The 106,461-nt window shown below is 36.5% G+C and overlaps 18 protein-coding genes and 1 long non-coding RNA gene across 20 annotated transcripts; 8 read left to right on the forward strand and 11 right to left on the reverse strand.

Annotated features, from left to right (window-relative positions):
• Positions 1 to 262: 262 nt before the first annotated feature.
• Positions 263 to 986, reverse strand: LOC125209671 (uncharacterized). Its single transcript, XM_048109259.2, has one exon. The coding sequence runs from the start codon at positions 869 to 871 to the stop codon at positions 380 to 382; it is 492 nt and encodes a 163-aa protein (XP_047965216.1). The 5' UTR covers positions 872 to 986; the 3' UTR covers positions 263 to 379.
• A 472-nt stretch (positions 987 to 1,458) lies between these two features.
• On the reverse strand, positions 1,459 to 4,834 carry LOC125212963 (ammonium transporter 3 member 1-like). The gene is made up of 3 exons (XM_048113277.2): positions 4,151 to 4,834; positions 3,458 to 3,743; positions 1,459 to 2,183 (listed from the first exon to the last, which is right to left on the reverse strand). The coding sequence occupies exons 1-3, from the start codon at positions 4,808 to 4,810 to the stop codon at positions 1,660 to 1,662; spliced, it is 1,470 nt and encodes a 489-aa protein (XP_047969234.1). The 5' UTR covers positions 4,811 to 4,834; the 3' UTR covers positions 1,459 to 1,659.
• Positions 4,835 to 16,562: 11,728 nt separating this feature from the next.
• Positions 16,563 to 19,877, forward strand: LOC125213087 (LRR receptor-like serine/threonine-protein kinase HSL2). Its single transcript, XM_048113447.2, has 2 exons — positions 16,563 to 19,204; positions 19,389 to 19,877. Exons 1-2 carry the CDS (start codon positions 16,621 to 16,623, stop codon positions 19,784 to 19,786), a joined length of 2,982 nt encoding a protein of 993 aa, XP_047969404.1. The 5' UTR covers positions 16,563 to 16,620; the 3' UTR covers positions 19,787 to 19,877.
• An 88-nt stretch (positions 19,878 to 19,965) lies between these two features.
• Positions 19,966 to 21,588, reverse strand: LOC125213089 (uncharacterized). The gene is made up of 2 exons (XM_048113449.2): positions 21,451 to 21,588; positions 19,966 to 21,101 (listed from the first exon to the last, which is right to left on the reverse strand). The coding sequence occupies exon 2, from the start codon at positions 21,061 to 21,063 to the stop codon at positions 20,170 to 20,172; it is 894 nt and encodes a 297-aa protein (XP_047969406.1). The 5' UTR covers positions 21,064 to 21,101; positions 21,451 to 21,588; the 3' UTR covers positions 19,966 to 20,169.
• On the reverse strand, positions 21,581 to 24,356 carry LOC125213088 (uncharacterized). Its single transcript, XM_048113448.2, has 4 exons — positions 23,905 to 24,356; positions 23,109 to 23,540; positions 22,660 to 22,963; positions 21,581 to 21,954 (listed from the first exon to the last, which is right to left on the reverse strand). Exons 1-4 carry the CDS (start codon positions 24,274 to 24,276, stop codon positions 21,812 to 21,814), a joined length of 1,251 nt encoding a protein of 416 aa, XP_047969405.1. The 5' UTR covers positions 24,277 to 24,356; the 3' UTR covers positions 21,581 to 21,811.
• A 3,228-nt stretch (positions 24,357 to 27,584) lies between these two features.
• On the reverse strand, positions 27,585 to 29,632 carry LOC125212040 (mitochondrial pyruvate carrier 1). Its single transcript, XM_048112064.2, has 5 exons — positions 29,473 to 29,632; positions 28,387 to 28,503; positions 28,242 to 28,296; positions 28,016 to 28,151; positions 27,585 to 27,840 (listed from the first exon to the last, which is right to left on the reverse strand). Exons 2-5 carry the CDS (start codon positions 28,477 to 28,479, stop codon positions 27,801 to 27,803), a joined length of 324 nt encoding a protein of 107 aa, XP_047968021.1. The 5' UTR covers positions 28,480 to 28,503; positions 29,473 to 29,632; the 3' UTR covers positions 27,585 to 27,800.
• A 1,411-nt stretch (positions 29,633 to 31,043) lies between these two features.
• On the reverse strand, positions 31,044 to 34,123 carry LOC125210770 (adenylate kinase 4). Its single transcript, XM_048110355.2, has 6 exons — positions 33,924 to 34,123; positions 32,950 to 33,095; positions 32,739 to 32,858; positions 32,494 to 32,661; positions 32,192 to 32,281; positions 31,044 to 31,377 (listed from the first exon to the last, which is right to left on the reverse strand). The coding sequence occupies exons 1-6, from the start codon at positions 34,030 to 34,032 to the stop codon at positions 31,276 to 31,278; spliced, it is 735 nt and encodes a 244-aa protein (XP_047966312.1). The 5' UTR covers positions 34,033 to 34,123; the 3' UTR covers positions 31,044 to 31,275.
• A 7,428-nt stretch (positions 34,124 to 41,551) lies between these two features.
• LOC125214952 (putative inactive leucine-rich repeat receptor-like protein kinase At3g03770) lies at positions 41,552 to 45,076 on the forward strand. 2 transcript variants are annotated; one of them, XM_048116208.2, is made up of 8 exons: positions 41,552 to 41,741; positions 41,844 to 43,206; positions 43,280 to 43,413; positions 43,617 to 43,860; positions 43,998 to 44,209; positions 44,299 to 44,324; positions 44,413 to 44,524; positions 44,690 to 45,076. In XM_048116208.2, exons 2-8 carry the CDS (start codon positions 41,850 to 41,852, stop codon positions 44,921 to 44,923), a joined length of 2,319 nt encoding a protein of 772 aa, XP_047972165.1. In that variant the 5' UTR covers positions 41,552 to 41,741; positions 41,844 to 41,849; the 3' UTR covers positions 44,924 to 45,076. The 2 variants fall into 2 exon arrangements, with proteins under 2 accessions (XP_047972165.1, XP_047972164.1); XM_048116207.2 differs by having other exon boundaries at positions 41,553 to 43,206.
• Positions 45,077 to 45,138: 62 nt separating this feature from the next.
• LOC125211905 (uncharacterized) lies at positions 45,139 to 46,178 on the reverse strand. Its single transcript, XR_007174580.2, has 3 exons — positions 45,784 to 46,178; positions 45,547 to 45,651; positions 45,139 to 45,368 (listed from the first exon to the last, which is right to left on the reverse strand). It is a non-coding gene; the product is annotated as an uncharacterized LOC125211905 (long non-coding RNA).
• A 1,870-nt stretch (positions 46,179 to 48,048) lies between these two features.
• LOC125209670 (uncharacterized) lies at positions 48,049 to 50,803 on the forward strand. Its single transcript, XM_048109258.2, has 2 exons — positions 48,049 to 48,092; positions 48,526 to 50,803. Exons 1-2 carry the CDS (start codon positions 48,049 to 48,051, stop codon positions 50,801 to 50,803), a joined length of 2,322 nt encoding a protein of 773 aa, XP_047965215.1.
• A 6,306-nt stretch (positions 50,804 to 57,109) lies between these two features.
• On the forward strand, positions 57,110 to 57,661 carry LOC125216819 (uncharacterized). Its single transcript, XM_048118594.2, has one exon. It carries the CDS (start codon positions 57,183 to 57,185, stop codon positions 57,558 to 57,560), a length of 378 nt encoding a protein of 125 aa, XP_047974551.1. The 5' UTR covers positions 57,110 to 57,182; the 3' UTR covers positions 57,561 to 57,661.
• Positions 57,662 to 67,846: 10,185 nt separating this feature from the next.
• LOC125215988 (exocyst complex component EXO70B1-like) lies at positions 67,847 to 70,305 on the forward strand. Its single transcript, XM_048117580.2, has one exon. It carries the CDS (start codon positions 68,093 to 68,095, stop codon positions 70,016 to 70,018), a length of 1,926 nt encoding a protein of 641 aa, XP_047973537.1. The 5' UTR covers positions 67,847 to 68,092; the 3' UTR covers positions 70,019 to 70,305.
• Positions 70,306 to 70,832: 527 nt separating this feature from the next.
• Positions 70,833 to 73,168, reverse strand: LOC125215989 (SNF1-related protein kinase regulatory subunit gamma-1-like). The gene is made up of 5 exons (XM_048117581.2): positions 72,836 to 73,168; positions 72,254 to 72,426; positions 71,921 to 72,121; positions 71,554 to 71,829; positions 70,833 to 71,467 (listed from the first exon to the last, which is right to left on the reverse strand). The coding sequence occupies exons 1-5, from the start codon at positions 73,002 to 73,004 to the stop codon at positions 71,006 to 71,008; spliced, it is 1,281 nt and encodes a 426-aa protein (XP_047973538.1). The 5' UTR covers positions 73,005 to 73,168; the 3' UTR covers positions 70,833 to 71,005.
• A 967-nt stretch (positions 73,169 to 74,135) lies between these two features.
• LOC125216656 ((-)-5-epieremophilene synthase STPS3-like) lies at positions 74,136 to 76,311 on the reverse strand. Its single transcript, XM_048118409.2, has 6 exons — positions 76,201 to 76,311; positions 75,854 to 76,124; positions 75,397 to 75,769; positions 75,076 to 75,294; positions 74,851 to 74,989; positions 74,136 to 74,756 (listed from the first exon to the last, which is right to left on the reverse strand). Exons 1-6 carry the CDS (start codon positions 76,300 to 76,302, stop codon positions 74,214 to 74,216), a joined length of 1,647 nt encoding a protein of 548 aa, XP_047974366.1. The 5' UTR covers positions 76,303 to 76,311; the 3' UTR covers positions 74,136 to 74,213.
• Positions 76,312 to 78,739: 2,428 nt separating this feature from the next.
• Positions 78,740 to 80,133, forward strand: LOC125215590 (uncharacterized). Its single transcript, XM_048117048.2, has 4 exons — positions 78,740 to 79,084; positions 79,165 to 79,350; positions 79,458 to 79,483; positions 79,800 to 80,133. Exons 1-4 carry the CDS (start codon positions 78,776 to 78,778, stop codon positions 79,981 to 79,983), a joined length of 705 nt encoding a protein of 234 aa, XP_047973005.1. The 5' UTR covers positions 78,740 to 78,775; the 3' UTR covers positions 79,984 to 80,133.
• A 1,466-nt stretch (positions 80,134 to 81,599) lies between these two features.
• On the forward strand, positions 81,600 to 85,138 carry LOC148930453 (protein FAR1-RELATED SEQUENCE 5-like). Its single transcript, XM_089066478.1, has 3 exons — positions 81,600 to 81,648; positions 82,340 to 83,102; positions 83,752 to 85,138. Exons 1-3 carry the CDS (start codon positions 81,600 to 81,602, stop codon positions 85,136 to 85,138), a joined length of 2,199 nt encoding a protein of 732 aa, XP_088922604.1.
• A 12,913-nt stretch (positions 85,139 to 98,051) lies between these two features.
• LOC125209669 (SWI/SNF complex subunit SWI3A-like) lies at positions 98,052 to 99,588 on the reverse strand. The gene is made up of 6 exons (XM_048109257.1): positions 99,571 to 99,588; positions 99,026 to 99,250; positions 98,871 to 98,950; positions 98,708 to 98,763; positions 98,425 to 98,612; positions 98,052 to 98,210 (listed from the first exon to the last, which is right to left on the reverse strand). The coding sequence occupies exons 1-6, from the start codon at positions 99,586 to 99,588 to the stop codon at positions 98,052 to 98,054; spliced, it is 726 nt and encodes a 241-aa protein (XP_047965214.1).
• A 1,135-nt stretch (positions 99,589 to 100,723) lies between these two features.
• On the forward strand, positions 100,724 to 102,575 carry LOC125212261 (omega-hydroxypalmitate O-feruloyl transferase-like). Its single transcript, XM_048112370.2, has 3 exons — positions 100,724 to 100,872; positions 100,960 to 101,421; positions 101,508 to 102,575. Exons 2-3 carry the CDS (start codon positions 100,981 to 100,983, stop codon positions 102,363 to 102,365), a joined length of 1,299 nt encoding a protein of 432 aa, XP_047968327.1. The 5' UTR covers positions 100,724 to 100,872; positions 100,960 to 100,980; the 3' UTR covers positions 102,366 to 102,575.
• A 2,283-nt stretch (positions 102,576 to 104,858) lies between these two features.
• Positions 104,859 to 105,635, reverse strand: LOC125211268 (EG45-like domain containing protein). Its single transcript, XM_048110996.2, has 3 exons — positions 105,514 to 105,635; positions 105,136 to 105,412; positions 104,859 to 105,010 (listed from the first exon to the last, which is right to left on the reverse strand). Exons 1-3 carry the CDS (start codon positions 105,620 to 105,622, stop codon positions 105,004 to 105,006), a joined length of 393 nt encoding a protein of 130 aa, XP_047966953.1. The 5' UTR covers positions 105,623 to 105,635; the 3' UTR covers positions 104,859 to 105,003.
• Positions 105,636 to 106,461: the final 826 nt, after the last annotated feature.

Here is a 106,461-nt window from a genome sequence, read left to right on the forward strand (position 1 = left end):
CAAGAGTAATCGGCGATTTAAGTTCAATCGTAGAATGATCATGCATCTGAAACGATAAAGAGGATGCCGTAAACCACCGTTTGGATGGGTTAAATTAGATTTTTGTAGGTAAAAGTGTCGAGAAGACGTGAAATAATGTATTAAAAAAAAACATAATTCAATCTCCAAAATTATGTTCTGGATTCGTTAGTGATTAAATGTTCCTCAAGCAAATGTGTTTTAAGCAAATTGTGTTAATAATTGCATGAACAACAAAAGGATATATAGGTTGGTAGATTGAAGCTAACCTACCTGATAACACAATATTTGGTGGATTTTCAAAATTTCCAACATTCAATGTTTGTGTATGTATACGCAACATTGAATTGTGGTGAATTAATTACCTGTATTCTATGATGGAATCCATGGCCTCCGAGAAGGATCCAGCCTGTTTCTCGACGACGTGGACATCCCAGAGGAGCTTGTTCCCCGAATTGGGGAGGTGCGGCACGTCGTGCGTCACGATGTTCCTCCACGGCGGCAGCCCGCCCTTAGGGCGCAGGAAGTTGCCGCAGCACGAGCGGAGCTTCACCTGCATCCCGTCGCGCAGGGGCTCCCACTCGATCGCCGGATCCGACGGCGGCGACATCGTCTGCACCGCCTTCCTCGCCGTCGTCCCCGGGAGGAGCGGGATGTTTGAGGCCGTCAAATACGTTCCGAAACAGCTCCGCAGACGGATGGCGTCGCGATATTCGACCAATTCGACTGTCCACACCGATTGCGGGCGCTGGTATTCGCCTTGGATCACGCTCTCCACGTCCTCATCCGCGGTTAGGTATTTGTCGCGGTAGCTCACCATCCTGATCGATTTTGCCTTCCGGAATATATCCATTTCTTCAGATCTGGAACAAAACGGGGCCTCAAATTAATTAATCCAATCCAATCCAATAGAGAAGAAGTTGGGATAAAATGTGGTTCTTCTTCTTGGGCTCCGCCGCTTCAACGGAGGAAAGCCAAACCTTATGCTTCAAGAATTGGATATCTATTTATGGAGGTATTTATTAAATTAAACCGGTTTCCATTTTCGTTATAACTCCTTAACCATTTATTAAATTGAAACTAATGCCGAATACGTTTCCCCACAAATTTTTTTATTCGCATGTGTATGCCATCAATCGTTAACTTTTTAAATTTTAATTTTGTAACTCCATTTTAACTCTCCTATCCTTCATGGGGATTAGGAAAGTTTGTAGCGTTACTCCTATAATTTAATTTTAAGGTACCATGAGCTACCCCTACTTGTAACTTATGTTTTCTTATTTTATACTAATACAAACTGTATTTCCCGAAAAAGGTAAAATGAAATTTATGTTTTCCAATCGTATAAGCAAAGATAAACTTAATGTTACATCTCAAGTTAATTAAAAGTAGTTTAAAAAGGATATTTGTAGACAGATAAAGTTGGTCCATTTCTATTAAACAAACCAAACTCAAACCTCTTAAATTTTGCTCCACTATAATTTGATATTTGAGGCTGAAGTATAAAATGGATACAATTCAATTCAATTAAAGAACGGATTAACAATTCTGTAAAAAAAAATCCTATGGCATAAATATGACCGAAGAAACGAAAAGGTTCATATACACACATGAAGCAAAGCATAAGTATAGACCTCTTTGTCAAACCACCTGCGTAGCTCCGCTAGACGCCTTGTGCGGCGGCGTGAGATCATCCGACGTGCCACTGTGCTTGGTGTTGTCGTACTTCTCCCCGTCGCCCCACAAAGCGTAGGCCTCCTCCCCGTGCACGGCGTCGTCGCCAATGAGCAGCTCCTCCTCGGGCATGCGCAACGGGATGATGAGGCCGATCGCGACGCAGATAATGGAGGTGACGACGATGTTCCAGCCGATGATGAACGCGCCTCCAACGATCTGCTTGAGGATCTGGACGCCGCCGACCCCGCCGTAGACGCCGCCACGGGAGTTGGTGACGGGCAAGAAGAGGGAGCAGAGGACGGGCTCGGCGAAGAGGCCGGTGAGGATGCCGCCGAGGTAGCCGGCAACGGCGTGGGTGTGGAAGACGCCGAGGGTGTCGTCGATGGACTGGAGGAGCCACCACTTCTTGTGGACAACCATCATTGTGAACCACGGCACGCTGCCGGAGAGCACTCCCATCACTATGGCTGCCCACCCTTGAACAAGCCCTGTAAATGTAGCACAATTTATAAGACACTGCCTTTAGTAACATTCATGTTTTTCATTTTTACAAGTTTTTATCCCCATTCTCACCTAGAAATAATCACTCTTTCTTTTAGTTGCTTTCAAAATTTTACTAAATTTACTTTATACTCCCTCTGTCCCCTAATATGTGTCCCACTTTGACCTGACATAGGTTTTAAAAAGTTTAACAAAAAGTCAGGTGAAACAATTAATGGAATGTGAATCCTATTTTTATACATATTAGTTTTATAATAATATTTGAGTAGAAATGATTTAGCTGAATATGGTCTACTACCAAAAGTGATAAAAATAAAATGGGACAATTAATATTCGACAAACCAAAATGGAAAACTGGGACACATAATGAGAGACCGAGGGAGTAACTCATTATTGTCCCCAAAGTCTCTAGTTTAAGAGACGGGTGGAGTATTTAGATTATATTTGGTATTTTTCTCAAAATCATATTTCTCTTAATTTAATTGTTCCATTTGTTTTTAACACAAAATGTAACGTGGTCTAACTTTTTTCAAAGAAATTAAGAGAAATATGGTTTTTGTATTGTGTTTTTGTCATGAATTGGGTCAATGTTTAAATTTTTGTTTCTTCAAAATATATCTCGTAATTCGAACTAATCCCAGTTCGAAGATTTTCTAATTAACCAAATTGCATTAATTAACTAACTAATCCTAGTCAATGAAACTCAAAGTGCATTATTTAACCACTAATTTAAGTCAATGGAATTTGTCTTTTACACCACCTTCATTTGATAAATCGATCAGCAAACTTAGATTAATCAGTATATATCTTATCATGCCATGCACGTCGTTACTTAATTAGTCGAAATCAAATAAGAAAGGTAAAGCTCTTTTCGAACAGGCACGGTCAAGGCCCAAGTATCTAGATGCTTCCCTAAACAACTTGCTGAATAGTCCCCGCACGGATGGTGTTGTTGACTATCTTTTTTCATTCCGTTTGGCTTGGGTGAAAACTAACCCCTTCTCACTGATCTGATATAAGGATAAGGGCAGCACAACTAAGGAACAAGGAAGCTTGGCTGAGCAAAGAAGTCAAGGAATGAAGCAAAAATGATCTACCAGTGGGAAGAACCAGGGAATTATACATATTTACCTTAAATTCAACTTAAATTACTTCGAAAGAGAAATTCCTATTTTTTATTTATCATCGGACACTAGTACTATCAGAAATATTTTTTTTAAATAACAAAAGAAGATTATACTATTAAAAAGAAATGGTATACCTGCACCCGGAGTGATGCAAACAAGGCCAGTGATCATCCCCTGAACTGCGCCGATGACGGAGGGCTTCCCGAAGAAGATGACGTCTAGCCACGTCCAGACAAGGAGGCTGGTGGCGGCGCAGATGTTGGTGTTGATCACCGCCATCGACGAGTCTATGTTGGCGCTGTAGGGCCCACCGCCGTTGAACCCCGACCACCCCATCCACAGCATCCCTGCCCCCGCCAGCATTAATAGCACATTGTTTGGGGGAAATCTCTCTCTATCAATCTTCGTTCTAGGGCCTACCTGCACCACCAAATCCCATTTCATTAACAATTTCTTTCAACAAACAAGTCATTAACTAAACCTTAAACACTCACACATAAGTATTCATTGACTTGATAAACTTCGCAATTCATACAAGTCCACGTAAAATAAAGGGAAATTGAATGTAAAATTATAAAGTTTGATCAGATTTTGGTCTGTCCAAAACTTCTTAAAATATGAATGACAAATAACGAAATTTCAAAAATTCGCAATTACTCTTACCAAATTATTCAGGCAAATTGATGCTAAGTTGGCGCACAATAGTGTCACAAACGTCTATTAACATGCCGACATGGATAGTTAAACGACTTTACTATGAGACTGAGAAACTTAATTTTATAGGTAATTAATCCTAAAATAAAAATAAATAGATAGAGAGGAGTGACCCAAAAAGCAGCGGTGATGCCGGCGACACCGGAAGAGAGGTGGATGACATATCCACCGGAGTAATCCATGACACCCCAGTGGTAGAGAAAGCCTCCACCCCAGAGGCTGAAAGCTCCTACGGTGTAGGAGAAGGTGAGCCAGAGCGGGACGAACATCATCCACGCTCTGATGTTCATCCTCCCTAGCAACGACCCCGCCACCAGAATAAGAGTGATGGCAGCAAACACGCCCTGGTACCACACAAGCGACGCCATCGGGTAGAAGGGCGTCGCCATGGCGGTCTCCACTGTGCCATTGCGGTAGTAGTGCTGGGTGGCGGGCAGGCTGGCCTGGCCTATAAGGAACTTCTGTCCCAGGGCGGGGCCAGCCTTGCCCCAGAAGGGGAGGAGCTCCTCCCCGAAGGACATCTTGTAGGCCCACACCACCCAGCATATAACCACCGCCGCGAAGGCGTATAGGGCCATGAATGCGGAGTTGACGGCCCATTTCTTTTTAACGATGCTGCCGTACAGGATTACTAAGCCCGGCACGCTCTGCAGCCCGACAAGGGTGGCTGCGGTCATCTGCCATGCGTTGTCGCCTTTGTTCAGCCAATCGGGCACAGCGGCGCTGGTGTAAGCTTGGTAGGCTAGCGGCACGGCGGAGGCGTTCACGGCCATCACAATTGTTTTGTCACGGTACAATTTTTTTCGTTGACTGCTTATGGAATTTATAGGGACTTATTTATGGTAATCGGACATTTTATGTCGCCCCATTGAGTCTCGACTAATTTAATGAATCAAATACAACTTGTAAATCTATACAGGTATAGTCATTTCTTTTAATAAATGCAACACATAAAACACGGAAGATCATTGTAAGAATACACAAAATTCATTATTAGTAGTTTGTTTTTAGTTTATTGGTAACATTTTATGTGCAATATGTTTCATACTGATCATAATAGATACTAGATAGAGTGAATTTTATTGGGTCGTGAATTTATCTTTCCTTGAAATGAAAATGAGGAATAAGAAATAACAATTTTTTCATTTTAGAAAATGACTAGGTAACGTCTCTTACTATCATCTAACATTTACATGATCGTTAATGCTGTCTTTTGTGTTTGTTTCTTTTTATTACCACTATTTAATTATTACCTTAAACGTTTACTTCATACAATTGACAGATGTATCTGAGCTGGGGTATATTTTATTAGTAATATTTTATATGTTTGATGTCGCATGAATCTGTACATATGATTCCCCTGAGCTGGAAGTTAAGGTTTCTAAGGAATGGTATCTGGAAGTTGACAAAACGCAGAAGCTCAAAATATCAACTGGAATTAATTTAATATTATTGAGATATTCATATCCTACTTTAAAAGATACTCCCTCTGTCCCATTAGAAATGAAACGTTTGCTTTTTCACACATGTTTTAAAAAAATAATAATAAATAGTTAAAGTGGAGAAAAAATAAAGTAAAAAATAAAATAATATAAAGGGGACTCTCCTCTACATTATTCTCTCTCTTACTTTATTTTTTCACCACTTTAGTTATTTATTATAATTTTTCCAAAACAAGTGCGCAAAAGTAAACGTTGCATTTTTAATGGGACGGAGGGAGTATAAAACAAAAAAGATTATTTTAAATAACTTTTTAATAGTAAATTAATTTTGTGATATAATCTCACTAATATTTATCCAAGATGCTTGTATATGTGATTGAATTTATTTTTAATAACATAAAACAACGTGCTTATGTGATGATTTGCCATGTTAAATGTAATTTTGATATGTGAGAGAGAGGGGATAAATAATTGGGCTAAACTAGCGGCCCAATTAACAATAATGGATTGGGTTTAGAGGCCCAGCCTGAAACTAGCGGCCCATTCATCGCTTATGAAGTTTCATGCCTGGTTGATCCATTGTCAAATGAGTTATGTTCTTATTCGAGATGAAAAATTATCGAAAGTATTGTGAGATGGTTGAAGCTTCAAATTCAGATATTGATTTTAAGACTATGAAAAATATGATCACCATATAACATATTGATGATGTTTCCAAACTAACGAGGCCGTTTGGTTTATAAATAGATAGCATCATTAACTCATTGGCGGTGACATACGTCTGTATATGATTCCTCGGCTTCTATATTACTCAGCCCAAATTTTTTTTCTTGGATTAATCAAATTAAAACAAATTCATTTTTTGGTTTTTCCGATTGGTTCTAAAATTGCAAGATAAAACATAGCTCAACTAAATTTCATGATTTCGCCAGTATACTAGTATTAAAATACTGAGTATAAATTAGAACTTTGACATTTCTAACTGAGAAATAATTTTACGCAATTTTTAGTGAAAGTGTATTAGTGATGCAACTATTTTGTCCAATCAATTCCGATTTTACTTTTTGTCCAATCAATTCCATAATTTTCTTTTTGACATAGAAAGATGTAGTATGAACTAATATCTTACTCATTTCATTTACTTTTGCTGATACAGCCTTATCAAAGTTAATTTACATAAGTAGCCGTAGGCATCTCGATTGACTGTTAGAACTAAAGAAAAGCTTGACCTCATTTTTTAAAATAAGAAAAAGTTGGATGTAACCAACTATAAAGTAGAAAATACATTCATGTAGCATTAAATGATGAGCCCTTCAAAGTTGAGTAAGAATAGTTGACTACAAAAGTGACAGGGCAATTATTTGTGTCACAAACCAAGCACCAAACATTTTGAAATTAGCATTCATATTATTGAATGAAGTCAGTATCACATATGTTGGACCCCTAATTCAGCCCTTTTTGCATATCACAGTCAAAAATCAATCAATCGCTTTCTACGTCTCTTACCATTTTGAAGCTTTCGTTTTCCATCACTGCAATTTTCTTATTCTCCTAACTTTATTTGACTAAGGAATCAAATACGGAGTATCTTTTGTCTACATAGGTCATACTTTTAGACATTAATTTTATAATAAAATATCAGTGAGATAAAGTTGGTGGAATGCGGATTTATTATCAAAAGTTGAAAAAAGCAAATGAAAAATTTATTGATAGATTGACGAAAATGGCAAAATAAAAAGTTTATTGTTGGACGAAGGGAGTATTATTCTCCATTTTGTGTGTTTTTATAAATTCAATTTACTTGTGAGAGCCTAAGAACATTGGCGGATTAGAGGGGAGGGGTGTTCCGCCTTCTCCCGGCCGTTCGGAGAGCCTAAATATCCCTTAGGGTCGAGCCAAAAATAGCATATTCGCGCCCTCCATACATAAAAAAAAAATCCATTTTCTATAAATGCCATATTAAATCAAGTAGCTTAGTAGTTGAGTTCAATTTATATTACTTCTTATTACCAAAACAAACCCTTAAAATAATTTATAAATCAATATTTTTAGTAGTTTGCATATATTATTTTGTTACAGTGGAGTACTTAATTTATGCAATTTATATTGCATATTATTATATGAATATCAAAACAAGTATTTCAAATATTTATGAGATATAAATGTTTACTTATTGTATCAATATTATTTTTATATGTAGTATTACTTAATTTATTATTAAAAATTGTATTGAATTATATTTAGTTTCATCCCCTTTGTATTTGGGTTCTGGATCCACCATTGCCTAAAGATAATGAAACCTAGTAATTAGTAAGAAGTATTTGCTTACGTAATTTCGTGAATGATATGTAGCTCGTATGAGAGGATGATTGGTCTAAATTCCAACGACCAGTAACCATGGTGAATTTTTCGCAGTTAATAATTTGAAAATTCAAAACCCTTCTTATTGCATGATCGCGATCTTCTCAAAAATGGAAACTTTTGATTAATGAAGAAAGAAAGAATTAAGGCATCCGCAATGGTGCGGACGATGCGACGGACGATGCATCGTCCGCCACTGCAGCATCGCGGACGATGGTTAACCCATCGTCCGCGCCCGATATATCATCTGCGGACGATGCGCGGAGGATACCCCATCGTCCGTCGCATCGTCCGCCACTGTGGACGACGCGGACGATGCGACGCGTTTCCGTTTTTTTTTTATTATTCAATTTTCAAAAACTATATATACCTCTCATTTTCACTTCATTTTTCACTCTCAAGTTCACACTATATTTTCTACATTTCAAGCAAAATGGATTCTGGAGATTACCCAAATCCGAATAGTCCGATGTTCGGTGGAGCACGATGGCCGGGTACAGAACCCGACGAATACCGGCCATTCGACACCAACACCGAGTACGATCCCGACTTCAACACCGACTCGTACGGGCTGTCCGACATGGAGCCTTCTCCCCACCGCTCTGATGCAGGCGACCAAACCGGCTCAAAGAGAAGGCATCCAGCGGATGATCGATGGCCTTAGCCGGAGGTTGGGACTACTCTAGACGAGCCGATGGGGCGTTTTTTTAAATTTCTTAGTTTGTAACTTTTTTTTAAAATTTCTTATTTTGTAACTTTTTTTTAATTAAGTAAATGTAGGATTTGCCTTAATTGTGTTGTTTTTATTTTTTTATTTTGCTTGATAAATTTGTATAAATTATATAAATACAAAATAGAAGCAATATGCTTAGGGCGTCGCTTAGGACAGGCTATAGTCCGCCCCACTGTAGGTGGAATGAGAGGAGGATAAAATGCTGATGTGGCGGTGCATAGGGCGTCACTTAGGGTGTCCCACCGTGGATGCCCTATGTAACAAGAAAATCGATTAGCTATATCTCTTTTAAGGTATGAGTAAATCTTTAGGATTTGAAGGGAAATAAAACAAAGTTCCTCTATGAAAAAAAAAAAGATATGATTATTTAATTGCAGGAGGTACAATAATGATTTGTTAATTTCGTGATTTTGACTCTTATGTTTCTTTTTGTCCCGTTTTGATTGAAGCCTAATTTGAAAAAAAAAAATGAAGAGCTGACAAGTGAAATCAACATTTTTGGATTAAGCTTTCCACATGTCATTTCATCTAACTTCAAACAAATTAACTGTTTAAATTAATACTAAACGAAATAGAACTATATGTAGAAAGTCACGTATTCAAAGTTCTTTATTGCCTTGTGTAGCTCGATCTTATGTTTACAGTCACATGTAACGGTGTCGCAAACAAGAGAATAACAACAAAAGTATAATATCATAAAGTATTTAAGATTAACGAAAAATATAAGTATTAACTTTCAATAATTACATAAAATAACTGCAACAATATAATCCGAATTCCCAATATTTTCATGTGTTCACGGTTACGACGCTCAGCTTCACTCAACGTCGAAAAATCCTCGAAAGTGGTGGACTTGTACATCTTAAGCATGATCGTGTCACCTACGTACTTCATGTTGAGATCCGATTCGGCGGTAGGGTCCAAGTCATTGAATCGTTGGGATCCCATCCTATTGCATAGGGTGCAGGCCACGAAAGATGCCTGATCACTTGGTTTCATTCCGTCTTATAGAGGAATGAAATAGAAAGTACTCCCTCCGTCCCCTAGAAATAGTTCATTTGGGATCGGCACGGGTTTTAATGTGTAATTAATAAAGTAAGAGAAAATGAGAAAAAACAGTTGAAATTGTGTAGTAGATTGTGGGACCCCATAAATGATAAAGGAAGAAAAAGGAGAAAAAAGTTTTCATAAATGGATATGGACTATTTCTATGGGACGGACGAAAAAGGAAATATGACCTATTTCTATAGGACGGAGAGAGTATTAAAAAGAGCGACTGTATTTTGAAGTTGAAAGGAAATATATTTATAGATGAAATTAGAATATTAAAATCATAAAAAATACTCCCTCCATCCCACTTTAGGAGTCCGGTTAAGTTTGGCATGAGTTTTAAGAAATGTAAAGAAAAGTTGGTGAAAATAGATAGTGGAATGTGGGTCCTACTTTTTTATATTAGTTTTATAATAAAATGTGAGTGGAAAAATGTTAGTAAAATGTAGGGTCTAATACCATTTATGGAATATTTCAACCGGGACTCCTAAAGTGGGACACTCAAAAATGGTAAATTGGGACTCCTAAAATGGGGTGGAGGGAGTATTGAAAAGCAGCGGTCGCCATAAGACCCACAATAGTAACGTGGGAACCACCGCTAGCGGGGCTCGAAATGGGGTCGCTGTCTCGACTTCGGTGCTGCAATAGAACCATGCCAGTGGCAGCTCTCTATTGCTGATGCTTAATGCAAATATTTGCCTTTCCCTCATGTTAATAACAGTTAGGTATCTATTTTGATAATATGTCATGTAATACAAATACTAGTAGTATCACTTAAGACCAACATTTGTGATTCGAAATCGGAATAAAATAATCCACATTTGGAACAATATAAACATATGAATATAAAGTATAAACCTCGGCAATTTTCATTTTATCAAGGCCTAAGCGGAAGAACGTAACGCTCACGTCGACTGCCCACTTTGGCGGGTGTGCCTCTTATTTCTCACACACAATATGCTTAAACTTTTTGCAATTTGATAATAAATTAACTACTTATAGATTTTTTGTAGGAGTTGTGCTATTGATACTTGTGATTGATCTCTTATGTTATGTGTAGTTTCCATGTTATTTAAGAAAGTGGGGACACTTCCAACATTGTCTTAAAAAAAATATAAGGGCCATATTATTGAATTCAAAATATATATTGCAAAAAGTCTTAAACTAAAGTTGCATGGACCTCGCCAAATTGAAAAATACTACTATAAAATATCATAATTCATAACAATATCAAGTTGCATAAATAAGCCGGCTTGCTTGAATGAGTTTGAATTTGATTGTGTTCATGGGAGAAGCAATGACAAATTATATTTTTGTCTCACTGACTTAACATTAATGGAATAGTGCGTGTAAAATAATCAGAAAAATATAATATGATAAGTCATAGTATAGATACAAGACAAGTTAACACATTACTGAACTAATTTAATTCGTGACAAGTTGCAGAATTGTAATATTAATATAACAATTTTTCCACATCAAACGGCTTATCTATTTTATGATATAATTATTGAATTTGTTTGGAACGTAATACAGCAACGACTTGCTTTGTTTGTTTTATGTTGAGGGCCATAACCACGTAGGCAAGGAAGTAGGTTAGCAACCAACCTATATAGAATATAGAATATAGTAAATGCTTTTCTCAATTAAATCAAATTTTGAGATATTTCTGTTTTGTATACCAATATTTATGTGGAATTCGGATGAACGTTGAAGTTTGCATTTGTTAATTTACTATGATAATACATATAGTAGTGGAGGCAACAAATATGACCATATTAATTAGATTGTTACTTTTCTATGTAGTAGTAATAAATGAATTTGGGGCAAAGGAAACGAACTTATTTGGACTCTATAGTTTACTCTTTCTACAGTACTCCATTATAAATTTATAATAGCCGGTTGCGTGTAAGACTTTTTTTAATCGTATCTATCTCCTCTCAAAGTATAATGATCACGATTTGTGTTATTGTGACAATATTAATTTAATTAACCTTCCATGAAGTAACAAGTCATACATTTCTGACGCAGTTTTACCAAATCTCCCCAGTCCCAACTCCCAACCATGGTTGGTTAATTAATTGGTTCAGTTTGCTGACCAATAATAAGATTAAAAATGTTTTATTTGCACTAAAGTACAAATTTTCTCAAATACACATTAATAAATACAAATTAAATTACTGGAAATTACAAGTAGCTTCTTGAATGTAGATACTTGTGCGGAGACCAAGGTAATCTTCATAATATTTTATGACTTACTCCATCCATGTTAAAATATGCCAAATTACAGGAAAGATTACGAAGTTTGGTTAATTTATGGTCATTCCATAATTTCTAAATATAGTCAACTATACAAGTTATAATTCTATTTTTTTTTTAATTTTCCAATTGATTTAGATTCGTGGGGAAAATATGTAGTATTATACTTGAAAGCCAAAATATTTTAGCCTAAATACTTTAGGGCAGTGATAAAATGCAAATTCATACAAACTCCAAACTTTTCAATACATTGTCAACATAATGTCAACACAATGTCAACATAGTGTAAAATTTTAAGATTTTGATGTCAACACAATTTCAATACAATGTCAATACAAATATCAACACAGTGTCAACCGTTGACACTGTGTTGATATTTTCTATTGCTATTATTTTATAATCTGTTGACATGTTTTAACAGTACAGATCATAATTTGAAGTTTGTACTGTATTTAAAATTTGCATTTGATTACATTCCAAATACTTTATTAGTATATTATTTTTTATACTACTAAAACTAATGAATTTTACGAGTGATATATAAATTTGTAGATTTTGGTTTCCACCTCATACACAATTTCCTCTAGCTAACAAGAAATGAGACAATTAAAAAATTATTAAAATAATTAACTCGTTTTGAAAATTACAAAATTATTCAGATTTAAATTAATAAAAACACGTGGAAGAATTCCTTATAAGGCCTTGATTGAGAACCAAATCATTAGAACAGCAAATCTTGAAAGTCCACACACCTCCCATCCCATGTGCGGCTACACGATATTCAATTCCTACCTCAATTCTCCTTTGACTCATAAATCTAGTGCAATTATAGCATACTAATGTCATAATGTGTGGCCAACTTCAATCATTCATAACATATACGAAAATATCATAACTAAGAGCACTCCCAATGGAGTTCCCTTATTTCTCCCTTATTTCTCCCTAACTCCTGCCACATCAGCGCCACATCAGCATCACATTTTATCCCCAGTTTTTAGCCAACCCCTACAATGGTTTCTCCCTTATTTCTCCCTTATTTCTCCCTAACTCAACATTTCATTTTTACATCATCACTAATTTAATTGTTTTATTTTTATATATAATAAAGCTAGCTTATTTAATTTATAAAGATAAATCAAATAAATAGTAATAAAGTTCGTTGTATTAAACACGGGTACACATTACAACGAAGAAAATTAAAAAAAAAAAAAGTACACGAATGGAAATAAAAAATCAAAAAAAAAATTCAAAGAAAAAAAAATTCAAGGGCGGTGGGCGCGGTTTCTATTTGCCCACAATTCTTCGATGATATCGTGTTGTAGTGCTTGATGGGCCTCCTTCTGGTGTATGTCCATGAACGCCTGGAACCGTTCATGTTCGTTGTGCGGTACACCCTGGCGGGCGGACTCGGTTGAGACACCGTGACTCGATGATGCAACACTTGGGTCGTTGGTGACGTCGAGGACGCCTTCGTGTTCATCTTCGATGATCATGTTATGCATGATGATGCACGCATACATGATATCGGCAATATCCCCCTGGTAGAAAAAGCGCGTCGGACCCTTTACCAGTGCAAATCGCGATTGGAGCACCCCAAATGCCCTCTCCACATCCTTGCGCGCAGACTCTTGCGCTCGGGCAAAATACCTTCTTCTATCTCCGAGTGGGCATCTGATCGTCTTCAGAAACACGGGCCATTGCGGATAGATGCCGTCAGCCAGGTAGTACCCCATGTTATGCACATTGCCATTGGCCGTGAATTCGATGGAGGGGCCTAATCCGTTGATCCGCTCGTTGAAAAGGGGCGAGGAATTGAGAACATTTAGGTCGTTGTTCGACCCGGCTATACCAAAATAAGCATGCCAAATCCAAAGCCGTTGGTCGGCAACGGCTTCAAGAATGATGGTGGGATGCGTACCTTTGTAGCCGGTAGTAAACTGGCCTCGCCACGCGGTTGGGCAGTTCTTCCACTGCCAGTGCATACAGTCGATGCTGCCGAGCATCCCCGGAAAGCCGTGGGTCCTCCAGTGCCAATCCAGTAGGAACTGGCAGTCAGCTGCGTCCGGCGAGCGAAGGTAGTGCTCCCCAAATATCTCTCGCACGCCCTGACAGAAATTCTTCAGGCACTCGTTGCCAGTCGTCTCGCCGCATTGCAGATACTCATCGAACATGCCGGCGATCGCTCGGCGATAATCCGGCGATAAATCGCCACTCGGCGAAGCAACGGTAACATTATCGCCGAATTATCGCCGACTTCGCCACAATGGCCGGCGATAATTCGGCGATAATCGGCGATTTATCGCCGAGAATTCGCCACCTCCATTGGGAGTGCTCTAAGAAGGATCACTTACTTATCAATATTACGATATTAATCCATTCGTACATTTATAAAGCCAAAATCATGCACCCAATTTGGTATAGGACAAATAATACCCTAGTTACCATATTTGAGTTACTTATTCATATATTTTTGTTAGTATTTCAGTTGATTCATTATTTGTAAATTTTTGGTCTACTATATATCATTAATCATTATCAATACCCAAAAGGATGGTAAAATAATCTCAGTAATCCCATTAAATCGAAAACTTTGCATTTCTAATTTATGTATTTCCATTAAAATGGCTTGTATGAATACCTTTTTAAGTGACATCCAACATCCAAATTTCTTAAAAACTGTCTACTAAATTATTTTGTTAACAGCCTTCTGAAAATTAAAATGAATAAACAATCAATTGATATTGATTGGAATTCACTTCCGCTCACATGCTTAAGCTAAACACAATTTAGATTGAAATTCACACCCACTCACATGCTTAAGCTAAGTATAATTCACAATCACTCACATGTTTAATCACAAAACCTACAACTTCAAACTTTAATAAATTGGAATCTTATCTTATCATTTAGACAATACTGACTTCATTATCATATCAAATTTAAAATATCATCACTCTAGGAGGAACTATGTAGGAGGAAAAATATTAGCAATTGATTAGATCTTTCCATTTGGTCAGACAAATTAAAAACTCATTAATTTGCCCTATGCGATTGGCAATTTTATCGGTCCTATTGCAAGCCAACCGCCGATGAAACTGCTGACGAACCCGCCTTATGCATCAGGCGCGCCGATCATCGTTGGATTTCACGGGCGTTATTGCAGCGCCTTCGGAAGATAAAACCGCCGATCTCTTAATGATTTTAATATTATTATTATTATTATTATTATTATTATTATTATTATTATTATTATTATTATTATTTATTTTTCTACTATTTTCATTCTATAAATACCATATTTTTCACCCCATTTATCGCCCCTTCACTCGAATCTCTTATCCATAAATATTAATTTTTTTCTACTAGTTTTTTTTATTTCCTATGTATTCTATTTTGCTTTGTAAATTTTTTTACATTAAATATTTTTTGTATTACCTTTAATTTATTTTATTCTACTATTTTATTTTATTTGATAACACAAAAAAAAATTTAATGAAAAATACTTGTGAAAATGGGGATAAGCGGATTTTATGTGCATAATTTAGGGAGCTATTGTAGATTCCTTGGGCTTGAAGATAAAATGTTGACGTGACATGCGAGAAATGGGGATGAAGGGATTTATAGGGCACTACTGTGATTGCCCTAACTAACCGACGAGACTAATACACGTCCTTATATATCTACTATTTGTGTGCTTAATCGGTTGTTTCGGTTCTAGTCGAATAAAAAATACTACTCCATCTGTCGCAGTTAAGATTACCCATTTCTTTTTCGCACTTAGTTTTGGAAAAATGAAAAATTGACAATAAGATTACCTACATATTATTCTCTCTATTACTCACTTTTATTATTTATTACAATCATTTTTCTAAAATATGTGACAAAAAAGAAAGGGGTCATCTTAACTAAAATGGAGGGAGTATTGAATATGAAACTACGGATACAACAAAGATTTAGGACCAGACCGTTATGGCGATTGGTTAGCTACTAACTGATCGATTAAACTGATATATTAGTCGATTAACCGATTAGAACTGAATTGAAGATCAAAATTTGCAAAATATATTCACTGAATTGAGGTTCAAAATTTGAAAAATATATTCTTTCTCCTAATTAATTTAACTAATGTCATTGTAGTAATATTTATTTTCAATGATATTACAATATGTATAATGTCGTATGTTGCAATTAATTATATTTTCCATGAATATATTGGACAATATTTTAACTATTCTTATTCTTATCTATTTAACTGCTTACTAATTATGTAGTCCCTCCGTCTTACTCAAGATGTACATTTTTCATTTTCAATTTATTTCATTCAAGATGTTAACTTTTTATATTTGAAAATAAATTCATCTCTTCTCTCCTTATTAAAATATTCAACTACTTTTTTCTAATTACTTATTCAACCTAACAACTCCTCCTAAAATCTCATAGTATCATTTAAGAATGTGGACATATGTCACTTAAGAACGTGGACATGTTGAGTGAGACGGAAGTAGGAGCACTAATCGTGTTGTCCCAAATGTCCATATTTTTATAGGACCGGGGAAAGTGATATTAAATTAAAATTTACTTGCATAATTTGGTGACATTGATTAATCGATTAAACGTCGATTGTGATTTAACTGATAGTACTAGTAATAGTATAACCAATTACCCCTAATTATTGTCTAATCATAAACACACATAATTATGGAATGAAATCTGCAATCATTCTTCAACTTGAACAGCCATGGCCGCAGCTAACAAATCGAATAATCATCAAGTCCTCATAAACGCACTTCTCTTCGTCACTCTGTGCGCTGTGGCAAATTCCTCCAATAACAGAGACGCCGCCGTCCTACTCCGGGTCAAGGAGGCTCAGCTCCACGACCCGCTCCGAACACTCCACGACTGGATCGAGTCGGCCCCCAACGCACCATGCAGCTGGACCGGCATTGCCTGCGATGCCGCAAACCGCAGCGTCGTTGCCGTCGATCTCTCCGATTTCAACATCTCCGGCAACTTCCCCGCCGATTTCTGCCGGATTTCGTCGCTGCGCTATATAAACCTAACCGGAAACAGTCTCGGCGGCAGCATTACTTCCGATACGATTTCCCTGTGCTCTCATATTGCAGCACTCAACCTCTCCTACAATAACTTCGTCGGCAGTCTGCCGGAGTTCCCTGTGCAGTTCGCGAACCTCACGGCGCTGGATTTCTCCTACAACAATTTCTCCGGCGAGATTCCGGCGAGCTTCGTCAATCTGCCGAAACTGCAGGTCCTGATGCTCGGCTCGAACCTGCTCAACGGATCGATACCGGAGTTCGTCTCCAATCTGACCGAGTTAACTCAACTCGTGCTGTCTGTGAATCCATTCGTTCCGAGCTCACTGCCTTTCAACATCGGACGGCTGGTGAAGCTCGAGTGGTTCGAATCGATGTACACAAACCTAATCGGAGAAATTCCTGAATCAATCGGCAATCTCGCCTCGATTAGAAACTTCGATGTGTCGAATAACAATCTCGCCGGAAAAATTCCTGGCACGATTGGCCGGCTGAAGTATGTAGTGCAAATCGAATTGTTCGGAAACCAGTTTTCCGGCGAACTTCCGGATACGTTCTCCGATCTCACTTCTTTGCGCCGGTTCGATGCGTCAGAAAATAATCTCTCCGGGAGGATTCCAGAAACCCTAGCAGGCTTGCAGCTTGAGTCGTTGCATCTGAATGACAATTTTTTTGACGGAGAGATACCAGAAATTCTAGCTACGAATCCAAACCTCATTGAGCTACGACTATTCAACAACAAGTTGTCAGGCGCAATACCGGAATATTTGGGTATGAATTCGGATTTGGAAGAAATCGACGTTTCCAACAACAATCTGGAAGGCTCCTTGCCTCACAATTTGTGCAACAGAAAGAAGCTGCAGAGTTTGATAGTTTTCGGCAACAGAATTTCCGGTGAAATACCAGAATCATACGGTGAATGCAGCAGCTTAACGTACGTAAGAATTCAAAAAAACCAGTTATCTGGAGCCGTACCTTATGGATTTTGGGGATTCATCGATCTTCAATACATCGAGCTCAGTGACAACATGTTGGAAGGTTCAATTCCGAGCTCTATTTCTAGTGCAAAATCACTGGAACAGTTGTTGATATCCGGCAACAAGTTTTCCGGCCGCTTTCCGGCTGAAACCTGTGGGCTGCAGGAGCTGAGGAAAATAGATTCTAGCCAGAACCAGCTTTCCGGCGAGCTGCCTTCTTGCATTACTGATCTGGTCAAATTGCAGGAGCTCCACATTCAAGGTAATAGGCTCATTGGTGAAATCCCCAAAGGCGTATCGTCTTGGGGCGAGTTAACGCAGTTGGATTTGTCGGAAAATCAATTTTCCGGTGAAATCCCGGCTGGGTTAGGCGATCTTCCGGTGCTGACGTTCTTGAATCTTTCTAATAATTTTCTTTCCGGTGTGATTCCGGAGGAGCTTACGAAACTGAAGCTGAACGAGTTCAATGTGTCTAACAATAGGCTCCGTGGAAGAGTGCCGCTTGGTTTTAATAAAAAGTTTTTTCTCTCAAGTCTAATGGGGAATCCGGATTTATGCTGTCCGGATCTTCGGCCTCTGCCTCCTTGCTCAAGGCCGAAGCCCGTGAGCTTGGTCATGATTGTGCTTCTCTCGGTTCTGGCATTCGTACTCGTTGTATCACTAGTTTGGCTCATCTACAAGACTAGGAAATTCATCTTTGGCAGCAGAAATCGGAAGCCCTGGAAGATCACTTCGTTCCAGAAGATTGGCTTTGAGGAGGAGCAAGTTCTGGCCTCATTGACTGATGAAAACCTTATCGGGTCTGGAGGGTCGGGTCAGGTGTACCGTGTCAGGCTGAAGAGCGGGCAGATGGTGGCTGCCAAGAGGTTCTGGCAGCCCAAGGGAGTAGCAGAGGCCGATGGAATGTTGAGGGCGGAGATGGAGATACTGGGGAGGATTAGGCATGGTAACATTGTGAAATTGTTGTTTAGCTGCGTTGGTGAGGATTTTATGGTGCTGGTCTACAGTTATGTTGAGAATGGGAGCTTGGGGGATGTGCTGTACGGAGACCAGGGTGGGCTCTTGCTCGACTGGCCTAAGAGGTTCGCCATTGCAGTCGGGGCTGCTCAGGGCCTCGCCTATCTGCACCATGACTGCGTGCCTGCGATTGTGCATAGGGATGTCAAGCCCAACAACATATTGCTGGATGAGGAGTTCAGACCTAAAGTAGCTGATTTTGGGCTGGCCAAGGCGTTGAAGCAGGGCGATGAAGCCATGTCGCGTGTAGCCGGCTCTTACGGCTATATTGCACCAGGTGAGTAGAATTAGGACGTTTGCTACTGAGATTTAGCATATAAAAGCCTTGTTTAGTTCTATAATTTGAGATAACTGCATAAAAATCCTTAAAATGAGGAGGAAATAATTCAATACTGTATACTCCTATTAAACACTACCTTATAGTATCAGGAATCATGATCTGTGTTATTAACATGGTGCAGAATACGGCTACACATCGAGAGTGACTGAGAAGAGCGACGTGTACAGCTTCGGAGTGGTGCTGCTGGAGCTGGTGACGGGTAAGAAGGCCAATGATGAATCACTGGGAGAGAACAACAACATTGTTAAGTGGGTAACAAGAGAAGCACTGTCGTGTGATCGGGGGAGCGCAACTGGGAGCATCGGTATCACTAGTTTGGATCGGGTGTTGGATCCACGGATGGACACATCTTCAGTCGACTACAGAGAGGCTGAGAAGCTTCTTAATGTGGCCTTATCATGCACTGCTGAACTGCCCACAAGCAGGCCGTCCATGAGACGGGTCGTTGAATTGCTCAAGGAACATTCCGCAACTCGTTCCAACTCAAAGCATTCAGCACAAAACAGATATGCAATTTAGAGGTAGGAGTAGTTTCAATAGCTTAAACTAAGTAGATACTGATTGTTTGATATTGATATATGTTTTCCATGAAATAGCATAATGTTTGTTATCTCTAAGCTTCATTTCTATGATACTGATGATCTAGCTGGCTTCACCATTTGAAATCTCGACAAGTTACAAGATCTGGATTTTTACACTAACTAAAAACTCAGATTTTATTATGATGTGAAATCAGCAACCAATATTTACAATACGCTATTGGTCGGCGATTTCTTCTAGGATTTTATATACCCACTTTCCAGACTAAAAAAAATGAACTCTCAAAAAGAAAATATTAACATCTACACAAGATGGGAAATAGAATTCTAGTTGATAGACATGTCATCTCATGGTAAGAGAATTCAAAGTGATGGGGATGGAGAGTCAGCTCCTTCAGTTGTTCTTGGTGAGGAATTGAAATCCTCAGTGATTGTTCCTCTTATCCTTTGCTGACCCAATCCCTTCTTTCTTCTCCTCTCATCTTCATCTTCTTCTTCCTTGCTTTTCTTCTTTTTGCTCTTCTCATCTTTGCCCTTGCTTTCTTTAGCGTCCTCATCTTTTTTCTTGTCATCACCATCTTTCTTCTGCTGCTTCTTCCTTTTCTTCTCTTTTTCCTTGTCATCACCGTCTTTTTTCTCTGTTTCCTTGTTATTGCCGTCTTGCTTCTTCTTCTCTTTTTTCTTGTCACCATCACCATCTCTCTTCTTTGTTATCTTGTCACCGCCATATTTCTTCTCTTTTTCCTTGTTATCACCATCTTTCTTCTTTATTTTCTTGTCATCACCATCTTTTTTCTCTGTTTTCCTCTCACCGCCATCTTGCTTCTGCTTCTCTTTTTTCTTTGTTTTCCTGTCATCACCGTCTTTTTTCTCTGTTTTCTTGTCACCGTCACCTTGCTTCTTCTCCCCATCTTTTTTCTCAGTTTCCTTGTCATCACCATCTTTCTTCCCCTCCACATCTTTTTTCTCTGTTTCCTTGCCATCAGCATCTATCTTGGTGACATCCGGGCCCTCGGTTTCCACTAGTGTTGTTGTCTTCAGCTTTAGATCCTTTCTCCCCAACTTGATCTCACTGGCAGTACGCAGCTTCTGTGAGAGTTTGATCCCGGGTTTAGAAAAGGATCTGCCATCGTTGGGGTGAGGCATCTGGTAAAACACCAACCAGATGCAAACCCCAAGGAGCACAGACACTTGCAACACATGCTTCACCTTCATCCCACTAATCCTCTGACTTCTACGAGGTGATTGCCTCAACATTCTGGCACCTTATATAGGAACCTAAGCTAATCATATATCTGCAATAATAGACCAACCAACACCCTCATGCAAGAGAACATCATGCATAAAACACAGGCACAAATATTGTTCATATACTGCATTGCATTTAATAGCAGGAAAATGCCTCTTGTATCTCATAGATGCTCATAACCTGTGTTTATATCTTCTAATCCGAACAACAAATATACAGATATATATATGCAGATTAATGAAATGTCTTCAATAGGATTTGCTCATCTTGCCGATTCTCTGAATTTCAATTCTCAATACATAATCATTGATTTCTCATTACATTACACGAGAGAAATTGCCTAATATTGAATCAGTTAGGTATGGTGGATGGTATAAAGAGGAAAAGCAATGTACCTGAAGCTGTGCAGATTCTTGTTTGTGGAAAGATTATGCAATATATTCGTCGCAGAAATGTGAAAGGCACAGGTTTCAAAATAATTAGATAAAAATGAAGCTTTGGAAACTCGCAAAACAAGTTGAGCGATTGAAAATAAAAATCTTTGGTTGATACCAGAAATAGCATAAATTTGCATCACCAATGCCACATATACAGCCTAATGATATAATTCAAAGATATAAGGATAAGCCTCATCGACCGCATACAAGGAACTACATGAGATGAGACGTACGATTAACTATCGACTAAAAGTTTCATCTATACTAAACATTAAGTTGCCCCATGTAATAAAATAGGGATTTCAGATATTGATCCTGATTATCTGATGGTGACAGTGATTGTCTTGCCGAGGACGAAGAAAACGAGGGATAGCTCAATGAAGAAGATTGTATTGATCAGCATACGGTCCACGATCCATCCAAAGATTGTGAATCCACCGGTGTTGGATTGCACATATGTAACTACAATTTAAATGGCACACACTATCAGAATTGGCATATCATGAACTTAGAAGAGATCAAGAAAAAAATAACAATAATATTAGAAATAAGAAAGAAAAAGAAATTCTTTTTCTCAACAGAAACATATGCCGACAGCAGAATAAGCTATCATTCTCATATTTCTTGAACTAAAAATTGATCTGTTTCACTCAACAGATACATAAGATATGATTGCAAAAGTATGACAAGAATCTGGTAATATAAACTAAACTTAAACATGAGCGCCCACAAGTATTGGTCATATGGTTAAGATTCCCTAATACTAGTACTAGATGTAAGAAAATCATCATACCACACTTAATTTTCACTGAAATGTTATACTAGAGTGTAACACTGCATAACTAACCAAATATCTTTGTATCATAACTCCAATGTACTTCATGTCCACTTTCACTACTTTGCACATCAGAGATTTAAATGCCGCAGTCTTACTGAAACAGTCATGGTGGGAGGTGCCAGCTACATTTTTAGAGCATTTTATGCCAACTTAGCATCACTGAATAGCTATTTAACTATTGGTTCTGATATTAAAAAAACTACAGTATGTAATTTAAAACTGTTATAGCAAGCTGTAAGTAAGGATGTTTCGTGAGGCTTAGATTTGTCCGTTACAAGAATCAAGATAATGCTAATCCTGCTCAGATAATTATGAGAAATAGTACATACCAAATGCTTGTCTCCTTTCATATGAAGACTTAGAAGGCGTGGGGTGTATATTTGACGGCAGAGGCATGTAATCAGCAGATTCCAAGTCACTCTCTGAACAATTAAAAGATAATGAACCAGAAGGATGGGGTTCAGCATTTCCACCATTTTCAGCATTTCCAGAACCCGAGCCATCATTTGCATTGCAAGTAACTAATGCATGCCATCTACTAGCAACTGAGCCAAGACTTTGGGCTCTGTGAGAAATCTTAGCTGCTGCACTCAGACAGAGAATGATTCCCACTAATTGAACAATTGATAGCACCTGCATATGATAGAATTGGCAAACCAATGAATCCTCACTGTATTTAGCTTATATATCACAAAATATCATACACACATAGCAAAGTTAAAGTGTCAATATATGCTTGAAATATTAGAAGGCACTCTCAAAAGAAACAAGTACTTACTGCAAAATCACCTCCATTGATGATATTGATGATACCCTGATTTTCTGTTGCCTCCAACAATGTGACAAACTGGCTTGCCGTGACGATCAAGAACTCCAGCAGAAGAAAGATTCGGAACCTGTGACTAATCTTTGATAAGTCGAAGGTTAGAGTCATGTGCTCCTCGATGTAGAGAGAAACATCCAAATCCTTCTCAAGAACTTTCCCATAGTTTTCGAAGTGTATTATTTGCAAATTCCCCACCAAATTAAATAAAGCACATCCGGATAGAAACACCAATGTCGAATATGACCAAGACAACAAGCAAATGATCAACAGGATAATAGACAGCCCCCAAGAACCATTGTGCAGATACACTAGACGAGCAACCTCGCGCCCGGTCTTCAGTACAAGGCACACCCCAAACCACGAACCCAATAGCCAGTAAAATACCTGCTCAAAATTGAGGATAAAGTAAGTTAACATTCCAAGATATCACTTCACAAAAAAAATTAAAATAACAATAAACACAAAATCAGCAGCTAAGCAAGCACTTTGTGATCATCTCTGAAACATAGGGCACAAATATCGGAATTTAGTCAACTAAATCACATTATCAGCGTGCAACTAAATCACATCACTGTATATCATTCACCATGATGCACTGTATCAAACATGAATTCCTTGCTGTACTAACCAAATTACCACAATTAAAACTACATTAGGTTTGAATAAACAAAGGGGGAAAAACTGACGTGGCTTAATCGATTAAAAAACAAAAAAAAGTGGAAGTTGATAGTCTCATAAAAAAACTTACACGAATTCTGTGAATATACTGTTTCCGGAACTCCGTCATGCGGCCATGGCAGCGATCGACGAAGAGCGCCTTCCGGATTCCGTACTTGCGGAGGTTCCTCGAGACGCAGAGGAGAGAAACGGCGGCGACCACCGCCCGCGAGACGAGAATTTGGAGCTCGAAGGTCTCGATCTCGAGTTTCTCGCAGGCGGAGCATCGGGAGAGCTCGATCGCGGCGAGAGGAAGAGCGACGGCGAGGAGGAGGAAGGCGAGCCAGGAGAGCGTGGCGCGGAGGAGAGTGTGGTGGCAGAAGCCGAGGAGGCCGAGGAACTTTTCTAAAGTGGTTAGGGATTGATCGAGCTCGGTTTCGGGATCGGGCTGGGGCGACGCCATGGTTTGGTAGTGGCGATGCTGTGAATGGTGCAGAAAAGACTAAAGAGTAAAGGCGCGAGTCACTGACAAATCGATTTCAGGATATATTTATGTTTGTAGATGAATGTCACCTTCAATTATAACATTTTTAATCTTATAATAGGCGCCTTTCCAATATTAGAATCATTATTAATAGTTAGTTCATGAGTTACGATGGCGTAAATAAATTAATGTATATTAGTAATGAGTTTTAGAGAATTTTTGATAAATGGAAATGAAATATTTTTATAAGACAGATTGGAAAATGAAAGTGTTCTTATTTATTTTTATGGGACGGACGAAGTAGTGAAAAAAATAATATCCTCCTAAATAAATAAACATCATTTTGTATTTTGATGTTTGAATTTACTCATAGCTATACTCTAACATAAATATAGATTCCAAATTAGTAATACTACTGTCACTCTTAGTTATTAGTCCATATTTTTAAAATGTTGTACAGTTTTCTTCACCGGAATTCCGTCAACCGACAGCTTTTTTTAGGATATACGCTATTGTTATTTGTTACATTTATTTTGTATAGGTAGCCATTTTAATTTTAAGGTGAACTAAATAAATGGTACTCACTATCTAATTTTGTATAGGTAGTGATTATATAATTGAACAAAATAGTTTTTGATATATTTTTAGTATCTCATGAAAATAATCATAGGTACTACTAACTAAACATGTGATTTTTGAATCATAGTAGTATAACTACTAGTATCAAACTTGTGATATCTTGTTTTCTTCCTTTCCTCTTTCCTTTTTTTCGTAGTTCTGTTTCATCTTTCTTCTTTTTCCTTTTTTTTCTTCTTTTTATTAGTGCTTTATACATGTACCTAATTAGCATTTATAATACTATTTCCGTCAAAAAAATTATTTTGGGATGTCTACCAAGATTATACTAATTCTAAAAAAAATTTAAACAAATATTACTAATCATACCGTCATTCTAAATGTAGACCCTACAATCACTAATAGTACTTCCACCACCTCTCTCTCTCTCTTACTTCACCAATTATGCATGAAAATTCATGTAATTTATAACTTTGTTACTCCCTCCGTCCCAGAAATATTGTCTCATTTCCTTTTTCACACTCGTTTTATAAAAATAATAATAAATAGTTAAAGTAGAGAAAAAGTAAAGTAAAAGAGAGAATAATGTAGAGAATAGTCTTACCTACATTATTTATTCTTTTGTTTTACTCTCTTTCAACTTTACCTATTTATTATTATTTTTGTAAAATGAGTACAGAAAATGAACTGAGACAATCTTTGTGGGACGGATGGAGTATTTTTTATGGACAGAGCTAGTATAAATTAAGGACAAAACACCTTCTAATTAAATCAATTGTTTAAACTAATTAAATATTCAATTCAATTGTTTTATACTACTATCATTTTAGAACGGAAACATCTAATGATATATTTAATCGTTTTCTATTCCATTAAGAATATTATTCATAATATTAATGTTTATTAATAATATATTGATTAGTTACTAACTAAAGATAAAATAATAAAAATTATTATTATTTGATTCATATTTTAATTAATTATATTATAATTATTTATTAATTACTCCTACTAGTTATAGTATAATAATAATAATATAAATACAACTATAATTATAATTAAATATGAGTCGTAGTTTGAATTATATTAAAAATGGATTAATTATTAATTTATAATAAATATATTTAATAATATTAAAAAGAAATTATATGTTCGGTGCAGTAGAGACCAACAATATTGTTGTTTGTATAAAAAGAGGTCAATATTGTTGTTTCTATCATACACTTATGGTAGTGGTAGTCAGGTAGAAGTAATAATTTTGGTGTTCTATGCACTTTTTGTGAAAGTGTTCTAAATTCGGTAAATGAGAGTGTTTTAAAAGAAAAAAATATTTCTAGTGGCAATCGAATCAAAATTTATATGTAAGGTATATATAACAAAGGTTCAATTTTAATTTTTAAAAAAATTAACTCCTACATGAAAAAGGAAATTACAACTGACGTTAAGAGGGCTCGAACTTGACACTTCATACATTAATGTCTGAGTTCCTTGTCGCTAGGACAAAGGTTCTGGACTAACAAAGGTTCAATTTAGTGAGGAATTATAAGCTAAATACTGACATATCTTATGTGAGCACCGCTCCCATTTGATGTACGTTTAACGTTGTTTGTTTTGATTTAGTTTAATTCTCATATATTAATAAATGTTATTGTAAATTTTAATTTCATAAAATTTATAAAAATCAAAGTTTGATTTTTTTTTATTAATTAATTTGTAACTATAGAAAAAACGAGTAATCGAACTTTGAGTTTTATAATTTTTTTCAAAAAATGTATTAGAATCAAACTAAATACATAAATCTAAACTAACCACACTAAACGTGTGCCAGACGAGAGAAAAAGATGTAGCATATCATTCCTCACAATTTTGGTACTACTTAATAAATGTATGTAGAAATGTAGATATGTATTTCCGACAAGTTATTTATAGCCAACTTGTTAGATGATAATTCTACTCCACTTTATTCCTATGTTGAGGTACTGAAAATACGCATTCAACTAATTATTAAATGCATTTTTATATGAGATACATTAAACATTATGCGTATTTAATATGCTTACTCTGGTAATTCCAAATATTAGACTGATAATTTCAAGATTGGTACCCATTGGCGCGGCCGGCTATGGGCGGACCGCGGACGTAGGTTGATTCTCACACGAAGTTATTTCTTACTACTAATTACTGCTGATTAATTTGTGATTATGTGTAAATTCTATTTAAATTACTATACTTAATAGGAGTATGATACTATTTGCATTTTTGTACTTCTAGTTATGTAACTGTGTACATGTGCTATTAGATTTAGTATAGTACTAGTTATTAAAAAATAAGTAAATTCTAAATCATAGAGATTAAATATCAATCATTAGATTAAAATTAAAATGATCACATGGATGACATTTTTAGATACTGATTATATCATTTTAAAATTGTTTTAATTCATATAAGTGGTTTGAACACGTATGAACCAAAACAATCTAAAAATAACCTTCGTGTTATAAACTAAAAATAACTTATTTGGTATCTAAAAATGACCTCCGTATTTAGTTATTTGGTTATTATGCATTAGCATTTGATTTTTTTAACCCTACCAAAGCTTATATGCCAATAAAAAAGCTACTCCAGTATACTAGCAAATAGTAGGATAATCCAAATGAGTTTCCAAGGCTACATATTTCAACATGCATTGAATAGAAAGGAACATCTTCACAACAGTAGAAATCTTAGCTTGATTTTGAAACATAACAAATTAGAGAATCTTTGATACACAATACTCTCCATGAGTCTTGAGGAGAAATAGTTTCTCAAGGTAGTAACAATTTTGAATCATATACAAGCCTTTTATTTTCCATTTCCATTGTAGCAGATGGATGGTAAGCTGCAATTCAGCTCTAAAGAGAGAACACAGAGCATCCCTAGCATTCTATTCATTGAGGAGAGGCTTCGGCTTTCTTCTCTCCCAAGTACCTAGTGACGGAAACATACATTAGTTACACTTATATATGATCAGACTCAACACGCAATTGCATGGAGACTTTGTTCCACTGATTGTATCTATGAATAACAATGGAATGGCGTATATACGTTTCTCAAAATAAACCAATGGAGAACATAGAGGAAGAAGCATCGAGTCAGAGCTTACCCTTGACCCTTGGCCCAGCGGGAGAGTTGATAAAGTTGCACCGTCTCATTTGAAGCATGGCAGGCAAGTAACAGATAGTTGCGCGGCTGAACCATCCAAGCAAACCTCATGAACAATGCAGAATATACACACATTGCTGCACCATTAAACATAGAACAAAACAAGGGAAAACACACACATTAGGACATGTCAAAAGATAATTAATCTGAGAAATCCAACTCCAAACCTCCAGTCATGTTGCCAGAAATCATTTCTGGAGGTTTTTTCATGTCTACTAGTCCCTGCGTAATGAAACATCAATTAAACAATTGAGCAAAAATGCAGCTGTGAAAACTAAATTCTATTTTTTTCTTCGAGGTGGATTATCTTACAGCAATAACAAAGCCCCAGTTAGCAACAGGGCCCCAAAAGTGAGTTGTTTTTGGACCAACGGGACTGTTCAAGAATGCTTTGAAAGACGCCATAGAATAATCAGCAACACAGGACCCCTGAATTGTTCATAAGAATGAAAAACTGAGCACTGAAAGAGCAGATTACGAGCAAACATAAAACAAAACTAAGATGGAATGGCAAAACGATAAAAATTCATTCAAGAAGGAAGCATTGTGGCTTGTGGTTTTGATCACACAGAAATATATGTACTCACACGTAAAACTCAAATTGCAACAAGACATAACAACCTCTTGTTGTGAGATAAACTTTCATAGCTCAAACAAATATGTAAAAGTTGCACGGCCTTGGTTTTGCCCATCATTTGATAACGAACCAGATAGGACATCATTACTAATAGAAGCGCATCCACAATGCATTGATAATCATCATCTCGATAACAAGACCACTACCATTAATATGTCGATGATGAGAGCAAAAATTATATACAACCATTCCACCATAAACAACTTGTAATGCACCGTAACAGATTCTCCAAGCCAATGATCAATTAAGTTTCGGTCTACACCAATCGCATCAACAAGCCTAATGACACTCAAAAACTAAAATCCTTGGTTTAACGAGGGAATTTTAGGGCAAGTATCACACTAAATTTTTTGATTATGAGCATCCTAGGAATATAATAAAAAGTTCTCAGCTTTGTAAACATGAATACATAGAACCCCAATAAATATATAAAAATAATGTCACAAATTTCAGCAACAACATTTCAATTGCAATCCCATACAAGACACTCAAACAGAAACCATCCACCGAAAATTAAAGGGGCTGGATAGATTCTGATTTATATTGTTATTGTTTCATGCCTTTTCCTAACCTAGAAATCTCCAACAACCCATCGGAAATTGACCCATTAAGAATTCCCAATTTCCACGAAATTTCAGTATCAAAATGAGATAAGAAGAAAAGACGATTTGGTCCCATGATAAATCAAGGCTCCATAAGAATAACTGAACAAGAACACATATGCAAAAACACATAATAAAATTAATGGGTGAAGCTCACACCTTTAGATAAGATTTCTGGGTGAATCAATTGTAATACAGAAAGGGATTAGGCAGATCGTCGTTTGCTGCTGGAGGCGAAATTTTGCAGGAAAGAGATTGATACCAATGAATTACTTGAAAAGGATCCTCCTTTCACACAAAATAATAAATAAAGTAAATAATAGTATAAATGAATTGGAAAGCTAAGTAACCAAAGGCCCATATTTTATTTATTATGCATTCATAATTATCCAATACACCAGCCCACTTACCAATTTAATAGACTAATTAATACTATTAGCTTCAATTTTCAAGCCTCCATATTTTACTAGGAGTCTTCCTTCTCTTCGAATTATATAGCAAGATAGTGATCATTGACCAATAATAATATAATAATCTCTATGTCTCAAAAAGTTTATTATATTTTGTTTTTCGTCCATCCACAAAATTTGTCATATTTCACTTTTACTATTTTTGGTACCCTAGACGTTTCACTAACTCATTTTTGCTCACATTTTATTATTAAATTAATATATAAATGTAGATAAAACTAATACTTCACATTCCACTACATTTCTTAAAACTCGTATTAAGTCAAAGTGTGACAAACTTTGTAGGACAGGGTGTACCTGAAAACAAACACTAATTCATTTGAAATGTTGAATCTATCTGCATCACCCACCCCATGTTGCCCCGTGTGAGGCCACGAACACATCGCTGCTGAGAGACACAATGTAGTCTATGGCTGCAAGATTGGAGGACTGGTTGAGGTATTGAGCTATCCCCGTCAAGCCAAAGTCTTCTTTGTCGCTAGAACTCATCCATGAGTAGCTGCAGCGTGTTCCTGCTTCCAAACGGCTATCCTCCTGCTATGTACCCACAAGCATTGCTAGGGGTCCCTAAGGCCTTCGCAAATTTGATAAAGTAGTTTGTAGTTGGTAGTATATTTTATCTTTGATCGAAACAATGATTAATCAATCACATTGCTACTTCTAGTGCACTGAGAGGGCAGAGTCCAGCGAGGCGCTGTGCAGCTTGGTTCGTGTCGAGGCTGTGCAGTTAGGAAGTTGGGAATACACCTTCATTCCTTGGCTATGATATGGTGTCATATTCATCTCCCAAGCCAGTGACACAGCCTGTCCTCACCCAAACATCCTTCTCTATCCTTAGATGCACAGCAATGTAAGGCTGCCTTCAATCCACGTTCTCCTTGCAATCTGAGTGATTTCCTACTTGTTGAATCCGAGAGGCGGATCTCAGCACATGGAATGCTACCTTATACCGGAGCTTCTGCAGATCAACGGTGAGATTCTTGGAGAGCCTAGAATCCGGTCCTTCCAATATTCTCTCAGACACAATTTAAACGGCATATACTACTTTTTGGAGGGGTGTTTCCACCAATACAATGTTTAAAATTTTAAATTAAGTTGGACTGTTGGTGTATATTGCATCAGTAAAGAAAAGCTACCCGTCGTCAAATAGCAATGAAGTTTTTATTAGCAAGCATGTATAGGGGAAATAAAGTGCACCCTTACCCCACATCCGAAACTCATGCTAACATTTCACAATATGCAGAGATACAAACACCACAGTGAGAACACATTACCCACATAACTGTATTTAGCATCCTCAGATAGAATGTGAACTGAAACAATTTTGTAGTAACTTGTATAGGAAAATCGGAAACCTAATGCCGACTACTCCTTTGACTCAGCAGAACAAATTGTACAGTACATGAACCTTTGGCAATGAGTCGCAATGACATGTCCAAGGAAAAATATGACCAAAATGTTTATTGAAGGTGGACAAAAAACTAGTCTTCAATCATGACGCCAGTGCCTTCTTCACCTCTGATGTCACCTCTGGAGGAGGTTTCTCTGCCGCAAGGTTAGCAACAACACCCTTCTTGCTATAGTAGTCAATAACCTGTGCAGTCAAGAACAGTGTCAGAGGAATCTAAGTCCATGGAGATAAACTAATGTTCGGACAGATATAAGAGCCAATTTATGTAAAATTGGTGAACAGAAGATTTAAAACTAAATGGCAATAGTAGTCATAAACTTTGGGACAGCATATATAATAAAATACTTGATGTCCAGCTTGGTGATGATCTCCCACGATGTAAAGCTACAGATTTAGGTCACGGTTCCACAAGGACTACCTAACCACGGATATTTAAAACAATTGGCAACGCTCAATATTCTGGGATGAAAGGATAGATCTAGACCCTGATGCTGATCCTAAGTTTCTTTTGCCACAATATCCTGTCTGTAAGTCTAAACCACATTACAGAATATGACATAGTCTAACCATACAAAGAAGCCAATGTTACAATTTTCTCGGACTAATGCTCACAAGAAAGCTTTCGGGCATACAGGTTAAAGAAAGTTGGATGAAACATAGTAACATACCATTTCCTCAAAACGAGAAAATAAAAATAATATGAACCACACAAATTTCAGGTCCCTCATCATCTTAGAACTTAGATACAAGTAACCTGGGTAGAATAAATACAGCACTTGGGAAGAACAAGCATAGAAAACATGACCAAGCTAAAAAAGAGCATGAAGTTCACTTTAAACAGCATTCCAAGTAAAAATTAAAAAAACTTCTATTTCAATATATGCTAATTACGATCAATATATGCTAATTACGACAACAACAGATAAATAATATTTGAACGAGTGTAACTTGGTTGAAAGCAGATGCAGAACAATAGGAATATGGAGGGTAAACATACTGGCTCAGTCTGCTTATGGAAAGCTTCAAGCCTTGACTTGAGAACAGCAGCTGTATCATCTTTCCGTTGAATTAAAGGCTCCCCAGATACCTTCAACCATGATCAAACAGAATGAATGAGCTCCTAAGAAGTGAAGCTTACTACATGAAGTATCCAGAAATATGAAGGCTGAAGAGCAGAAATACTGCTTTGACACATAATGAACAATTATGACATGTTACCCACATAAAGAAATGCAAAGCAATAGTGCATACATGAACAGTATCATGTGCAAATCACAAAGAGATGAGGTCAGTAATTACATCATCAACACCAGGCACTTTTGGAGGTGCAAACTTTGAGTGGTAACTACGACCACTAGAAGGATGAATCCAACGACCAGTAATTCTCTCCTCCAGGATAGCATCATCAATTGCAAAATTAAGAACTTTGTCAACCTTGACTCCACGTTTATCAAGCATCTCATCAAGCTGGATATAAGAAAATCATTCTATTAGATCATAATTGTTGTAATAAAACCAAAAAAGAAGCATTAAAAGTAGTTTACCTTTTGCGCTTGGACAACTGTCCTAGGAAATCCATCAAGAATAAAACCTTTCTGACAAGACGGCTTCTTCAATGCATCATCTATTATCCCAACAACCAAATCATCAGTGACAAGTTCTCCCTGAAAAATCACAAGAATTCAGATAAATGTTCATCAGTCTTTCCAGGTGGAATAGCAACATGTCACCGTGAAAGTGAGAAACTGAGAATACCTTTTCCATGGCCTCCTTGGCCTTAACACCAAGAGGAGTCTTGGCAGCAACAGCTGCTCTAAGCATATCACCAGTGGCCAGATGGCACAAGCAATATTCGTCCTTAATTATTGGTGACTGGGTACCTTTTCCGGACCCTGGTGGACCTGAAAATTAACATGAAGGATACAAATCATCAGAAAATTGTTAAATAGAAAGTCCGTAGGCACTGCTGCTTGAATCCATCTTAGCCTCTGAGGAAATCAGAGGGCGTTTACTTTCAGTTATCGTCAATAATTTTGGTGTCCGATATCTATAAATGCAGATACACCATAAGATCATTTAAGATATATGTCAATCTTAGTGAAGATTTACTAAAGTAAGAATATAACCTAATCATACTCATTATTTTCATCCAGGCACTCCTACTGGCTCTGAGACTGAGTTTGCACAATTTCAGATTGATAATATGTGCTAGCACCTCTTGGTGTGAACATAATCCATGACAATAAAAGAATCAAATAGGAGAACATCATAACTAGCCCATGGCCAAAGTTCCTGTCAATTTTTTATCCAACAATGATACCCATCCACTCCCACTCCCACACTGCATTCTATTAAACAAACAAGCTGATAATTTCAATGTCCCTTTAACTGGACAAAAAATGCAGATAAAAACTGCAATACGAGGATACAATCATACAACTATTGGGATCTAATGCATATTCATATTGGGAACTAGTGCTATCAGTTAAACTTAGAAAATAACTTCAAAATCACACACCAATAGAAGCACCATACATTAGAAAATTCAACAACAAGTTGACCTAATTCCGTCTGAAACCAGAAAGTTCTCAACATAATTAAAAATCCGGAACGCAGTTACGCAATCGTAAATAGCCTAATTGAATCCATCGAAAACGCACAACCCTAAACACGTAGTGAAAACAGAAATGCAAAGGGCGGAAGGGAATTATGAGGATAAGATAAGGCACCGATGAGGATGAGGCGTTTGTCAGGTTTAGTGGCGCATTTCATCCGGCGGAGGAGCTCCGTCATGAGATCGACGGAAGGCACATCTTCGAGATCCGCCGCTGCCGCCATTGCTGGTAGTAGTTGGAAATTGGAATGGTGGGTGAGAGAAATTGAAGAATTTCGGACCTTCCAAAGCTGCAGACTCAAGCATAACACCCGCTCTTTTCCTTTTCTAATTACATTAATTATTATTTCCGCTCCTTTTTCTTTCATAATTTTCATTTTCCACCAACGCTGCTCTAATTAAAATTTTAATTAATTCCTATTTATTTTCATTAATTATTATTGATTATTTTGGGATAATTACATTATACATATAAAATGCCTTACCAGCGTTTTAAATTAATACTACAAAAGTTTTGAATTTGTATAAATCATACAAAAGTTTCATTAAAGTTTGTAATTACAAAAATCAGTAACATTATTGAAATTCAGTTAATAATTTAATTGATTAGTTGACTGTAATTGCTTTATTTTATAGAAAGATCAACCTACCAACTATATATGCTTTTTGGTGGTTGTGTTGTGGTAGATTGGTCAACCTTCATTGTCTTTTGATTTCATGCTAGGTTTTTCTATTTCTTCTTTGCTAATTAGAAGTAGTAATTTTTTATGCAATAGTGCAAATTGCACCATATATATGGTTATATTATGGTACTCCATAAAGTATTGGACTGCTACGTGTGGGCTTGCCTCTTGTAAATACTGATTTGGGCTTTTCATCTCAAACTTGAACCTATGTACTTACTCGATATAAGGATCATCAGATCATTTATTTAGATTAGTAATCTTAAACTATGAATATTCATTAGAGAATAGTTTTTCCATATTTTTTTTTGTAAGTTTTATTAGATATAAGTTATAATTGGAGGATAGATTATTTATATGATCTATATTTTGAACTAAAAAACATATAGATATATAGATGATTTTACATATAGTATATATTTATTTAATAAATATGCATATTCAAAATGATCCTATGCGACTATTTTTTAGGAAATTGATTCGGAAGGAGGAATTTAAAACAATATAAATTGATAGAAATAATTAGGATAGTCATAATATGAATTAAGTTAAAATTGTGGTAGAACTATCATTACATGACTAATGATAATTGATTTTATTTGGGTTGATTCTTGGCGATTGGATAAACAACGCAACTGACCTCTTTCTCAGTCGTTTGAAGGCCATCACGTGTTTAGATGTGCAAATATTGGTCCAAAATCCGATCTCTACTATACGTTTAATTAGATGGAAAATGTATACTTCTTACCTATTTATGGAAAGGATCTCCTCCTCCCCTCCTCGTCCATATCTCACAATCAAATAAAGCAATTTTAATAAGTATAAGTGAATTATTTTATTTGATTGTGAGAGGTGGATGAGGAGTGGAGCAGGAGATCCTCTCCGCTGTTTATACTGATAATAGTAACATTCTCTCCGTCTAAAAAAAATACACTATCTCATTTTTTATTTGTTTGTATATTAAAATTAGTCTCATAATTTATATTTATGAAAAAAATTCTTCCTCTTTCTATATTATTTTTCAACTTTTCCCACCTTTTCTCTTTCTATCTCATATTTAGTACTTGCGTTCCAAATGAGAATATTTTTCGTGGATGGAAGGAGTATGAAATATAAAATTAACTATATTTAACTCTTAATGCTTAAATTAATTTTTTATTTAACAAATAAAATTATGCGAATCATGTTTTTGTACTTCAGGTATTGTTTAACTATTAATATTATCATTGTTATTGTTTTTAAAATCATTATTTTTTGTTACTTTCGGTTTGTTGTTATGTTTAAGATATTTTATTAGGAGTATTTGATAGGGGAGTGATCAATTGCTAACTCATCAATTAATTATTAACTATAACTAATTTACGGCCATATGATTTTAGAAAATGTGTGGTCTATAATTTGCCACGTGTAATTTTCGTTTTTATTAATTAAATCGAAAAACATAAAAAAACTCCAAATTAGGGTTTTTAATGAAAATGTCAATATAGTGTTTCGAAAATATCAACGCAATGTTTTGAGAATGTCAACACAATGCTTTAGGAATGTTAACTCATTGTTTATATTGACATTCTACATGTATTATATTGACATATTTTATATAGTATGTTGACATTTCTGCTTGTACGAAAAGATTAAAAAATTTCAAATTTTTTTTCAAATTTTGGCGTCGGAACATATGCATGTAGTATATCGTTGGAATCCGTATAAAATTATCTTTAATTTGATATACATTATATGAATTTAAAGTTTTGAGATTTCTTTTAAAAGTTAGTTATAACTAATGTTGTAGTTAATTGACATTAATACCCCTATTGATATTTTTTGGAATTAATCCTATGGCCTTATTGACGTTTTTCGTTGATCGTATTGACATTTAGGGATTAATGATCTAAGCCCTTAATTTGAATATCTAATGACTATTATTTAGTTGTAGTTAACAATTAAGTTATGAGTTAGCAATATAATACTCCTTGTATTTGATATATGTAAACTTGTTAACATTTATAATTATTAAGATCAGATATTTGCGTTATACAATTCTTTTTTACTATCATTCATTATATTTAAAATTTTCTATATTAGTAGTATTTAATTACTATATAAATGTTATAGTATTCTAACCCTGACTGTTGGCAATTGAAATTAAAAAATACTAAGTCATATAACTATCTCACATCAGTGTCAAGAAAAAACTGAAACTAGTATATAAATCTCATGGCCACTCCTTCGATCACCGATTGGTTTTAAGATGGACCCATAAATTTATATCACATATTAATGGCCAGATTAGTTGAACCATAAATCGATAACTCCGTCGGACTCACTTATAGCTCTGATTTCCAAAACACTGAACAAAACTAATTAAATTAAATACTAGTAGTACTAGTAAAGATGAACTAACTCTACATCATAGATGCCCTCTTGGAGAACAAAACCAAAATGCGATAAACTCCAAATATAACCTTACAACCTCTATGAAAATGCATGTATGATCTCTAGAAAATGAAGTATGGGAATTTGGTCGTACTTGTAATTTTAAATCACGCATGAGGTAGTAATACTTGCCGCAAGTTTATGGAGTACTATATTCTTGAACGGTATGCGACTATACATACCTAACTTTTGGTACCAAATTTAATTGTTGCATCAAATTGGGTGAAATTCTTGGGTGTTACGTCCAAGTAGGGGGCCTCTATAAAAAATTAAAAATACATTAAACATGCATATGAATATTATTGAAAGGACAATTTATTTTCTGGCAGTTTGACATATCATTTTCAATTTGGCTGTGTGGTATCAGTTGATACAATCTCCAATTTCATGAAATACAAAATATGTTTTCTGAATTCTCCTATTTAAACTTGATCTTTAATACTTATAAAATTGTAATTTATGTGTCCATTTTTAGAACTCTAGGGGTTCGACACTGACCCCATATATGTAATAATTCCATATGGTTTATGAAGAAAAGGGAGAGAGGTGAGTTAGGCCTACCATGTGTGTGTGAATATTAATTAATGCTTTCCATTAAGAATAAAGAATAAAGGCGTCTTTAGCCTTACTCTAAAGCTAAAGTTGCATGATGAGTGACAACGATTCCCAAATTCTATCATCACACACACATATATGTCATTTCATTGCTTTCCATATAACTAAAATGCACTCACATTCCTCATTTTTCAACAATTTTATTAGTATGTCTGATGAATAGTTCAATTTTATTATTTTAATATATCTATAAAAATTAATTAATTTTATTAATCTATAAATGTTGCAGCAATATATTACCTTCACTATATTAATTTATTTACCATTTATATGAAATATGACCCGCTATTCTTTTCATTTATAATATATATCAATCATTAGAAAATATAACTATTTATTTTTCATGCATTTAGAAAAGCTCAAAGCCAAAAATGACCGAGCAAACATCACATACAAATCAGAAGTTCAAAAGATCAACAAAGAGCAAGAACACTCAAACAACAAAACCAACTCAAATGCAGCTACCGAGAATAGTAGAAAAAACAAGGAAAACACACATTCAAACTTCACCAAGCGACATACATATCACATTTTTAGTCTTTATTCCAATCTCTAACAACACTCAAATCTTCTATTGGTGAGGTATATGAGAGTGAAAAACTTGTGGCACCTCTAATTCACGAATGACGTAAAGTAGGAGAAGTGTAGAAAGAAAAAAATGATTGAAGTATTGTTGGTGGAAAATGAGGCCCAAAAGAAAAAATTGCTAAATTATATATAGAAAGATTATTTTGTGACGAATCAAAATAGAAAAAGAAAATTATTTTTATAGGACAGAAGAGGAATACTATTTTCTTCTCCGACTCAATATATGCCACTTCAATTGCTTAAATTAATTTATAAATTTATTAAATTTAGGGATAGTATATTTATATTTATTGAAATGTATGTAATGATAACGAGTTGATACTTAGAAAAGGGTAATTATGAGGGGTGAAGTATCCATTCAGCCAAAATATTATAATCTCATCAATATTTCTCACTCTCTCAGTCCTATCCCCAAACGTCATATGTTTCATCACCATTAGAAGCTAAAATCAGATTGGACTGAAATATAATAATATTAAGCTTCAGATTAAGAATTATAAAAAATTTAAATATTCATTATCTAAAACTCAAATATTAAAAATTATACATCTGATCACCTTCTACATGAGATACACGATACTAAAATTAACTACATTTTATCAATTTATTACTGAAGTGTTCTACCCTCACTTGAATAAGATCTCATACTAACTTATTTTAGTAACCCGATCCAAATTAATAACTTAAGTGTGTATAAGTGTGTGTTGCATATACTTTAATTAATATGGATATATCCAACATAATAACATGCATATAACTGAAGTCTGAGGATATTGATCGTAGTGACGCAAAACAAAATATACAGGGACAAGAAAAGTCAAAAGAAGAATTATTAAAATATATCTTACTGTAAAGTGAAGATATAAAATGAAATTGAATTATTTGAGTACGACGCATGTGGGTCACCGTCGTTCTCATTTTGTCGTATGAAAATGGCATATTCATTTCAATTTTGATTGTACGTTTTGCATTACTATATATACATCCATGCATTATAGTAGTAACTTACTAGTAGTAGATATCCTCAACTCTCACCCATATCTTTAAATGCTCCTAAATTTTGATAAATTCACCCTCAATTTAGAGATATTATTTGATCAGTATGCAAATCATATATGGTGGAAAAATTAGTTAAGAAACGTACTTAGCTTGACATCATAGACATACATGTATATGAAGTGATTAAAACTTTCGATTTATTAATCGGAGAAGAAGCATCTTATCAATATAGCACTATAATAATTTAAATTAAGTGGGGCTGACTATAGACGAATCGCACAATTTTTAAGAGTTAAAAGATATTTTTAGATTAAATATAACTTGGATATATTTCTTAAATTAATTCCCACTTGACTTCATAAAAAAAGATTAAATGAGATGGAATGAGACAATACGTGTAGAAAATGATGCACGAACAACCCCAAAATCTTCATTATCTTCTATTTGGAGGTTTTTACTAAATTTTGACATAGAGCGTTGGAATTAATTAGGCTCACCTAAAAAAGGATGTATATGAATGAATGTTTTTAACTAAGCTGGACCTTATGAATCACAACAGTTGGTCTATGCCTCTATTTATCAAATATATATAGTCATACATAATTGCATTTATTGTGTCAATCTTTGATAAATAAGGGATATATAGCAGTAGGGGTGCGTTAGGCTCCTTTGCACCTTAAGTGTCTTATTTCCTTCTTAATCTCAGTCCTTGGATCCTTGAATTGGATGGTTGTGATCAATGCATTATTAGTCTATAATGTTGCATTATTAGCCGCTGTGCATTATTAGAATGAAAATGTGCATTATTAAATGACACATGGCATTAATCTAACCGTCAGATGACAAAATCGTGGGGCTAGGATTAAGAAGGAAAAATGACAAAAGATATGAAAAGGATTTGAATACATCGGCGAATTATATAAGACTATATAATTGATCAACTCTGTGTAGTCCAATGCATTCAATAAAACTAACTATTCGTTGCTCCTACATCATTTTCAAAATTACATAAAATCAAAATTTGCAAATGGGTTTATTATTCTAGACAATTAACATATAACTGAATTTACTTTCAAAGGGTTTAATTTTGTTCATACTTATATTGTCAAATTCCAATTGCACCGACAGTATTAAATTCTAGTATATGAAAGAGACTCTCTCAAAGATTACATAAAGATTCTGATATCATTGAAACAGAGAAATAAAATCTAGATAACTGATGATCACTGTGAAAGTTCCAGCTCTCAGTTGTAAATATACATCTCTTTGTAAAAAAATATTCACTCCATCCATAATTAAATATCTCATATTATCATTAAAATTTAACTAATAAATGTTCTATTTCTATGTATTTCAAAATAATTACATAGAAAACATGATAATTAAATGAGATTATATGAGTGGTACTTATATGTTAGTATGTTTTAAATACTATAGTACTTTTGATTGGTTAAATATATTATTAGAGTTCGAATTTAAATAGCCATGCATTAGTTAATCAAATTGATATTGGGGATCTACAAATTTTTGGCCATTCACCATCATATATCGGGTCCAATAAATACAAAACGAAGAAAAAGTCGAATTATGAAATGTACATTGTTGAGTTTTTTTTTAACTATTCGTACCTTGTCTAGTCATTTTTCTATCTCAATCTAGATATTGTTCAGCACTACACGTGACAACATGTAAGGACATGAACAATTTAATTAGGAATATAGTAGGGAAAAAATGCTAATTGCATCATCATATCTGATAGTACTTATTTAAGTAAAATAATAAAGCATAATACATATTCATTTTATTGATATTAGATGATCGCAACAATTGCATCATGGCAGAGAGAGACAGATGCCTTGCCAAATATGTAACTCCAAATAATAAATTAGTTATCCAACAAACCAAGAATGGGCACCTATGAATATATTTATATATATATTCGAGCAGCTGGCATTCAGTGCCCAAATTCGTAAAACTTAATATAAATACACTAGATTCCGATCCTTTTCATTTGAACATGTTGCCACTAAAAACTGTAATAGTATTTGATTTTTCTTGCAATCATGTACCTTGATTTGTAGTGTCACTTTATTTATTGATTTCACAGTTTCACTCAAAACAATTTTGTCAGGACAACATTTGTCAAGTAATCCATTCTGCATGGCATCTTTCTAAAAGGTTAAAATCATAACAAATCAAAAAAAAAAAAAATACTTATATACGTTAAATTCTAGCTAAATGGCATGCAGATTTCTTTATCAAAGTAGTTTCTTTTTTGCTATAATATCCAAGACAAGATGACAAAGAATTTGACAAAAAAAAGTTAATAAAAAAATTCCCACTAAGTAGTGTGTCACTTGCCATATAGCTCTCACATTTACAGACACCAGCAATAAATTACCTCAACTTGTTAATTAATCACCGAAAATCCTTTTCTATTATTGGGTTTCTACAATTTTCAAGAAAAAACACCACGTGCCTCTACCATTACTATACTCCTCAATCCAGCCATCATCGTTTCATTTTCCCAATAAAAATCCTTCATTTTTTATTTCACTTTTTTGGTCTGATTTTCTTGTTCTCAACCTCACTGGGATTCTTGGACATCTTTTCATGTAAGTTTCTGCTTTATTTCTGAATCCTATGCTTTTTGGCATTTTAATTCTCTGTTTCATCACCTCAAGAAGCTGTCATTTTCATGAATTAAATTACTGAAGCAAAGCATGGCAAGATTCATTCTTTCACTCTTGCTATCATGGAGTTTCTTGATTTGGGGCACTCAGCAGCTCCAATCCTCTCAAACCCAAGTTCTTCTGCAGCTGAGGAAGCAATTAGAGTATCCAAAACAGTTAGATTATTGGGCAAATCCTGGGATTGATCTCTGCTTTGCCTCCACTCCACAAGTGAACATCACATGCCAAGACAGCATCGTGGTTGAGATCAAGATATATGGTGATGCCAGCACAAGGCCACCTAGTTTTGATGGATTCCCATCTCCTCCCCAAACATTGTCTGGGAATTTCTCCATGGATTCACTCGTGGCAACGTTGTCGAGATTGAACAGCTTGAGAGCTCTGACGCTTGTGTCTTTAGGCATCTGGGGTCCCATTCCTGTCAAGATTCATAGGCTGCATTCTCTTGAATCATTGGATTTGAGCTGGAACTTTCTGTTTGGATCTGTTCCTGTCACTTTCCCAAGAATCCTCAGCCTTCAAGTGCTTAAGCTTGATGGGAACTTCTTGAATGGCACTTTCCCGGATTGGATCAATCCGTTTTCGAATCTCACGAGCTTGAGCTTGAGGGCGAACCGGCTCGAAGGTCCATTGCCTAATTCTCTGCAGAAACTTACCTCATTGACTGATATTAATCTGTCCAACAATGTGATCAATGGGAAGCTGATCGATCTAAGTGGCTTATCGCGCTTGTATTGGATGGATTTGAGCAATAATAAGCTGGATTCCGGCCTTCCTAGTTTGCCAAAAGGCATAGCCACGGTTGTACTGAGCAACAACTCTTTCTCAGGGAGAATTCCTGAGCAGTATGGAAAACTGAGGCAGCTTCAGCAGCTTGACCTCTCTTTCAATGCGCTTACTGAGGCAACTGGTGTAGGGGGGCTCGTTGCGTTGCCTGAAATAGCTTCGCTGAACTTGGGGTCGAATATGCTAACTGGATTGCTTCCATCGCGTTTTAGCTGTGGGAGCAAGCTTCAGTTGGTTGATATATCGAATAATAGGCTGAGAGGTGAGTTGCCGTCTTGTTTGAGCTCTAATGTGAAGAATAGAACCATCCGGTTCAGTGGCAATTGCTTGGCCACTGATCCGAAGCATCAGCACCCTGAAGCATACTGTGCGAGTGCTGCTATTATCCAAGAGAAGGCCAAACCTCAAGAGAAAAAAAGTGTGGGGGTGTTGATAGGTGTCATTGGTGGGATTGCTGCAGTTGTGGTGCTTCTGGCCGTTGGCTTTCTTGTGTTCTGTCGGCAGTATTGCCCTAGAGGGACGTCGGAGCAGCACTTGCTGCATAAGGCGGTTCATGATAATTCTGTCACCGGATACACTGCTGAGATTCTGACCAGTGCTAGTACGTTGCTTAACTCAATTCACTGTTTTTGGACCTCATGAGACTTTCTCAAGCATTACATTTTACTCCACAGGGTATATTTCGGATGCAGCAAAGCTAGGCGTGCAGGGTTCACCGGCTCATCGCCCCTTCTCACTAGACGAGTTGAAGGTATCTACTAATAACTTTGACAGTTCCGCGTTGATGGGCCAGGGCTCAACTGGAAAGGTAAATACGCTTCTTGTGTTGATGCTTGACTTGTCCTAAATTGGCTTTCTTTCTCGTAGATGAATATGCAACTCGTTGTGTTTAGTTTCCTCTAATGAATACATGATTGTTTGGACACTATTTGAAATGGCTCTGCTGTTTAGTATCGAAATATGCCAAATGTTGGAAACTTGAACTTTGGGCATCCTTTGTTGTCTCCTCAGATATACAAAGGAAGACTGGACAACGGCACCCAGGTAGCTATACGGTGCCTGGTAGTGTCGAAAAAATACACAATCCGGAATCTTAAACTGAGACTAGATTTGTTGGCTAAGCTCCGGCATCCTCATCTCGTCTGCTTTCTGGGACATTGCATCGAGAATGAAGGAAAAGAAGTGTCTGGTGCCAACAATGTCTATCTTATCTATGAATATGTCCCAAATGGAGATTATCTAGCTCATCTTTCTGGTGAGGATCACCTACAAATATCTCTCGAAATTTCAATAGCAACATCTGTCAACGATCTAAAAGTACTATTGTACTGGAGTATTCATAAAGATCTAAAAACAAAACTAATATTATGCTTTTTTGCATTGTGTTGTCAGAAACAAATCCAGACAAGGTGCTCAATTGGTCTGATAGGCTTGCTATATTGATTGGCATTGCTAAGGCCGTCCATTTTCTGCATACTGGAGTTATTCCTGGCTTCTATAGCAACCGGTTGAAGGCAAACAACATCTTGTTAAACGAGCACAGGATTGGAAAGCTGAGCGATTATGGATTGTCTGTTGTAGCTCAAGATATCGACAAAGACACGGTATGCACATCCACATGATTAGTTGGTTGAAAATATTGCAATCGACTGTAACCACTCACTGTTTAATCTGTTTTGATCTCTTTGTCCAGGAGAAAGAAGGAGCCCTAAAATCATGGTAAGAATGGTCTTGATCAGATAGTAGAGATGTAGTTACATGCTTACTTTAGTTTTGAATATCACCAAAATTAAAACTGCGTTTGCAGGCACACGAAGAGCTTGGATGATGATATTTATAGCTTTGGTATCATACTACTGGAGTCGCTTGTTGGGCCATCAGTTCGTGCAAGAAAGGAGTCATTTCTACTCAATGAAATGGTAATATAAACTGCATCACTTTTCAACTAAAAAAGCAACTCCTAATCATACATGTAGAAATCACAATAAGTATTCATATTTAGACAACTAGAATTCTTTGGCTTAGAGGATCTCTACTGATAACTCAGTTTGGTAATCTTAGTAACTGCTTTATGCAATTTACAGGTTTCCCTTGGAAATCCAGACGGGCAGAGGCGAGTAGTTGATCCAATCGTGCTGGCATCTTGCTCGCAAGAATCACTTTCCATCGCTATATCCTTGACGATTAACTGCATTTCTCCCGAGTCATCAACTCGCCCTTCTTTTGAGGATGTTCTCTGGAACTTGCAGTATGCAGCTCAAGTTCAAGCGACGCAAAATGTTGATCCAAGAACAGGGAAAACAATAGTGTCTCCATAACGTAATTTTGATTCTGTATCTTGTTTGGTGTATGTATATCTGATTTTGGATATTAGTATGTGATAACTTTTGATCAGCTTGTCAACTGTAAATCATGTTTTGCTGCTGCTATACTTGGTTTTAATAAGAATAGTTCAATTTATGATGCTTCAAGTTCAAGCAGAAATCTCTGTTCCCATTTCTCCAAAACACTCAAATGCTTGTTGTATCGGAAAAAGGCTCGTTCCATTGCTCATTGAGTTTTATACAGAAAAGCATAAGATGTTAATAAAACACACAAAATGTTGTGGGATGGTTCGATAAAATATAAGCCTAAAAAAGGGCTCAAATGAAGGACAAAAATATTCGTATATCTTGGCTGCTATGAAGGACAAAAATATTCTAAGGAAGGTTTACTTACCACACTAACAATGTCAGAAGCTAATTCATAATATCGACGAAATACCTGCAAAAAAGCAAGATGTAAAACATTATAGTTTCCCAAACCAATGTTTTCAAAGTCAACAGGCAAAGCAGAGTATGTACATTTAAAAAACAATGCTTCTAACAAGTCGATTTCGAAGAATCCATGGAAATTTGTTCTTGGTAAGATGTAAGATTCATGAGCCAAAGCAACTTTGTACCTTTAAAGGGCGCAATATCCCAGATACATATGGTGAATGCCTAACAGGAAGAGGTTTGTTGGTCATCCTACATGTCGCAGTTATTCCTTTGATTAGTCGCAAATCCTACACAAACTTTGAAACATGCATCAGGGTAATTGTTCATGTCACATCAATAAAGTATCCATAAACAATGCAAAGAAAAATCCACTCTGCACAAAATTAGGAATTGAAATGAAAATGGAAAAGATCACTAACCTCCTCAGACTACTCAATAGGAGATTACAGGACTATAGAAGGCTGAAGAACTTTTAGGGAATTGCTACCCTGTAAACTACTCTGCTTCACAAGATCAAGTACTTCAGAAGAACAAGACTTGAGAAGGCCTAGTACATGGCCAAGATAATCACCGCGAAGTTCCTCCACGAGATAATTTAAATCACGAATTATCCGCAGCATAAAACCTATTTTATCAGGCAGCGTAGGAACTACAGAACATCATGACTAGCAGCACAATATCATAATATCATCTTAGATTCTGAAAATATCTCTCAATTTCATAAAAACAATCAGAATGCCATATAATTCCATTTCCATGTTTTAAATATAAAAAAATTTGAAGAACTAAATCATTCTGCAAATCGAACCAAGCCAAAAAAAATAAATAAATCAAATTTGGTTGGGTTAATTTGGCTATTTTGTTTTTGGTCTGTAACGAAATCGAATAGAAAGCTAAATTACATATATATTTCCATTTTACTTATTTATTTCCTATATTTACTAAAAGTCTCGTGGGCGCCCTCATTTGCATCTCACATACAAACACTTCACTCGCAATCTACCCTACTATCATATCCGTCGTATCATCTCAAGTGCTTGACGGTAGTAAAGCATATCGATATCCCTGTGTTGATAGGTAAACGAAGCTAAATGCAGGGAAAAAAAGAAAATAAGGCCGCAAGAAAACCAATTTGCACATAACAATCACACATGATCTTATGAGGTGGGGTTCATACATAGAGAAAATCATCTGGGGAAGCAGATGTTTCCCATTCAGAGCTTTCCGAGCACTAAGTCCAGCTGACAACCAATTGGAGTATCTGCACAACAAGCAATTAGATTTCAGGACAAAATGCTTGTTCAGGTTGCAATCCTAATGCTCAAGTCAATTTTTTTGAAACTATAGAGCATCTGCATAAGCATCACTTGTGAAATAAAGTTAAAGTCTATGTCTCTGTCAGACGGTCTATAATGTTAAAAAATATTTTAATTTTCTTGAGTCTCTTGACACCTACCGATATATTGTTTGACCACCCAACATCAAAATGGTTACACGACTATCGACTTGCTAATTGCAATTGTTCATGGCAAGATTTTTTCTATGCTACTACCTCCGTCCCCAAAATTTGATACACTTTGACCCGATACGGGTTTTAAGAAATGTAATGGAAAGTGAGTTGAAAAAGTTGGTGGGATGTGGGTCATACTTTTAAAGTATTAGTTTTATAATAAAATGTGAGTAGGAATGAGTTAGTGAAATACGTTTTATAATAAAATGTGAGTAGGAATGAGTTAGTGAAATACGAGGTCCACTACCAAAAATAGTAAAAGTGAAGTGTATCAAATTTTCAGGGACGGACCGAAATGGTAATATGTACTCCCTCCGTCCCAGAGAAGAGAAGTTGGCACACTTTCCTTTTTAGTTTGTCCCACAAAAGATGTTACATTTCCCTTTTTGGAAAAAGTTCTCTCTCACATGAATATAAAAATTATATTTTCTCTCTCCATTTAACACACAAAACAAAACCTCCTAAAATCCCGTGCCATTTTCAAAGTATGCCAACTTCTCTGGGACGGAGGGAGTATCAAATTTTCAGGGACAGATGTAGTATTATTTAGGAATTTCATCTGACCGCTATCATCATTCAAATTTCAAAGCTTGTGCACATTTACTTGCGCATTCATCTCTTTGATTGGATATCAATTACAGTTTATCACTGGTGATGATAGTGGTTTCTGAATAACCGCGTCGAAAAAATCTTGCCATGAACAATTAAGGATTGACAAGTCGATAGTCGTGGACGGTGGAACCATTTCGACGTCGTGGTCAAACAATATACCCACAAGGAGTAACTCAACAATGTCAGGAGACTCAAGAAAATCAAAATATTGTTCTAACTTCTATAGTACATCCTATGACATCGAAACCAGAAAATTGATGAGGCGAGGAATATATGAAAGTGAATTCGAGAATGTATGGAGTAGTATTAGTTATGAATCGATATCGTATCTGAGAAATTATTTGAATAGAGCTTAGGAGTTGGAAGAGGAACCTGTTTTTTTTTAAGGAAAGAAGAGAGACACCGGTTTCTCCCAGAGCAGATAATGATAAAATATCTCCCTCCGTCCCACATAATTTTATCCAGTATTCCATTTTGGTCCGTGTTACGGGCAGCCCCTCAGCACAGCTGAAGGAGAGAGACTTGCAGCTGGAAGAAGAGTTAGACGCGGACACGACAGCGCATGCCGAGGAACAGCGACCAGAACCCGTACGGCGTGATCGTTCAGTTCGTCGCCAATCCAAGCGGCCATCACGAAATGCTGATTTCGTGTTTCGCTAAGAGGAGAAGCTTTAGTTATTTAGAGTCATTTATTTATTGTATTTTATTTGGAACAGAGTATTTTTATTTAATTAATCGTTGAGTGTACGTTAAGCTCCTTTCCGGGTTTTCTTTGTTGGTTCTTTCCCGGATCGTAGGTCGAACCAACCCTAGGGTCCTTAGATATAAATATGTGAGAATTTTATTTCCTCTCTCAAGAAATAAAATTATTTTCACGCAGCTTTTCCTTTCTTGCGCAAAACGCAAACAAACCTAGTTCGACGCTGAATTGATCGACGGGCAATCGCTCCCGCGACGTTCGACGCGGATTTATCAACGTTAGGGAACTTCATACCTGACAAGTGGTGCTTTCACCTTGTACTCACTGGAATCATGTCAGGTTCAACCGTGACACGTTCGGAGCAACAGTTTATTTGTGGTTTGGAACCGATTCCTTCATCCACCAGACCCTTGGATGCAGGAGCGTTGGCGATGGAGCACGTTCTAGCGTCGCTTGCGCGTGTGGAGGCTACGGAGCGCGGCGGCGTTTCGACGGTGCCCCCCCCCGACCAGATCCGGACCCGCCGTCGAGCGGTCCGCCTCAACCGATTTACACGCAAGCCACGGGTGTAGTGATGTCGGCTACGTCCCGCCCTCTGCTCGGAGATCCGTCGGCGAGCATTACTCAGGGTTTATCACAACCGCTACAACAAACGCGGGGTACCCAGTACTCGATTCCTCACACTGCCTTGCACCACACCCAGGGTCGGGTGTCAACGTGGGACTTACCGGAAACAAGGCTGAATAGCTCGATGGTTAGGCAACCCACGAGTTGGGACAATCCAGCGACTCGGCAGCACTATGGTCAGCAGTTTGATCACCCGCGGCAGTTTAAGTTACATCAACCACGGTTTGACGGTTCAGAGGTTGCAAATTGGATTTCTAGAGTGCAATATTACTTCGAGCATCTCCTAATGCCTGAGGAGAATAGGCTCCACTATGTAGTTATGTTGTTTGATCCGCCGGCATCGGAGTGGATATTCAATTATCGAGAGAACAACCCTCAGGCGCGTTGGTCAGATTTTCTTGAAGATGTTCGTCGTCGCTTTGATCCGCAATATTTCCAGAATTTTATTGGGTTAATAGCCAAGCTTTGTCAGACGGGTACTTTGGCAGAATATCACACAACATTTGAGACTATGCTTAATCGGGTCCGAGGGGTCCCAGAATATATTTTGCTGCCTATTTACATTGAGGGCTTGTTGCAACCAGTTAAAAATCAGGTGAAACATCAAAATCCCCCATCTGTAGCACCAGCGATGGCATTGGCGGTTGAGTATGATAGTTGTGTGGAGAAGCCGCAGGTGACAACGGGATTTCAGCGGCGTTCGTGGCAGAATAAGGAGCAGCGGCAGAGTGCCCAACCGCAGCAGCCCCTGGCGCTGACGACGCCTACCACCCAGCCGAACCGTCTCAACCACGCTAAAGGCTCAGAGTACACGAAGCTCCCGGTGGTGCACCTGACGGCGGCTCAACGGGCGGAGCGCTCGAGGCTCAATTTGTGCTGGTATTGTCCAGAGAAGTGGGTTACTGGGCATTCATGCAAGGGACGCTTTCTGGTATATATGGGCGCGGATATGGACTCAGAGGAGGAGTCGGAGGAGCCCTCGAACGAGCCACAAGATGACCCGGTGATCTCGGCAGATCTGTCCCATATTTATGCTTTGGATGGACGAAAAAGGGAGGATGCAATTGAGTTGCGAGGATTAATTGGAGCTTCAGCGGTGCGGATCTTGGTTGACACGGGTAGCTCCCATAATTTTTTGCACCCCGCCGTGGCCGAGAAATTAGCCCTTCCCCTGCGCCAGATACGGCCTTTTCGGGTTTATGTTGGTAACGGTGAGTCGCTCTTGTGTTCTCATGCTAGCATTCAAACTAGATTGGTTATTCAGAAACATGTATTTTTGATTGACTTACATATTTTGCCGGTGCATGGTCCTGAGGTGATTTTGGGGAGAGCGTGGCTAAAGGAATTAAGAAGAGTGACGAGCGACTATGTTGAGGGGACATTGGAATTCTCCAGGAATGGGAAACGGGTTTGCCTTAAACTTGTACCCCCGACGCCAGCGGAGATCTCCCTTAGAACTTTCTCCTCACTATTGACTCTGCAGAGTGGCGCAGATTTGTTTGAGCTTGTGCAGCTGCCAGCGCGAGATGCTGCGAACAGCGAGGAGTCGCCATTGGAGTTTCCCAGGGACTTGCCGGAGGAAATCAGAAGTGTCCTCGTGTCACATGGGGCAGTTTTTGGCTTGCCAACGGGTATGCCTCCGAGGCGGCAGTTTGATCACAAGATTCATCTTTTGCCTAACACTAAGCCGGTCAATGTCAGACCTTATAGATATCCTTATTTCCAGAAGACCGAAATCGAGAGGCAGGTGAAAGAAATGTTAGACACAGGGATCATTCGCCCGAGCCAGAGCCCTTTCTCGTCGCCGGTTTTGTTGATCAGGAAAAAAGACGGCTCTTTCCGTTTCTGCATTGATTACAGGGCGCTCAACACAGCCACAGTGCCTGATCAATTCCCTATCCCGACGACGGACGAGTTGTTTGATGAATTGGGGGCGGCTCGTTTCTTCACAAAGCTTGATTTACGCTCCGGCTACCATCCGGATGAGTGAGGAGGACATATATAAGACCGCTTTTAGGACTCATGACAGTCATTTCGAGTTCCTAGTAATGCCTTTTGGCCTGACGAACGCCCCTTCGACGTTTCAGGCTGCTATGAATGCCATCTTCAGGCCTTTGCTCCGCCATTCAGTGATAGTGTTTTTCGACGATATCCTCATTTATAGCCCTTCCTTACCATCGCACGTGCGTCATATTCATGAGGTGCTAGCTATTTTGAAGGCCCATCAATTTTATGTGAAACTTTCAAAGTGCACTTTTGTATGTTCCACGGTGGAATACTTGGGTCATCTGATCACGGGAGGATGCCTAAAAGCAGATCCGTCTAAGTTAGAGGCTATGGTGGCATGGCCGGTGCCTACTACAGTGAAGCAATTAAGGGGATTTTTGGGTCTCACGGGCTACTATCGCTGATTTATTAAGCACTATGCCTCCATTGCGGGCCCTCTGACGGAGCTGCTGAAGAAAGACGGGTTCGTGTGGTCTATCGAGGCAGCGGACAGCTTCGCGGCTCTTAAGCAAGCAATGTCTTCTGCGCCGTTGTTGCGTCTTCCGAATTTCGAGCATACTTTTTATTTGGAGACGGATGCCTCTGATTTTGGCATCGGGGCAGTGTTGTTACAGGAGGGACATCCATTGGCCTTCTTTAGTAAGAAATTGGGCCCGAAGAGACGAGTATCGTCGACATACCACAAGGAGCTTTACGCCATTGTTGAGGCGGTGCAAAAGTGGCGCCAATATTTGTTGGGTCGTGAGTTTGTCATCCGGAGCGATCAGAAGAGTTTGAATGAGCTCCTGCAACAAATTATTCAGACGCCTGACCGGCAATTTTATGCGCGAAAACTGATGGGATACAAATTTCGTATTGAATACAAAACTGGAGCATCTAATAGGGTGGCAGATGCCCTGTCTAGACGCGATGTGGAGCTAGAATCGACCGGGCCAGTCCCGATGGTAGAGGGCGACCCAACTGCAGAGAGTGAACAGATCGCGCTGGCCTTGATGGCTGCTGGTCATCCGACCCCTGATGTGTGGGAAATGTTGAAACGCGAGACTATGAACACGACAGATCTGCTGGAAATTCAGTCTGCCCTGCAGCACGGAACAGCAGACCCGGCGATATCTATGGTGGATGGGTTGATTTATTTCCATCGCCGAGTTTATGTGAGCCGCGATTCAGAGGCAAAGGCAGCCCTTCTGTTTGAGCACCACGCATCGCCGATAGCTGGCCATCCAGGCATTGAACGGACGTTTCGCCGTTTGGCGGCATCGTTTTATTGGAAGGGTATGCGCAAGGATGTAAAGAGGTTTGTGGATTCTTGTTTTGATTGTCAAACGACTAAATATTCCACCCAGAGGCCGGCTGGTTTGTTACAACCGTTGCCGATTCCGGCGAAGGTATGGGAAGATGTGTCGATGGATTTCATCACTGGGCTCCCTCCGTCTCGGGGTCATACTGGGGTCATGGTAGTAGTGGATCGCCTCTCGAAATATGCTCATTTTGCCTTGCTGCCAGTTCGCTATAACGCTTTGAAGATCGCAAATTTGTTTATCGAGACGGTGGTGAAACACCACGGTTTTCCCAAGACTTTGGTCTCGGACAGGGACCCGGTTTTCCTAAATGAAGTGTGGGAGGACATGCTTCGTTTGAGTGGCACGAAGCTCCATTTTTCCACTGCTTACCACCCACAGTCGGATGGTCAGACGGAGGTACGTAACAGGGTCTGGAACAATATTTGAGGGCTTTCACTGCGGATAGACCAACTAAATGGGCAAACTTCTTGCCGTGGGCGGAGCTCGCCTTGAATTGCTTCCATCATGAGGGTCTGGGGACGTCGCCTTTTGAGGCTTTATATGGGCGTGAGCCACCTCCTCTAATCGCTGCCCCACCGTCAGCCTCGACACAGCCGGACGTGGCTGAACTTATTCGGCAGCGCGGAGAGACTATTGTGTTGCTTCGTAAGAATCTCGAGAGAGCCCAGCAGCGGATGCAGAAGGCGGCGAACAAACATCGTCGTGAGCTGGAGTTTGTGGTGGGTGACAAGGTGTTGCTCAAGTTGCAACAATACCGGCAGCATTCGGTAGCCAAGCCCCTTTCGTCAAAACTATCTAGGCGCTTCTATGGGCCATTTGAGGTGTTGGAGAGGATTGGCCAGGTTGCGTATCGTTTGCGGTTGCCAGAGGGCAGTAGGGTGCATAATGTGTTCCATGTGAGCCTTATTAAGCCCTTTGTGGAGCACCCGGGTTGGGCAGAGACAGAGTTGCCGGCGCGGTTTTCGCGTGGAAGGCCGGTGGTCCAGCCTACTAAAATTCTGAGCAGAAGAACGGTTTGGCGGGATGGGCAGGCCGTGGATGAAGTTCAGTTGGAGTGGTCGGATGACTCAGGGGAGAGTCCAACTTGGGAGCCTGCTGAAATGGTGTCACGGCGTTTTCCTGCTCTCCTTGAGGACAAGGAGCTTTCTAAGGGGGGAGGAGTTGTTACGGGCAGCCCCTCAGCACAGCTGAAGGAGAGAGACTTGCAGCTGGAAGAAGAGTTAGACGCGGACACGACAGTGCATGCCGAGGAACAGCGACCAGAACCCGCACGGCGTGATCGTTCAGTTCGTCGCCAATCCAAGCGGCCATCACGATATGCTGATTTCGTGTTTCGCTAAGAGAAGAAGCTTTAGTTATTTAGAGTCTTTTATTTATTGTATTTTATTTGGAATAGAGTATTTTTATTTAATTAATCGTTGAGTGTACGTTAAGCTCCTTTCCGGGTTTTCTTTGTTGGTTCTTTCCCGGATCGTAGGTCGAACCAACCCTAGGGTCCTTAGATATAAATATGTGAGAATTTTATTTCCTCTCTCAAGAAATAAAATTATTTTCACGCAGCTTTTCCTTTCTTGCGCAAAACGCAAACAAACCTAGTTCGACGCTGAATTGATCGACGGGCAATCGCTCCCGCGACGTTCGACGCGGATTTATCAACGTTAGGGAACTTCATACCTAACAGTCCGTCTCACATAATTTTATCCATTTCACTTTTATCATTTCTGGTAGTGGACCCCATATTCCACTAACTCATTCCTACTCACATTTTATTATAAAACTAATACTCCCTCCGTCCCACATTTGTAGTACTCCCTCCGTCCCCTATTAGGAGTCACTCTTTGACCGGACATGAGTTTTAAGAAATGTAAAGAAAAGTTGGTTGAAAAAGTTAGTGGAATGTGGGACCCATTTTTTTATATTGGTTTTATAATAAAATGTGAGTGAATTGAGTTAGTGGAATGTAGGACCTACTTACTATTTATGGTAAAAATGAAGTGTGACTCTTAATTGGGGACGGACTGAAATGAAAAAGTGTGACTCTTAATAGGGGACGGAGGGAGTAACATTTAGTTATGACACGGATTTTAAGGAATTGATGAGTGTGTAATTAATGAAGTGAGAGGTGGAGTGTGTAATAAATGAAGTGAGTTGGTGGAGTGAGATGATGAAGTGTGTAATAAATGAAGTGAGATGATAAAGTGTGTAATAAATTAAGTGAGTTGGTAGGTTCCTTTTTGACTTTTTGGTTTGTTATTTTTGTTTTGATTTATTTTAATGTAGATAATGACATTTGGGTGTAATTTTAGTGAATAATGGGGTAAAATTTTATGTACAAATATGGTAAATTCTAAATGTTACTCCAAATGTGGGACGAACTTTTATGACAAAATGTTACTACAAATCTGGGACGGAGGGAGTACTTTAAAAGTAGGATCCACATCCCACCAACCTTTTCAACTCACTTTCCATTAGATTTCTTAGAACCCTTGTCGAGTCAAAGTGTCCCAAATTATGTGGGACGGAGGGTCCCAACATCCACTACAACTAATAAAAAAGTGTTAAAAGTGAGTCCCAACATCCACTATAACATTTATTTATTGGACACTCAATTAAAAATGGATCCCAACATCTACTACAATATTTATTTATTAAATATTCAAACACTTTTTTCTTAAAACATGTACCCAACTTAACAGGTTCTCCTAGACGGAGAGAGTATATTACTCTACGTCACACAAATTATAAATACAGACCACTGAGATGTGGATAATACAGTAACCTATTAGGCTATTACCTTTCAATGTTGCAAAACAACAATAAACAAGTTTTTCTTCAAACAACGTGGCCATAAACTATGGCTTCAACTCATGCAGTTGGTACTTGGTAGTGAGGAATCCTTTTTTCTAGAATAAATTTACGTGACGATGTTTTGCAAGGTTTCTGGGAATTGGAGAAACTAGGGTTTAAATATTTGAAAGCAAGAAAAGAATATATAGATAGTTTTCATACGTGAAGATTTTACCCCTAAGCCTTTTACAAGAAACAGACTAGATGGGCTTTTATACGTCTAGAATGATTTTATTCCTGCAGAAAGATTTTTGTTTTATTTTTTATTTAGACAATGTCACACATCGAAGAATACACACTTAAGCTTTGGCACGCCATATCACCAATGTGATGCCGAAAATTGAACCCGATAATAAATTTAATAGAAAGGTTTGAAAAAGTAGATAATTAACTATAAAATTGATACTCATTTTATAAAGATTGAGATAGATTTGAAAACAGGATTAAAACCTAAACTAACCCTAAAATAAAACAAGCAAATATAAATATAATTATTTTTCACTTACCTTTCCATTTACGCTCCCTACGAAACAAATGAAAGTCTGAGACTACCCAAATCATAGCATTTGAAAATTCTAATAACAAAACTGGCAGCAGCATATGTTAACAAAGATTTGATGATATTACACCATAAAAAATGAGTGATCCAAAGACTTCAAACTATATTCAAACTACAAAATCAATATGATGGGCCTTTTATGTTTGCCACTCGCCAATTTTTGGACTTTTGTGTCTGAGAAGAAGTATTTAGTTAGTGTATTTTTTATCCATGTGACATTGTATATTCATTCAATCGAACATAATTAATGAGCCTCAATACTGTCTAATTCATCAAATATAATCAAATACCATTGTCATAATTATAGTAGTATATGACAATGTATTCTAAAATTTCTACCATGGTCAAACTAGCACAAATTAGATCATCAAATGAAAACGATCATCATATATATTGAATTGAACGTCCAAAATGGTGTTGGGTGCCTCAATTCTCATCGGCCAAATTAGCGACTTAAAAAATGAAATCGATTTTCAGTATATCACTAGATTCTAGACTAATATTAATCATCAAAATTATATGGAAATTAATGTTTGTCGGCATAATTTTATTCGGAGAAGGTCAATTGATGAATAGATATTTTTGAATTGTATGAACAAGTTTTTGGATTCTAGGCAGTGAGGTACACTAGTTGTCATGTACTTCTCTATTCATTTGATTGGACCACCTTATATAAGAAACTATATAAGAATTATACTGATCTCTTGCAACATATTATTGCCAACATGACAGCAACTATGTGTACTATTCCACTATTATATGTTTTCTAATGTAAGCATACATATGTACACTAAGGTATATAGTACTACTTATATACATGCAATAATATTTTTTTATCAACATATATAGTCAAGTACATAGTCTTATAATCCGATCATGCACGAGATTATGTTGGGTATTCCCATTGTACATATATAAGATACCAGTATATTTCTTAAATTGAAGGTACGAGTTGCTGTCCAATCAATCACGTTATTAATTAATTATTCCGTATGTCCAATAATATATGGAGTACTTACAGTTTTTATCGCCACGTTATTAATTAATTATTCCGTATGTCCAAAATCATTTATTCGGAAACACTTAATAATGAGACAAACTCTCTTCTTCTTTTTTTTTTAACTTGAGGAGGGGAGTAGTGAATTTGAATATTAGAATAATATTGTCTGTTTGGGGCTAAGCATTCGGGATTTGGTTTGCACCTCAATAAATCTTCCATTAAACTAAAATTATATAGGTCACACGTTACCACAGATCTCCATCAATTACATGATTTTGTTCTTGGTAGGGTTTGCATTTTTTAATTATTACCGGATGTGAGATGTGGTTCGCAACTTTGCATCCCAACAAATCTTCGCATAAACTAAAATTACACCGGTCACAGGTCAACACAGATCTCGATGAAGCACACACATGAACATAAGATAATGTGAATTAAGATCCATTTATAATTCATAGGAAGATGCAAGAATTAGAATGATTGTTGGTCCCCTCTCCTCTCTGTATCTCCCTGCATGGGAAAATGGACAGAATACTGTAATTAAGTTTAGGCCTTTTTTTAGCAAACCCTTATATATACACACAACACATCACCCTCATTTTCCTAATAAACCAACCATACAACATCACACAACATTCCTCCTTCTCTCCACATGGAAGGAAGCCACCAAGAGATGCAGCTCTTCTCCTCCTCTTCTCCCGATCACAATCCGCCCCCGCTCGACCTCCAGCTATCCATAAGCCTGAACAAGCCGGAGATGAGGAAGATGCGGAAGGCCGCGGGCGTGGAGGCTCTCAAGTGGCAGGCGGCAGAGCAGATTCGGCTCGCAGCCATGGAGAAGGCCTACGCGGAGCGCGTGAGGGAGCTGACGAGGCGGGAGATGGAGATGGCACAGTCGGAATTCGCACGCGCACGCGCCATGTGGGAGAGGGCACGAGAGGAGGTGCAGAGAGCCGAGAGGATCAAGGAGAGGATGGATTCCCTCTCTGCCACCTGCCACTCCTGCAGACACAACTCCTTTACACCTTAAAATCTGCTAACTAGGTTTAATTTTCGTTGCTGTAATCAATTCCAGCACATGTACTATCAAGAAAATAATAATAATATCAGTTTTTCATGTGCAAAAATAAAGCTCCATGATTGATTATGTACTACATTTTCTTACTTCCCATGTATCTGCAATTCATCATCACTTTTGAGATGCTAAAGTTGATGCTTTCATAGCTCTGAATTCTGACAAATCCATAGGCAATAGCACTACTTCTTCTGTGCACATATAGATTGAATTTAAGGGTATTCACTATTCAGAGACCAATACAATAGATTGATTACTAGTCTAGTAAAAAAGGAACAGCCAGTTACCTAGAGTGGTCCTCAATTTCCTTTATCTTGGAGTTTGTACACATTTCCGTGGATAATAACTTATCTTTCTTGAAGTTATATGACCTAAAATGTTTGTTTTTATCACGTTTTGTTTATTTATCTTCCTTACCAGATTAACTGTGGCGACGTAATTTCTTGATTGTATTTGGTGGTTTTCCGATATTGTTCAAACTTACATTAGTACTAGAATTTAGACCAGTAAATTGGTAGTCATGAAATCTGAAATTGATGGTGACGTAGAGATTAACGTACAAATGTAGCTAATTATGTTTTGGAAACATTATTAATGTCATACCTACATTAAGAATTATTGGTCAATATCATATGATCAGTTTTCAATCTTGTCCAAGACACAGAATTTTGGAGGCAGCCTTGTCTGCCCATGATGATCATAATTTTGTAATGCAAGTTGATAAGTGTGAGCCAAGTTTCAAAAGTATATCGAGTCATGTGGGACAATTTTTGATATTGTACCTACTCTTATTCATCAATTCATCCACCCAAAACTTAATTTATACTATGCTCTTAATTAAACCACTAACTTCACATAAAGTTTCAACATTGGCTTGATTTTGAAACCCTAAGCCATATAGTCTATTGATTTAAAGAGCATGGGTAGATTGAATTATGAAAATGTGATGAATGATAATTAGAGATGGTCAAAGTTTGGAAAAGGCAAATGAATCAAAACAAAAAGGAGACAAATAGTAGATGATAGCTGTATAGAATTTGTATTCTAACTGTTGAAGTTTAGTTAAAATTAGCCTAAGAAACCAAACAGCCACTAGCATTGTCTGGGATCCAACTCAAAATAAGAAACATTTATGGATAAGATGAGTTCTAATAGCTTCCCCAGAAACAATCCCATCTCACATGTTTCAAACAACTCCACATCTCCAATTTGACGTGGAGTTGGTATTGTGCACTTTGGGAAAAGCCCTCGAGATTTTGATTTTTGGACACTTCTAAAAATGTCTCATGGTAATGGAATTGGGGTATCCTTGTATATTGTTTGCAACTTTACTTATGTCCCGATATATGTGGGATGACCCGAACACTCCCTAACGATTATAAACTAGTGCATGTATATATACATATATATGTGTCCAATTTCTTCACTGAGTACGTGCTCAAGGTAAATATTTTTATATGATGTGCTGTCACTTGATTTGTGACTCTGAAAAAAAGAGAACCAAAATTTGGATGGAAAGGAAAGCAACACTTATGATTTGAAAAGATGTAGGACATGGGCTCTTGTATGATCATCAACACACTAATTATGACAAATCCTTAACATTTTGTCCTATCAAATTGGCATAATATATATATGTATAACACATAATCCAAACAACTTTTATCCATAGCTTTAATCTCAATAACTATTGAGTAATAGTATGTTCCATTATGGAAACTTGAGATTATTTTAAAGTACTTTACATGTGACAAACATTTCCAAGTTGGGGGAGTCACATGTATATTCGTTGCAATGGCATGATTTTAAGCAGAAAAGAGTATTATGAAGAAGAATTTTAGCCAATAAATTCCGAGGGAAAATTTCCAGGTTAAGAAAAGAGAGGTGATGATTTCTAGATGATTCAATAATATTGGAACCATTTAAAAAGGTGGTGCAGAACATGACAGCATCACTTTTTTTGAGTTTTCATTTTTGGTGGGACTCAATCACTGACAAAATGGAAATGAGGATAACACCATGGCTAGAACATGTAATGAGAGAGGTGATCAATCTGGATCTGCTTTATTACTGCAAACCAAAAAAGTGCAGAAAAATACATAAAGTAGTTGGTGATTGATTTTTTAATACTTATATATAGATGATGGCATTTGAAATGATAGAGAATTTTGGTCCATTTGAAATTAAGGGCTTATGATTACAAAGTAGCACTTGCAATGTTTAGAGCAGAATGATTGTTAATTATATTGTGCCCTCCACGTTTGATGGAAAATCTTGGTATAAATATTCCAATTAATTGCTACACATGTGATCATATATAATATTCGATGCTTACAGAAAAATGGTCGTTTATTAAGCCATACACACCAGAGTTCTGTCATCCCCTTGTTTCCTGTACTATTGAAATTGTTGTTTTTGCTAAAACAATAATTTTTCTTTTTAACTATAAATAACTATTGGCCACTTCACTAGAAATGGAAAATTTCTTGGGATCTTTTGCTGTTTCCCCAGGATTTGAGATATATAAGTAACAAAAGTAAGCTAGATCTTTTTTAAATAAAAGGAAAGAAAAGAAGAAAAAGCAATATGCAGTTTTGATAATAGTATTAGTTTTAGGATAAAATGTCAATTTGTGTAAACCATCTCAATTTTAAGAGTTTCGTATTGATAGTTCAACAAATTCTAAATAAGATAGCTACTTTATATAGAGTGTATATATCGGCACGGTGTAGTCTTAAAACTTAAAAGTTTATTAGAGTACGATGTAAAGTTGAGTTTATTTTTCAAAATTTTCCATATCTAAAACTAAATAATTCATTGAACAGGACAAAGAAAAGATGTAAGTAATTATAAGATCACATGGGATGGGACAATGCATTGTGCAGTTAACATCAGAGTTGAAGTAGTGAAATTAGAAAATGCAATTGAGTTGGAAGAGCCAAGGGCCGAGCCAGCGTTGCAGCCGGCCCGTATCGATTAGAGGCTCGCGGCGGAGGGAAGTGTGACGAGCCAGCTTGCCACCCGCGCCCCCCACGCCACACACTGGCGGTCTGGCATTGGGCGACGCCCACTCGCTCTCCCCACAAGTGAGCTTTTACCCGATTTAAAAATAGATTTTAATTAAAATTCAATTTTTAACAAAAATTATAATTATAATTTCGCAACAATCTATACTTACAATTGGCTCTGTGAATTAATGAGAGATTATATTTTTGTAGTATATAATTGTTTCGCACTAGAGGGGTAGGATTTGCATTGCTTGAGTAAAACTTTTATAAATAAATTATCTATTTCAACCTTCTTTGTGACTTCGATGTGGGACAAATGGTTAGATAGGTTTTTAACTCCAAGTTTCCTTAATTTTGATGTGAGACAATTGGTTTGTTTTATATATAAATTTGTTTGATTCTAATACAAATTAAATATTAATATGATGGTAAATGTGTCTTGAATCATAGAGTTTGTGGGTTCAAACCTCAATCCACATTTTGTTTTTAATTTAATATTTTTTTTTCTTATTTTACCGTATTCTTTATTTGTGTATGCTTTTCTTTTCTAATAGCATGTTTATAATTTTGTTACTATGTAAATTTTGTATAAATACTATTTTTATTTTTAATTTCATTTGAAATTTAATTAAATTTTAATTAAAAAAATTAATTTTCATGTGAATATTTTTTAAATAAATATCATATTTTAATTAATTTTATAATTAATAAATCAAAATAAAATGAATTGAAATGAATTAGTGGGACCCATGAATAATTAAGAAAAGAGATGAATGTCTTATTTTACCGTATCCTTTATTTGTGTATGCTTTTTTTTCTAATAGCATGTTTATAATTTTGTTATTATGTAAATTTAATATAAATAATATTTTTAAATTTAAATTTAATTAAATTAAAAAATATTAATTTGCATGTGAATATTTTTTAAATAAATATCATATTTTAATTAAGTTTATAATTAAAAAATCAAAATAAAATGAATAGAAATGAATTAGTGGGACCCATGAATAATTAAGAAAAGAGATGGTTAAGAGATGGATGGTTGCGTGTACTGTGTATGTCTCTTTATTAAGAGATGGAGTAAAAAGTGGTGAGAGACCCATGATTAGTGTAGTTAAGAGTTGAATAAGAGACAAGGTTGCTAATGCCCTTCAAATTTGGTCATTTTAGACATTTAACACTTCACTTCATTTCCTTTATTTTTTTTCAATTTTTTATAAAGAGTAAAGGCCAAAACTGGCCCTGAACATATGACCATTTTACGATTTTTGTCCTAAACTTTATCTTTTGGATTTTTTTGTCCTGCACATTTCAAATCGGATCACAATTGGTCCTCCATCAATAGTTCCGTTAATTTTATAACAGTAACGGGTTTAACGTAATTTTGAACAAATTAAACTTTTAATTCTGATTTTTAAGTCACTAATTAATTTCCTAGTTAATTTAATAAATATTCATTTAAAATTAGATATAAATAAATAATATTTATTTTTTAGATGATTTAATCAAGTATCTATCTGCGTGTTTTGCCGGTACGAATTGGTGTTTTGCACATGCTGCCGAACAACCCCCCTCCGCCCCAAATTCACTAGGATCACAGCTTGGCTCCTAATTCCCTCCCCTACAGTATGTTCAATTCCGCCTCATCTTCGTCTTTGTCGCCGTCATCTTTCACAATCGATGGAAACTGCATTGATAATTCGGGCTCTGGTTTCGGGTTGTCTGGCTACCCGGGCCTCCCGCAAGAGTTTGAGCAAAATCCCATTTTCTGCCCAGCTGAAGCTCCCAACCCCCAAATCCAATCTCGTAAATCATAATTTCATTTGTATAGATGATTTAATCAAGTATCTATCTTCGTGTTTTCAAAAATCAATTTGTGAATTTTGAAACCCTAAAACTAGAGACATGCATATATAATTGTGCAGAAATGATGTCGATGTTCATCAATGGCGTGGCGATTGAGGTGGGCAGAGGAGAGGGCCCGTGGATATAAAATCGCTGATTTTAAATGAGTATTTAATAAAATAATTAGGAAATTAATTAGTGACTTAAAAATCAGAATTAAAAGTCTAATTTGGTCAAAATTGGGTTAAACCCGTTGACTGTTATAAAATTAACGGAACTATTGACGGAGAACCAATTGTGATCCGATTTAAAATGTGCAGGACGAAAAAATTCAAAAGATAAATGTGCAGGACCAAAAAATCCAAAAGATAAAGTTTATGATCAAAATCATAAAATGACTATATGTTCAGGACCAGTTTTGGCTTTTACTCTTTTATAAATGACCAGTTAAATCGAAAAGGAAAGAATAAAGATGATAATTTTAAATGTGACATTCTTTAACTCTCAAACTACTCTAATCTTAATTCGTTTGTAATTTACTCATTCTAATATTCTACATTGTTCACTTTTCCAATTTCATTATGTGCCAACTTCGCGATTAAGTTTTTATAATTTTTAGACCGTCCCACTATAAATGAGACATTTCTTTTTATGGCAAAAAACAACACTTTATCTCTCTCTTACTTTGTCCCCTCTCTTACTTTTTCTTTCTACTTTTTTTCAATTTTAAAAATCTGTGCTCAAAAGAAATGTCTCACATATTATGATACGGAGGCAATACTTGAAATTGTTAGTTGTGGTATTGTGTAAGGGCATCCACAACTCATACCTCTTCTTTATACCAAACCAGTACGTGCCGGGCCACAACTCCTACAACCTCGTATATATATATACTCCAAAATTTAATTTAATTTATATTTTAATTATTATTCATTTTTATAAATTAAATAACACTATAAAAAATAAAATTACTCCATTAAAAACTACAAAATTAAACAGTGAAATGTGTGGGTATTTACAAAGTTTTACAATTACAAATACAAAAATTTTATAATTAAATTTTCTAATAATTGCATCAATTATACACCAAAAACTACTTAGATTTTTTATTAAAAAAATTATTTTTAGATTAGAAAAAAGTAGAAAATGTCTTGCAGTCCGGTATGGACGTATGGTTCCTGCAAGGCTGCAACGCATACCCCTCCCGAGACCGGGTCACACACCCCTCCAAAGGTCCCAGACCCGGCCCCGCACCCATCCGAGCGGTTCGGCACCCAAAAAAAGGATGTGTTACTGATGCCCTAAGGAATAGCTAGTATATGACCAAGTGATGTTCTTTTTTATGAGATGAATTCGATAAGGGTGGTAGGGCAGTTGAGACTGTGATCACTGGGCATGCTAATCTCTATTTAATTTGTTGCTATGGTTATTGGCTTATTGCTGCTTATATAGTTGGAATAGGGGATTGGATGTGAGAGGCCTCTTTACACATCCAGATTTTGTTGTGACACATGTCTTCCTTTAAGTCTTTTGGAACATAATGAAGCCTCTATTACACATTCCAAATTTCTGATACTTACACTTGCTCTGTTTTCTTTAGTAATACTACTACTACATCATTAAGTTACATTGACAGAAATCAAACACATCTTGTTATTTGTCCATCTACTTGTTTGTTACTGACAGCATATGGTTTTATTTGTTCTGGATATATATATATACACTATTTCTATATTCTTTTACGATTTCTTTATTCTTTTCCATTGTATATGTACCAAGCTTCCGGTAGCGTTTTGAGTTTGAAAATAAGGAATCTAGATGTTAAAGAAGACGGAGGAACAGAGAATATATGATCAATTGATGGTGGAGGTTTAGAGGTTGCCACCACCAATTTTTTAATGAGAAATCTCAATCTGTGAGGGAGAGAGGAATATATATATGCAGAATAAAAGATCAATTAATTACCAGATAAAAGAATTATTATTAATTTTTTATTTACTATTTCATTTCATTATCAAGAATATGTGGGAATTGATTTAATATTAAAAAAGTAAATAGTCAATTCAATGGGTGTGGTCGAGTGGCATGGGACTCGTCCATCCTTAACCAAATGGTCAGGGAATCGATCCATGCCTTTAGGTATGGAACAACTTTAAATCCTTATATCTTTGGTAATTAAAAAAAAAAAAAAAGGTAAATGGTCAACTAGAAAGTTCTCTCGAGTTAGTTGAAAGAATATATTTACTCCTAAAATCTAGTAATGTGAACATTTTCCTCTATATGATGCAAAAAAATGCTTGTCGGCATATACATTATTAAAAAATATTGTCGGACCTAATTGTGAAAGAAATCATTTTATCATGTTACCCTTTGTAATGATTTAACATCTAGTAGCACTATTATTTATTACGCCATATAATTTCTAAGCAGTTGTCAATGAATGCAATAATGCAGTAGTATTTGTTAATGATGTGATACTCATACCACTACACCTTACCTAACTAATTTCTTTTTATCATACATAATAATACACGTGGCATTATCTCTTCGTCATTAGTTATATAATCTGCTAACCAACCTGGGAGCATTTCCCCTCCCTTTGCCATGGGCATATTCACATATATATATATATATATGCATGAAGACTGAAGAGTAATTATTTCAAAGTCAACTATGATAATAAATTAATACTAATATCGAATCAATACAATATTAGGAAGATCAACACTCCACAATTTGCATATTCTCAATTTGTCATGGTTATGCTTGCTCAAAATTCTGTGTGAACAATTAATGTCCTATGACTTAATAGTTTTCTCCTATTGGGGAGTGATTTGCTGGAAACTGGTGGTCTGGTGGAATATGGTCAAGCAAAGACGTCGTAAACTTCGTAAAATCGTGATATAGAAAAATAAATACTATGTTAGAAAAGAGATTAAATTTAAATCATTGGCAACTTTTTTTTAGAAAGGCTTGTTGGAATGCGTTAAAGTTATGACTTATCAGTAATTAAAGTTGTGATTAACATTTGAGAAACAAAAGGATGGAAATAGGAAAGTATATGTTGATTACTTTTTAAAAGTCAACTATTGTAGATAAAAAAAAAAAAAAAAAAAACACAAGGTTCGTAGATATGACAATAGAAATATGACAATATGCTTTGTGACTATCAAAATACTAATGTGTGACTGCGTCAAAAATTATATGATAGGTCAAAATATATAAATGTAAAATCGAATTATAAAATGTGTTGAAAAGTCAACGTCATCATTTATATAATGCAGATCTTAACGATGAGGTTTTGAGGAAATTAATTTATCCTATTTTAGAAAGCATTCATTGTTAATTTATAATCTATGCTGTAGCAAATGTAGTTTTGTGTTATTCTTTCATTGGGAAAGAAATATATTCGACCGTCTCAACGTTTTTAATCTCAAATATACTAAAAGAAGAAAATAAAAAGGAAATTAGATAAATTCCCTGTGGCTACTACATGCATGTATACATTATAATTAAATTGGCAAAACATATTCTTAAGTCCTTATACTTTAATCAAAATGTTCATTAGGTTCTCGTTCAATTTTTTCGTTTTAATAGGTCCTTATACCTTTCTCATAAATTTCATCACATCCTCGTACAATGTTTTCGTTTTAGTAGGTCCTTATACTTTAACTAGAACTTTTATTAGGTCCTTATACAATTTTTATTTTAAGATATTCTTTTATTTTTATCTTAGATAATAATTTATATTTAATTAAATTTAATGAACCTTTTAATTTTATTATTTAACTTATCTTATGATTATAAATATTCAGGGAAACGTATCATTCAATATAAATATAAATATAAATAATCAATTGAAAATTCGGATAGTTATTCTAAAAAAAATTCGATTTTAATCTACAATCATCACGGTTAATCTTTTTATTATTATCTACAACTTATTGAGATTACTGAATAACAAGATGATATTATCTTCAATCATCACGGTTAATCTTTTTATTATTTAGATTATTATCCAAGATGAATGTAAAAAGGTCCCTAAAATAAAAGATCGTACAAGGATCTAATGAAAGTTATGATAAAAGTATAAGGACCTACTAAAACGAAAAATTGTACTAGGACCTGATAAAAATATTGTGAAAAGTATAATGACCTATTAAAATGAAAAAATTGTATAAGGACCTAATGAATGTTTTGACTAAAGTATAAGGATATAAGTATGTATTTTGCCTAATTAAATTATATTAGGGCAGGACCCCATTGATCATTCGAGAACCTTGTTCTAGCATACTACTAATATACTATAAAGAATCACCACAATAATAAAACTTTTCCACTAATTTTAATATCCAAAAAACTAAGCAAATAACCCTAACTCAAACACCCGCACTTGATCCATAATCCTGACATAAAAATAATTAAAAAAAGTTATTTAATTGGTTAAATACATACAAAGTATATCGAATATTTCCTGGATTAAATTGTTAAGAAAATATGCATATATATTTTCGCTAATCAATGTATTTTACTCCCTCCGTCCCCCGATTAAGAGTCACGCTTTTCCATTTTGGTCCGTCCCCAATTAAGAGTCACACTTTATTTTTACTATAAATAGTAAGTAGGTCTCACATTTCACTAACTCAATTTACTCACATTTTATTATAAAATCAATATAAAAAAGGGTCTCACATTCCACTAACTCAATTCACTCACATTTTATTATAAAATCAATATAAAAAAATGAGTCTCACATTTCACTCACTTTTTCAACCAACTTTTCTTTATACTTCTTAAAATTCGTACCCAATCAAAGTGTGACTCTTAATCTGGAACGGAGGGAGTAGTTACTAATTTTTTTGTGTTATTTAAAACTTTATCTATTATACGAGTTTGAAAATTTTTGGATGATAATTTGTAATGTTATTTAAAAATTGGATAATCTGAAATAATAATTTATGCTTGCACACTCATGCTAAATTTAAAACATTAGGCTATCGGGTGGGTTGGTACTCTTACTAAAACTTTTTTTTTTTTTTTTTTTATCTTATTGAACACGTCGATCGATATGAGGAAACACCATACTTTTATTTTATTGATTTTTTCAATTTACTGGAATTTACCAAATTTTCAATAACATTATCGATTATTGGTATGTCTTATCGAAATTTGAAAAGAAAATTCATTTCTATAATTGAAGAAATATACTTGATCCGTTCAATAATAGTTGAGTCTATTTGTATTTCTATTTTTGGGACGGGAGGAGTATGAGTCTGGGAAATTACATAGGTTTGGGTGAATTAATATATGGTACATGCAGAATGTGGATACTATAATTTTGATTAGAGTATAGGATATAATTTATGAAATCGAGGCGGGCCTGACCTCCATTGGCAGTTGATTTCTTCCCATTCAAACCAACGCCCCCACACAGATCATTTCCTTATCCCAATTTCAATTTCAATTTCAATTTCAATTTCCCAATCAATTTCTCAATCAAACCTTCTAGCTCTAGGGATATGCCAACCTTTCACCTTCCCCATACATCCCATTAAAATGTTGCTCGATTTTCCCCCAATTTCTGTGCCCTAATTCACCATCAATTTCCCTCTATACACACACACACTGAACCAGATGGCGGCGGCAATCCAAGGCGAGGACAAGGTGCTCGCCACCGCACAGCGCATCGTGCAGTCGCTCGGCAACACCTCCGACACCGACGATATGCTGCTGATCTTCTCCACCTTCGACAACCGCCTCTCCACTCTCTCCTCCTTCGTCGAGAATCCTTCCGCTACCCCTTCCCGATTCGACGATGCTGAGCGGATCATTTTGAGCCACACCGATTCCTCCTCTTTTCCCGATGACTACCTGGATGCAGTCGATGAGGTCATACAATTGACCAAAGACTTCAGCCTGGCTTCTGCCGATGAGGTGCTGGACCGTGCCGAGAACGCGCTGCAGCTCGCGATGACGCGCTTGGAGGATGAGTTTCGTCACGTGCTGATCCGGAACACCGTTCCTCTTGACCCCGAGCGCCTGCACCACCACCGCTCGACGCTTTCGTCGTCCGCCGCTGCTATCGCGATTGCTGCGACGGAGTTCTTTAACGGTGATGCGAGTGTGGGCCTTGAGGATGTCAGCAGCGGGCGGTACAGCCACCACAGCCATGGTAGGGGTGTGAGCTTTGGATGGGACGATATGTCAATTGAATTGATTCACCCCGATGCTGTTGCTGAACTGGGAGAGATTGCTGATAGGATGATCCGTTCTGGTTATGAAAAGGAATGCTGTCAGGTCTATTGTAGTGTTCGGCGTGATGTTCTAGAGGAATGTATGGCAATTCTCGGAGTGGAGAAATTGAGCATAGAGGAGGTGCAGAAGATTGAGTGGAAATCGTTGGATGAAAAGATGAAGAAATGGATTCAAGCTGTGAAAATAGTTGTTCTTGGTCTTTTGTCGAGTGAGAAGCATTTGTGTGACCAGATTTTTGCTGGGTCTGATTTGATTAAGTCAGTCTGCTTTCTAGAGACTGCAAAAGGTTGTGTGATGCAGTTGTTGAATTTTGGGGAGGCTGTTGCGATAGGGAGGAGGTCCGTGGAGAAATTGTTTAGGATTCTTGATATGTATGATGCATTAGCCCAGGTTCTATCTGATTTGCAGGAACTATTTATGGATGAAGATGCAGGTGATATGGTGTGTAGGGAGGCTCAGGGAGTGTTGGATGGACTGGGTGAAGCTGCTATTGGGACCTTTGTGGAGTTTGAGAATGCAGTTCAGGGAGAATCTTCCAGGAAGCCTATCCAGAATGGTGAGATTCATCCGCTTGCTCGATATGTGATGAACTATGCAAAGCTGCTTGTGGATTACAGTAATACTCTTAACTTATTATTGGAGAATTTGGAAGCTGAGACGGTCGCTTCAGATAGGGGGAATGCTGATAATTCAGAGGTGGAAAGCATGTCCCCGTTTGCTCTTCGGTTGTCTGCTCTGATTATGTCTTTGGAGTCGAATATTGAGGATAAGTCAAAGGTGTATGAGGATGTTGCCATGCAATACGTATTTTTGATGAACAACATACTCTACATTGTGCAAAAGGTGAAAGACTCAGAGCTGAGAAATCTTTTGGGTGATAATTGGGTTAGGAAGCGGCAGGGACTGATCAGACAGCATGCTACACAGTACCTCAGAGCATCATGGAGCAAAGTCTTATCTTGTTTGAAGGATCAAGGGATTGGTGGGAGCACGAGTAATGCTTCTAAGGTTGCTTTGAAGGAAAGGTTTAAGAATTTCAATGCTTGCTTCGAAGAAATCTATAGGGTCCAGACAGCTTGGAAAGTCCCAGATCCTCAGCTTCGTGAAGAGCTTAGGATATCCGTTTCTGAAAAAGTGATTCCAGCTTATCGCTCATTCATGGGAAGGTTTGGGAGTCAGCTCGAAAGTGGAAGGCATGCGGGAAAATACATCAAATATAATCCTGAGGATTTGGAGAATTATTTATTGGACTTATTTGAAGGAACACCTCTTATCATTCACCATATGAGAAGAAAAAGAACATAAAACTCAGGACTCTTTATAGTTTATGGTTTCTGGCTTCTTTGTGATGTAATGCAACTTTGACTCTCCGTTTGGTGTTGTAATCTGCTCCATAGGTTGGAAGTATTGAACACAGGACGCTCATAGGTATGGTTTCTGGCTTTTTCGAGTTGTAAGGCAACCTTGACTTTCTGCTTGGTGTTGTAATCTTCTCCATAGGTTGGAGAAGATATACATTATTGATTATACTGTAATAATTTGTACATTCAGCAACCGTTTCATTTGCTGTTCAAACTCTATTTCCTTTTTCTTGTTTTCTTTGTCTACTAATTGCATAAAGTCTGCTGATTGCTTGGATAAATGATGGATCCATTGACATAACTTCTGATTAGTTGTTTCGACAAAACCAGCCATCATCATATCATAAAGTGATTCACTAGATTTGCATCTTCTGCCTTTGCAAGTGTAAAGTATAAACTCGGAAATTAGCTTAAAATAGCTTATTTGATCAATCACATTATGCATATCAAATGACATGCTATTGTTTTAGATTCTTCTAGTACTGGATTCTTGTTCCTGATCTGTATTTAGTCTTAGTGGTTGGATTTGAAGATATGCCACCATCTTTTGCATCTCACTTGTACACTCTTGAGCTATGTCTAAACATCTTCGGTGTGGGGAAAGATTTGATTTGGTTGCTGTGTTGAAATCGGAGGAAATGGAAGAATACAAATTGGGTTTTCAAATCTGATATTTTCCCACTTTAGCCATCTGGATATAAACTTAGCATTTCGATCTCAACCATGAACAATGCATTTCCAAACTTGTTGGGCGCAAATGAGAGAAGAAGAAATCATTATTGGCATTTCTCAAGATAAAGGTCTCCCCTATACAAATAAACAAGAAAGCAAAAGCTACGGTATTACTCTCGCATCAAAACAGGCAAGTCCACTCAGTTATTCAGCAAACCAAGAGCAATCGCACTAATCCAAACATTACCACTATTGTGTTTTAGACCCTGCTATTGGCAGGCAGCGGCAAGACGCCATCGAAGAAGTCGCCAAAGTAGCCACGAGGCTCGTGAACCAGTTTGGAGATGATGTCTCGTAGAGTGATGACTCCTTGGAGATTCCCACCTTCATCCGCCACATAGATGCGATGGATCTTCATATCATCCAGCTTCGTTATGATCTCCTTCAGTGTGTCGCTTCTGCGGCACGTGACCATCCCACTCAGCAGCGGCGATGCCCTCTGATGCTCCTCCAAATAGCTTCTCACCGCCGTCAGGAAGTTCTTGGCAGTGATTGATCTGTAGTCCTTGTAGATTTTTGGTGCAGTGAGAAGGAACTGTATGTCTCGTATGCTTATATTACCAACGGCCTTATTTCCATCGTTTCCAACCACGGGCACGCCTCCTACTCCTTTTTGTCTCATAAGTTTAAACGCCTGTAGCACAGGCTCGTCCTCGTGTACCTGCAGATACACAAAAAACAACACACCCCATTCAGAAAAGCTTTATACAAGCACAGGCCATGTTGGATATTATAATCCCACATTACCTTGATCATGCTACTGGCCTTCATCAATGGAAGACCCAATTCAGACAGCTTCTTGGAACCCCAGCTTTCGAACCAGTGGAGGCCAGCACACTCTTGTAGCATGTGAATAACCGCACTTTGAGTGATTATGTTGTCGATCTTTGCTTCCCCAGGGTCAACTACCGGAATGCTCTTCATTCTGTACTTGGAAAGCAGCAAGAGCATTGTCAAAAACGAGTTGGATTTCTGCAAAGCAAGGAACGGAGCCCAACGGAAAGACCCTGATATATCCCCAACCTGGTTATCAAATTGAGCAGATGCATCTTAGTTTAAGAAGGAAGAAATCTCTGCAGTCAAATGTTTAGGACAGTGAGTCCAAAGAAGAGACCTTCGTGTTTTTGTACAAATCCGAAGCAGTAAGCGTCTCAAAGAATTTGCCACACGTTGCTGTGGGAGAGTCTGGGTTGATACTTTTATATCTCGGAGAAGACATCCCAGCAGCCGCTGCTGCAACAACAGAAGGGCTAATGTCGCTCTCTGAGGCTTTCATAATGGACTCGAACACAGAGCTCCCTTCCACATTTTCAGACTGCAAGACAAGATAAGTACATTTTACACATTAACTTCTTCTTTCCCATGCTACAATAACTACTTCACTCACACTGTGAGTACATCAATTGGAATCTAATCATCACACATCAAAATGCTCAGAGGCACAAACCTGATGCAAAATCCATACAACAATGCCTGCAAATTCCACAATGCCAAGGTATCTGTCAATCCAACTAGCGTCTTCGGGTGCCTCAAAGTCCACCACCGGAGCACTAAGAACTTTGTGCCGAGCAAGTAACTTGACGGCTTCTGCCACAGTTGTGTCCGACTTGATCTCAATAACTACACAGAGATTATGCAAAGAATGAGGGCAAAAACATCAAACAAATACCATTACTGCCATCCTATCAAAAAGGAATCCTAAACCAATCCAATAAACAATAAGCAACAGAGCTTCTAAGTTTCGAAACATGTGAGTGGAATTAATTACAGTTATCAGATAGATCATACAAAATTTCAAGGAAACATGTATCCTATTTGCAAGAATCTCCATCAACACACCAAACAGATATACCATCCACATACAAATTCAACCCTTCACGGTATATAATTCAAAATATTAACCTTGATCGCCAAATCAGCAAAGAAACAAAACGAATAAAAATCAAATCTTTAGTCCAAACCCCAAACAAACCAAAGAAACGATCAGAAAATTATGGCTGATTAGAAATGAATAAAAGAGAGAAATTACATTCTGATGAAGGAGCAGAAGGGAAAGAAGATACAGGGATGCTCTCAAAACAAGCATTAAGCTTCTCAGTGGGGCTCAGCTGCGGCTCCATCACATCCCACAAATCCTCCACCTGCATCCCCAGCTTCGCCTCTGGGCTTCTCGGCGTTCCACCCTCTTCCACAACCATCTTCGCTCTCTCTCTATACAAAACTACACACAGAGCTTGATCACCAGCGATGGATTGATCACTGCTATTAACCAGTAGTAAGTGACAAGAATTAAATTAGGTTGCTTGCGTGTCGGAAATTTTATCACTTTCACTAAAGTTGCCGCACACCGGAAACCAATCATACAATAAATAATTCAGACATGTATTTGTATGCGAAGGGGTTTTGTTCAAGTGATGCGCGGTGCACGCTAATTTCGTGGACCGATGTTTCAGCGATTGATCTGGATCGTCGCCGAGGGGTTGACGGATGCTGACACGTGGCGGTCAAAGATGGAGACGGCTGAATCGGGTCGCTGTTTAATCTTATCCATTGAACCCCTACTTTCAAGGCTTACACTTATCCATATCCATTAGATTAGAGCCGCTTGTAATTATTTAATTAATACTCCCTCCGTCCCAGAGAAGTTGACACACTTTCCTTTTTAGTTTGTCATACAAAAGATGTCACATTTCCATTTTTGGAAAAAGTTCTCTCTTCCATGAATATAAAAATTATATTTTTTCTCTCCATTTAACACACAAAACAAAATTTCCTAAAATCCCGTGCCATTTTTAAAGTACGTCAACTTCTCTAGAACGGAGGGAGTAGTAATAATATTTTTTATGTTCCTTTTCGCTCATATATATCAGTAGACACGTACACAAAAAATATCTAGAGTCATCCAAAAATAAAGATTGATTGAATTGGGATTGTCAATTTGTCATACGGCAAATGATGAATGTGATTATTAATGAATAATAGTAATATACATTATTGATAAATGTCCATAACGTAGCGACAAGTCTACATTAGAATAATAAATAAGTACTCCTTGTCCTTACGCGATTCCACGAGAATAATCATATTTTCAATTTATCCTATAATATGAATCATATTTAACTTTTATCAGAAGTGTTATATTCACCAACTTATTCCATTCATATTTTATTATAAAACTAATATATATAAGTAGAGTTCATATTCCACTAACTTATTCAACTTATTTTTCTTTTATATTTCTTAAAATTCGTACCATAATTCATATTTCGAGACAGAGGGAATATCATATCGATAAATGTCTAAAAAAGAGTCATTTGTAGAGTGACAAAAGAAGTGCATATAGAACCAAAATCAAAACAAAGAGAGAAAAAAATGGCAACATATAGAATAAGATGGAAGTAATTGATCTACATATCAATAGGATGAACAAACAAAGCAATAATGTGGGGCTTGAGAACCTTCTCAGGTTGAGTGTATCCATCTTCGTTGCCTTTGTAAGTAACATCAATGATGCGTTCAAGATTCAGAATCCGCATCAAAACATCTCTCGAATATGGAGATGGCCTCATACACTCCTCATTTATATCCTTCCATGCATCCGTTGCTATTTCGAAGAATTTAGCCACTGCTTCTTCTATTGTGGCGCCATTGTCCCTCATGTACGATTCTATGCCGGTGGCACTCTGTCCTCTTTCTTTTTCAACCTCATAAGTAGCTATGTCATCAATGACTCGACATATGAGTAGCCCTGCCACAAGCATTTTAGGCTTCTCGCTTAGCCATTCCAAGTCTTCCTTGGTGGCAGATTCGTCCCCCAACAATGCCGTCGTTGTGTGGTAACAATAAGTGCAGGTAATGAGGGCATTCTTTAAATACTCCTCAAAAGGTGGTAAATATCCTTGTATGAACCACTTGGCCTCAACATGGTAGCTTCTCACCAATTCTTTGAGCTATTTTAAAAATATAAATAATAATATGAGTTTATATAAATTCATACCATATCTTAAAAGTGTATAAAGGAATTATTTATGCTTGGACACGTACAGATTCTATGGCATAGTGTGCGGCGTAGGATCTTCCTTCCCTAGCCAATTCTTCTTCAAATTGCTCATAGAGTTCCAAAAGAGCTTTATAGAATGGCTTCACATACTCAGGTAGTTTATCCATTTCTTCAATGTTCCACCTGATTAATAGAGTAATTGATCATGTTGTGATCCCATCCTAGTCAAGAGCTAGAACAAAGTGTAATTAAGTTTAAGTCTACTATACCTCTCTATTGCCTCAGTAAAAATGTCGAGTTCTTCGATGACACCATAAGCATCATATGTGTCATCTATGATTGAGGTCATGGCGATAGTTTTAGTGAGCATGACACGAGCACGAGAATATTTTGGCTCATGGTATACTCCCATAGCCCAAAAGAAGCACTCCACCACTCTATCTCTTGCATATGGAAGTTTGGAGACTAGGTCCAATTCTTTCCACCACCTACACATTAACACATATATATGCATGTACAACATCAATATTAATTAGTTGTGGTATAATTAAAGTATAGGTAATCAAGGCTTGAATCATACTATATGTTACCTTGAGACTTCATGGAGTTCCTCCTTATGTATCATTTGCAAAAGATTATAGTCCAATTTAGCAAACCTCAAGAGAGATTCATCCTTATGTTGATATTCTTCATAGATGGAGATAAAGTTACGAGCTTCGATTCTTGGATTTGAGTAGTGCAAAGGTTGAATTAGAGCATGCACAACTTGTTCGCTAAGAGGAGATTCAAGGTGTGGCGCTATGGACTTGAGAGTGGCAGTAGCAAATTCAAGCGCATCGTCCAGTGTAGTTTCTCCACGTGTTCTCAAGTACGAGGCTTCATACAGACTTAGCAAACCTTTTCCATCATTCCGAAGCCCTTCCAGGAATTTGCCATTCACATCGATCCATCTACCAAAAATGTCTGCTCCACCAACAATAGTACGTATATTAATTAGTATTTTGATATTTCCAGAGCTACGGAGCTGAGAGTAAAAACGATACGTACCAGAAGATATACGGTGGCCATGTTGCCTGAATAACCGGAAATGAAGTGCAACAGTGTACAAATCATAGGACCCATCACTATAATCTGTATTTAGATTGAAGAAATGGTGCAGTTTTTCTTCAATCTCCTTTTCAAAGTGATAAGAAATTCCAAGACGTTCAAGTGTGTCAATAAGGTTCATTGTTTCAACCAGATTGTTTTCAGCAGCTGTTATCATATCCAAAACGTCCTTTTTCAGCGCTTCAACTGCGTTCGAATGTTTCTGGGCAGCCTATATATATTTTTAAACATTAGTATACAAGAATGAATGTGAATAAATTAAATTAGAGTAAGAATGATAAAAGTACCATAGCACAAGAAGCGTGTATGATGAACTGATCGCCCCACAAGCTCGGGGAGAAATTGGCAACGGGTCGCTGGATTTCTGCTACTGATTGTGGTGGAGCCATTTGATTTAATTTGTGTGTATGTTATTAGTATTGCAAAGAAGTTGAAGCAGAAGGTGGTAGAGTGCAGTGGAAAATGAAGGAGTTGCCGAGCTCTATATATAATGGATTAATGGAATGATGGGTTAGAATTTTCAATTATGTGCAGCAGCCAACTTTGCCGATTGCATACTATACTTGTAAGAGTAAGTATACTAAATATGACTAATGGATTATTCTCTTTTTCAGTTGTTTGTTTTCCAGGAAAGAGCCATTTAATTTGCGAGCTCCAAAAATTGACCGCAATTATATATTGCATATTCACCTCAAATAGAATGGACTGGTCTAATTCAATAGACTGTAATTTCTGCCTCTATTAGTTTTCATTATCATGTTCCACACAAATTAAATGTTCTATCCTAGCAGCGGAAGGTGTGTTATACCCATAAATTTTTGACAAGTGGAAATATCCCTTTATCTCATAAAAATATGTGCAATTTTCATTTTGATCTATTCCAAATAAAATGTGCATTACATCAATTTATTTAAAACTTACCATTAAACACTATTAATACTCTCTCTGTCAAAAATTTATCATATAACACACCTACTGCAGAACATGATACAGGAATATTACTTTAATGTAACTATTCTTCTCCTCTTTTCTCTTACTTTATCAATTTTATCTTAATTTCCGTGCTATATCAATTGCCTATATTTTTGTGAGACGGAGAGAATATAATCCTACTTCAAACTAAGGGGGTGTTCGATTTGCAAGATTGTATCCGAAATTAAATTTGTAGTGTGTTTAGTTCATGAGATTCCACACCACAACCCAATCATAGATGGATAATCATGGGATAATTAGTCATAGCTTACCCCTTACGACTAAAATAATCTCACAACTCAATCCTAGATTGTATCTTGGTATTATATTATCTTGAAAACTGAACACCACCTAAATATATAAACAATGGAGAGATTCTAAATACTATAAAAACGCACTATTAAATTACTGTATGGAAAGTTTATGCACCTGCACCCATTTGTAGTATGTGTAGAACGTGCAGTGTATGTATTTTATTATTATGTATAGTGTGTGCAGTATGTGTGTTGACTGTTGTGTATATTTTATGAATGATGTGTATAGCGTGTGCTTTGAATAAAGTGTGTGTAGTATGTGTATTTTGTGTATTGTGTTTACAAATTTTTCAAATTTAATTTCATATCAACTATTTTATTTTGCTGAACATAGAATTTTTAATTTAGTTTGGATATAAATCTTTCAATTCAATTTCAGTTCTATGTATAAAACGGCCTAAAATTCCCAATGCATCATCTGGTAATTCATTTGGGCTAAATATTGAGCCACAAATTATCGGTTTCCTCGGCCCCGGCCCAAATTTGGTCAAGGAAACTCATATTAGCATTTTAATAATGAATTGTACTTTGAGTGTATGATTAATTTTTTTTGTACTAACCAAATATTTGGTCAAACAAACTCATCTTATTATGGATATGCTTGCATTTTATAAGTCAATTGTATTTGATTGAATTTCTATGTTATGGTTACACTTACATACGTATCTGTATAATTTTTATCAACATCCAAGTTCTAAATAAATTAGAGACTTCTCTACTTTCTGTATTTTGTTACTATTGTTGAGTCATTCTCAGTTATCTATTTAAATTTCACGTATTACTATCATTTTAAATAATACTAAGAAGGTGTCATTTTTACGAGATGTTTAGTTTTTAGGATTAGCCAAGATAGATAAACCTTTTATTATATATATTTAAATCTTAAAAATCTAAAATTGCATAATTTAAATCCTAAAAATTTAAAATAAAAGCGATAAAATTATAATTTATCAGACTGACTACTCAAACCGACTACTCGTATCCAAATTTTGCCCAAATATGTTCGATTAAATCTTCTTGTAGTTAGAGTTGGATGTGGGATAGGTATTTCGCATCAATGTTCTCTTTTCTATAATATCACCCAAATTATGGGTGAGATGTATAAAAAAATGGGAATGAATGAGATTTATAAATGATTAGGATGAATTAAAATTTGAAAAAAACCAGTTATATTTCAGGAAGTGAGTATTATTTTTATTTTGTTTTGAATTTTTATGAATTTTTAAAAATAAATTAATCGGATAAATCACGATGCCCGCTCGCGAGAGCGTCACACCCGTGGGCTGGGTGTGTAGTGCCATGCCATCGAATGAAACTCTCTATAGAAAGCATGTTCGTACCGCTGGCACGAGCATGCTTTTAACCGGAGCAACTGTTGCACATGATGTATTGAGGAGGCTATAGTGATGTCTCGATAATATAATCCCCGATCCTGGTAGTATATATATTAAAAGGAAATTATGACGTCAATAGTTATTACTCTGTAGTGTAGTATACACAATTTTGTCATATCTTTTGATATTTATGATACTAGTATTGAAATATCTTGGAGTAGTAGTGGCAGTGGTGGTGCAAAATGATGCAATCTCAACAAAGGCAACTTCTCCGCCTCTCTTCCGCCGCCAACTTTATCTTTCCCTCCCGTCCACCACCGCCACACCACCTCTATTTTTCCGCCAGAACTACCAACCACTACACTCTTTGCTCTGCCCAACTCTCGGAGGAAGTCACCGCCATCTCCTCCTCGCCTATCCACTCTATTCCTTCTCTCCTCTCTGCCTCCGGCGCCGACTCGTCTCTCCAGACCGCCGCCAGTCTTCTCATAACCGGCGCTTTCAGTCTCTTTCTCTTCCGCACTTTCCGCCGCCGCGCCAGACAACAAAGAGTAATACTCAATTCACAAACTCTGTTTTGTTTTCATTCAATTTGAATTTATAATTTTGAATTTGATTTTAAAAATACCAGAAATTGAGATCAGCGCTAGCGGCGCCGTCTCTAGAGTTGAAAGGCAAGAAGAAGAAGGCGCCGCCATCGGCAGATGAGACGCTTCTCGGCGGCTTAATAGCCGCTGCATTTGGAATATTACTTTACAAACTCACCACCTCCGTTGAACACACTCTCAACAGCCAACCTCTCTCCCCCAATTACTCGGTCACTCTCTCCTTCATCCTCTCTCATTATACAACCACAATTAATGTGTTTTCTCTATTTATTTTTAAATACTAGTATTGAATTGTTATGTTTTGCCATTTTTTCAGGTGCGCCAGATCACCATAACCATTAGGTAATTTGCATATTTCAAAAAAATTTCTTGAAATTAGAACGTGGAACTGTATCAGTTTGCATTACAAAACATATTAGTTGTCGACTCAATATTAGTTCGATGATTCATGAATAGTTTGCATTACAAAACATATTGGCTATTGACTCAATATTAGATCGATGGTTCATGAATAACAGTTTCCTAACTAAATATCAAAGAACTGATAGGATTTTTAGTTCTTAAGGTTCTCATTTTAAAGAAGTTTCCATTGGAACTACTCTGTATATCAATATGTTTATGGATGCGTATAGATAAAATTGAGGTTGTTGATGGGCAGGACGATAATAAATGGAATGTGCTACCTGGCTACGTTTGTGTTCGGTTTCAACTCCGTGGGGTTGTTTCTATACACGGGCCAACTCGCCATGAATCGTGATCGCGTCATTGAGGACAAACCAAATTTCAACTCTAGTGATCGAGATCAAACCTCAGACAACCAAAACAAAACTGATGGATTCTAGTTTACGAACGACCTCTTGTATTCTATCATTATACACACGAGTACGACAACATGTAGTACATACATACACACCAAGTAAAATACCATTAGATACATCATGTCTCTGTTATTTTTCTTGAACTTGTGATTGAATTAAGTGGTTGCAACTCCATGTAGTTTTTTGCTTCGGTAGCCCGATAATTGTTTTACTCGTGGAGAGAAAGTAATTTAATAACATTACTTTTGGTGAATCTACTCCCTCTATCCCTTAAAAATAGGACGTAATAAGTTTTGAAATAACACTAATTTAGTGCCCAATCAGTTTAGTAAGAGAGAGTATCAGATAAGATAGGGAAAGTAATATTATATAGTGTTAGTGCATTATGGAGTACAATATTTATATATATAAAGATTTTAATTTTAATATTATAAGCTGTAAATAAAATTATGTGTATGGATATGTTTTCCAAAAGTTTTTTATTTAAATTACATATTTTAGAGGATGAATCAAAATAGAAATACTTGCTACTGTATTTCGCAAAGACGTAAGAAGTATATAACCGTAATATAATTCACGTTGTCCCGTGAGACTATTTTTTTCGGTAAAATTTGTTGGTGAAAAAACACCGATTCTTCATAACATTATTTTTCGATAAATTTGGTGGTGAAAAACCCCGATTCTTCAGACATTATTTTATTGATAGACGTGAAATGACGTCATTTTCATTAATTTGCTTCATTGGTTTCTTTAATTAATTAAATAGGTATTGTTGATCTTTGAGTACATTTATTTTTTGAATATATAAAATAGGTTAATAGATTCAATATCTATTGGGCCTAGGACTATTGTTCGGACTAGAATATTACTTCCTCCATCCCAGATAATTTGGGACACTTTGACCTGACACGAATTTTAAGATATTTAATGGAAAGTGAGTTAAAAAAGTTGGTGGAATGTGAGTCCTACTTTTAAAGTATTAGTTTTATAATAAAATGTGAATAAGAATGAGTTAGTGGAATATGAGGTCCACTACCAAAAATGGTAAAAGTGAAGTGGGACAAATTATGTGGGACGGACCGAAATGGAATAATGGGATAAATTATCCGGGACGGAGGGAGTAACTTTGACATGAGGAATCCCATACCATTGCCATTGCGTTCCAATAAAATTTAATGGCAATGACTGCTTTTTTATTACTCGATTATTTTTAATTTTAATTTGTGTCACTGTAAATGACTGTGAAGTGTGATGTGTGAAGTGCTATTTCTTTTTTACTTAGGTAAGTAGGGAATTGCTAGAATGACAACGCCAGTTTTACTGACACTGTGCCACCAATCTTAAGCGTTAGATTTGGTGTGAGATTCTATTTTAAAGTGACATCTGGCAGTTTAGATTTATTATTAAAATGAATAAAAATATTGCTAAAGGCTATTTCTGGAATTCACATTTGCAGCGGTTTCTGCTGAAACGCAATTCATGGGATTTCTTCTTTCTCTCTTTCTTCTTTTTTCGACATTTATCACTGAAATCTTTTACAAAAATCGCCATAGCTATATTCAGTGTATGCCATTGTTTTAATCTTAAGCGCTATTTCCATTATCTTCTCTGAAATTTTTCCTTCAATATTCGCTCAATCTATGGAGAATGATGTTCCTGATGATATCCATTTCACTTATTTTGAAAACGGTAAGAGGCACTTTCCGTTTTTTACTTCAATTTAGGAGAGGGTACTCAATTTTTGTGTTACTTCTGTCTATGACCTATTTTGCAGAATGGTAAGAATTGTTTATACGTGTAAATGTGTTTGTAGATTTTGTTGGCTATCTATGTGATTAAACTTTATGTTATTGTGGAGTGTATTTTTTTTATACATGAACGCAAATTCATGACATTGATGTGTGAACTACCAAGTTTGCATCTTCGTAGTTGTAATCGGCAATGAATTAATTGTTGTCGCAAATTTCATTTTTGACAGATCGTGTAGCATCTCGCAAAGATTGGTGCGCTGTTATTAATATGCTGTGTTGCTTTCTGATGTTGATTCATTTGCATTGCTTAGTTGATAAAATATATTTGCTTTCTTAAATATGTTTTTTTGCTAAATGATTTGATAATTTTTTTTTTTGTTACGGTATCTCATATTGCTTGTTGTAAAACCATTTACTGTATTGCTTCTTTGTTTGAATGACAATGCTTGTATTATTAATTGACAAACAATTGCATAGACAAATTTACTGTATTGCTTCTTTGTTTGAATGATAATGCTTGTTGTGCTTTAATTCAATTGTGAGTTTGCCTCTCCATTTTGCTTGATGTAAAACCATTTGTTGCTTGGTTCTTTTGATGTTATTGCTTTTTTTTTTTATATCCTACGCAGCTGCTTGTGTCCCCGAGTGCCCTGACAAACTAAAACCATTCGTTGGCATGAAATTCAACACTTTGGACACCGGAATTGCTTTCTACGATGCTTATGCTCGTGAAGCTGGCTTCGACACCCGGAAACGTGGAATCAAATCTTCCCGTGAGTGTGTTACTTGGCAATATATTGTCTGCAACAGGCAAGGGTTGAAGAATGGGATTGAAATGGATCACATTCATGCTCGTGAAGGATTTATTACCAAGCGCAGAAGAACCTCTAAAAGATGTGACTGTAAGGCTAGAATCTCATTGAGGTACGTTGTGGTGGGTAATTTTGTTGGGTATACGGTGCATGAGTTTGTGGAGGAACACAATCATAGTATGATAGGTCTTCCTCATAGGCATTATATGCATTTAAATCGTAAGTTGAGTGAGGTACATAAGAAATTCATATGGGATTGCACGAAAGCAAACATTGGGCCATCCATGACCTTCAAGTTTCTAAAAGAATTTCTTGGGGGTTACGACACTGTGGGAATCACTGTTACTGAGCTTAGGAATGCTGTGCATAGTTTGAAAACATATGTTGAAGGGTCCGACGCACAGATGATGTTAGATGAAATGGCGAGGAGAAAGAAGGCATGTGATGGTTTCACTTATCACTACGAGCTTGGGTCCGAGAATGAGTTGAGAGCACTTTTCTGGTGCGACGCAATATCGAAGAAAAATTATCACATGTATGGTGATGTTGTCTCGTTCGACGCCACGTACAACACCAACAGGTATTGTCTTATTATGTATATTGCATAATTTTTTGTAAAATACTAGAATGCTTGACAAAGTTTATTACTTTGCTTATTAAAGATTTATATAGTGGTTAGCCCAATCTGATTATGTGTATGGCTTTTCGTAATATAACTTATAAGCAACAGATTGGATTTTTCGGACTGGGTTTTGTACATAGTACTTATAACAAATTGACAGGATACATTCCAATTTTCTGTTTGATTAAGTTTATGTATTTGCTTAGATTGCTTGGACGCTTTCAATTTGTTGCTTGTTAATGTTCATGGTTTTGCTAGGATTTACTTATAAGCAACTGCTTGGATATATGGGATTCGGGGTGTTAATATTGCTTAAGTTGCCTGTACACGCGAATGAGTACTTTTACTTTTATCAGTAGAATGTTAATGTACTTATAAACAAATGCTTGGTTACATTAATTTTAATGCTTGATTATGTTTATGCATTTGCTTGGTTGGCATTGCATTACTTTATTTTGCTCTCCAGTTTCATTAAATGCTTATTACTTTATTGTCTTATTATGTATATCACATTTGTTTTGGTAGAATACTAGAATGCTTGACAAAGTTTATTACTTTGCTTATTAAATATTTACATAGTGCTTAGCCCAATTTGCTTACTTCACAGGTATTGCATGATCTTCTGTCCGTTCACTGGGAAGGACAACCATGGTAAACCTGTAACATTTGGAGCTGCGTTGCTATCAGATGAGAGTACTGAAACATATTCGTGGTTGTTCCAGCATTTTGTAGAAACTATGGGAAAGGCACCTGCAATGATGGTGTCAGACCAAGATCGGGGGATGAGAGCCGCAATTCGGGACGTTTTGGTGGGTACAAGGCATAGATGGTGCATGTGGCACATCATGCTAAAGCTTACTGACAAAGTCCCAAGGAGATCGCTAGAAAATGAAGATTTGAAGAAAGAGATAAGTGCGTGTGTGTGGTCTGATGTATTAGAGCCAGTTGAATTTGAAGAGACGTGGATGGGGATAATGGAACGTTATGAGCTACTTGATGTGGAGTGGTTTGTAACAATGTTCCAGAATAGAAGGATATGGGTCCCTGCATTCTTTAGAGATTTTCCTATGGGGTCGCTGATTAGGACCACGTCTGTATCAGAGTGCGAGAATAGTTTTTACAAAACATTTACAAGGCCACGCTCAAATCTTGTGGAATTCCTTATGTGCTTCGATCACGCATTGGCTGCTCAGAGAAATTCCAGCTCTAAGTTGGATTATGTTGATTCAACAATCATCCCCCCATTTTCCACTAACCTGCTTCTGGAGAAACATGCTGCGTCAAAGTATACAGATCACATGTTTAAAAGAGTACAACAAGAGATAGTGGATGCATTACACCACTGTAGTACATATGGAGTGTGCAAAAATGATGTTTCAGAGATCTCCACTATAAAGGACTTGTACGGTAAATCATATGTGGTAACATATCTGATTAGCGAAGATTCTTATTCATGCTCATGCAAGTTGTTCGGAAGGGAGGGATTTCTTTGTTGCCATATATTTTTGGTTTTCAAGAATAGGTGTGTCAAGGTTATCCCTGACAAGTACTACAATGGGAGGTGGTTGAAGTCAAGTATATCCAAAACTGTGCAAGTGTGCGAAATTTCGGTTGATGCCAAGCAACTTGCACATAATAAAGCAGCAGATATTTTTTTTGGTTACATGCAAAAGTTTGATGTTGAAACCATTGAAGCATTTTCAGCTGCAATGCAGGATTTTGGGAAAAGAATAGAGATGAACTCAACAGTTTTGCGTTCTGTGGAGAAGAGGAAAACAGTTGATGATTTCTATTTCATTGGAAGACAAGATGTAGTAGAAGTTCATCCTCCAAAAGTGGTGAGGACGAGAGGTTCCTGCAGTGATTCGAGCAGCCGTATCATGTCGGCAAGAGAGAAGGCTATTACATTGCAAAGCAAGCCTAAGCGTAAGTGTGGGAAATGTGGAGAGGTGGGTCACCACGACGCTAGGAATTGTGGAAGAAAAAAACATTAAATGAGTCTATACTTCTACGGTGCCTTGTTACTACATTTAGCTGTGTTAACTCATTTTAATTACTATCCACTGTATTTTAGTTGCAGACCTTATTACCAATTGATGGGATATATTTATTTACTGTTTGGTTAAGTTTATGGATTTGTTTAGATTGCTTGGACACATTCAATTTATTGCTTGTTAATGTTTATGGTTTTGCTTGGATTTAATATAAGCAACTGCTTGCATATATAGCATGGCGTGTTAATATCGCTTTAGTTGCCGGTAGATTCAAATGAAAACTTTTGTTAGTAGAATGTTGTAGACAGTACTTATAACCAAATGCTTGGTTAAATTAAAATTAATGCTTTATTATGTTTATAGATTTGCTTGGTTGATATTGCAGTACTTAATTTTGCTTTCCTAACTAGTGTTCAAACATATTTTACTTTATTGCTTGTTAATGTTTATGGTTTTGCTTGGATTTACTGTACATATACAGGCTTTCATGTTAAGATCGATTTAGTTCCCGATGGATCCAAATGAATACTTTTGTTAGTAGAATGTTGTACAATGTACTTATAACCAAATGCTTGGTAACATTAAATTTAATGCTTGATTGTGTTTACGAATTTGCTTGGTTGGTATTGCATTAATTTATTTTGCTTTCCTAATTTCAACAGTTCGAACATTTTTCGACATAAAGTAAAACACAAAAATAAAAATAAAAACGAAATTTTAAAACAAAAAAACCCTTAAACCAAAACTAACTAATATTCAAAACAAATTCTAATCAGAACAAATAAATTGTCACTTTTCAAAACCAATGTAATTCATCATTCAAGGTTTTGGGAAATTTGCCACCATCTTTTCAACATCAACGGTTCCTTTACTTTGTGCCTCTTTCATGTGGCTTGTTGCTGTTCTCATCATGTAATCAATGACCTTGTTTTTGTTACTATAGATCATAGCTGTAACGAATTTCGCATGGAGCAATTGGAATGCCTTCGATGGCTTGTTGGTAAGGTCGCACTTCCAATCTTTAACCTTTGTCCCCATATACGTCTCCATATGGCGCATAGCATACACGCCTATATCTTCTGTAACTCCATTTATTTTCCACTTGAATTCCAGCACGTCAGTTGTAGCTTTTCTCAACATCCGCCCAAAGCTAACACACTTGCTTTCCTCCAACAGCTGTATAAACAAGTCCGACTGCAAGCAAGAAAAAAAAAGGTAAGCTACACACAAAATAAGGATAGCCTTTTTTCTTCTAATATATACACAGGGCGCTTACCAGATTTGCAATCACACTGCCATATCTATTTTCAAAAGGCCGTCCACTCTGTCTGTTGTCAAGTATGTACACTTTACTTCAAAAAGTCAAAACATACAACGTAGTATAAGTATGTCGCTGCAATTGGGAAGAAGACCTGACAATTAAAAATGTGGTGTCAATTTTTGCTTTATATCTAAACAAGTTTTGCATGTCGGTCTGTACGACATTGCCTACTTATGATTACCAACTATTTACCAGATTATATCGATCCCATTTGAAGTTTTCGATACACTTTATCTCAGCTTGAACACTGTCACGGAAGAATTTATATGCCTGCGCCTCATTCCAATTCGAATGCTGGCCTACAACAATATCTCTCTGCAACATTCAAACGTAAATACCAAACACGAATTTACAAACCAGAAGAAGGTGTACTATAATAGATACGTACGCAGGGGAAGGTACTCATAAACAGACGAGATGGTGACTCTGGGGATTTGTACTTTTCATTATGATATAAATAAGCACTCCATCCATTAACAACGGCTACATGAACCCGAGCATGAGGTAGCATAGAGAGCATTTGTGAATGCATTACTTGCATGCCATTAACGTTGTAAACAAGCCTTAACCTGTTGATCAATTAGAAAAAAAAAATATTGAAATCATGTGGGACCAAGCATATTCTCTCTTTAGAAGAAGCAACTAGTTATACATAAATAAGCAAAAATATAAAATGAAATTTAACCAAGCAAACAACAACATAGAACCAAGCACATAAAATGGCAAGCAACATATTCAGTAAAACGTAGCACTTAATCCTTTTCATTATTTTGTATGCTTCTGGACAACATTTCTGAAATAAAATGATTACTAAAGGTGTTCCCACCAAAGCATAAAAATCGGTTTAAAAAAATGACGCACATTCATACGAAAAATTTATTATCTCTACAGGAAGCAAATATGCAGCAATTACTAAGCAAACATAACGGTAAAACAAAGCAAGTAAAACTAAAATAATCATGCTCAATAATAAGTTCTATTCACAAAGTCTTCCTTTCAATCAAAAGAGTAATGAATTTTTAGGAAACATATCAACCATCTAAGAAAAAGGTAATCTTCGAAGTTTATGTGTTTCATTCCCATTCGTTATACATATATTATCAACGATATAGACTTACTTATCATCTTCCTTGGCAGTCATCAGCCAATAGTACACCTCCCTCTCATCGCTTGTAAGCTTGTACGACATCGTCAAGGCACGCACGTTGTATGGTGAGCACAGTGCTACACTAGCTTTTTGCTTACCCCGATCCCTCGTGTTGACAGATGGTGCTCCAATCTACATTCTCATTATCAAAGACACCAACACATTAGCACTTGTATTGTTGTGTAAACATTATTCACAAACTAGCTTACTAACCTTTATTCCTTTTTCAATCTCCTTCGCTGCCAAGGAGGCAAGATTTTTCGATGATGTAAAAGCAGTGTCGCTCGCAAAATCAGAATCATGTACAGTCTACAATATTTTTAAGTGAAGTGAGTTCATGTATAGTATATGACCAATGATGCACATAGTTATAAAGAACTCGTTTCTAGTAATTGAGGTGCATACCAGTTTTCTCTTTCCAGAACAGTCTGCCTTCTCGCTTGGTATGTCTTTTGATCCCTCCGAATAGCTTAGTGTCTTCGTTCTCTTTGTCGTTGTCTCGGCAACCTTCTCAGCAACGCGCTTATTTAAGGACACAGCAGCAGATTTCCCGGAGGTTGTTCGGCCTTCATCAGTTTTAGCAGTGCTTTCCTTCAATTCACCACCTGTGTACGGGAGATGGATTGAACCACCAGACTTGTTTGTAGGAGGCTCTTTTGTTTGTCCCATTTGTTGTGGCAACTGGTCTCGTTGATTGTTAACCGTCCTCTGTCAGTGTAGCCCCACATTTCAAAAAGTCAGTACACATATAATCAGTTGCCATGTGCAGGAACCACTTCAATTAAGCAAATATTTTGTAAACGGTAAGCAAGTTCCACACAGCACTCATGCGATTATTTTTAATGACAATTTTCAAATTGTTTTCAACAAGCAATCTGTATTAAGTCCCCAAGCAAGTAATGAACCTTAGCAGAGCAATGGTTTAATACAATAACAATGAGGCAGTTGGTGGTTCTACAACTACTCTCTATTTGTGTCAAACAACCATACAGACAGTCACTTGGAAATAACACAGACAAGGAATGTAGAGTACATACTGAATGATTTAACGACCGACCACAGCGAATGCACAAACACTAAACTGCCACGTGCGTATTAAGCAATACATTTACATAAATCTAGCAACTAAATAGGCTTTCTCAAGCAATTGGACATCTCACAAACATAACACACAGTTTATATTTCGTACCTCCACATCAAGGTCACCAGTAGCTCCCGTCGCATTTACATTTTCAACAACAGTATGATTTCCAGGTCGTTCAGCATACTAAATTTTCCAAAAAAAAAAAAATTAAAATGCTCGACATCGTTACAATTTTCAGTATTTTACGCAATAATATTGAAAGCACGTACCAGAGTGTTATTGGCATCACCAAACAGATCAAAGTTTGGCATAAAGTTGTCTAGAGCAACTTTCTTTTCATAAGCGATCATCATCTTCTCAATTGCCTCTATCCACTCTGGGTTGTCAATCTCTTCATCCTGGGCAGCTTGAGTCAATGTGGCGACGATCCCATCTTTATCCAATGTACCTTGTTGGGTAAGGCCTACCGAAGCAAGCCCGGTAGAACATGCTAACTTGAAACACTCCAAATTACGAATGCTACTTGGAGATGCATTTAGCTTCTCAACAAAGCGTGCAGTAGTTATCCACATATCCAAGCTTAATTCAGTTAACTCTTTTTTTTGCAATCTTCACTGCATTTGCATCGTTCATCGTCTCGTCCTCTCCCAGAGAGGCTGCTGGATTGTTTATCATTTCAGCATCATCAATTATTCTCTGCTCTTGGATTCTTATCAGAGCCTTATGATGTTCTACTTCTTCAGTTTCTATACGCCCTTCGTAGAACCCTAGTCCAAACCCTCTAACCTTTTCTTCCAGTTGCTGCCTCTCTTTCAACAACTCCATGTCCCAATTCATTATGGTTGGTAAGCAACGCTCAACCATACGAGGTCCAACAACCATCCGGTCCACGTAGCACCCCTGCCAACAAATTTAAGTTCACTTATTAGTCTTTGAATTAGAATAATATAGACTGCTACACTATAAGGTAAGCAAACTTACAACGAGGAAAACTATTGGCCCTGTATAGTATCGAATACGAGAATCATTCCAAGAATCGTATACGTCGAAAGTAATTTTTAGAACGTACTGGCACCAGTTGTAGTTGTGGACATTTGATACATCATCGATTAAGTGTAGTATTTTTGGCCTAAGGAAACCATCAGATGGCGCCTCGATTAGATAGTATTCCAATAACACCAGGAACAACTTTTTGAATAGGTCACCACCCTTTTCCTCCTTCAACATATGTTTCTTAACATCATCCGCAGTCAAACGTGGACGTGGCTTGCCCTCCTTACCAGCAATATCATCCAACAAACCAAAATCTGATCCCTTTTTTAACCTTTGCAGTAGTAACTTCCCCTTTGGAAACCCAAGTGTGAGGTGCACATCCACGTCATCAACATGTTTCCCATCAACACACTTTCCACCACCCAATTTCCCTATTGGTAGGCTACATGTCAATGGGTTGAAGTGCGTTGCCACCCAATAAGCAAGCTTCGATGGTAGGTTCTGTAGTTTGAAATTAAGGATTGCTCCAAAACCCATTTCTACCACTGCTTTCCTCTGGTTCACATTCAACGCTTCTATGATAGAGCTGAAATTTTTGGGTGAATTTCTGAAAAGCATGCCCTCCGCGACTTATTGGAAAAGAAAATTGTCACAGTTAGTAACACTTAAACAAGCACCAATTTTTAATTAACCAAGCAGACTATAATACCTTCGTCTTCATTAGATTTTTTCCATGTCCCACCATCTTTTTCTGTCATATTGCGAGATGATGCAGCAGCTTGTCTTTGGCTTCCCTCTTCGATTGCCTTGGTATTTCTAACCATTGCAAAAGATTACTCCTCTGTTTCTTATCTTTAAAGCAAGCAAAGATGTAGCCATTAATAAGCAAAAAAATAAAATGAAATTAAACCCAAGCAAACAACATCAAAGAACCAAGCATCAAACAAAATAAGAACAAGCATTGATACATTTTGATGACACCCAAGCAAACAACATCATAGAATAAAGCAACAAAAACACTTAAAACAAGCTATTCTAAATGCTCAAAAAAACCTAACTAAAATGTTACCAAGCAGGTTCTAACTTTAGAATAAGCAAAGAATGAATATTCAATAAGCAAACAAATACTTTGTAATGACACCCATCACTTCCAAACATTAGAATAAGCAAACTAACAATCTTGAATAAGCAAAAAAATTGATTTAAATGACAACCCAAGCAATCTACAACATAGTACAAAGCAACAACAACACTTAAAACAAGCAATTCTAAAGTGTAATTAAATCAAACGTGTGCTTACATTTTTTGTGACAAAACAGCCAACAAAATCAGATTATCATGCTCCAATATAAGCAAAAAATTCAACTCTATGAAAAAAACCCCAGACAAAATAAAAATAAGCAAACAACAGCAATGAACCAAGCATCAAACAAAATAAGAACAAGCATTGATACATACATTTAAATGACACCCAAGCAAACAACATCATAGAATAAAGCATCAAAAACAATTAAAACAAGCTATTCTAAAAGAACAAAAAAACTTAACAAAAATGTTACAGTATTAGCCATTAAAATAACAACATAATGGTAATTTAGCTAACAACATAATTAACTACCTAATTGTAAGAAACGTAACGTAGGAATAGGTTTTTATCAAGAATAGTAATATATCTTGAATTGTTTTGACCATTAAAATAAATATGATTAAGACTTCAAGCAGACTTGATTTTGTCAGTTAGTATAATCTCTGTAGGTTTTGATTAGCTGTCTTAATTTCAACAGATTCTTGCAAATTTTAATCAATCATAATATTGTAATCACCATCACAATTCGCTTTCTTACATTTACATATTTATAAAGAACTTAACAAAAATGTTATCAAGCGTTTTCTAACTTTAGAATAAGCAATGAATATTCTTGAATAAGCAAACATTTTGATTTAAATGACTAGCAAAGCAATCTACAACATAGTACAAAGCAATCAGATTATCATACTCCAGAATTAGCAACAAATCCAACTCCAGATAATACCTTCGTCTTCATTAGATTTTTGAAGACGTAGGCATGAAAAAAACACCAGACACAGCATTATACAACTCCAGATAAAGCAAAAAATCCATCTTTTGATTATTTGTTTTGTTCAATTTTACGCAGACGTTAAGCAAAAAATCCATCTTCGGATTTTGTTGTGTTCAATCTAATTCCAGAAAAAGCAAATAAATCCATCTATATGCTACTGCAACAATCAACCATATAGAAACAAAGCAACCAAGAACATAGAACAAAGCATCAAACAACCCCTAGGAATCAGGGTTTACACATGCAATCCACAAACTATGTGAAAAAAAGTACGACAACTTACCGATAATGATCCACAAATCACTGGAGAGCTCCTATTTCACGCTTCAATCGCCGATTTGAAGCTTGAGTGGTCGTTTACGGGAGAAGCAAAAACCGCTGGGGGAGGATTTCACACTTCAATCGCGATTTCAAGCTTTGATACGCAAAAGAAGAGAAACAAAAAACGTTGTGGAGGATTTCAGTGAGATCAATTAGTCTAGGGTTTTCTTAAACAAATGAAGAAATACGGTGGCTGATCGGATTTTCATATATCGGTAGCTGATTGGATTGAGAGATTTGGAGAGAGAAACGATTCAGTTTCTCACGTAGTGGGCATACGTTATAGCTTGGTGGTAGAGAGAGAGTGAATCAGCGCCCAATAAAACCGCGATTTTCCACTCCGTATTCAAATTTAATTCCAGGCCGAAAGACAAAATTACCCTGCAAAGCGATCCATTATTCACAACCAAGCAATCTGTGCTCTATTTCTAAAATACAATCTGAGCCATCTATATAGGAGATCTGACGGTTGATAATGGTGTTATATTGTCATTTTAATATAGGTGGCACCCTAGTGTGCCCCTAGGTAAGTATTTTTAATTGTTCTATCATAATTGGGTTATTTTTTTAGAAAAAGGTGTTCTTTCTTATTATATTCTCATTTTTTAATTTTATTCTCACTTCATCCATTTTATTTATTCTATATTCTTTTCTGTTTTATATTTTCACTATTTAATTTATTACGACAATTTTGTTTATGTTGGAAAGAAATGTCAATTACTACCGCCGTCCCCCAAATATTAACACATTTTTATTCGGTACGAGTTTTAAGAAATGTAGTGAAAAATGAGTTAAAAAGGTTGGTGGGATGTGGGTCCTACTTTTAAAGTACTCCCTCCGTCCCCAATTAAGAGTCACACTTTTCCATTTCGGTCCGTCCCCAATTAAGAGTCACACTTCATTTTTACCATAAATAGTAAGTAGGTCTCACATTCCACTAACTCAATTCACTCACATTTTATTATAAAACCTAGGGGTGGGTAGGTACGGTATACCTTACCGAAACCATCATACCGTATACCTTACCGTAAATACGGTATGTGAAAAAGTCATATCTTTACCTTACCAAAGTTTTCGATATACCGAACTTCAGTATACCTTATTTTCGGTATGACGAATTTCCATACCGATACCGTACCTCATTTTCGGCATACCTTACCGAAGTTCGGTATACCTTACTTTTGCGGTATACCTGACTTTCAACATCAATTAAAATAGAAAATTAGAGTTTTAGAATATTATTTATATTTTATAATTTAAAAAATAAATTAAATATAATTTATTCATAATTATATTTATATTTCATAATAGATTTTATAATTTAAAAATATATAAAATATATTTTATATATAATTGTGTTTATATTTTTGTGGTATATACTAGGGCTGGGGGAAAATACCGAAAAAATGATATATCGCTCGTATCGTATTGAAAAATATCGAAAAATTATCGAATTTTCGATATATCATAATTTTCGATACGATACGATACCGTATCGTAAGTTTTCGATACGATAACGATATGAATTTCCTTATATCGCGATATATCGTTTTATATCGAAAATACAATATATATCGAAAATTTTTGATATATCGATATTTTCGATATATATCGATATTTAACGATATATCGAATTTCGGAACGATATATCGAAATATCGATACGATAACGATATGAAAGTTCGATATATCGAAACTTTCGATACGATAACGATATGAAATTCTTTCATATCGATATTTTCGATACGATACACGATACAACGTTTTCGATACAATATATAGTATCGACCCACCCCTAGTATATACCTTAGTTTACGGTACATACCGAATTTCGGTATGCAGTGGTATACCGCGGTATTTAAAAATTCATACCGTTACCTCACCGGAATCTTTCGATAAGGTATCATACCGTACCAAAAGTCACGGTATACCAAAAATTCGGTATTTTCGGTATTTTTTCGATACGATAAGGCCAGTATTTCAGTATTTTTCCCCAGCCCTAATAAAACCAATATAAAAAATGGGTCTCACATTCCAGTAACTTTTTCAACCAACTTTTCATTATATTTCTTAAAACTCGTGTCCGGTCAAAGTGTGACTCCTAATCGGGGACGGATGAAGTATTAGTTTTATAATAAAATGTGAGTAGGAGTGACTTAGTGGAATATGAGGTCTACTATCAAAAATAGTAAAAAGTGAAGTGAGTCAAACTTTTAGGGACAGACCGAAATAGTAAACTGTGTTAAACTTTCGAGGACGGGTAGTATAAGTACTGATAGAGTATATATAGCATGGGCATTACGACTTGCTCATTAACCGTACTTGTCTTTATATTTTGAAATGTTTTTATGTGATTGAATACTATAAATCTATTTTCTTATTAGTGCTTGACAGGTAAACCATAAATGCACGTGAGATGATTTAATCAGATTTGTAATGAATAATTGCTCGAAATTTTGTAAATAGGAATAATCATTTATTCATTTATAACAAATTTCTTTGCCTAGTACTATATATTTTTGCTGATCTATTAGTAGTTATAGTGATCCTCCCGATCTGAATCATATCACGGTGAAACCTATATTTGGAATCAAGATTACAATAAAAAGAGAAATATATTTTTTTGTTGAAATTTGTAAATTATTCACACATTTTGGATTCAGATGTTAAACTAAGTGCTAGTAGTATTTGACAAAATATGTTGGCACTTTAATTAGTCCTTCTTTCCACTAAATCATGACAAATTTTGCTATTTTAAACTATTCACCAATAAAAGATATAGTAATATTATTATTATTATTATTATTATTATTATTATTATTATTATTATTATTATTATTATTATTATTATTATTATTATTATTCTTTAATAAGTGAATCTCCTAACCCACTAAATATATATAAAAATTTCATAATATGATGGTAGATGAATGGCAAAATGCAGATTGGATGAAAAAAAGTGGAGTAATAAATATGACCACAAGGGCACATAGTCATATAGTAGTGCATAGGTGATTAGGTGATATAATGAACCCTTTTATAAGCCAAAAAGACTAATGCCATAAATGGTTAAAGGCTTACACATGGAATCTTTCAGATGTTTGTTCATGATTGGTAATAGAATTCGACAAAAGGACTAAGTGGGATTAAAAGCAAAACTAAAGTTTAGGACAATTTAACAAATAAACCCTTTGTGCCCAACTACAATAGTATATTAGTACTATATTTAAATCTAACCAATAGTCGTACTACTGGTAGGTAGGCTGCCCTGCATCGTGTATATATGTTTGTTAAAAGCACTGATTTTTTTTTTCAAATAATCATTAAATTTTAATGTATTGTCCATTTTGGGTTAAGCCTGACCGGATTTGTTTTTGAGTCACTTCCAAAAGATCTCAAATTGATTTTGGTTGGACAGGAATTGTTAGGGAGATATAAAACAGAGAAACAAAAACCGGATATCTGAAAGTCGTGTTTATCACTTTCAGATCAAATCAATTTCGGGGTTCAACCAAAATGTTTGATCGGATAAAATTCAGAGTATTTAAAAGATCATATGTTTGTATTTTCGATATATTGAACCAGAAAATGATCAGTGGAAGAAGAAGATGAAACAGTGCAATGAAACATTGCAATTGTTGGGAGATGAAACCGAAAATAACCGAATTTCAAAGGTTTCCTAAATTGCAATTTAGTCCTTCGACTTTCGAAAATAATATTTTCGGATGAATTTCCGATACAGTAACTTTGTCGGAAATAAAAAATTTCCAAGCAGACCCCAGCCAGGGGCTCTGCCCCTTGGACCCCGCTAACCGGGGGCGCTGTCCCCGGACCCCCGTTCATCTATCTAGGAGCTTCGCTCCTAATATTATAACGAATTCAAATAAGCGTGCACTCCGCACCTACATACTTAAATGATGTATCATTATAACAATAACCGATCATTCAAGTTAATCCAATTACACTAAAATATCTAACAGGAATTACATACACCTTTCAACTTCTCTCAAACTTCCAATGTGGGATGAGTCTGTACTCAACACACTGCATATAGCAGCATACTCATATGCAGCTAGATTTGATATTAGTACTAATTTGAAGACAAATCACACTTTTTTTTCTTTTTCATTTTAAAAGTTCAAATATAAGAGGAGGGTATAGCGATGGGCTTGAATCCTCTGCTGTGGAGGAATCACAGCAGGGGAATGTTGTTCCTCACAGCATCATTTTTCAAACATAAAATATAACATTTAATAAAAAAAATATTTTAAAAAATTGGAATGTGAGGAATAGCATCTCCTGCTGTGATTCTTCCACGGCAGGGGATCCAAGCCCATAGCGATGCCGCGATATTATAGTCCAAGTCCTGTTATAAATGACTAGTTATTTTTAGGTATGCAAATTTAAAAAATTATATGTAAAGCTAGTATTTAGTAACATGATCTTACTAGCTTTTGAGCTCTTTTTTTGTGTGTGTATGTACTAGTGACACAACATAGAAAGTTCCAAAATGTGACGATAAACATTGAAAAGAGGACCATTATCCCATCATCCCATGCCATCGAGATAGGATAATGATTTTTTTATCTATTCTATTTATTGAGTCGCCATTTAGATAACATTTTAAAGTATAAGTGGCATCTAACTTAAAGCATTAGTATAACATTATTAGGTGTGTGTGGTGGTTCTTATTTAGGAATATTGTGGTTTTGGGTTAATATAGTACTAATACATGTACTTTTCTTTTCAGTTGGGCTAGCTCGGCTTAGATTAAGAAATATATTTATATTAGTATTTATTTTGGTTAAATTAAGTACCACCCTTAACCAAGTATATTAGAAAAATTTGTAGTATTATATTAACAAAATCTAGGGGTCGGGGAGGAATTTTAGGATACAATAATCCGAATCATAAAGGAGTATAAGTACAGCTGTAACAGGTTCTATAATAGAAGTATAGAATAATTATATTATTAATTTAGTTTTATTAATAAAACATTATCATATGAAAAGTGTGTATAATATATATGTACATGTTCTATATTGTTTCTCCCTTTATTGTAGCACTACACAAGTAGAAGCTTATTCAGGCAAAGAGATAGTAATTCGATGAAACAAGATTTTATATCAGAATTCAGTGTTTTTCACGTGATAAATTATCCGAATTCCATGATGGGATAGTTTTTCACCAAACATTACTTAGTTGTCCCATATGGTTATAAATATAGTAGTAATAAAAAGTAGTATAGTTCCTTTTCAAAATATTAAAAGAAAAGAATAATTACTCAACTCAAGACAATAAATTGGACAAATAATTAGGTATTTCGAAAAAAAATTTACATGTTTCATAAGTATATAAGGAATAAAGTATCACATAAATAGCGAATTAGCTCGCATGCTCACTATTCAAGACCTATAAAGATTGATAACGAGTCACAAGCCCATGAACCGATCTCTATCGATTTTTCAACGAGTAACGAGCTCATGAACCAAGTTGTATTGAATTTTATCAAATCAAATCAAGCATCTTGTCAGTTAGTTAACTAAAGTGCGTCACAAAAAAAAGGAAAGAGGTTGGTAGAGACTAACTATTGATTAATGTAACTAGTAACAAAATAGGTGACATAGAATAACCTTACCATAATTCCCACTATAAATCCGTCATTATAAATATGAAGCATGTCATGGTGCATATTTGCATTTTTGCAGCGAGAAAAAAGGAGGTGGCAGAGGAGGAAGCGGAAGAGGCTGTCGACGATGAAGAAATGGGTGGTGGTTTTGATGATAGCAATGGTGATAGCAATAACAAGAGTGGAAGGTGCAATTGGAATTGATCTGAATCCTTGCACACTGCCTCAATGCATCGCTGCATGTAAAAAGGTTTTGGAGGTCAAGTATCAAAGTGCTACCTGTGCCACTGGACCCAATGGCAAGTACTGTATCTGCTTGGGTTGATTCTCTCTCTCTCTCAATAATCTGTATCTCCAGTTTGAATAAGTCCCCTTTGTATAGCATCCAGTCTCTCTGCGATTAGAGATTGTTCCGCCTCCTCGAGTTGGGCATTTTTGTTTTCCATGATTAGCTCGAGATCTTCAAAATGCTTCACCTTGTCCCGCAGTTTCTTGAGCTGTATATTTTAAACAACAAACAAGTTGATTGAATGAACGAATTTCTCTCGTTCATTAAGTATCCACAAGCAGACACAATGGCACATGTATTCTTAATTTTGTAGACTTGCTACATAGGTAGTATACTCTGTGATATATCAAGACACTGGTCGAGTCTTAAAATTATAATCTACAGAATAAGAAAAGGGCCTGTGTTTCAATCATATTAGCCACCAAGTAACCAATCTTTCTCTCCTCATTATCAGCCAAAACCTTAACATTTGCAGCAGCTGCACCAAGTGCTGTCGCAGTTGCAGCACGTGTTCTCAAATTTAGAGTTATTATATTCTTCACAGGTGAAATTTGTACTAAAATATTTGGTATGTCAAGAACAGAACGAATAAGCACGTTGAAACCATAGCCTGAAGTTCATATGGACAGAGGTTATACAAATAAGAAAAAGCAATAGTAGGATGGTTGATGAACAAAGAATAAATAGAACTCAATTCTTCTATACCTGATTGTTTAGGGCTTTTATCTTCTTCTGCATTCTCAGTATCACAATCAGCATCTCTGATGAGTAGAAACGAGTTTGCTCTAATTTATAAGGCTTTGATGTAGAAATTAAGTAGCTGTTTCATCATATAATTTCCAGCATCAGAAGTTGGTGCAATGCACACTGTTTCCGTGGAGGACCTTCACAATTGGCATCTCTGCTCAGCTGGTCCTTAGTCTGAACCTCAGAGCTTGGTTCTTCAGTCTTCACAGATTCAGTGATTCATAAGAAGCTACCTCTTGCTATTGCTAACATCACTAATTAAATCCAAGAATCCACCTTTCCTAGGACCAGCCCCCAGCATAAGATCACCAAATGGCTGCTGCATAAGCTTTGAGATGCATCTCCAAGCTTTAGAGCAGATTCTAAAAGAAGAAGTGCTTCCTCCTCTGTCCAGTAAACTGTCAGATTCAGAGTATCTTCTAACTTGAAATCATCTGCCCATTTTTCCTCTTCATAGTTTCCACTTTTGTAGCATTTTTCACAAATAATAAAACTTGCCTCCTATTACATGCAAAACAGAGTTTTGAACAAGTGCAAATTACCACATATTACCATCTAGTATTTCTCTTTTATGGGTTTCTTCAGCATTAAAGATGCAATACAATCCTACCGCTTATCCTCTACAGATACTTACTGATGCAAGGTTTAATTTTTGAGTTTTGGGGTTAAGTCACTTAAATTGAGCTCCTAATCAAATATGGGATTTCCATTAAATCAAATGGGACAGGATTACCACCATAATAAACATTTTTACAAATTAATTTATGATTTCTAGTGTTATTTTAAAGAATTAGTAGCATAGTATATACTCATATGTTTACAAAAGTATCACTGTTCATTGTCGCAATTTTTTCAAATAAAGTTCTTAAATATCACATAAACATACTAATGCATGAGTAATGAATCAATAAAACATGCTTAGATATTCAAGTAGAAATTCACATATGCAAATACATGCTTAGATATTTCTTTTTCTCCAATTTACTTATTTTGTATTAAAACTTGTCTCGTCCACTAAAAGGTGTATAAAAACAACTCAAAACGTATTGTTAGTATCAAACATAACAATATCATGGACTTATAAATTGTAGAAGGTCGTTGCGTTGTCTATGTGAAGTCTAAGTATGTGGCTATAAGGAAAGCATGTAAAGATATGATGTGTTTGTACAATTTTTTGGGTGAGCTTGGAAGAGCATAAGAAATTAATAGCACTCTTTGTATTGATACTTAAAGTGATAAGAATCTGGCATTTGCAAGAACTAAACATATTGAGTTGAAGTATCACTATATTTGTCATTTTTTGGAGAAAAATACATACATGGTTATTAAGGTGGTGACCTTATAAGCTACAGCCTACAGCTTTGTGTAGCTGCAAAAACGTGAAGATAAGGCTTGGTGGTGCTAATCGGTTAAGTGTGATTACTTGGAAGTTTAGTACCCTTGGGGTCCAAGCATAATGAAAATTATTTATTTGATATCACCCAAGACACAGTAGTCTCATACAATCGAAATGTATAACCATTTTTTGTATTTTCTTTCTTGTTTTCATGATGGTGTGTGCTCATATTTCCAAAACTTCAAAAAAAGTCCATGGCGTGAGAAGCAAAAAAGTAACTAAAAGGTTTAGTCCCACAAGTTAATCAAAGTTTGAATAACACCAAATGGCATGCTCAATACCATTGGTGCATAAATAGAGTACGAATACAATCATAATCTTCTCCTCTGTCCTTTTACTAGAATTTCTAAGATATAGTACAATCGAAATGAAATAATTACATAATTTGAGACAGTGATTGTTCAAAGCAAGTAAAATTTGGATGCCAACCCCACCAAACCACCCCCTAACACCCAAATCCAGCAAGCCAATTAGCCATAAATCGCAATATTTTGGTGCCGGAGCTAGTAGCCTACCACAACCATATTATTTTTATTAACAATCTCAACACACTCCTTTGAATATTAGCCTCCATTAATATTTTTTTGCGTATGAACACTACATTCTAGTCCCTTTCACTAGTACATCATTTGTTAACCAAATTCAATCTTATTTCCCCCTATATATTTCGCCCAATCCCAATTCAAAAAGCATTCAAAACCTCATTTGATCCCACACCCCACCACAGGTACATTTTCCATTATGTTTTTTGCATGATAACATACATCAAATATGTTGTACTAACAAATTAATTTCTCATCTTTTGACATTGCAGAGTTGTTTGATTTTGATCAAGATGGAGAACGGAAGCAACAACGTTTCGGAGGTGGCTGTGAAGCAAGGGCAAGCAACACTAGTCCCTCCGGCAGAGGAAACAGAGAAGGGGCTCTACTTCCTGTCGAACCTGGACCAAAACATCGCGGTCATAGTCCGTACAATCTACTGCTTCAAGTCGGAGGAGAGGGGCAACGAGGACGCTGTCCAGGTGATCAAGGACGCGCTCTCTAAGGTGCTCGTGCACTACTACCCGTTGGCGGGCCGCCTCACCATCAGCCCTGAGATGAAGCTGATAGTCGACTGCACGGGCGAAGGAGCTGTTTTCGTTGAAGCTGAAGCAGAATGTGAGCTCCGTCACTTGGGAGACATCACCAAGCCTGATCCTGTAACTCTAGGCAAGCTCGTCTACGACATCCCTAACGCCGAAAACATCCTCCAAATCCCCCCTCTCGTCGCTCAAGTACACACTCAACTCAATTCACCCGTTTTTTTTTTACAATACATAAATTTGTTGAATTTCAGCTAAATCAAATTGATCTGAATCAGGTGACTAAGTTCAAATGTGGAGGATTTGTGCTAGGGCTCTGCATGAATCACTGTATGTTCGACGGAATTGGGGCTATGGAATTCGTGAATGCTTGGGGTGAAATTGCCAGAGGGAATCAACTCAAGGTGCCTCCGTTCATGGACAGATCCATTCTGAAAGCTAGAAATCCGCCGAAGCCGGAATTTCCTCACCACGAATTTGCAGAAATTGAAGACGTGTCGAACTCGGCGGAGCTCTACAAGGAGGAGATGCTCTACCGCTCCTTCTGCTTCGACCAGGAGAAGCTCGAGCAGCTGCGGCGGATCGCCATGGAAGGCGGCGATCTGGAAAAGTGCACCTCGTTCGAGGCGCTCTCGGCGTTCGTGTGGCGAGCGCGGAGCCAGGCGCTGGATCTGAGCCCCGATCAGCAGACGAAGCTCCTCTTCGCCGTGGACGGACGGTCGAGATTCGATCCGCCGATTCCGGAGAGGTATTTCGGCAACGCGATCGTCCTGACGAACTCGATCTGCAGGGCGGGGGATCTGGCGGCGAATCCGGCGTCGTACGGCGTGAAGCTGGTGCAGGAGGCGGTGAGGATGGTGAGCGACGGATACATGCGATCGGCGGTGGATTACTTCGAGGCGACGCGGGCGAGGCCGTCGCTGGCGGCGACGCTGCTGATCACGACGTGGTCGAGGCTGTCGTTCCACACCACCGACTTCGGGTGGGGGGAGCCGGTGCTGTCGGGGCCGGTGGCGCTGCCGGAGAAGGAGGTCATTCTGTTTCTCTCTCATGGCAAGGAGAGGAAGACGATCAATGTGCTGCTCGGATTGCCGGCTCCGGCGATGGAGAAGTTCGAGAAGCTTATCCAGATATGATTCGAAGTCGTGATCACAGTTTTTAAATCTTAATTTGTTATTCATCCATCTTCATTTGTGTGGCATTTGTTTTTTGTTGATCGGGAATATTATGTAACCAACTGGATTAATGTTTGAAATTGTTGTTTTTCTATTAAACAAATTTATTGTATGATTATGATGGATTTGAATGGAATTATGATTTGAAAATGTGCAGACATCCACCATTAATCCTTCCGAGCATTTGAAAATTTATTTAACAGAATGAACAGCAGAAATTGACGGAGACGAAGACCAAGCTCACAGTAGTTATGTGTTGCAATGCAATGTATGTGGATTGTGGATATCCCAACAGAAAGATAGTACTACCTCCGTCCCCCAAAATTTGCTACACTTTGACCCGACACGGGTTTTAAGAAATGTAATGGAAAGTGAGTTGAAAAAGTTAGTGGGATGTGGGTGCTACTTTTAAAGTATTAGTTTTATAATAAAATGTGAGTAGGAATGAGTTAGTGGAATATGAGGTCCACTACCAAAAATGGTAAAAGTGAAGTGTATCAAATTTTAAAGGACGGACCAAAATAGTAAACTGTATCAAATTTTCAGGGACGGAGGTAGTACGCGATCTTCTCTTTGTTAGTACATGTTTGAATGCTTTTTGTTCATAACCATACATGCATTTTGTATTTAAGCAACATGAGCCATCGTATTTCTTTTTATATCATCACAAGGTAGTTGAATCGTTTCTATTTTAGCAAAACATTTACCATCTCTTATATTAGAACTTTTTTGTAGTGTAGAGATCATTTTCGGCTATTTGATATCGAAATAATGGATGATGCATAATCAGCTCATATGTCTCACATTATATATGAGGGTGGCTGCCTATTTATTGTTTTCCGATATGCACACAAAAGAAACGTACAACAAATATTACAAGTATTAATAGATCAATGTTAAGCAATATACGAGTAATTTTTTATGTAGAGATCATTCAATTTTTTTCTTATAGATCTACGCAGAATGGTGACTGGAATAATCACGTGTACAAATCAAATGTTTGTTTTAATAAATCAATGATCTGGTCATTGAATTAAATATCACAAACAAACCGGTAGTTCACTGACATAAATAAATAGATTTTCTTTCTTTCTTTTTATTCGTTTGGTCAACAAATTAACCAACTTAATACAACAGTTTATTTCCGGGCTAGTGGATTTTGACTCCATTTTGATTAGTCTGTGATAAACCACAATTCTTAATATAGAAAATATTAGACTATCACCAGTTGTACATCAAAATTTGTTTTTTATATAGATAATATATATTTAATTATACATCAAATTCAAATTCATTTAAAAAAATTTCTATGGAACAACAACATTAAATATGAGGTACAACCCCAAATGTGATATAATTATGATGTGAACTAAAACACAAACACAAACACAAACAATGCATTACAATAACAAAATGAAAAAAATGTAATATAATAACACAATAAATCATAACCAGATCAAATATTATTGAACTACGAAGAATATGTTTTAGATAAGCGCCACAATCGAAAGTTGAGATGACGACAAATGAAGAATGAAGATGCTCGATTCAAGAATACTTGATTCGATATGGCACAATAAAATGTTCATCTGGAACTTCGAAATTTGCTCGCTAGTTGATTATTTGTGGGAACAATACACAAATTTTGAGCCTTGAATTTTATTTATTTTATATGAATATCAAAGTAGATTCTTAATTTTAGAGAGACTGCTGCAAACTTTTATGTGTGGGGTTCTTGGATCAATACCGAACATATCCTTCGTCATATTTGAATCCATATCAGATCAGTTACATGATCTGAGTCACCTAGGCTCGCATCAATAAGACTCATTCCCCGTTGGAATTTCGAGAGATCACTTATGGAGTAATAAAGATGGGATAAAATGATTGACATATTTAATTACTCCATATACATAACAAAGTAGTATTAGGTTTAAACAAATTTGGATGACAGGATTTTACATAAACTTCTTGTAAATGCTTGTTGATGAATTTACGAAAGCTCCCTTGATATGCCAGGTCTGCCTTGTTAAGGAGTTTTGTACATTCATTGATTTGATTATCGTAAATAATGGCGATAAGAATCCCTAACAATACTTTTTTGTAGTACTCCTATTTGTTTTGTGAGATATTGATATCTCTATAGTCCAGATCATATGATGTATGTGTGCAATCCACAAACATCACATCATAATTTTAAATGACACTAAAAAAAGTTGGATTACTGACGCGATTACCAATGATGGCTAGTTTCTTAGTAATTACCGATGGAAATATCAACAGCGACCAATCATTTGATAATTACCGACGGAATTTCCGTCGTCCACAACTTATTTTTTTTTCTGGCATGTAAATTACTGACGAGTGACGACAATAAAATCACCGACTGCTTGTGGTTAAGTAAAGAGATAGACTTCAAATTATAATATATCACACATAGAGCATGTACTTATAAAACTTTGAAATGCCACACAAATATACGTGATAATAGGTCACTCTTATTTTACAAGAAACACTTATTTTATATATACTTAATCCATGTTATTCATAGCGATGGCACATCCACCAATATAGCTCTTATTGCATCTTTCCGAACACTTCAAACCCTGCAAAAATAAAAACCAACACACCATACAAGTTAGAAAACTGAGCCACATGAGTTCAAATAAAAAACATACGCGCGCAAAATCAATCTTATGGTGACACATTAGATTGTCTGCTGTAGACATACTGATTAAACTGAATGTTGACTTTGCCGGCGTCAGGATTGGCAATAATCGCAAATGCTTCTTGAGAAAGATCGATGGTGCCGTGGCAGCCGGGTGGGCAGTAGTCGACTATTTTAACGACAACGCTTCGGCCAGTGCAGGGGTGGGGATCGCCTTGGTTAGTGGCGCCGGTGCACGTGACTTTGTACTTCCTGTCACACGCCGCTCTATTGCCCCAAATGGCGTCGCTTGCTGCCGCGATCATCACTCCGTCGTTGGTGTAGCCGTGGCAGGATGAGGCTAAGATTGCATCAAACAGCTTTAAACATTAGCCTAGGTCTAACAATTTTAGTTACACCCATGCACAATCAAATTAATTTTAATTATTGGAAAATACTCACGAACATAAGGAGGTGTATAGAAAGTAGCGGTTCCTTGGTCTGCCTCTACAACTGATGCTGCTACTAGCGCCGCGGCCGCCATGGCCATAACTAGACAACCCTTAAACATTTCTGCTTCTTGTTCAAGATTTCTATATTTGTATGTGACAACATGAATAACGATACCCTTTTTATAGATGGAAGTTGATAAATAAAATTGTGCTACTACTTAACTACCAATTGCGGTAATGCGACACAATGTTATTTAATGTGTTTTCCGACGTGTTCGTGAGAGTCTAAGAAGTAATTTAATTTGTTGAAAAACTCGGAATATATGAATGTCTTCGACTATAAAGTTCATTCGTATAATGTTAAAATCATTGCGTTTTTCTTAGTGATGTATAGGGAACGTATTAACATATGAATAGTCTCTAATTAGTAATCGCATTTAGGGATAATCCTAATTATTATTGTCCTCCACTCTTTGGCATTTACCTAGACATAACTGTATCTGACAACAAAAGCATGTTGTTTAATCACTTTTGCCTTGGGAGAAATTAAATTGGTTGTTCTAGTATGCCCTCTCATTTTTCAATTGTTGCGTGTATTAGATCATGCATGGGAAATTTGGAAGAGTGTAACTACTACTATTGTTCATTATCGATCCAAAATCTGTAAGTTCCATTGATTTTATTGTGACATCCCTAACCGGTATCATTTATTGTTTTGTATTCCCTCTGTCCCATTAGAAATGAAATGTTTATTTTTTCACACATGTTTGGAAAAAATAATAATAAATAGTTAAAGTGGAATAAAAATAAAGTAAAAAAGAGAATAATATAAAGGTGAGTCTCCTCTACATTATCCTCTCTCTTACTTTATTTTTTCACCACTTTAGTTATTTATTATAATTTTTTCAAAACAAGTGCGCAAAAGCAAACGTTGCATATTTAATGGGACAGATGGAGT

This window comes from Salvia hispanica, chromosome 3 (genome assembly GCF_029641045.1).
Source record: "Salvia hispanica isolate PSC_SH4W2 chromosome 3, Shi_PSC_v1, whole genome shotgun sequence".
NCBI lineage: Eukaryota > Viridiplantae > Streptophyta > Magnoliopsida > Lamiales > Lamiaceae > Salvia > Salvia hispanica.

What these genes read in the sequence shown, in the direction of transcription:
- LOC125209671 (XM_048109259.2), bottom strand. Translation starts at nt 871, where the DNA reads ATGGATATATTCCGGAAGGCAAAATCGATCAGGATGGTGAGCTACCGC.
- LOC125212963 (XM_048113277.2), bottom strand. Translation starts at nt 4,810, where the DNA reads ATGGCCGTGAACGCCTCCGCCGTGCCGCTAGCCTACCAAGCTTACACC. An exon ending in GCATCACCGCTGCTTTTTGG is followed by an intron (nt 3,744 to 4,150) that starts GTCACTCCTCTC and finishes TTGGTGGTGCAG; the next exon opens with GTAGGCCCTAGAACGAAGAT. An exon ending in TTGCATCACTCCGGGTGCAG is followed by an intron (nt 2,184 to 3,457) that starts GTATACCATTTC and finishes CTACATTTACAG; the next exon opens with GGCTTGTTCAAGGGTGGGCA.
- LOC125213087 (XM_048113447.2), top strand. Translation starts at nt 16,621, where the DNA reads ATGGCCGCAGCTAACAAATCGAATAATCATCAAGTCCTCATAAACGCA. An exon ending in TTACGGCTATATTGCACCAG is followed by an intron (nt 19,205 to 19,388) that starts GTGAGTAGAATT and finishes AACATGGTGCAG; the next exon opens with AATACGGCTACACATCGAGA.
- LOC125213089 (XM_048113449.2), bottom strand. Translation starts at nt 21,063, where the DNA reads ATGTTGAGGCAATCACCTCGTAGAAGTCAGAGGATTAGTGGGATGAAG.
- LOC125213088 (XM_048113448.2), bottom strand. Translation starts at nt 24,276, where the DNA reads ATGGCGTCGCCCCAGCCCGATCCCGAAACCGAGCTCGATCAATCCCTA. An exon ending in AGTATATTCACAGAATTCGT is followed by an intron (nt 23,541 to 23,904) that starts GTAAGTTTTTTT and finishes AATTTTGAGCAG; the next exon opens with GTATTTTACTGGCTATTGGG. An exon ending in TGAAAGGAGACAAGCATTTG is followed by an intron (nt 21,955 to 22,659) that starts GTATGTACTATT and finishes TTTAAATTGTAG; the next exon opens with TTACATATGTGCAATCCAAC.
- LOC125212040 (XM_048112064.2), bottom strand. Translation starts at nt 28,479, where the DNA reads ATGGCGTCTTTCAAAGCATTCTTGAACAGTCCCGTTGGTCCAAAAACA. An exon ending in ACTGGGGCTTTGTTATTGCT is followed by an intron (nt 28,297 to 28,386) that starts GTAAGATAATCC and finishes TTCATTACGCAG; the next exon opens with GGACTAGTAGACATGAAAAA. An exon ending in CGCTGGGCCAAGGGTCAAGG is followed by an intron (nt 27,841 to 28,015) that starts GTAAGCTCTGAC and finishes TTCCGTCACTAG; the next exon opens with GTACTTGGGAGAGAAGAAAG.
- LOC125210770 (XM_048110355.2), bottom strand. Translation starts at nt 34,032, where the DNA reads ATGGCGGCAGCGGCGGATCTCGAAGATGTGCCTTCCGTCGATCTCATG. An exon ending in AAGTGCCTGGTGTTGATGAT is followed by an intron (nt 32,282 to 32,493) that starts GTAATTACTGAC and finishes TCATGGTTGAAG; the next exon opens with GTATCTGGGGAGCCTTTAAT. An exon ending in TCCATAAGCAGACTGAGCCA is followed by an intron (nt 31,378 to 32,191) that starts GTATGTTTACCC and finishes TTGACTGCACAG; the next exon opens with GTTATTGACTACTATAGCAA.
- LOC125214952 (XM_048116208.2), top strand. Translation starts at nt 41,850, where the DNA reads ATGGCAAGATTCATTCTTTCACTCTTGCTATCATGGAGTTTCTTGATT. An exon ending in AAGATATCGACAAAGACACG is followed by an intron (nt 44,210 to 44,298) that starts GTATGCACATCC and finishes CTCTTTGTCCAG; the next exon opens with GAGAAAGAAGGAGCCCTAAA. An exon ending in CATTTCTACTCAATGAAATG is followed by an intron (nt 44,525 to 44,689) that starts GTAATATAAACT and finishes TGCAATTTACAG; the next exon opens with GTTTCCCTTGGAAATCCAGA.
- LOC125209670 (XM_048109258.2), top strand. Translation starts at nt 48,049, where the DNA reads ATGCCGAGGAACAGCGACCAGAACCCGTACGGCGTGATCGTTCA. An exon ending in CCGTACGGCGTGATCGTTCA is followed by an intron (nt 48,093 to 48,525) that starts GTTCGTCGCCAA and finishes GAATCATGTCAG; the next exon opens with GTTCAACCGTGACACGTTCG.
- LOC125216819 (XM_048118594.2), top strand. Translation starts at nt 57,183, where the DNA reads ATGGAAGGAAGCCACCAAGAGATGCAGCTCTTCTCCTCCTCTTCTCCC.
- LOC125215988 (XM_048117580.2), top strand. Translation starts at nt 68,093, where the DNA reads ATGGCGGCGGCAATCCAAGGCGAGGACAAGGTGCTCGCCACCGCACAG.
- LOC125215989 (XM_048117581.2), bottom strand. Translation starts at nt 73,004, where the DNA reads ATGGTTGTGGAAGAGGGTGGAACGCCGAGAAGCCCAGAGGCGAAGCTG. An exon ending in TTCTGCTCCTTCATCAGAAT is followed by an intron (nt 72,427 to 72,835) that starts GTAATTTCTCTC and finishes ATCTCTGTGTAG; the next exon opens with TTATTGAGATCAAGTCGGAC. An exon ending in AGGCCAGTAGCATGATCAAG is followed by an intron (nt 71,468 to 71,553) that starts GTAATGTGGGAT and finishes GTGTATCTGCAG; the next exon opens with GTACACGAGGACGAGCCTGT.
- LOC125216656 (XM_048118409.2), bottom strand. Translation starts at nt 76,302, where the DNA reads ATGGCTCCACCACAATCAGTAGCAGAAATCCAGCGACCCGTTGCCAAT. An exon ending in TACACGCTTCTTGTGCTATG is followed by an intron (nt 76,125 to 76,200) that starts GTACTTTTATCA and finishes AAATATATATAG; the next exon opens with GCTGCCCAGAAACATTCGAA. An exon ending in GAACTCCATGAAGTCTCAAG is followed by an intron (nt 75,295 to 75,396) that starts GTAACATATAGT and finishes GTTAATGTGTAG; the next exon opens with GTGGTGGAAAGAATTGGACC.
- LOC125215590 (XM_048117048.2), top strand. Translation starts at nt 78,776, where the DNA reads ATGATGCAATCTCAACAAAGGCAACTTCTCCGCCTCTCTTCCGCCGCC. An exon ending in GCCGCGCCAGACAACAAAGA is followed by an intron (nt 79,085 to 79,164) that starts GTAATACTCAAT and finishes TAAAAATACCAG; the next exon opens with AAATTGAGATCAGCGCTAGC. An exon ending in CTCTCTCCCCCAATTACTCG is followed by an intron (nt 79,351 to 79,457) that starts GTCACTCTCTCC and finishes CCATTTTTTCAG; the next exon opens with GTGCGCCAGATCACCATAAC.
- LOC148930453 (XM_089066478.1), top strand. Translation starts at nt 81,600, where the DNA reads ATGGAGAATGATGTTCCTGATGATATCCATTTCACTTATTTTGAAAAC. An exon ending in TTTCACTTATTTTGAAAACG is followed by an intron (nt 81,649 to 82,339) that starts GTAAGAGGCACT and finishes TATCCTACGCAG; the next exon opens with CTGCTTGTGTCCCCGAGTGC. An exon ending in GCCACGTACAACACCAACAG is followed by an intron (nt 83,103 to 83,751) that starts GTATTGTCTTAT and finishes CTTACTTCACAG; the next exon opens with GTATTGCATGATCTTCTGTC.
- LOC125209669 (XM_048109257.1), bottom strand. An exon ending in GGGGGCTGGTCCTAGGAAAG is followed by an intron (nt 98,951 to 99,025) that starts GTGGATTCTTGG and finishes GAATCTGTGAAG; the next exon opens with ACTGAAGAACCAAGCTCTGA. An exon ending in AGAGAAAGATTGGTTACTTG is followed by an intron (nt 98,211 to 98,424) that starts GTGGCTAATATG and finishes TAAAATATACAG; the next exon opens with CTCAAGAAACTGCGGGACAA.
- LOC125212261 (XM_048112370.2), top strand. Translation starts at nt 100,981, where the DNA reads ATGGAGAACGGAAGCAACAACGTTTCGGAGGTGGCTGTGAAGCAAGGG. An exon ending in TCCCCCCTCTCGTCGCTCAA is followed by an intron (nt 101,422 to 101,507) that starts GTACACACTCAA and finishes GATCTGAATCAG; the next exon opens with GTGACTAAGTTCAAATGTGG.
- LOC125211268 (XM_048110996.2), bottom strand. Translation starts at nt 105,622, where the DNA reads ATGTTTAAGGGTTGTCTAGTTATGGCCATGGCGGCCGCGGCGCTAGTA. An exon ending in CTATACACCTCCTTATGTTC is followed by an intron (nt 105,413 to 105,513) that starts GTGAGTATTTTC and finishes ATGCAATCTTAG; the next exon opens with CCTCATCCTGCCACGGCTAC.